Source organism: Lethenteron reissneri, chromosome 66 (genome assembly GCF_015708825.2).
Source record: "Lethenteron reissneri isolate LAM-NWPU_2019-01 chromosome 66, ASM1570882v1, whole genome shotgun sequence".
Lineage (NCBI taxonomy): Eukaryota > Metazoa > Chordata > Hyperoartia > Petromyzontiformes > Petromyzontidae > Lethenteron > Lethenteron reissneri.
Window position 1 is genome coordinate 1,240,270 of NC_083844.1, and position 109,705 is coordinate 1,349,974.

Below are 109,705 nucleotides of genomic sequence, written 5' to 3' on the forward strand. Positions count from 1 at the left end.
TAATACAGTGGTAATACAGTGGTAATACAGTGGTGATACAGTGGTAATACAGTGGTGATATAGTGGTAATACAGTGGTAATACAGTGGTAATACAGTGGTAATACAGTGGTAATACAGAGGTAATACAGTGGTAATACAGTGGTACTACAGTGGTAATACAGTGGTAATACAGTGGTGATACAGTGGTAATACAGTGGTGATATAGTGGTAATACAGTGGTAATACAGTGGTACTACAGAGGTAATACAGTGGTAATACAGTGGTACTACAGTGGTAATACAGTGGTAATACAGTGGTAATACAGTGGTGATACAGTGGTGATATAGTGGTAATACAGTGGTAATACAGTGGGGATATAGTGGGGATACAGTGGTACTACAGTGGTAATACAGTGGTAATACAGTGGTACTACAGTGGTAATACAGTGGTGGTACATTGGGGATATAGTGGTAATACAGTGGTGATACAGTGGTGATACAGTGGTAATACAGTGGTACTACAGTGGTAATAAAGTAGTAATACAGTGGGGATACAGTGGTAATACAGTGGTAATACAGTGGTAATACAGTGGTACTACAGTGGTACTACAGTGGTAATACAGTGGGGATACAGTGGTAATACAGTGGTAATACAGTGGTGATACAGTGGTACTACAGTGGTAATACAGTGGGGATACAGTGGTAATACAGTGGTACTACAGTGGTAATACAGTGGTAATACAGTGGTGATACAGTGGTACTACAGTGGTAATACAGTGGGGATACAGTGCTACTACAGTGGTACTACAGTGGTGATACAGTGGTACTACAGTGGTAATACAGTGGTAATACAGTGGTGGTACAGTGGTGATACAGTGGTAATACAGTGGTGATACAGTGGTGGTACAGTGGTGATACAGTGGTGATACAGTGGTACTACAGTGGTGGTACAGTGGTGATACAGTGGTGATACAGTGGGGATACAGTGGGGATACAGTGGTAATACAGTGGTAATACAGTGGTACTACAGTGGTAATACAGTGGTGATACAGTGGTAATACAGTGGTAATACAGTGGTGATACAGTGGTGATATAGTGGTAATACAGTGGTGATACAGTGGTGATACAGTGGTAATACAGTGGTAATACAGTGGTGATATAGTGGTAATATAGTAGTACTACAGTGGTAATACAGTGGTACTACAGTGGTACTACAGTGGTACTACAGTGGTAATACAGTGGTGGTACAGTGGGGATATAGTGGTAATACAGTGGTGATACAGTGGTGATACAGTGGTAATACAGTGGTACTACAGTGGTAATACAGTGGGGATACAGTGGTAATACAGTGGTAATACAGTGGTGATACAGTGGTACTACAGTGGTAATACAGTGGGGATACAGTGGTAATACAGTGGTACTACAGTGGTAATACAGTGGTAATACAGTGGTGATACAGTGGTACTACAGTGGTAGTACAGTGGGGATATAGTGCTACTACAGTGGTACTACAGTGGTGATACAGTGGTACTACAGTGGTAATACAGTGGTAATACAGTGGGGATATAGTGGAGATACAGTGGTGATACAGTGGTAATACAGTGGTGATACAGTGGTACTACAGTGGTAATACAGTGGTACTACAGTGGTACTACAGTGGTAATACAGTGGGGATACAGTGGTAATACAGTGGTAATACAGTGGTGATACAGTGGTACTACAGTGGTAATACAGTGGGGATATAGTGGGGATACAGTGGTGATACAGTGGTAATACAGTGGTGATACAGTGGTAATACAGTGGTAATACAGTGGTACTACAGTGGTACTACAGTGGTGATACAGTGGGGATACAGTGGTAATACAGTGGTAATACAGTGGTGATACAGTGGTAATACAGTGGTAATACAGTGGTAATACAGTGGGGATATAGTGGGGATACAGTGGTGATACAGTGGTAATACAGTGGTGATACAGTGGTAATACAGTGGTAATACAGTGGTACTACAGTGGTAATACAGTGGTAATACAGTTGTACTACAGTGGTGATACAGTGGTGATACAGTGGTAATACAGTGGGGATACAGTGGGGATACAGTGGTAATACAGTGGTACTACAGTGGTAATACAGTGGTAATACAGTGGTACTACAGTGGTACTACAGTGGTAATACAGTGGTAATACAGTGGTACAACAGTGGTAATACAGTGGGGATACAGTGGTAATACAGTGGTACTACAGTGGTAATACAGTGGTAATACAGTGGTACAACAGTGGTAATACAGTGGGGATACAGTGGTAATACAGTGGTACTACAGTGGTAATACAGTGGTAATACAGTGGTAATACAGTGGTAATACAGTGGTAATACAGTGGTACTACAGTGGTAATACAGTGGTAATACAGTGGTAATACAGTGGTACAACAGTGGTAATACAGTGGGGATACAGTGGTAATACAGTGGTACTACAGTGGTAATACAGTGGTAATACAGTGGTAATACAGTGGTACTACAGAGGTAATACAGTGGTGATACAGTGGTACTACAGTGGTAATACAGTGGTAATACAGTGGTAATACAGTGGTGATACAGTGGTAATACAGTGGTGATATAGTGGTAATACAGTGGTAATACAGTGGTAATACAGTGGTAATACAGTGGTAATACAGAGGTAATACAGTGGTAATACAGTGGTACTACAGTGGTAATACAGTGGTAATACAGTGGTGATACAGTGGTAATACAGTGGTGATATAGTGGTAATACAGTGGTAATACAGTGGTACTACAGAGGTAATACAGTGGTAATACAGTGGTACTACAGTGGTAATACAGTGGTAATACAGTGGTAATACAGTGGTGATACAGTGGTGATATAGTGGTAATACAGTGGTAATACAGTGGGGATATAGTGGGGATACAGTGGTACTACAGTGGTAATACAGTGGTAATACAGTGGTACTACAGTGGTAATACAGTGGTGGTACATTGGGGATATAGTGGTAATACAGTGGTGATACAGTGGTGATACAGTGGTAATACAGTGGTACTACAGTGGTAATAAAGTAGTAATACAGTGGGGATACAGTGGTAATACAGTGGTAATACAGTGGTAATACAGTGGTACTACAGTGGTACTACAGTGGTAATACAGTGGGGATACAGTGGTAATACAGTGGTAATACAGTGGTGATACAGTGGTACTACAGTGGTAATACAGTGGGGATACAGTGGTAATACAGTGGTACTACAGTGGTAATACAGTGGTAATACAGTGGTGATACAGTGGTACTACAGTGGTAATACAGTGGGGATACAGTGCTACTACAGTGGTACTACAGTGGTGATACAGTGGTACTACAGTGGTAATACAGTGGTAATACAGTGGTGGTACAGTGGTGATACAGTGGTAATACAGTGGTGATACAGTGGTGGTACAGTGGTGATACAGTGGTGATACAGTGGTACTACAGTGGTGGTACAGTGGTGATACAGTGGTGATACAGTGGGGATACAGTGGGGATACAGTGGTAATACAGTGGTAATACAGTGGTACTACAGTGGTAATACAGTGGTGATACAGTGGTAATACAGTGGTAATACAGTGGTGATACAGTGGTGATATAGTGGTAATACAGTGGTGATACAGTGGTGATACAGTGGTAATACAGTGGTAATACAGTGGTGATATAGTGGTAATATAGTAGTACTACAGTGGTAATACAGTGGTACTACAGTGGTACTACAGTGGTAATACAGTGGTGGTACAGTGGGGATATAGTGGTAATACAGTGGTAATACAGTGGTGATACAGTGGTACTACAGTGGTACTACAGTAGTAATACAGTGGTAATACAGTGGTACTACAGTGGTAATACAGTGGTAATACAGTGGTACAACAGTGGTAATACAGTGGGGATACAGTGGTAATACAGTGGTACTACAGTGGTAATACAGTGGTAATACAGTGGTAATACAGTGGTACTACAGTGGTAATACAGTGGTAATACAGTGGTGATACAGTGGTAATACAGTGGGGATACAGTGGTGATACAGTAGTGATACAGTGGTGATACAGTGGTACTACAGAGGTAATACAGTGGTGATACAGTGGTACTACAGTGGTAATACAGTGGTAATACAGTGGTGATACAGTGGTAATACAGTGGTACTACAGAAATAATACAGTGGTGATACAGTGGTAATACAGTGGTGATACAGTGGTAATACAGTGGGGATATAGTGGGGATACAGTGGTAATACAGTGGTACTACAGTGGTACTACAGTGGTAATACAGTGGTGGTACAGTGGGGATATAGTGGTAATACAGTGGTAATACAATGGTGATACAGTGGTAATACAGTGGTTATACAGTGGTACTACAGTGGTACTACAGTAGTAATACAGTGGTAATACAGTGGTACTACAGTGGTAATACAGTGGTAATACAGTGGTAATACAGTGGTACAACAGTGGTAATACAGTGGGGATACAGTGGTAATACAGTGGTACTACAGTGGTACTACAGTGGTAATACAGTGGTAATACAGTGGTAATACAGTGGTAATACAGTGGTACTACAGTGGTAATACAGTGGTAATACAGTGGTGATACAGTGGTAATACAGTGGGGATACAGTGGTGATACAGTAGTGATACAGTGGTGATACAGTGGTACTACAGAGGTGATACAGTGGTGATACAGTGGTACTACAGTGGTAATACAGTGGTAATACAGTGGTGATACAGTGGTAATACAGTGGTACTACAGAGGTAATACAGTGGTGATACAGTGGTACTACAGTGGTAATACAGTGGTAATACAGTGGTGATACAGTGGTAATACAGTGGTGATATAGTGGTAATACAGTGGTAATACAGTGGTAATACAGTGGTACTACAGTGGTAATACAGTGGTAATACAGTGGTAATACAGTGGTACTACAGTGGTAATACAGTGGTAATACAGTGGTACTACAGAGGTAATACAGTGGTAATACAGTGGTACTACAGTGGTAATACAGTGGTAATACAGTGGTGATACAGTGGTAATACAGTGGGGATATAGTGGGGATACAGTGGTACTACAGTGGTAATACACTGGTACTACAGTGGTAATACAGTGGTAATACAGTGGTACTACAGTGGTAATACAGTGGTAATACAGTGGTGATACAGTGGTACTACAGTGGTAATACAGTGGGGATATAGTGGAGATACAGTGGTGATACAGTGGTAATACAGTGGTAATACAGTGGTAATACAGTGGTGATATAGTGGTAATACAGTAGTACTACAGTGGTAATACAGTGGTACTACAGTGGTACTACAGTGGTAATACAGTGGTGGTACAGTGGGGATATAGTGGTAATACAGTGGTGATACAGTGGTAATACAGTGGTACTACAGTGGTAATACAGTGGGGATACAGTGGTAATACAGTGGTAATACAGTGGTGATACAGTGGTACTACAGTGGTAATACAGTGGGGATACAGTGGTAATACAGTGGTACTACAGTGGTAATACAGTGGTAATACAGTGGTGATACAGTGGTACTACAGTGGTAATACAGTGGGGATATAGTGCTACTACAGTGGTACTACAGTGGTGATACAGTGGTACTACAGTGGTAATACATTGGTAATACAGTGGTGGTACAGTGGTAATACAGTGGTGATACAGTGGTGGTACAGTGGTGATAAAGTGGTGATACAGTGGTACTACAGTTGTGGTACAGTGGTGATACAGTGGTAATACAGTGGTGATACAGTGGTAATACAGTGGTGATACAGTGGGGATACAGTGGGGATACAGTGGTAATACAGTGGTAATACAGTGGTACTACAGTGGTAATACAGTGGTGATACAGTGGTAATACAGTGGTAATACAGTGGTAATACAGTGGTGATACAGTGGTGATATAGTGGTAATACAGTGGTGATACAGTGGTGATACAGTGGTAATACAGTGGTGATATAGTGGTAATACAGTAGTACTACAGTGGTAATACAGTGGTACTACAGTGGTACTACAGTGGTAATACAGTGGTGGTACAGTGGGGATATAGTGGTAATACAGTGGTAATACAGTGGTACTACAGTGGTAATACAGTGGTACTACAGTGGTAATACAGTGGTAATACAGTGGGGATATAGTGGAGATACAGTGGTGATACAGTGGTAATACAGTGGTGATACAGTGGTACTACAGTGGTAATACAGTGGTACTACAGTGGTACTACAGTGGTAATACAGTGGGGATACAGTGGTAATACAGTGGTAATACAGTGGTGATACAGTGGTACTACAATGGTACTACAGTGGTAATACAGTGGGGATACAGTGGTAATACAGTGGTGATATAGTGGTAATACAGTAGTACTACAGTGGTAATACAGTGGAACTACAGTGGTACTACAGTGGTAATACAGTGGTGGTACAGTGGGGATATAGTGGTAATACAGTGGTGATACAGTGGTGATACAGTGGTAATACAGTGGTACTACAGTGGTACTACAGTGGTAATACAGTGGGGATACAGTGGTAATACAGTGGTACTACAGTGGTAATACAGTGGTAATACAGTGGGGATACAGTGGTACTACAGTGGTAATACAGTGGGGATATAGTGGTACTACAGTGGTAATACAGTGGGGATACAGTGGTACTACAGTGGTACTACAGTGGTACTACAGTGGTGATACAGTGGTACTACAGTGGTGATACAGTGGTGATACAGTGGTACTACAGTGGTAATACAGTGGTAATACAGTGGTACTACAGTGGTGATACAGTGGTGATACAGTGGTAATACAGTGGTAATACAGTGGTGATACAGTGGTACTACAGTGGCGATTCAGTGGTGGTACAGTGGTAATACAGTGGTGATACAGTGGTAATACAGTGGTGATACAGTGGTGGTACAGTGGTGATACAGTGGTGATACAGTGGTAATACAGTGGTGATACAGTGGTAATACAGTGGTGATTCAGTGGTAATACAGTGGTGGTACAGTGGTGATACAGTGGTGATAGTTGTGGTACAGTGGTACTACAGCTGGGTTTTGGCGTTGGCGGTGGTGGTGGTGGCCGTGAGCGGGAATCCAACTCGGGTCTCTGGCCGGGTTTGTCGGAGTGCAGCCTGCCTAGCGCGCTAACCGCAGCGCCGCCGCTCAGCTGATAGTTCACATCTCGCCATGGTGGCCAGGGAGATGTTGACGACCTCGCCTGGTGTGCAGGAGGTCGTGAGTTCGATCCCGACCCCGATGAGATGTTAACTACCTCGCCTGGTGTGCAGGAGGTCGTGAGTTCGATCACGACCCTGATGAGATGTTGACGACCTCGCCTGGTGTGCAGGAGGTCGTGAGTTCGATTCCGACCCTGATGAGATGTTAACTATCTCCCCGTCTCTCTCCCTTGGGTGTAGACCTCCCCCATCCCCCCTCCCTCCCTCCTCCCTCCACCCTCCCTCCTCCGCCCTCCCTCCTCAACCTGGGATCTCACAGCAGCGATCATCGTCATCATCGTCATCATCGTTATCATCGTCATCATCATTATCATCGTCATCATCGTCATCGTCGTCATTGTCATCAATTGTCATCGTCATCATCGTCGTCATCATCATCATCGTCGTCATCATCGTCATCGTTATCATCGTCATCATTATCGTCATCATCATCGTCGTCATCGTCATCATCGTCATCATCGTCATCAACGTCATCGTCATCATTGTCATCATCATCATCGTCATCATCATCGTCATCATCATCGTCATCATCATCGTTATCATCGTCGTCGTCGTTGCTTCCCACTCGCCGTCCTCTTGCGACCCGCCCCGGCAAGGCCGCTTCGTTTTCGTTGTGGCACGAAAGGAGTCCTTGAGATTCTGTGCCGCTTCACTCCACTGGTCTTACAAAGAGTACTTACAACAACAACATGATGCATATGTAATAAAAGACTCCGTCAGGCACTGCTGGTCTCCGCTTGTCTTTTATTCAGGTTCTTCTCCGCACCCCACTGGTCTCCTCCACGGACCAGCGTCGTCTCTCGCGCGCGCCCCGCGCACGCGCTCCCTCCTCAGCTCCTCCACTTGTCCTCACACCCCGCTGGTCCTGACAAGGGACCAGCGTCGCCTCTCGCGTGCCGCGCACGCTCCTCTCGCGTGCCGCGCACGCTCCTCTGTCAGCTCCTTCTCGAGCGCGCCCCGCACGCGCTCTCCCGTCAGTCGCTCCGCTCCTCCCCGCTCCGCACACCGCTGGCGGACGGTGTGCCGAAGCCCCATCCACCATGTGGCTGGTGGCGTGGTGGCCACCCAACGTGGTCCCGCTTCTTCACTCCATCAACTGGCCTTGATCTCTTCCGGGCTCCTCTCTATAACCTCTCTCCCACGTGACCCTGACTCCTCCCTTCCGGATCGTCAGATCCGGCCTTCCCATACTGCCCTGCTGGCTCCACCTCCATTCACCTCGCTTCCCATTGGAGCCGAGGTGAACGGCGGCCCCTCCCACACGCCTCCCATACCGGGCTCCGCCCCCAATACCCCGGGCCGTGTGATTGGGCCAGAGTCCAGCAGCAACCTCATTTACGCTCGCATTACACATGTAACACAACAACATGATCAATAGAACACAACAATATGATCAATATAACACAACAATATGATCAATATAACACAACGACATGATGCATATAACACAACATGATCAATATAACACAACAACATGATCAATATAACACAACAACATGATGAATATAACACAACAACATGATCAATATAACACAACGACATGATGCATATAACACAACAACATGATCAATATAACACAACGACATGATCAATATAACACAACAATATGATGAATATAACACAACAACATGATGAATATAACAACGACATGATCAATTGAACACAACAACATGATCAATATAACACAACGACATGATCAATATAACACAACAATATGATGAATATAACACAACAACATGATGAATATAACAACGACATGATCAATTGAACACAACAATATGATCAATATAACACAACGACATGATGCATATAACACAACATGATCAATATAACACAACAATATGATCAATATAACACAACAACATGATGAATATAACAACGACATGATCAATAGAACACAACAATATGATCAATATAACACAACGACATGATGCATATAACACAACATGATCAATCTAACACAACAATATGATCAATATAACACAACGACATGATCAATATAACACAACATGATCAATATAACACAACGACATGATCAATAGAACACAACAATATGATTCATGAACACAACATGGTGAATATAAAACACAACAACATGATTCATAAACGCGATATGGTGAATAGACAATAAACATGATGAATGAACACAACGTATAGCGATAACATTGCCCGTAGTTTTTTTGTGATTCATGATTAAACTTTCCCTGCCCCTTTGAAACACCGCGGGTGGCGTCTTCTCAACAATGGAGGCTATGTCTCATCACCTCCAGGAGACTGATCAGCTGTGCAGTGCTACAGGAGACTGATCAGCCGTGCCGTGGTACAGGAGACTGATCAGCCGTGCAGTGCTACAGGAGACTGATCAGCCGTGCCGTGCTACAGGAGACTGATCAGCCGTGCCATGGTACAGGAGACTGATCAGCCGTGCAATGCTACAGGAGACTGATCAGCCGTGCCCTGGTACAGGAGACTGATCAGCCGTGCAGTGCTACAGGAGTGGAATCAGTTTGCTTGTTTCTCCCCATAGTGAGATTCACTAGCTCGCCTGGGACCACGCCCGACCGCCTTTGTCTCCCCAGTGGCGATGTTGACACACCACACCAGGTACTCATTTGAGGCTGAGTCAACATCCTAGGGGAGGCCCAGGACCGGTTCAGGTAATCGTCACTGGTTGTTGGCCGTGAGCTGGAATCGAACACGGGACTAAAGGTTCGTAGTGCAGTGCGCTAACCGCTGTGTTACCGCTCCCCACACAACAGCACCCGCCATTTTCCACTAAGTGGTGGTGGCATCACGGTGACTGTGCCAGGCTAGGTGCCCTTTGAGGCCACGTGAAGTGTCGAAGGCTCTTGCTGCTGACAGGAGGTCTCGGGACAGACCCAGCAGGTGCTATGACTCGGCTGACTGAGTTTACCGGTAGATACACCACCAGCTGTGACCCCTACTGCTCTAACTTGCTGTGTTTTGGCCACCTGCTGCCCCGCTCGTTGTTGTGAACGTCGCTCATCTGCCCTCGGTTGTTGCTGGAGGGCGACTGCCTCCAAATGCTCTTTCGCGTCCTCCCCACAACAACAACAACCGCCATTCGCCACTTAGTGGCGGTGACGTCACCACGACGCTTGTGCCAGGCCATGTGCACCTTGAGGCCACGTTAAGTGTCGAATGCCCGATGGCAGGAGGTCACGGGGCAGACCCAGCAGGTGCCACAGGCCAACTGACTGAGATGACCGAGATGACTGGCTGATGCACCACCTGTGCCCCCTACTGTGCCTATTTGCTGTGCTTTAGCCAACCGGCGTTCCGCTCGTTGTGAGCGTCGCTCCTCCGCCCTCTGTTGTTGTTGGAGGGCGACTGCCTACGACTGCCCAGTAGCGTCATTCACGAGCCTCCTCCACTGAGGCCGATCTTGACACCGTTGGTACCAGGTATCGGCAAGTCCACTCAGCTCCACGTCCTCCTGTACCACATCACTCCATCTCTTCTCTAGCCCGTGCCGCGCCCATTTAGCCCCCTCTATCCGGCCCAACAAAGCTGTTTGGGCATGCGGTGATTGGCCATGCGGGCTACATGGCCCAGCCAACGCAGCCTTGCCTGCCGGAGGAGCTCACCTATGGGACTTTGCCCAGATTTTTCAAGGACCTGTGAGCTCCTCACACAATCCAGCCTGATTAAACCCAGGATGGATCGTAGGCATGCCAGCCTAAATGCTCCATTAGGTGGGTCCACGTTTCGCAAACATAAAGAAGGGAGGGAATGACCGTGGCCGAAAAGACCTGAAGCTTCGTGCGGAGCGACAGACCAGGTAGCTTCCACACAGCGTTACGCAACCGATGAAAAGATATTGCCGCTCGACCGATTCGGAGTGAGACCTCTGCTATTAAACCGGAGCCGGTCATGAGCACACTGCCCAGGTATGGGAAACTCTCCACTCTCTCCACAACTGCCCCATCACCGATTGGGAGTTGTGGGGGTGGAGTGTCCGATGGTACAAAATACCCAGGCAGGTGCTTAGTTTTGGTGAGGCTGATGGTAAGGCCCTGCCTTTTAGTGGCACGCTCCAGTCTCAGCAGCAGCGTCTCCAACTCCTCCTCTGAATGAGCAGCTATTACCAAATCATCGGCATACATAACGTGGTTGACGAACCCGGGCATCGATCAGCCTCCCATTATATCTGTACCAAATGGAAATTCCCCCGGTGCAGCTATTGAAGCCTTCACGAACTATGTGGTCAAAATAGATGTTAAATAATGTGGGAGCCAGAGGACATCCCTGTCGCACCCCAAGGTGTACAGGGAATGGCTCTGACTCCCGGCCATATAGTTTTACCCTGGCTCGCTCACCATCATGAAGGTCCCTAATGATCGTGAGCAGAGGGTTAGGGACTCCAAAAGCATGAAGAACAACCCAGAGCCCAGGCCTACTGATGGTATCATAGGCCTTCACCAGGTCAATAAAGCAGAGATGTAGGTCTTGTTGGAATTCCCTACACTTCTGCTGTAGCAGACGTACAGAAAATATGGCATGTGTGCAGGACCGCCTTTTCCTGAAACCGCATTAGGGCTCCGCAAGCCTCTATTCAGCGTGCATAGCAAGGCGATGGTGAATAATCCTTGCCAGGACCTTTCCCGGCACACTGAGGAATGCGATGCCCCTGTAGTTGTTACAGTCTGTGCGGTCCCCCTTCTTAAAGAGGGGGACCACCAGGGCATCCTTCCAGTCCTGCGGAACCCGTCCAGTGGTCCAGACTGATGTTTTTATGTCATGTAGGGCAGTCTGTGCACAAACGCCACCCTCCCTCAGCATTTCGCTTGGGAGATCATCTCTGCCCGGTTCCTTTCCTGGTCTCAGACTCTGGATCGCCCTCAGTACTTCCTCAACAGATGGCACCTCATCCAGCCACTCATAGGGGGTGACTTCTTCCAATATTTGAGGCACCGCAGCCTCAGCAGGGTCATCCCCACTTTGTGCCACGATGTTTTCCTGGCTGAGGGATTTCCCCTCCCCCAGGACCTCATAGAAATGCTCAGCAAATCCGCAAACCTGTTCCTGGGGGTCGGAGATTGGATCACTGTTTTTTTCCCCTAATGATGGTAATAGGTATGGTGCTGCAGGTTACTTTTTGGATGGAGTTAAATATGGATTTGTGATCGTGGGCCACTGAGGCAGACTCCATCTCCTCAGCAACCCGCGACCACCTCCCATTCTTGCAGTGCCTCATGGCTCTCCGAACCTCCGAGCGAAGGATGTGGTAAGCCTCATTCTCTGACGTGGGAAGCTGTAGCTGATGAGAGTGGCCCTGTCACTTTTTCTCAACCAGCCTGAACACCTTCTCTGTCAGCCAGGGTCTCTGGGGAGGTCTGAACCGCGTACCCAAAGCAGCCATTGCAGCTGCATGAGTCACAGTCCTAAACCTCGCCCATTTACCCTTCACATCAGGAAGAGTGGGGGACGATGCCAATCCCAGCTACAAGTGATGATGAAATTCTCGCTTGCAACTTTCATCAGCGAGCTGAGACCAGGCCACCTTAGGTTGGAATGGGGTCCTGGGTGTATACCCACCACCAGAGTGGAAGAATGGCAGGCGCATCTTATAGATGACAAGTCGATGGTCAGAGGGCAGATCAGCTCCACGGTAGGTCCTGGTGTCAAGGACATGGGCTCGCATCAGCTGGTCCGTCACTATGTAGTCCAGCAGATGGTCTTGCTTGGACCCGGCATGCATCCATGATGTTGTGTGGATGCGCCGATGCCGGAACAGCATGTTGGTAATTACAAGCCCATCGGCTGCACAAAAATCTATCAGCCTCCTACCGTTGTTATTGAGCTGATTTGGCCCATGCCTTCCAATCACTCCAGACCTGGTGCCACAACACACAGTACACCACACACAACACCTAGAGAAGCTTAGTCTGATAAATTTTATTTTCCTGAAGCTTGTAAACATAGACATTCAACGTTCAACAACAACAAATGCTGTAGCAGACTCCGCAAAATAACCCCAACCACCTCCCCCTTTAACACAATGGCCACAAGTAATCCGTACGTCAAAATGCATTTTGAGATACTGGAGTATATTTCACCTCAACGCAGAAATCCTATAGCGGAGTTATTATATTCAGCAATGTTTGACTCAGGCCATTACGGAAACCCAAAGGCAGTGGGGGTGATGTATCCCTGTCCCAGGGATTGAACTCAGGTGCCCCAGCAGTGCTGGCTCAGTGGCCCTTACATGTCCCATTACGAAACCTCCCGAGACACCCAGACCCAGGTCTTGAACTCAGAAAATCGACATTGATGGCTTCAGTTTTTGTCTATGAACATCTGTGGCAGTTCACGACCATTGATTCAAGCAGAAGGGGCGGTGCAGGGTACAGTAGGGTGGTGCAAGGTACAGTAGGGTGGTGCAGGGTACAGTGGAGGGGGTGTAGGGTACAGTAGGCGGTGCAGGGTACAGTAGGGTAGTGCAGGGTACAGTAGGGTGGTGCAGGGTACAGTAGGGTGGTGCAGGGTACAGTAGGGTGGTACAGGGTACAGTAGGCGGTGCAGGGTACAGTAGGGTGGTGCAGGGTACAGTAGGCGGTGCGGGGTACAGTAGGGCGGTGCAGGATACAGTGGAGGGGGTGCAGGGTACAGTAGGGTGGTGCAGGGTACAGTGGAGGGAGTGTAGGGTACAGTAGGCGGTGCAGGGTACAGTAGGGTAGTGCAGGGTACAGTAGGGTGGTGCATGGTACAGTAGGCAGTGCAGGGTACAGTAGGGTAGTGCAGGGTACAGTAGGCAATGCAGGGTACAGTAGGGTGGTGCAGGGTACAGTGGAGGGGTGTAGGGTACAGTAGGCGGTGCAGGGTACAGTGGAGGGGTGTAGGGTACAGTAGGCGGTGCAGGGTACAGTAGGGTGGTGCAGGGTATAGTAGGCGGTGCAGGGTACATTAGGGTGGTGCAGGGTACAGTAGGCGGTGCAGGGTACAGTATGGCGGTGCAGGGTACAGTAGGGTGGTGCAAGGTACAGTAGGTTGGTGCAGGGTACAGCGGAGGGGGTGTAGGGTACAGTAGGCGGTGCAGTGTACAGTAGAAGAGCCCTGTTTGACACCCATTCGGATCTGAAAGGCATCCGATTCAAATTCCCTATTCAGCATGGTGGGGATTTTGTCGTTGTACAGGAGCCAAGGCTTTGGAGGATATTGCAAACAGCTTTCCTGTTGAGGGGGTCAAATGCCTCGGTTAAGCCGATGAATGCCAAGCACAGTTGTTGATGCTGCTCCCGGCACTTTTATTGAATGTCGGGCAGCGAAGACCATATCTGCAGTGCTCTGGGATGGTTAGAATCTGCACCGTATCTCTGGCAGGACCTCTTTCCTGCTATGGACAGAGGTAGTTCTCCATACCCCTCTCCCGTAGTTTCCACAGCAAGACTTTGCCCCCTTCTTGAAGATCATTATTATGGTCATATTCTTGAGGTCGCCAGGGAGGTCTTCTTTGTTCCAGATTCAGAGGATCAACTTTTGGAGCCTTGAAGTGAGTCGATGGCTGTCAGCTTGGAAGACTTCAGCTGGGATGCCATCTGGACTGCAGGCTTTGGTGGATTTCATCACCATACCTAGCCTACCTTGCTAATTGGAGGTCCCGGGGGAAGGACAACACGCTGAACACCAAAAGCAGTTCTACAGAAGTTAGTTGATAATTGTTTTTTTACCCTTTTATCTAAACTGACACCTTTTTTACAAGGAGTCAGATGACGCCAAAAGGCGTCATCTGGTCCAACACCATGTGAGACTAGTCTCTAAGGAAAGCTGTCTCGGGTGTGGACCAATCAACTTCAAGGACAGTGCATACATTATCAGAGTTATATTTTTTGTTTGCATTACGACTGCAGGTATTGTGGTCAATGCAAACATGACTCCTTGTAAAAAAGGTGTCAGTTTTATTGCCAGATAAAAGGGTAAAAAAACAATTCTCATATTTTTACTGACAAATGAGGTTCCAATGGAAGAAGTTAGTTGGTGGATTATTCAAATGTCACAAAATTTAATTCCTATGGGCATCGAAGGTGCCATACCCTCGCTTGCCATGGGATGGCGGTGCAGCAATTGTTGACCAATTTCCATGTGTTCCATCTACGTGGGATAGAGTGATGCCCCTTTGTACACGTGTGTATTCTCCAGATACTCATATTTCCTTTCACGTGAATAAGCACTGGCCAATAACACCTTGATATATATAGGACTCCAAAGCTTGCAAGGAAATTGTGTGATGGCTCACTGGATGGCAACTTCATTCTTGCTTGCCTGTGATACATCATGCCTTGAACAAATCAAAGACGAGAGCAAGATGTGTTGTTTTTATTTTGACTATATTGCATATTTTGTTGACTGCTTTATCACATTAGTTCTGTAATCACTTCCATATTGAGTAATTATTTCAAATACCCCATTGCTCTGGCACGTTGAGATATACTGCACGAGATGTGCGGAATGAAGAATAATTGGTAATGTTGATGTTGAATTTTACACATTTACATAACAATTGTCTGAGACGTTTTAATAAGGAAATATCTCACAATTTCCTCATCATATATCCTCCGGTTCTAGACGGTAGGCATTTAGCTCCCTACAAATAGATACATTATAATACATAATTTCCTGAAATATACAGTACAACACAAAGTATAAGGTTGGGATATTTGTCATTTTGTTTGTAATGGAATGTGCATGTGTTTTTGATGTGCTGATTTTTTCCTATTCCTTGAATAGGACTGATAAATCATTTTCATCCTCCTCAATACAAAATATAGACATTGGCTTGTCGTGGCTGAAAGGAGTCATGGAACATCCCACAACTGTTGCAGTGTGTAAGTTTATTATCACATGCTTTACGCAGAACTCGTCTGTGAAAATGTGTTTAAAAATGTAATAAACGTTAAACATTTCGCATCATGTGCTTCTGTGTAATGTTGCTCACTGTTTAGTAGACATTTTTTTCTGCAATCGAATAATCAGAGAATGTGTTTTCGCCTTGTGACAATAAAATGTCACTCGTACATAAAATAAATGAGGACATTTCCGACGTAATGAAAAGCCATGCTGCATTACTGTTCGCAGTAGGTGCTCTTGACGACGCATCTCTGTGACCTCTTACGCCATGGCTTAAGCCATGAGAAAAATTTCAATGGTCATCCTCGCAGCATCAGATTTTGGCTAACCATCGAACAAAGACGTGGTCACCGCATCGCGCAGCGCTTTCAGATGCTGCTTCTGCGATCATCTGGAACGCTCTTTGATATTCGGAAGCCACTGGAGTTATGCACTTTGAAGTAATCTCGATTTAAAACTAATTTCTTTAGAACTGCTTTTTGTGTTGAAAAAAGTATTCTTGTCCCAATGGAATACTCGGGAAATAAACTTCTGATTCTGAACTGCACAGGTGAAATCACGTTATTCCATATCTCGGGCCATAACCATAACAATGAATGTAGGGTGATTCTCATTGCAAACTTTTAAACTTTACACCGTGGGGACTTTCTCTTTTGTATGACTGAATAAACTGCAAATGTACGAGTCCATGTCAAGATTAGTTATCCGGTAAATGGCGTCAAGTGAATGTTTAGTGAATACCTAAATGCTTTGGTTGAGTTTTGGAGACTTTAGGATATGCTACTGCTACTGGTCAAGTAACTACATATCAGCTCAGGGGGCGTGGCAATCGGTCAGGTGGGGCCTCAATATTTTACATATTTCTTCACACGGTCGCCACCCAGGCTATTGTATATCGTGCATCCTCTTGCCTACGCTCATGAACATTTAGCACTGTAGGGGGGCTCCCTTATAAATGTTTGGTTCTCTGACATTGTTGTTGAAAACATCTCATGATGGTTGTCAAGGGGGCCCCCAACTCGTAGCTTTAGCCACCAGGGGAGGCCAAGGCCACCCCTGCACCCACGCTCGTTACACTCCTGACGACTGCTTCTGAAATCAAATGTTGGGCTTACATTGCATTTCAGTCCAAGAGGTTTCATTGGTGGAAGCTGTGATCAAGTTTGGAATATTGTCCTTGGCGCATGACGGACTACTCGCTATAACGTGAGTCTAGCGACTGATGGACTACTCACTATCACATGAATCTAGCGCGTGACGCAACTCACTACAACATGAGTCTAGGAAGTGACAGACCACTCGCTATAACGCGAGTCCCACGAGTGATGGACTGCGCGCTGTAAAACGAGTCTATCTTGTGCCAGATGACTCGCTATAACGTGAGTCGAGCAAATGACGGACTCGTTTTATGTGCGGTGTGGGTATTGGCAATGTTATTCAGTGATGCTGAGAGCTGGCACTGTAGTACTGGAACTGTAGTGAGGTACTACTGGCACTGTAGTACTGGTACTATTGTACTATTGTACTAATACTGTAGTCGTGTCGTGCTGGTACTGTAGTACTGGTTCTGTAGTACTGTGGTCGTGGTCCTGTCGTAGTGATGTGCGTCGTGATAGGCGCCGTGCCTTCCTCCTCCTCACCCTGTGTTGCGGCATCTTTGTGTGTGTATTATCTCGTTGACTCGCCATCTAGCTCTCTCTAGCACGCTTTATCTTCAAATATATGTCTGTCCCACATAGAATAGTTATGTATATACTATGTCAAGATAACACGTTCACAAAGAAACAGGTAAAACAGTGCACTGCACTGAAAACATAACTTTTACTCTTTCTGGCATTTAAACAGGTTGTTTAAACACCAAATAGATACCTTTTGGAATCAAGACTGTGGGGGGGCTGATGGCCCCCTCCTCCCCCCCCCCCCTTGGACCTCCTCTTCTTAGCGCCGGGCTGCCGCCGATCGAGTGATCGTCCTCCCTGTGGTTAACCCACACTCTTCACGTAACCCGCCACCCACGTGCACGCGATAGAAATAGCGCAGGTAATGAGTTTACTGCGCAGCCTCATTCGCCCCCACGCTCAAATTACTAGGTAATGCCACCACCGCTATCTATTATGCAGTCGTTAAACTTATGACTCTCGATCCAGACAGGCAACTGTGCTGATGGAAAGGTTTGTTCGTATCTCTTAAAGTTCGTAAGTCGAATGTTCATAAGTAGAGGAGTACTTGCAACTGATTTGGGGTCAGAATGGATGTGTCTCTCCCTGCCTTGCCCGTTATCAGTTTGCACATTACATACATATAAATAAAACCCAAATAGGATAATGAAAAAAAATTGAATCCCATTTTAATCCACTGATATTCAACAAACCCTTCCATTTCGCGAGTTTAACTATCGTGGTTATGCACATTTATTGGCATATAGTTCGCTGATCGTGCCCCTGTGGCTCGACTATTCACAGTTGACAGTGAGATTCCTGTCCGTGCTGTAACTGAACTGCTCGCGATGCTGCTGCCGCGGAAGAACACACATGCCATCTTGTCTCCATCTCGTCCCGTCTTGTCTCCACCTTATCTGTCTCGTCTTTGTCTTGTCTTCGTCTTGTCTCCGTCTTTTCTCCATCTTTTCTCCTTCTCGTCTCTATCTTGTCTCCATATTGTAGCCGCATTGTCTCCATCATGTGTCCGTCTTGTCTCTGTCTTGTGTCTGTGACAGTACATTATACGTGGCCTCAAGGTGCAAATGGCCTGGCACAAGCGTCGTGGTGACGTCACCGTCACTTAGTGGCGAATGGCGGTTGTTGTTGTTGCTACTGTCCATGGGGAGTGGACGCAATTGACTGAGGTGTAGTGAGGTGGAGCTATGCAGCTGAGGGCCGAGGCATGATTGGGTGAGAAGGCTGGGGGAGGTACCCCAAGGAAGGTTTAAAAATGGATGGCCCACCGAGGGTGTGGTTGCGAGAGATGGCTGAGGCGAGAGAGATGGGCAAGGGATTTGTTTTTAGTTTATTTTCCCTTTATTTTTTATTTTAGTTTATTTTCACTTAATTTCATTTTAGTTTATTTTCCCTTTATTTTTAATGCTTCTAGCCCGATCAGGATGCTGGTAGGAAGTATTATTATCTTTTCTGGACAGTACTCAGTGGTGGGACTGGGTAGTGGTTCAACCAACCAGCTGTGCTCAGTGAAGAGCTCCAGTTGGGTTGTTGAAGGCGGCCATTGCCACGTGGGTGAGACGACCTCGACGGCCATTTTGCTGCACGAGTCAGAATTAGCCAGCGTGGTGGCTAATGCTGCCAGGTCCAGCCGGCCCTCGTTGAGTTCTGAGGGCCGGCTGGACCTGGGTGTAGCCGCTGAGGTGGTACTACCATAGCTGCGGAGAATTGTCATTGTGAGGTGGGCCACTGAGTCCCATCGAGCAGGGCTGAGTTGCAGGCTCTGCGCAACCTCCAAGGAGGGCCACCGTGAGGTTGGCCGCCTGACAACTCGAGAGCTGGGCAGAAAGACAGAGCGAATCGCTAGTCAAGGGTCACCAGCATCGTGAGGAGGGCTACCCTGGTGTTGCTCCCTTGGTGACTTGAGCATTGGTGGGTGGAGGTTGGAGAGCAATGTTAAGATCTGCAAGGGCCCTGAGCTACTCCCTCGCACCTACAGCAACACTCTCTCATCTTCACACTCACTAATATTTTCTCACCCCCATATACACACTCGAACAATCTTAGACTGCAGTGGTTCTCAACTGGGGCAGCGGGGGGGGGGGGCAGAGGGTACATGGCACTATCCCTGGGGGTACGTGAGGTCATTTATAAATGTGTTAAAATTGTATCATTCATGAGTCATTACAAACTACATCTATACACTATTATACATACTACACTATGCTTCTATACAATACACTATACACACTATACACCACTATTTACTACTGTAGTGCCATAAGAGGGGAGGGGCTGCTGGGGGCTCTGGGACCCTCGACAGATAAGCCCTCGGCGCCAGGCGCTAGGATCCCAGGCATCCCAGACAGTTAAGCCCCTTGGCGCCACCAACAGGGGGGCTGTGTGTGCTCTGTGGGATATCTGGGGGCGCACACAACCCCACCCTTCGTTGGGGACTAGGCATAAAAGGGCAGCTCCCTGGCCGATCGGGGCCAGTCGCAGCTCAAGACCCAAGACCCGCCAGCCAGCTTAGGACCCTGGACCCCCTCGTCCCGCTTGTCCTTGTAAGGGCCGGGACGCTGTGAGGGCCAGTGGTGGGACTCTGGGACTCTCGGCTCTAGGCTGTGTACCTAGGCTGTGTACCTAGGCTGTAACAGTATCAGGACTGTTGGAGTGTTGTATTGTAATAAAAAAAGTTACCTCTACAAGTGTCTCCGGAACCCATTACACTACTATCCACTACACCGTGGTTCTCAACCGGGGTACGCAGACGCCTGGGGAGTACGTGGCAATGTCCGAGGAAGTACATGATCAGGTGATTTATAAATGTGTGAATTTTTCTTTATCCTATATGATATTCATTGGTGGATAATCGCGTTGTATTAATCTGTCTATAAATAACTACAAAATCTGTATCCATATGGTAACATAGAACGATCAAAAAGACCTTTATAAACTCGTTGATGGTAAACCGTGTGGTTTACAAGAATAACCAGCAAGCGAGAACAAATTGCGCCATACTATGCGGAGCATCCGTTACATTTATTTTCGCTTGCATATTGATGTTCATTACAGGCACTCCTTGACATACGTAATAAATGCGTTCCTAGAAAAGCACGATTATATCAAAATCGCGAATGTCAAAGCTATTTACCATAATAAATTATGGTAAAGGAGGGTTTCGGAGATGTCACTCGCACTTGAAGACATAATCGCTTATATCATCCTGGCATATATCAGTAGGCCTATTGCCAGCAACGCTCCAATTTTATATCTCCCTCCCGGTCCTTAATTCTTCACCAACTGTGTTTTCTTGCTACAGTTCCGTCTTATTCATTATCCCTTCACCACCTGTGCCCCTTCCTCTCCGGATGTAATGTTGGGGCCGCTGGTCCCCAAAGTCCCTCCCTGCTCCGTGCCTATGGCAGGGGCTCCGCCATGCGCCGACCCCTCGCTGCTCTGCGAGCAGCTGCTGCCGTCGCTGGGCTCATCGCCCGACGGCTCCCCTCCCTGGTCCGTCCCTCCGCGAGCTCGTGTGAGAGGCATAGCTCGCCGCACACCCTCGTTCACCTGCAGACGCTGCGTTGTCTCTCCACGGATCACGCTCTATTAAACGGGGGTCAGGGGTCGGAGGGCGAACGACTCTGCCCTCACACTGCGCGAGTCCCGGCGGCGACAGACGGAGCGGGGACCTGCGGACGCACCGACCCCTTCCCCCACACTACGAGCGCACACACCTGCACACACGCGACACCCACTCGTGCGCCGCTCTACGCAGCGCTCACTCACGTGGCGAACCACGGTGTACACACGCGCACCCACACGTTCCCACTGCTCAACAAGATCACGCGAGGCCACGCTTCGCTATTAATGATTTATTATTTGCTAACTGCGAATTGATGTTAAATCAGTTTGAGTCGACGAGGCTGGCCTATTCCACTAAACCTGTACCTATCCCCTATCTATCGGCTAGTCTCCTACTTCACCTCCCCACTCACTGTTTGATGCCCACGGTGGTTCGCTGCTCCCTGTGCTAACAGCGCACCTCGATGCGTCGCACGGACGTCCGGGTCGCTGGCTGGAGCTGCGGGTGGTCCTCTGGCCTGGAGAGAAGAGAGCGATTTCCCCTCTGCGCCCCTCTATTTATCCTCCCTACCTCAAAGGGGATGCTGCGCTGAACAATGGGCTCGCGCACCCCGAGCCCGCGCACGGCGGTTCCGGGCGCTGTTGATATGCTAATCAGTGAGCGACGTTGGCGGCGTACATCCTAATTAACCCCTTACCCTCCCTAACAATGGGGCCTGCGCGCTCAAGCGCAATTATCCCAACCCTCCATGACTATGCGCAACAGCCCCTGTGATCCCGCTATTCATGCTGTCCTGTGCCTCCCCTGCTTGCCCCGTCGACTCGTGGGGGTGTGTGTGGGGGGAAATGCGCCTCAACCGCGGTGGCCGAATGCCCCACGCCGCGACCACACCATATTAAGGCCGGCCGCAGCGCCGCGGTGCCACGTAGCACGGGGGAGGTCATCCAATTCCCTGATCGCCGGAAACCGTGAGAATTAATCCCGATAAGGGTCTCTCGGATAAAAACCGGTCGGCCAGGCGACCTCCCCTCGGAGCTCTATGGGGGGGGGGAAATGAGTGCGGGTGTGTTCATGTGAGGTGAGGTGAGGGGGACGCGGGGTCGGCTCCGTTGCTTGGTGGTGGCGAGGTCGGGGATTTGGTGCCTGCCGAACGGCTTCGTGGCGGCGGCATCACATAGCCCCCCGAGGTGCCAGTCCCCGTCCCGGGTTGACTGGAGCACCTCGCTTGGGCCGCGCCCACGAGGAAACGTTGCGGGGTCCGGGGGATCCGTCCGGACCTGGTGGCTGGCCTCGGGGCGGGTGGTTCCGTCCTCTGTAGCTCCTGCGGCGGTCTCCTCCTCCACTCCAGCGGCTCTCCCCGTCCTCCGGCACCTGTGGGCTGGGGCACAAACTCAGCAGCGGAAGGGTTTAGTGGCCGTCGTCCGCGCCGTCTCCGGACTGGATCGGGGCGTCTCGGGGGCCCGGCGGGGCCCATGTAGTGTGCGAGGCCCCCCAACACGAGGGGTGCGGGTACTCCGGGATTTCGGGGCTTTCGGGTGACGGAGTCCTCTCTCGCCGGGGCCGCTTTCCATGGTTTTAAGCGGCGGACATTGACCACCGTCTCTCGATCCCTCTCCCCGCCATAAATTAGTACCGTCCAGGGGGATATCTGCCGCACCACGGTCCAGGGTCTCCGCCAGTAGGTCGTCAGTTTCCCCACCTGCCCGGCCCCGACGCGAGGGGTGTGTAGCCACACCTTAGCGCCTGTCAGGAATAAGGGGGGTTCCATGCGGGGTCGGGTGCCCTGTTCCTGCCGCCGATGCGCGGCTTCCCCTTGCGGGTATGCTCGGCCTCGGGCTTCTCGCAGGGTCTCCAACAGGTGTTCCACGGGGCGGCTTCCCTCCTCCGGCTGGGGGGAAGGGACGCCGAATAGCAGATCTGCGGGTAAACGAGACTCACGGCCGAACATCATTAAAAACGGGGTTTGTCCCGTCGACGTGTGTACGGTGGTGGCGTAGGCGAAAAGGGCGTAGGGGAGGTGTTCGTCCCAATCCCGTTGATTTGCGGCCGCCATACGTTTGAGTTTCCCCGCTAGGGTCTGATTCATGCGCTCTACCATACCGTTCGCTTGGGGGTGATACGCTGTGGTTCGGTCCTTCTGGATTCCGAATTCTCGGCACAGTGCCTGGAACAGCTCGGCCTCGAACTCGCTACCCTGGTCGGTGAGGACTCGTTCCGGGATCCCGTGCTTGAGTACGTAATGTTCCACGAATGCCCGGGCCACCACCAAGGCCGTTTTATCAGGGATGGCCACTGCCACGGGGTAGCGGGTGAAATACTCTACTGCGACTAGAATATACCGGTTGCCTCGATGGGATCGTGGGAATGGCCCCTGTAGATCGATCCCGACCAGCTGATTCGTGCGGCTGACGCGGAACGGCCTTAGGGGTACCTGGTATCGTGCCGGTTTCGGCCCGCACTGCTGACAGGCGCGGCAGCCCTGTACCCAGGCCGCCACGTCTTGTGCCAATTTGGGCCAGAGATACTGGCGGACGCAGGGTCTCTCGAGTGCGTCGTTCCCCATCGTGGCCCCCGAGTGGGTGGTCATGCACCAGCCGTAGCAGCTGGGGTCGCACCTGGGCAGGAACACAGATGCACCCCGGCTGGCCAGCCTCGGTTAACTCCCGTACCACTCCGTTCTGCACACACAACCGGGCATACAAACCGCTCCAGGGTCCTGGTAGGGCGCTCTTTTCCTCCCGCAGTGCCGCCTCCACGGCCGCCAGATCCGGATCTCGCTGCTGGGTCTGTCTCAGCTGCTCGTCGTTCAGGCCCGGGAAGGCGCAGCCGACGTCCTCCTGGATCCGTCTGATCGGGTCCCGAGCCGCGGGTCCCGCGCTTGCCGGGCGGTCGACGGGATCCTCGGTGCCACCTGTGAGGGTCTCTGTGGCGCACACTGCACTCTCTCTCGCTGGGGGGGGGTCAGTGGCCGCGGCCTCTCGGGGGTCCGTTGCCTGCCGGCAGCGTCCCCCCGTGAAACAGGGGCAGGCCTCCTCCGCCCTTGTCTCGGCGTACACCGTGGGCCGCCTCGACAAGGCGTCCGCGTTTGCATGCGTCCGGCCAGCCCGATACTCGATTTGCAGGTTGTACTCCTGCAACTGCGCCAACCAACGGGCCATCTGCCCCCGCGGCTCCTTGAATGTAAGAAGGAACTGAAGAGCATAATGGTCAGTGCGTACGCGACATCTCCTGCCGTACAAATACGGCCGGAACTGCTTACATGCGAAAATCACGGCGTACAACTCTTGGCGGGTCACGCAATAGTTCAGCTCGGCCCCACTCAGGGTCCGGCGGGCGTACGCGATGACTCGTTCCGTCCCATCCTGTACCTGTGACAACACCGCGCCCAGCCCGCTGCTGCAGGCGTCGGTGTCCAAAATAAAATCGGTGGTAAAATCGGGGAAAGCGAGGGTGGGGGCGTGGGTGAGGTGGTCTTTGAGAGTGGTGAAGGCCGTCTGGCAGGCCCCCGTCCACTGATAGGGGTGCTTAGGGGAAGTGAGTTGGGTGAGGGGGCGTGCAATCTCGCTGAATCCCTTTACAAATCGACGATAATAGGTGGCGAGCCCCAAAAATGATCTGATCTCCGTCGGATTCCTTGGCCGTGGCCACTCCACTACGGCGCGTACCTTCTCCGGATCGGTACGCACGCCTGCCTCGCTGACGCGATGCCCGAGGTACCCCACCTCGCGTTGTGCGATGTAACACTTACGTGGCTTGAGCTTGAGATGAGCCGCTCGCAGTCGCTGGAACACCTCTCGTAGCCTGGACCAATGCTCAGACAAAGATCTACTGAACACGATCACATCGTCCAAGTAAATCAGGCACTGTTCCCATTGCAAACCCCGCATCACCAACTCCATCAGCCGCTGGAACGTCGCGGGTGCATTGGTGAGTCCGAACGGGAGTACTCGAAACTCGAATAGTCCCATCGGGGTGGTGAATGCGGTTTTCGGCCGATCCTCCTCCGCCATCTCCACCTGCCAGTACCCGGACGCGAGATCGAGGGTGGAAAAATATCGCGCTCCGGCGAGGCTGTCAAAAGTGTCGTCGATGCGGGGTATGGGGAAGGCGTCGCCGAGCGTGACTGCGTTCAGTTTACGATAATCGACGCAGAACCGGGTTGACCCATCCTTTTTCGTTACTAGTACCACCGGGGCTGACCAGGGGCTCGCTGAGGGCTGAATTATGTTATTGCGAAGCATGTCCCCAACCGCCTCTTTGATCTGGGTGCGTTCGGGTGCGCCCACTCGGTACGCAGGGAGTTTGATGGGTCGGGCTGCACCGGTGTCAATTTGGTGCTTAACAAGGTCGGTCCGACCCACGTCCGAGTCGTGTTCGCTGAACACGTCGGCATACTCCCGCAGTAACTCGTGCAGCCGATCGGCCTCTCCCTTAGGTAAATCCGCCCATGGTACATGTAACGCGTCGAGCAGGGGAACGACTTCGGCTCGGGGAGTCAGGCCGACTCGCCAGGCCAGGTCCTGGTCACCCTCAGGACGACCGGTGTCCTCAGCCCAGAGTGCGAACACCGAGTCGTTAGAGTGGCGTGCGTGCAGGGGGTGTACGGTGGCTACCGGGGTGCGCCGTCGCAGTATCGCTGGGGAACTGTGGGGGTTAAACATCCGCATAAACAATCGGTCCCCATCTGCGTTTACCAACGTGGCGGATCCCACTATCCCATACCGTTTTGCCAACTCCGGGTGAGGAGTTAGCATTACCTCCCCTGATGGTCGGAGCGCGGGGTCGGTGGGGGATGTTGCCACCGGCACCAGCATCTCGGTGAGCGGGCCGATGGTGACTGCCGTCGCCAGGATAGCGGCCACAGGTGTGAAGCGGGGGCGCGTCGGTTCTCGTCCCAGGAACGGTATCCGCTCGCCGTTGCTCTCCACGGTGGCGCATCGCTGGCGGGGTTGCACGTTGAGTCCCAGCCGTTCTAAGAGGTCGGTACCTGCGATACACTCGTGACACAACGCACTCGACACGTAGAACTCCTGGGTGCACCCCTGGCTGCCTATGCGGACCTCTAAGGTGGCTCTCCCCAGCAGCCCCATTCCGGCTCCGCTCGCCGTGTGCAGCGCGCGGTCCGGTGCCTGCAGGTGACGCACGTCGACCCCGATCGCGCTGCAGTGCGCTGCGCTCACGAGCGAGGCCACCGCCCCCGTGTCCAGCAGGATTCGGGTACGCACTCCGTTTACCTCCCCTTCCACCAGCGACGTGGCCCCCGTGATCCCCGCCACCAGCTCCCGTAGCCAGTCGCCAGGAGTCACCGTTTCTGTGGGCGTTGTTGCTGGAACCTGTGTGGAGATCACTCGCTCGCCATTATTCTCATTATCGTCTATTTGTATCGGGACCGCGTCGATTGCACCCCTAGTTGGTCCGCTTTCTAGGGGGCGTTGGAGTTTAACCCCCGCGTCTGCCTAGCTCGGGTGATTTCAGGACAGTCTCTCACTAGATGCCCTCGGCGGTCGCACATATAACATGCCCGGGGAGGGGGGGCGGCTCCGTAGCGGGTCCCCTGTCCGCTCCCTCTCCCTCCCCCAGTACGCAGTTGTCCCACATCGGACTCTAATTGGGCTACTCTCCCGGCCAGCCCCCCTACGGTCGAGCGTAGTTCCCCCATCTCAGACTGGAGGGTCTTCATATTTTTATTCGCTTCCTCGCGTACCTGGGTTACCCTCTCACCTACGTGGGTTACCCTCTCCCCTACTTGGGTTACCTTACCGTCCATTCGGTCTACTCGGCCAGCAATATCTCCCATGCCGGTCTGTAACCCAGCTACCCAACCCGGGGTTGTCTCGCGGGGTTTCTGGGCCTCTCTTGCCCGTCTCCCTATGGGGCTGGCGGGCTCATCCTCATCCTCCTCCTCGTCAGGGATCAGGCTCGCCACAGTGTACTCCTGTCCCGACCCTCGGAGCTGCGCGCGTTCGCTGGAGAGCTCCTCACACTCCAGCCCTTGATCGACTAGGGTATCGAAAGGGAGGCCTGCGCTACTCTTTTTGGGCTGCCACCACGCGGTGCGAGCTAGGTACCTGAGTAGCTTGTCTGCAGCTAGCGCGTCAATGACCTCCTTCGAGAACTCTGGACGGGCGATCCGGGTTAGTGATCGCACGTCCTCAGCGTAGTCTCGGAAGTCCTCGCCAGTTTGGCGTCGGCGCGCCTCTAAGGCGGTCTTCGCCCGTATCGCGTTGCGCGTGCCGAAACGCAGGTCTAATCTACGCATTAGTTCTTCTAGTTGGGTTTGCGCGCTTTCGGGTAGTGCCTCTACAAAGTCGGCTGCCCGCCCATCTAAGTTTAACGTAAGATGTCGCAACGCCTGCGCGTCCGACCAGCCATTAAGCTCTTAAGCCCCTATGATATTACGGGAAAACGCTTTCCATGTAGGGGTCCCCTGGCCGGTGAACACATGCCTTACCTTTGCGTGGAGTAGCGCGCCACCTTCCCGTGAAGATGTGAGGGTTCGTCCCACTTCTGGCACCAAGTTGTTGGGGCCGCTGTTCCCCGAAGTCCCTCCCTGCTCCGTGCCTATGGCAGGGGCTCCGCCGTGCGCGAGCAGCTGCTGCCGTCGCTGGGCTCATCGCCCGACGGCTCCCCTCCCTGGTCCGTCCCTCCGCGAGCTCGTGTGAGAGGCATAGCTCGCCGCACACCCTCGTTCACCTGCAGACGCTGCGTTGTCTCTCCACGGATCACGCTCTATTAAACGGGGGTCAGGGGTCGGAGGGCGAACGACTCTGCCCTCACACTGCGCGAGTCCCGGCGGCGACAGACGGAGCGGGGACCTGCGGACGCACCGATCCCTTCCCCCACACTACGAGCGCACACACCTGCACACACGCGACACCCACTCGTGCGCCGCTCTACGCAGCGCTCACTCACGTGGCGAACCACGGTGTACACACGCGCACCCACACGTTCCCACTGCTCAACAAGATCACGCGAGGCCACGCTTCGCTATTAATGATTTATTATTTGCTAACTGCGAATTGATGTTAAATCAGTTTGAGTCGACGAGGCTGGCCTATTCCACTAAACCTGTACCTATCCCCTATCTATCGGCTAGTCTCCTACTTCACCTCCCCACTCACTGTTTGATGCCCACGGTGGTTCGCTGCTCCCTGTGCTAACAGCGCACCTCGATGCGTCGCACGGACGTCCGGGTCGCTGGCTGGAGCTGCGGGTGGTCCTCTGGCCTGGAGAGAAGAGAGCGATTTCCCCTCTGCGCCCCTCTATTTATCCTCCCTACCTCAAAGGGGATGCTGCGCTGAACAATGGGCTCGCGCACCCCGAGCCCGCGCACGGCGGTTCCGGGCGCTGTTGATATGCTAATCAGTGAGCGACGTTGGCGGCGTACATCCTAATTAACCCCTTACCCTCCCTAACAATGGGGCCTGCGCGCTCAAGCGCAATTATCCCAACCCTCCATGACTATGCGCAACAGCCCCTGTGATCCCGCTATTCATGCTGTCCCGTGCCTCCCCTGCTTGCCCCGTCGACTCGTGGGGGTGTGTGTGGGGGGAAATGCGCCTCAACCGCGGTGGCCGAATGCCCCACGCCGCGACCACACCATATTAAGGCCGGCCGCAGCGCCGCGGTGCCACGTAGCACGGGGGAGGTCATCCAATTCCCTGATCGCCGGAAACCGTGAGAATTAATCCCGATAAGGGTCTCTCGGATAAAAACCGGTCGGCCAGGCGACCTCCCCTTGGAGCTCTATGGGGGGGGGGGAAATGAGTGCGGGTGTGTTCATGTGAGGTGAGGTGAGGGGGACGCGGGGTCGGCTCCGTTGCTTGGTGGTGGCGAGGTCGGGGATTTGGTGCCTGCCGAACGGCTTCGTGGCGGCGGCATCACAGTAAGACATCTGGCCACCTGTGTTCTTAATTATCCCTTCACAACCTGTTCTCTTTCTAATTTCTCTCACCTCATATTCTCTCAATCTTTAATAGCTCTGTGTAACGTGTCTTTCTTCATTTAGTCCCCTAAACATTGTACCTACTCTGGCATTGCGTTGTGGACAAAGGGATGAGCGCGCCGGTGTACACACACGGTGAGATGCTGGACAGTGTCACACTAGTTATCGTATGGCCGCTGGCTAACACCATTGGCTTCCGTTGCTAGACTAGGGTGGCGTGTGTCGCAGTGCGGATGGTGTTATTCCGAAAAATACTTTGCGCGTGTCAATAAAAGGTCTAAATACAAAGCGCGGCGTTGCAAAATGGCGTACTACAAAAGTGTGTAAACCGAGGATTGCTTTTATTCATAACATTCATTTCTCAGGACTACGTTGGGGTCAGGCAAGGAAAGGGTGGTAACTTTGTTGAAACTAAATTCAACCAGGAGGAGGAGGGGGTGGAGGGTTTAACAGCAGCCAACAAAATGTTGAGAACTGCCGATTTTAGACCGAACCCCCCCCCCCCCCTCTCGCTATTCGGTCACACATGAAGAGCCGGGTCACACCAGAAACCCTTCGCAAAGTGTCACCTTCGAACTTTGCCCCAAGCCACTCTTGTCACCTGGGTCCGTGGGGTTCTGCGCAAGCACCGAACTTCGGACTACTTTTTTTGTAGGGGCAAAAATGTCGTGGCCGCACAGCGGGGTTAATGAATGGTCCATATTATAGCTTTTTTGTTTTGGGTGAGATCGCATAAATATAAATGTCGTTAACCCGCCACCATAGCCACTTAGTAAAGTTTGTCACGTAAACAGAACATGGCAATTAGTTGCTAGTACACCATACAATTCGAGTACGACGTTTCGCCAGTAATTACAACTAGATTTGAAGCTTTTGTGACTGCAGGAATCCATACTCTCTGATTCTTTCGGTAAAGCCACGTATTTTATTTTCTGCCTACGTGGCTTTACCGGAAGAACCAAAGAGTACGGATTCCTACAGTCACAAAAGCTTCAAATCAAGAGTGAACCGCCTCTATGGGGGGGATTTTCACACATCTGTTAGAGCTTTTAACAGACTACGAGACAAAAAGGCTCACATGATCGAGTCTCTCACCTTTCTGGAGAGATACTGCGAAAACAAGGTAATACTGACAAACTGAAATAATCCCTTGTTCGTTGCAGCTTTCTCGCCATTTTCGCCTGATGGCGGATGCTTGTGTTGCATTCGAAACGCCGTGATTTATTGAGAGGAGTGAGAGTACTGGAGTCTTGAGAGTATTGAGGAGTGCTGGAATATTGAGTGCTGGAGTATTGAAACTACTGGACTTTTGGGAGTATTGATAGTGCTGGAGTATTGAGAGCATGCACACACTTCTTACACACATACACTGCACACCCACACTCCGCATGCATACACACGCTTCATACACACAAACACGCTCCGCACACACATGCTCCATACAACCAAACACACTCTGCACATTCACACAACAAACACACTTAGAGAAGTTTAGTCGACTGCATTTTATTTTCCTGAAGCTTCTAAACGTAGAAATTCAACAACAAAAGCCATGGTAAACTCTGCAAACCAACCAAAGAAACCCATTTACCACACTGAACAGAAGAAAGTAAAGCCGCATGTTTAAATCCATTCCCAGACATTGGAGTAAATTTCACCTCAATGCACAATACTATAGCGGAGTATTATTAGACAGTTTTTAACATAGGCCATTGTGGACATGAAGGCAGTGGGATGCATCCCAGTTCCAGGGCGTGAACCCAGGATTCCAGCAGTGCTGGCTCAGTGTCCCTGACACGGCCCATTACGAAACCTCCTGAGACACCCAGACCCAGGTCTTGAACTCAGGCTCACGTAATTGATGGCTTCACTGTCTATGGACAACGGCCACTATGAACCTCCTAAGACACCTAGACGCGGGTGTTGAACTTAGGCACTCTAAATTCATGGCTTCAGTGTCTATGGACACGGCCACTATGAACCTCCTGAGAAACCCAGACCCAGGTCTTGAACTCAGCAGCTCGGCATTGATGACTTCAGTGTAATACGGCCACTATGAACATGACACTTATCATTGTAAACACATACTGAGGCAGAAATTGCGTTACCGAACGTAAAGTTTTGACTTGACCATCACTGTACAGCTCGTGACGCTGTGTGAACTACAAAATGTGCAGTGAGAAATTGCGAAAGTGTTCTTTGTATAGAAAGTCAAGACCATAATCCTGCACAGCTCAAAACAAGGCATAACCCTATGTTAAACTAAGACCCCATAGAGCATAGATAGGGTTCCTTGTCTATGAACATCTGGACAATTCGCCAGCATTGGTTCAGGCAGAGCCTGACTGCTGCTGCTGCTGAGACACCAAATGGCAAACCCCAGTCCAGAGCTTTGCTTCTGCTGAACCAATGCTGCTGAAATCACCCACTTCCAGAAGGCCGTGCGACTGGTGTGTAGGTCGTATGAGAAATACTTTTTATTTTTTAACGCAGAGAGACGGGGGAATATTATGCAAAGGAGCCCGTAGCGTCTTGCTTAATTTAGCATGAATTGTTGATCGGTTTGCTTTTTAAGCCTTGGGTGATTTTTACCACTTCAAACCCAGGATCTTTCGACACCTATGGTTGCGGAGTGTCTCCAATGCGGCAATTATTAGGGGCGCCACGATGGCTCAGAGATGTTAACCAACTCGGGTGAAATGCAGTGGCTAGTGGGTTCGATCCAGACCCTGACGCCTGCTGTACATTTGGAGTTTGCGTGTCTCTCTCATCATCACGGTGGCTATGAGATGTTAACTACCTCGCCTGGTATACAGGAGATCGTGGGTTAGATCCCGACCCTGATGCCTTCTGTACATTTGGAGTTTGCGTGTCTCTCTCTCTGTGGTCGCGTGGCTTTTTCTTCTCCGGGTCCTCGCTTTTTTTCCTCCACATTTATAATCAATATCAAACATTTAGAGTAGTTGGCTGCTGCTATAAATGTCCAGGCGATGATAAGCCCACTTCGTTGTGATAGCCAGGTCAGGGCTTTGAAAAAGAGCTACACAGCTCAATGGGGCCTTACACCTGGTAAAATAAAAAAAATAGTTTTATAGTTTATGAGCTTCATCACAGATAATTACAGGGGCCAGACATCCCAGACACTTGAACTGAATCTACCACTCATGGTATAATCTCTGACAATGACTTTGCTTTTCAACATGCGTCAACCTTCCGGTCTTACCCAGAAATGTTTGTGGATACAACTCACCCTTCTCACCCATCCCGTAAGCCCACGATTTCTTGTAACAATTGTTAACCCATGAAAATCTGACCTCTGTTTTTGCAGGAAGTTTTGTTTATTTCCCCCAAATAAGGAAACGTAGTTGCTGTTGCTGCTGCTACTGTTGACAGCAAGTCGTCGATTGACGTCGGTTCACTTCAAGGTCGCCAACAAAACTTTAGGGGGAGACGTAACTCCAGGCAAACATGAGTCGATTCACTCGCAATGGGTTGTTTTGAGAAACTGATGGAATAGAGCGCGGCGGGTGGGGGGTGTGGAGGCAGAGCGCAGCGTCATGGAGGGGCAGTGCAGGGTACAGTAGGGGTGGTGTGGGGTACAGTAGGGCAGTGCAGGGTACAGTAGGGCAGTGCGGGGTACAGTAGGGGTGGTGTGGGGTACAGTAGGGGTGGTGTAGGGTACAGTAGGGGTGGTGCGGGGTACAGTAGGGCAGTGAAGGGCAGAGGTGTGGACTCGAGTCATGTGACTTGGACTCGAGTCAGACTCGAGTCATGAATTTGATGACTTCAGACTCGACTTGGACTTGCATAACAATGACTTTGTCCCACCTCTAGTGAAGGGTACAGTAGGGCAGTGCGGGGTACAGTAGGAGTGGTGTGGGGTACAGTAGGAGCAGTATGGGGTACAGTAGGAGTGGTGTAGGGTACAGTAGGAGTGGTGTGGGGTACAGTAGGAGCAGTATGGGGTACAGTAGGAGTGGTGTAGGGTACAGTAGGGCAGTGCAGGGTACAGTAGGGCAGTGCGGGGTACAGTAGGGCAGTGCAGGGTACAGTAGGAGCTGTGCAAGGTACAGTAGGACAGTGCAGGGTACAGTAGGGCAGTGCAGGGTACAGTAGGGCATAGCAGGGTACAGTAGGGCAGTGCAGGGTACAGTAGGACAGTGCAGGGTACAGTAGGGCTGTGCAAGGTACAGTAGGGCAGTGCAGGGTACAGTAGGGCAGTGCAGGGTACAGTAGGGGCTGTGCAAGGTACAGTAGGGGCGGTGCAGCGATGCTCGAAGACACAAGATGCGACGAGCCATGAGTGACAGTGGATGAAGGCTGTTATGCTAATAGTAAGGAATAACATTGGAGTTAAATTGATACTGATGTTAATGTATAAGAAAAGTTATAGGATGGGGATAGTAATTTATAGGATTGTGGTTATACTATGGGGATGGTAATGTATAGGATTGCGGTTAACAGGATGCTGATGTTAATGTATAAGCAAAGCGGTTATATGATGGGGATGGTCATTTATAGGATTGCGGTTATAGTATGGGGATGGTGATGTATAGGATTTTGGTTTTGGATTGAGAATGGTAACGTACACGATAGCGGTTAACAGGAAGCTCGTGATGGTGGCCAGGTAACCGACTGGGCTACAGCTTTCCTGCGTCGACGTTCGTCTTCAGCAGCTGATTGGCGGCTTTCACGCAGAGTGCCAGGTCCACAGCTGGAAGGACATCGATCAGCAACATCGTCATCATCAGTAACATGATCATCAACATCGTCAGCAACATTGTCGTCATCATCAGAAACATCAGCAACATCATCAGCAACATCGTCATCAGCAACACCATCAGCAACATCGTCATCATCAGCAACATCGTCATTATTAGCATCATCGTCGTCATCATCATCATCAGCAACATCGTCATCATCAGCAACATCGTCATCATCAGCAACATCGTCATCAGCAACATCGTCGCTATCAGTAACATCATCATCAGAAACATCGTCGTCATCGTCATGAACATCACCATCAGCAACATTGTCACTCACCTCGTCACACCACACTCACCCACACAGCCAGGCCGAGGCCTTGAAACCCAACAGCTCCCACTCCTCACCTCATCAAGGTCACTTCGTCACCTTCACCTCGTCACCTTCACCTCGTCACCCTCACCTCGTCACCCTCTCCACACTCACCTTGCCCACGCAGCCAGGCCGAGGCCTTGAGTGCCAGCAGCTCCCACTCGTCGTGGTGGTCTGGGGCCAGCGCGTGCAGCCACACCAGGGCCACCACCGTGGCCCACACCTCGTCGCTCACGCCCTGCACCTCGTCACACACACAAACTCCTCATCACACACACAAACTCCTCATCACACACACAAAGACACATATCTAGTGAGGGAGTCTCTCACCAGAAACACTCACTACTAGCTAGTGATAGTGAATGAAGTATTTTACTAAAAACACTCACTACTAGCCAGTGGTAGTGAAGGGAGTCTCACTAGAAACACTCACTACTAGTCAGTGGTAGTGAAGAGAGTCTCACTAGAAACACTCACTACTAGTCAGTGATAGTGATGGGAGTCTCACTAGAAACACTCACTACTAGTCAGTGATAGTGATGGGAGTCTCACTAGAAACACTCACTACTAGTCAGTGATAGTGAAGGGAGTCTCACTAGAAACACTCACTACTAGTCAGTGATAGTGAAGGGAGTCTCACTAGAAACACTCACTACTAGTCAGTGATAGTGAAGGGGGTCTCACTAGAAACACTCACTACTAGTCAGTGATAGTGAAGAGAGTCTCACTAGAAACACTCACTACTAGTCAGTGATAGTGAAGAGAGTTTCACTAGAAACACTCACTACTAGTCAGTGACAGTGAAGGGAGTCTCACTAGAAACACTCACTACTAGTCAGTGATAGTGATGGGAGTCTCACTAGAAACACTCACTACTAGTCAGTGATAGTGAAGGGCGACTCTCACTAGAAACACTGACTAGCCAGTGGTAGTGAAGGGAGTCTCACTAGAAACACTCACTACTAGTCAGTGATAGTGAAGGGAGTCTCTCACTAGAAACACTCACTACTAGTCAGTGATAGTGAAGGAAGTTTCACTAGAAACACTCACTACTAGTCAGTGAGACAGTGAAGAGAGTCTCTCACTAGAAACACTCACTACTAGTCAGTGGTAGTGAAGGGGGTCTCACTAGAAACACTCACTACTAGTCAGTGACAGTGAAGGGAGTCTCACTAGAAACACTCACTACTAGCCAGTGGTAGTGAAGAGAGTCTCACTAGAAACACTCACTACTAGCCAGTGATAGTGAAGAGAGTCTCTCACTAGAAACACTCACTACTAGTCAGTGGTAGTGAAGGGAGTCTCACTAGAAACACTCACTACTAGCCAGTGGTAGTGAAGGGAGTCTCACTAGAAACACTCACTACTAGCCAGTGGTAGTGAAGGGAGTCTCACTAGAAACACTCACTACTAGCCAGTGGTAGTGAAGAGAGTCTCACTAGAAACACTCAGTACAAACCAGTGGTAGTGAAGGGAGTCTCTCACCGCAGGAGCTTCCTTGCGCAGTGCCTCCTCGCTCGACTGGACGACCGAGGCCAGCTGGGCGGACAGCTCCCAGGCCCCGTGGGCCCTCTGCAGGTCGACGAGCTCCAGGAAGGGCAGCACGGCCGGAGTCTCCGGAGTGAAGACACCGTATGGGCAGTCATATTCGTTGGATATTGCTGCGTATACATCGCATTCTAGAGTGGAGCCAAAGCGGAGCGGGAGAGACGCACTGCCGTCACGCATCATCGTGTGTCTGCGCGCGTCCGTGTCGTGTTGCGTGCGCGCATCTGCGCGTGTGTCGGTGTTATTTAAACCGGTTCCTGGGCCTCCCCCTAGGGTCGATTCGGCCTCAAATGAGTACCTGGTGCAGTGTGTTGTAGTAAACATCGCCACTGGGGAGACAAAGGCGGTTGGGCATGGTGCTGGCCACCCACTCCCTTATGTGGGGTGGGTGGCCAGCACCATGCCCAAACAGCACTTGCCGCTACAGTCTATTCCAGGCTATACGGGGGAATCTTTGTCTTTGTTAAGTGTGTCTCCTTGTCTGTCTGTACGTGTTTGTGAGTGTCTATCTATGTGGGGGAGTAGTTGTGTAGTAGTGGTTAGCACTACGCTGCTTAATTAACCCGGCGACCTGATTTCAATTCTCGCTCATGGCCAACATCAGTGACGATCATCTGAACCGGTCCTGAGCCTCCCCTAGGTCGACTCAGCCTCAAATGAGTACCTGATGCGATGTGTAAACATCGCACTAGGGAGACAAAGGCGGCCAGGCTTGGTGATGGTCACACATCCCTTCGTGTACTGTGCCTACATGGGTTGTCTTTGTGTGTAACGTACATAAAATATGTAACGTCCACGTTAGGAATCTCGCGGGAAAGCCACAGCTCCCACCGAAAAGGCGTCAATTATCAATGGGTGCATCTGGACTGCAAAAAAACCAACCATATTCCAGTGGAGCGCTCTTCTTGAAGGATGCAATGATTCTTGTGAACGGATTCCTCTTCATTTCCTTCACTACGAAGATGCAAAGAAACCACCACCCCCCCAACAAAAAAAGTCAAACCCAATAAAACTCTTGACGTTGAATTCTCAGGAGCTGGAATTTGGCCACTGAAATTCTCAGGAGCACTGAATGCCAAATCACGATCGCAAAGCAACACTGCTGAAAGCGATCACATTGTTAAAACAATTAAAATACCATACATCTCAAAATACCATATATCTCTAACTGACAAATTAGCCCGTGTTTTGCAAAAGCAAAACATTACAGTAAGATTTGGTACAGTACACAACATTTTAAAAACTAGCATCTTGCACGAAAGACGAATTACCTAAATTATCAACAGAAGGTGTATATCGGATTAATTGTTTATGTGGCAGATGCTATATTGGACAGACGGGACGTAACATCAGCATAAGACTAACAGAACACCAAATAAATATTTAATTATCTCAAACACAACTGTCGGCAGTGGCAGAACACGCTTGCCAACAAAGACACTCAATTGATTTTGATAACGTTGAAGTGTTGTGTAAAACTAATTATGGCTGGTAAAGACTAATTAGAGAATCCATTGAAATTGAGAGAAATAGAAATCACTTTAATCGCTCTGACAGCTACAGGCTTAGTGTGGTATTGCAGCATATTATTAAATATTACATATTATAATTCCTTATAGGGGAAACACATACTAATTAACTGATTACTAATGTAGTATATAATTACAATAACACACATTACAAATAATTACTAATCAACAACTTATTACTAATCATAATAATTAACTGATTACCAATCTATTATATAATTACAATACCCCCCTCTGCCTCAAATCACAGCACCTGATGAGTTCAATGATGACGTCACCCTGCTGCTGCTCTATTTAAGACCGGGAGCAAGTGAGGGCTTCACCATTCTGGCAAATTGCCCGATGATGCTGGATGTAATTACAAGCAAAAGGTCGTACTAAAACATTGTAAATGTTATGGATTCACTCTTCAAAACACCGGTGGGCTAAAGTAGTGAACTATTTGTATTTTGTCAACGTGACACATGTTTTACTGTTTGGCCGTGTCGGGTGGTGGAGGGGTACGACACATTTATAAATAACCCAAAAACGTTTATTATGAACATTGACATACCCACAGCCAGATACACCAACTGACTTACCCACAGACAGACAAACTGACTAACTGACCCACAGACAGACACACCGAATGACTGACAGATATACCCACAGATTTATTGACCCACACGCTGACTGACAGAACCACCTACCCACAGACCGATCACACAAAGCCTCCCACCCCCCCTCCCCCCACTTCTAACCTGAACCACCGAAGAGGTGATGGCGTGGGGTGGGGCGCTCCTGCATGGCGGCCCCTAGTGGCTGGTGGGAGTCGGTGTCCACTCCGACGAAGGCCGTGTAGGGGGACACGACGCCCGATTCCACGCTCAGCGCCACCACTCGCTCCCGGCGAGACTTGGCCTCCTTCTCCGCCTTCTTCTTCTTCTGCTCCGCATCACCCGGCACCGGCGTAGAGTAGGGGGCGTTGGGACCCGACACGAGGTGGCGGATCATCGCCTTGGCTGCGAGCCAGTGCAGGGTGGCACTGGGAGAGGTTACGGTGGAGGGGTTGCAGAGGCTCACTCACTCTGAGCCAAGAACCGCTCGTTGAGTCTCACTCCCTGGGTCTGGCTGAGCTGCTGCTCCTTGGTTCTGTCATGTTGCTGGGTTCCCCTCATCTGCTTCATCAAGTGAATGGTTTCAGTACGATGATTGATGATCTTGAAAATCATCATCATCATCATCTAACGTCTGGGAACCTCGGGGTAATTTTTTATCCCGCCATGAAATTTTGAGTGCCATCCAAGGAAACTTGAGGTCTCCTCCTTCTGTCACCCGTTCAGAGTGAGAGTCTCACTCTCCCTGAGTCTCACTCCAGACTCTGACCATGAGACAGGGAATGAAAGTGATGGCACTAAGATTAAACAGTGTGGAAAGCAGCAACTGAGAGCAGAGTGTAAAGGGAGTTGAAGTTTCGAGTTGGATTTTTGTGAGTCCAGGTGAGAAATAACGAGATCAGGGATGAGCTTCACTCGCAAGTGCGGGTGAATGAGTGGGAGAGAATTAGTGTGTGGGTGGATAATCGAGCAGGTGGGTGAATGAGTGGGTAAATAAGTGGGTGGGCGAATGAGCAGGTTGATTAATGAATGGGTGAATGGGTGGGTGGGTGAGTGAACGAGCAGGTGGGTGAATTAATGGGTGGGTGAATGAATGGGTGGGTGGGTGAATGGGTGGGTGAACGAGTGGGAGGTTGAATTAGCGGGTGGGTGAACAAGCGGGTGGGTGAACGAGCAGATTGGTGATGAGTGGGTGGGTGTACCAGCGAGTGAGTGAAAGAGTGGGTGGGTAAAGTAACGGGTGGGTGAACGAGCAGGCGGTTGAATCAGTGGGTGCGTGAACGAGTGGATGGGTGACCGAGCGGGTGGGTGTTTAAACGGGTGCGTGAATGAGCGGGAGGTTGAATCAGCGGGTTGGTGAACGAGTGGGTAGGTGAACCAGTGAGTGGGTGAACTAGCGAGTGGGCGAATGTGCGAGTAGGTGAACGAGCGGGAGGTTGAATCAGCGGGTGTGTGAGTGAGCGGGTGGGTGAACGAGCGGGGGGGGGGGGGTGGGGAGGAGGAATGAATGGGTGGGTGAACGAGCGGGTGGATGAACGAGAAGATTGGTCATGAGTGGGTGTGTGAACAAGCGAGAGAGTGAATGAGTGGGTGGGTGAAGTAACGGGTGGGTGAACGAGCGGGAGGTTGAATCAGCGGGTGGGTGAACGAGCAGGTGGATGAACGAGTGGGTGGGTGAATGAGCGGGTTGGTGAATAAGTGGGTGGGTGGGTGGGTTAATGAGCAGGTGGGTGAATGAGGGGAGCTACGTACCTGGACTCGTCGGGGTTTGCGGTCTGGCTGGTGATGGGAACCCGGTTCTTCATGGACTTCCCACATAGGGAGTACTTGAGCACTGCCTCGCCCTGCCATGGGGCAGCCGGAGCCTGCAGAGATGAGAGGCTCAGTCCGGGAGTCTGACCCTGAGACTCAGTCGCTCCCTGAGTCTCATTCTGAGCCAGAGACCTGGTCACACCAAGTCTCACTCTGACCCAGGGACCCGGTCACACCAAGTCTCACTCTGACCCAGGGACCCGGTCACCCCGAATCTCACTCTGAGCCAGAGACTTCAAGTCTCACTTCAGACTCTGACCCTGAGACCCGGCCCTCCTGACGCTCAATTAGACTTGTCCCCATGTTTCGCCGTGTCTAACCACGTCCCCGTGTCCCCGCGTGTTGCGTGTGGTCTCACAGTGCCAGCGAGCTGTGCGTAGAGGATGGTTCGCTCGCCCAGGAAGATGCTGCGCGGCACCTCGGGCACCACGATGGCCGACAGGCCCCGGGGGAGGCTCCAGGAGAGCGACACGGAGGTCAGTGTGGGCTGGAGAGCGCACTTCAGGGCCTTCAGCACCTGGGGTGATGGGCGCGGAGATGCAGACAGAGTGAGGGAGATAGAGGGAAAGACAAGTAAAGGGGTGAGGGAGGAAGGGAGGGATGGTGGCAGGGAGAGGGATGCAGAGGGATAGGACGGAAGATGGCGAGACAAGTAGAGGGAGAAGGGGAGATGGACCGAGTGGTGGGGAGATGGAGATGGAGTGAGATACTGTAGAGGGAGGGAGATGGAGGGAGGGAGATTGAGAGAGATGGACAGAGTGAGAGGGGAGTGGTAAGAGGGAGTGAGAGGGAACGACAGAGGCAGAAGGGGTGGGGGGGAGAATAAGAGAGAGTGAGGGATAGGGAGGGAGACTGGGAGGTTTAAGAAAATGGTCACTGGTGTTGGCCGTGAGCTGGAACCGAACTGAACCGGTCCTGGGTCTCCCCTCGGTCGAAAGACTGAGAGACACATAGACACAGAGAGAGAGAGAGAAAGACAGAGACAGAGAGGGACACAGACACAGCGACAGAGAGACACAGAGACAAAGACAGATTGATACAAAGACAGAGAAACACGGAGAGGGACACAGAGACAAAGAGAGAGAGAGAGAGACAGAGAAAGACAAAGACATAGAGAGAGACAGAGAGACTTAGTGACAAAGAGACAGAGACACAGAGAGATACCAAGACAGAGAGACACAGAGACAGACAGCCAGAAGGAGGCAGAGAGAGACACAGAGACAAAGACAGATACACAGAGACAGAGAGACACAGACACAGAGAGAGACAGAGAAAGAAATAGTGGTAGACAGAGAAAAACAGAGATACGGAGAGAGACAAATACACAGAGTAACAGAGAGACAGAGAGATATCAAGACAGAGGGATACAGTGACAGACAGCCAGAGAGAGAAAGAGACACAGAAACAGACAAAGACAGAGAGAGACAGAGACACAGATATATTGATACAAAGACAGAGATACACAGACAGACAGCCAGAGAGAAAGAAGGCAGAGAAACAGAGAGACGCACAGACCCCGGGCTTCCGAGCGGCACTGTCTCAGCTGCGGGGTCTCCGTGTTGGCGGTTTTCAGTCTGAGCGGAGCTAGGGGTGCACGGTGCTCACCTTGCCCTGCAGGCGCTCCGTTCCGGTGATGAACTCGGCTGTCCCTCCTCCGCTGGCGGCGATCCCCTTGATCAGCTCCGTGGAGGCACCGTCACCGATTCCAAAGGAGAAGCAGCTAGAGACACACAGACAAACACAGACACACAGACACACATATATACATAACAACTGCCATTCGCCACGAAGTGGCGGTGACATGACCAAGGCACTTGTGCCAGGCTCTATGCACATTGCGGTCACGTGACGTGTTAAACGCCAGCTGGCAGGAGGTCACGGGACATACCCAGGTGCCACGGGCCGACTGACTGAGATGACTGGCCGATGCACCACCTGTGCCCCCTACTGTGCCAACTTGTGAGCGTCGCTCCTCTGAGTGAGCAGCAATCACCAGATCATCAGCAAACTTAACATGGTTGACCAATAAGGAGTCATCCGTTAACTGTACCCGGGCATCGATCACCCTCCCATTGTATGTGTTCCAGATAGAAATTCCTCCAGTACAGCCATCAAAGACTTCACGAACTACTTCGTTGGAATAGATGTAAACTAATGTGAGAGCCAAATGACATCCTTGTCGCACCCCAAGGTGAACAGGGAATGGGTCCGACTCCCGGCCATGTAGTTTTACCCGGGCCTGCCCACCATCATGAAGGTCATTAATGATTGTGAGCAGAGAGTCATGGATTTTGAAAGCAAAAATGAAAACCAAAAGACCAGGCCTACTGATGGTATCACACGCCTTGAACAGGTCAATATACTATGGGGACCTCATTTGCCAGTAAAAATATGATAATTGGTTCTTTACCCTTCTATCTGGCAACAAAACTGACACCTTTTTGCAAGGAGTCATGTTTGCATAGACCGCAATACCTGCAGTCATAATACAAACAAAAGAACATAACTCTGATAATGTGCACTGTCCTTGAAGTTGATTGGTCCACACCCGAGACAGCTTTCCTTAGAGCCTAGTCTCATATGGGTTGGACCAGATGACGCCAAAAGGCGCACAACTCAAGGACAATGCACCATCAGAGTATGAGAGCTCGGGGCAAGCATCTACACTATGGGGACCTCATTTGCCAGTAAAAATATGATAATTGGTTCTTTACCCTTCTATCTGGCAACAAAACTGACACCTTTTTGCAAGGAGTCATGTTTGCATAGACCGCAATACCTGCAGTCATAATACAAACAAAAGAACATAACTCTGATAATGTGCACTGTCCTTGAAGTTGATTGGTCCACACCCGAGACAGCTTTCCTTAGAGCCTAGTCTCATATGGGTTGGACCAGATGACGCCAAAAGGCGCACAACTCAAGGACAATGCACCATCAGAGTATGAGAGCTCGGGGCAAGCATCTACACTATGGGGACCTCATTTGCCAGTAAAAATATGATAATTGGTTCTTTACCCTTCTATCTGGCAACAAAACTGACACCTTTTTGCAAGGAGTCATGTTTGCATAGACCGCAATACCTGCAGTCATAATACAAATAAAAGAACATAACTCTGATAATGTGCACTGTCCTTGAAGTTGATTGGTCCACACCCGAGACAGCTTTCCTTAGAGCCTAGTCTCATATGGGTTGGACCAGATGACGCCAAAAGGCGCACAACTCAAGGACAATGCACCATCAGAGTATGAGAGCTCGGGGCAAGCATCTACACTATGGGGACCTCATTTGCCAGTAAAAATATGATAATTGGTTCTTTACCCTTCTATCTGGCAACAAAACTGACACCTTTTTGCAAGGAGTCATGTTTGCATAGACCGCAATACCTGCAGTCATAATACAAACAAAAGAACATAACTCTGATAATGTGCACTGTCCTTGAAGTTGATTGGTCCACACCCGAGACAGCTTTCCTTAGAGCCTAGTCTCATATGGGTTGGACCAGATGACGCCAAAAGGCGCACAACTCAAGGACAATGCACCATCAGAGTATGAGAGCTCGGGGCAAGCATCTACACTATGGGGACCTCATTTGCCAGTAAAAATATGATAATTGGTTCTTTACCCTTCTATCTGGCAACAAAACTGACACCTTTTTGCAAGGAGTCATGTTTGCATAGACCGCAATACCTGCAGTCATAATACAAACAAAAGAACATAACTCTGATAATGTGCACTGTCCTTGAAGTTGATTGGTCCACACCCGAGACAGCTTTCCTTAGAGCCTAGTCTCATATGGGTTGGACCAGATGACGCCAAAAGGCGCACAACTCAAGGACAATGCACCATCAGAGTATGAGAGCTCGGGGCAAGCATCTACACTATGGGGACCTCATTTGCCAGTAAAAATATGATAATTGGTTCTTTACCCTTCTATCTGGCAACAAAACTGACACCTTTTTGCAAGGAGTCATGTTTGCATAGACCGCAATACCTGCAGTCATAATACAAACAAAAGAACATAACTCTGATAATGTGCACTGTCCTTGAAGTTGATTGGTCCACACCCGAGACAGCTTTCCTTAGAGCCTAGTCTCATATGGGTTGGACCAGATGACGCCAAAAGGCGCACAACTCAAGGACAATGCACCATCAGAGTATGAGAGCTCGGGGCAAGCATCTACACTATGGGGACCTCATTTGCCAGTAAAATATGATAATTGGTTCTTTACCCTTCTATCTGGCAACAAAACTGACACCTTTTTGCAAGGAGTCATGTTTGCATAGACCGCAATACCTGCAGTCATAATACAAACAAAAGAACATAACTCTGATAATGTGCACTGTCCTTGAAGTTGATTGGTCCACACCCGAGACAGCTTTCCTTAGAGCCTAGTCTCATATGGGTTGGACCAGATGACGCCAAAAGGCGCACAACTCAAGGACAATGCACCATCAGAGTATGAGAGCTCGGGGCAAGCATCTACACTATGGGGACCTCATTTGCCAGTAAAAATATGATAATTGGTTCTTTACCCTTCTATCTGGCAACAAAACTGACACCTTTTTGCAAGGAGTCATGTTTGCATAGACCGCAATACCTGCAGTCATAATACAAATAAAAGAACATAACTCTGATAATGTGCACTGTCCTTGAAGTTGATTGGTCCACACCCGAGACAGCTTTCCTTAGAGCCTAGTCTCATATGGGTTGGACCAGATGACGCCAAAAGGCGCACAACTCAAGGACAATGCACCATCAGAGTATGAGAGCTCGGGGCAAGCATCTACACTATGGGGACCTCATTTGCCAGTAAAAATATGATAATTGGTTCTTTACCCTTCTATCTGGCAACAAAACTGACACCTTTTTGCAAGGAGTCATGTTTGCATAGACCGCAATACCTGCAGTCATAATACAAACAAAAGAACATAACTCTGATAATGTGCACTGTCCTTGAAGTTGATTGGTCCACACCCGAGACAGCTTTCCTTAGAGCCTAGTCTCATATGGGTTGGACCAGATGACGCCAAAAGGCGCACAACTCAAGGACAATGCACCATCAGAGTATGAGAGCTCGGGGCAAGCATCTACACTATGGGGACCTCATTTGCCAGTAAAAATATGATAATTGGTTCTTTACCCTTCTATCTGGCAACAAAACTGACACCTTTTTGCAAGGAGTCATGTTTGCATAGACCGCAATACCTGCAGTCATAATACAAACAAAAGAACATAACTCTGATAATGTGCACTGTCCTTGAAGTTGATTGGTCCACACCCGAGACAGCTTTCCTTAGAGCCTAGTCTCATATGGGTTGGACCAGATGACGCCAAAAGGCGCACAACTCAAGGACAATGCACCATCAGAGTATGAGAGCTCGGGGCAAGCATCTACACTATGGGGACCTCATTTGCCAGTAAAAATATGATAATTGGTTCTTTACCCTTCTATCTGGCAACAAAACTGACACCTTTTTGCAAGGAGTCATGTTTGCATAGACCGCAATACCTGCAGTCATAATACAAACAAAAGAACATAACTCTGATAATGTGCACTGTCCTTGAAGTTGATTGGTCCACACCCGAGACAGCTTTCCTTAGAGCCTAGTCTCATATGGGTTGGACCAGATGACGCCAAAAGGCGCACAACTCAAGGACAATGCACCATCAGAGTATGAGAGCTCGGGGCAAGCATCTACACTATGGGGACCTCATTTGCCAGTAAAATATGATAATTGGTTCTTTACCCTTCTATCTGGCAACACAACTGACACCTTTTTGCAAGGAGTCATGTTTGCATAGACCGCAATACCTGCAGTCATAATACAAACAAAAGAACATAACTCTGATAATGTGCACTGTCCTTGAAGTTGATTGGTCCACACCCGAGACAGCTTTCCTTAGAGCCTAGTCTCATATGGGTTGGACCAGATGACGCCAAAAGGCGCACAACTCAAGGACAATGCACCATCAGAGTATGAGAGCTCGGGGCAAGCATCTACACTATGGGGACCTCATTTGCCAGTAAAAATATGATAATTGGTTCTTTACCCTTCTATCTGGCAACAAAACTGACACCTTTTTGCAAGGAGTCATGTTTGCATAGACCGCAATACCTGCAGTCATAATACAAACAAAAGAACATAACTCTGATAGGCTCTAAGACAGCTTTCCTTAGAGACTAGGCTCTAAGGAAAGCTGTCTCGGGTGTGGACCAATCAACTTCAAGGACAGTGCACATTATCAGAGTTATGTTCTTTTGTTTGTATTATGACTGCAGGTATTGCGGTCTATGCAAACATGACTCCTTGCAAAAAGGTGTCAGTTTTGTTGCCAGATAGAAGGGTAAAGAACCAATTATCATATTTTTACTGGCAAATGAGGTCCCCATAGTGTAGATGCTTGCCCCGAGCTCTCATACTCTGATGGTGCATTGTCCTTGAGTTGTGCGCCTTTTGGCGTCATCTGGTCCAACCCATATGAGACTAGGCTCTAAGGAAAGCTGTCTCGGGTGTGGACCAATCAACTTCAAGGACAGTGCACATTATCAGAGTTATGTTCTTTTGTTTGTATTATGACTGCAGGTATTGCAGTCTATGCAAACATGACTCCTTGCAAAAAGGTGTCAGTTTTGTTGCCAGATAGAAGGGTAAAGAAACAATTATCATATTTTTACTGGCAAATGAGGTCCCCATAGTGTAGATGCTTGCCCCGAGCTCTCATACTCTGATGGTGCATTGTCCTTGAGTTGTGCGCCTTTTGGCGTCATCTGGTCCAACCCATATGAGACTAGGCTCTAAGGAAAGCTGTCTCGGGTGTGGACCAATCAACTTCAAGGACAGTGCACATTATCAGAGTTATGTTCTTTTGTTTGTATTATGACTGCAGGTATTGCGGTCTATGCAAACATGACTCCTTGCAAAAAGGTGTCAGTTTTGTTGCCAGATAGAAGGGTAAAGAACCAATTATCATATTTTTACTGGCAAATGAGGTCCCCATAGTGTAGATGCTTGCCCCGAGCTCTCATACTCTGATGGTGCATTGTCCTTGAGTTGTGCGCCTTTTGGCGTCATCTGGTCCAACCCATATGAGACTAGGCTCTAAGGAAAGCTGTCTCGGGTGTGGACCAATCAACTTCAAGGACAGTGCACATTATCAGAGTTATGTTCTTTTGTTTGTATTATGACTGCAGGTATTGCGGTCTATGCAAACATGACTCCTTGCAAAAAGGTGTCAGTTTTGTTGCCAGATAGAAGGGTAAAGAACCAATTATCATATTTTTACTGGCAAATGAGGTCCCCATAGTGTAGATGCTTGCCCCGAGCTCTCATACTCTGATGGTGCATTGTCCTTGAGTTGTGCGCCTTTTGGCGTCATCTGGTCCAACCCATATGAGACTAGGCTCTAAGGAAAGCTGTCTCGGGTGTGGACCAATCAACTTCAAGGACAGTGCACATTATCAGAGTTATGTTCTTTTGTTTGTATTATGACTGCAGGTATTGCGGTCTATGCAAACATGACTCCTTGCAAAAAGGTGTCAGTTTTGTTGCCAGATAGAAGGGTAAAGAACCAATTATCAGGTCAATATATTTGAGATGACTGTCCTGTTGGAATTCCCTATACCTCTGCTGTAGCAGACAGACAGAAATATGGCATCTGTGCAGGACCGCCCTTGCCTGAAACCACATTGGGTCTCCACAAGCCACTCCTCAGCGTGCCTGGCAAGGCAATGTTGAATGATCCTTGCCAGGACCTTTCCCAGCACACTGAGGAGGGAGATGTCTTTGTAGTTGTTACAGGCTGTGCGGTCTCCACTCTAAAAGAGGGGGACCACCAGGGCATCCTTCCAATCCTGCGGAACCTGTTCAGTGGTCCAAACTGTTATTATGATGTCATGTAGGGCAGAGATCATCTCTGCTTGCCGCATTTCCTGGTTTAAGACTCTAGATTCTCTTCTGTATTTCCTCAATAGATGGCACTTCAGGCAGTCACTCACAGCGGGTGACTACTTCTTCCTCCAATATTTGAGGAACCGAAGCCTCAGGAGAGTCATCTCCAGTTTGTCTCATGATGTTTTCCAGGCTGAGGGATTTCACCTCCCCCAAGACCTTACATAAATGCTCAGCAAATCTGCAAACCTGTTCTTGGGGGTCAGAGATCGAATTGCCTTCATTCCACTAATGATAGATGTGGCGCTGCAAGTTACTTTTTTGATGGAGTAAAAAGAGATTTGTGATCACGAGGTACTGAGGCAGACTCCATCTCCTCAGCAACCCGTTACCACCACCCATCGTTGCAGCACCTCACAGCTATCCAAAACTCCGTGTGAAGACTGCAGTAAGCCTCCTCATTCTCTGACGTGGGATGCTGGAGACGGTGGGAGTGGGCCTGTCGCTTTTTCACAGCCAGCTCGAACATCTCCTTTGTCAGCCAGGGTCTCTGTAGAGATTTGAACCGTGTACCAAGGCAGCTATTGCAGCTGCATGAGCCACGGTCCTAAACCTCGCCAATTTCCCCTCGTCATCAGGAGGCAGGGGGGAACGATGCCAACCCCAGCTGCAAGCGATACATTCTCACTTGCAACTTTCATCAGCTAGCTGAAACCAGGCCACTGTGGATTTGAATGGGGTCCTGGGTGTACACCCACCACAGGATTGGAAGAATGGCAGGCACATCTTACAGATGACAAGGCTATGGTCAGTTGGGCAGATCTGCTCTATGGTAGGTGCTGGTGTCAAGGATATCCAGCAGATGGCTTTGGTTGTACCCAGCGTGCATCCGTGAGGCTCGGTGGATGCACCCATCCTGGAACAGCGTGTTGGTAATTACAAGCACATGGGCTGTACAGAATTCTAGTAGCCTCCAACTATTGTTATTGAGCTGATCTGGCCCTTGCCTTCAAATCACTCCAGCCAAGTTGCCAGCATAATGACCGACTCAGGAATTAAAGTAACCTAACATAATGACTCTATCCCGACAGGCCACTTTAGCTAGCACCTATGACAGGAGGTCTTAGAAGCCACCTGACTCATCGGCCTTGCCTGCATCCCTCCACTGATGTTCATATTCGGTGGGGGCATCAGTAACCAATACCACCCCTCAGCTTTACACACCTCACCGCCATGCTCCCAGGTCCCCTTCATTGTTTTGTTGAGAAGAACAGCCACTCCCTGTTGTTTGACAGTATCCTGCCCTGAGTAGAGGACTGTCCATCCCTCATGGTGGCTGAAATCAGAGCCGTTTAACAATACCTCCTGAATACTGCAGGGATCCAGGCGGTAATGGTGCAACTCCCAACAGAGGAGTGGCAGCCTCTCCTCCACTAGTGAGCGTTCGAGCATTCCACGTGGCCACCTGCAGTGATTTTTTTCAGGAGGAACTCCGAGGGTAAGGATTCACTCTCCTGGCTCTGCCAAATGGGGCTTGGCCAGGAGACCTCACAGACACCTGTCCCCCCGGGTCCTCCGGCACAAGCTTTGTTTGATATTTTTTGTTCGTGGTGTCATGGTAATTTATTTGAAGGTGGCGGGGTTAGCAGCCCCTCATACCCGTTCAGAGGCCCTTTTGGCTGCTGTGGTGGCTACAGACGCCATGAGGGAAATGGCCAATTTAAATTGGTTCTCCCCCCATGGCACTGCTCATCACAGCGTTCCCGTCCGGCACCACTGATGACGTACGGGGTTGTTTTTGCCGGATACATATGCACACACACAGAAGCACACACAAACACGAATCTCCCGTGTAGCCTCTAACAGACTGGTTGGACAAGTGCTGGTAGTAGAGAGTAGTAGCCCCTATGAAGGCCGGCACTGTGGCAAACGAGGAGGTGGGTGGCCAGCACCACGCCCGGCCGTCTTTGTCTCCCCAGTGGTGATGTTTACTACTACACACCACAGTGAACTAGTGAGTGAGTAGCTGAGTGAGTAGCCGAGTTAGTAGCTGAGTGAGTTAGTAGTTGAGTAAGTAGCTGAATGAGTATGTAGCTGAGTGAGTGAACACGTGAGTAAGTGAGTGAACGATTGAGTGAGTATCTGAGTGAGTTAATAACTGAGTGAGTGATCTAGTGAGTAAGTGAGTAGCTGCATGAGTACCTGAGTGAGTGAACTTGGGAGTGAGTAGCTGAGTGAGGTGCTGAGTGAGTTAAATAGTAAGTGAATAGCTGAGTGAGTGGCTAAGTGAGGAGCTGAGTGAGTAGTTGATAATTGAGTAGCTGAGTGAGTGAGTAGCTGAATGAGTGAACTCGTGAGTGAACTAGTCAGTGAGTAGCTGAATGAGTGAACTCGTGAGTGAGTAGCTGAGTTACTAGCTGAGTGAGTAGCTGAGTGAGTGGCTGAGTGAGTAGTTGAGTGATTAGCTCAGTGAGTAAACTAGTGAGTGAGGTGCTGAGTGAGTGAACTAGTGAATGAGTAGCTGCGTGAGTAGCTGAGTGAGTGGCTGAGTGAGTAGCTGAGTGATTAAACTAGTGAGTGAGTAGCTGAGTGAGTAGCTGAGTAAGTAAGTAGCTGAATGAGTAGCTAAGTGAGTAAACTAGTGACTGAGTTGATGAGTGAGTGATCATCTGAGTGAGTGAGGTGCTGAGTGAGGAGCTGAGTGAGTGAGTAGCTGAGTAATTGAGTAGCTGAGTGAGTAGTTGAGTGAGTAGATGCGTAAGTAACTGAGTGAGTAGCCGAGTGAGTGTGTAGCTGAGTGAGTAAACAAGTGAGTGAGCAGCTGAGTGAGTGAGTAGCTGAATGAGTGGTTGAGTGAGTGGCTGAGTGAGTAGCTGAGTGAGTGAACTAGTGGGTGAGCAGCTGAGTGAGTGGCTGAGTAAATTAAAAGATGGGTGAGCGAACTAATTAGTGAGTAGCTGAGTGAGTGGCTGAGTAAGTGAGGTGCTGAGTGAATTAACTAGTGAGTGAGTAGCTGAATGAGAAGCTGAGTGAGCGAGTATCTGAGTGAGTAGCTGATGGAGTGAACTAGTGAGTGAGTGAGTGAACTATTGAGCTGACTAGTCAGTGAACTAGTTGATCAGCGAACTAGTGAGTGAATGAGTGAGTTAGCTTTTGAGTGAGTTGACTAGTGAGTTAACTAGTGAGTGAACTAATAAGTAGTGAGTCTAACCGATGCTTGTTTGCGTTCTTCTTCACCAGGCTGATGACGTCACGGGTGTTGGACACTTCCCCATCGGTCAGCACCATCAACTATGACATCACAACATCACAACACCGTCAACTATGAAATCACATCATCACAGCAACATAAACTATCACATCACAACACTGTCAACTATGACAGCACAACCTCACTACTATACACTACACTACTATACACTACACTATGATACAATACACTTCAATACGCTAATATATACTACACTATACACTACTATACACAACGCACTACTATAGATTACACTACTATACACTCCACTACAATATACTACACTACTATACACGACACTATTATACACTATACACTGCTTTACACGATATTCTACTATACACTATTCACTACTATACACTACTATATACTATACACTACTGTACACTGTACACTAATATATGCTGCATACTACTATACACTACACTAGTATACACTGCTATACTGATGTAATGACATAGTGACATCTACTGGTTGGAAAAGGGAAGCACGGGTACAGGCACCACTATAAACATCATCCAATCCCAAAGGGAGAAGTATCTGGGCCAAAGGTAAAGGGCGGGCTGGCCGAGATACTCCGGGAACCGGCTAGAAGGTTCCACAAGAGGCCGTGGCCGGAGGCGCAGGAGGACTCGTGGTCGGTGTGGGGAGCCATGGGTCCGGACTGCATCGCTGCTCGCCATCATCTTTCTCCGTCGTGCGGCCACATGGCAGATCTCCTGCGAAGTCCCATGACCCTCGCTGCCCCGCCCTTCAACCAGCGGCGAGGCCGGGGGTGGGCGGACGGAACCACGCTGTGGGATCGACCAAGGGTAGCCTGTAGGGATGCTAATATCTACGTGTGTACTCGGAGAAGGAAGAGGATAAGGTTGGCTTTGGTGTGCCAGAATGTGAATAAAGAAGAGAAAACCCTCTACACGACGTGTCGCAGAAGTCGCTCATTACACTACTGTAAAGTACACTAGTATACACTACACTAACACACTATACACTACACTACTATACCCTACTATATACTACCCAACTATACATTCCACGACTATACACTACACTAGGAAACAATACAGTACTATACACTAAAGTACTATTCATTGCACTATTATACACTACTACACACTATGATACACTATACACTACAATATGGTATACCCTACTATACACTATACACTCCACTACTATACACTACACTACTACATTCTACACTAGACACTACACTACTATACACTACTATACACTATTGTTCACTACTATACACTATACTCTACTATACACTATTGTTCACTACTACACACTATGATACACTATACCCTACTATACACTATACACTCCACTACTATACACTACACTACTACATGCTACACTAGACACTACACTACTATACACTACTATACACTAAATTACTCAACTTGGTGGAAACCATCGGGGGTTGACTGTTCAAGACTCAACTAAGTGGTAAACCACCGGGGTTGAAGATAGCCATAGCCGTTACGAGTATGGCGGTCGCTAAAACTCGGACTGTAAATACGATTGGATATATGAAGCTCAACTTACCTGAAAAATGGATTTTCCAAGGCGTTCCTTTGAACGACTTCGACGTTAGGACCTTCGAAGACACTGAAACCATTCCACCGACTCTCCTCTCTCCTATTTGCCCTCCTTGCTCTCGATGGGGAGGTAGCAGGCCAGACCCTGTCACTCACCTGCCGGGGGTGTTCCGCCCGGCATGCCGAGCGGTAGATGGCCTCGAGAGGCCTCAGGATCTCGGTGCCCCCCAAGTCGGCGCTCATTTCCTTGACGAGCTTCAGCGCCTCCGCCATGCTCGCCTGCGAGTACTCGCGGCTCTCCCTGGAGGGGGGAGGGGGGCACACACAGGGTTGGGGGTGGGTACAAAATGCGGGATGGAAACGTCTGCTCGTCACCGTGGCAAGTGTAGTCCATGCTTCCACTCTCACTGCCTCCCTCTCCCTCCACTCCATCCCCCCTTTACTCCCTCCCCCCCTCCACTCTCTGTCTCATTGCCTCCCTGCCACCTCCAATCCCTCCCACCTCCACTCCTTGCCACCTCCACTCCCTCCCACCTCCACTCCCTGCCACCTCGCTCCCCCCGGTACTCCCTCCTCAACTCCCTTTACTCCCACACTCCTCCAGCCCCTCGCACCTCCCTCCACTCCCTCCTAAACACCCACTCCCTTCCTCCATTCTCTCCTCCACTCCGTCCACTTCCTCCCACCTCCATAGGGGCTGGGTGCCAGGGGTTGGGTGTTTAGGGCTGGGGGGGGGGGGTGGAGGCTCACGGGAAGAAGCTGTCGTAGCTGCTTCCGAATGCGTAGACGTTGAAGAAGCAGCCGAGAGGCAGACTCTTCAGCAGCAGCATCAGCGTCTCCTGCAGGGGGGGGGGGGGGGGGAGCATGGAATTAACATAGCGTAGGCATGGGGGAAGCATGATATGAACATTCATACACACAGACCCACAGACTCACCACACAGAGACCCACAGACTCACCACACACACACAGACCCACAGACTCACCACACAGACACCCACAGACTCACCACACATACACAAATCCACAGACGCACCACACAGAGACCCACAGGCTCACCACACAGAGACCCACAGACTCACCACACACACACAGACCCGCAGACTCACCACAAACTCGCCACACAGAGACCCACATACTCACCACACACAACAAATCCGTCATTTGCCACTAAGTGACGGTGACGTCATCACGGCGCCTGTGCCAGGCTATGTGCATGTTAAGGCCATGTGAAGTGGCAAATGCCCGCCGGCAATAGGTTACGGGGAAGACCCAGGTGCCATTGGTCGACTGACTGAGATGACTGCCCGATGCACCACCGGTGCCCCCTACTGTGCCAACTTGCTATGTTTTAGCCACTCGGCACTCCACTCGTTGTTGTGAGCGTCGCTCCTCTGCCCTCCGTTGTTGTTGGAGGGCGACTGCTTCCAACTGCCCAGTAGCGTCCTTCACGAGCCTCCTCCACAGAGGCTGATCTTGACACCACTGGTACCAGTCATTGGTAAGTCCACTCAGCTCCATGTCCTCTCTCATCACTCCCATCTCTCCTCGAGCCCGTGATGCACATGCCTGCCTATGGCAGGCCAGGCTAAATGTTTATAACCGGCGAAGATGTTCGATTAGGTGGGTACACGTTTTGCAAGCATAGAGAAGGGAGGGAATCACTGTGGCTGAGAAGACCTGAAGCTTCCTGTGGAGTGACAGACCAGGTAGCTCCCACACAGCATTACGCAAACGATGAAAAGATAATGCTGCTCGATTAATTCTGAGTGAGAACTCTGCTGTCAAACCGGAGCTGGTCATAAGCACACTATTCAGGTATGGGGAAACTCTCTACTATCTCCACAACTGCCCCATCACTGATTGGGAGTTGTGGGGGTGGAGTGTCAGATGGTACAAAATACCCAGGCAGGTGCTTAGTTTTGGTGGCTCAAGGTTCAGCAGCAGCGTCTCCAACTCATTCTCTGAGTGAGCAGCAATTACCAGATCATCGGCATACATAACATGGTTGAGCAAATAGGGAGCCTTCCCTTGACCACACCTGGGCATCGATCAGCCTCCCATTGTACCTGTACCAGATGTAAATTCCTCCAGTACAGCAATCGAAGGCTTCACAAACTACGTGGTCGAAATAGATGTCAGAGGATATCCCTGTCAAACCCCAAGGTGAACAGGGAATGGTTTCCGACTCCCGGCCATGTAGATTTAATCCGGCCTGTTCATCATCATGAAGGTCCTTAATGATTGTGAGCAAAATAAGCAACAATACAGCCCAGGCATACTAGGTAGTATCAGAGGCTTTGACCAGGTCAATAAAGCGGTGTGTGCGGTCCCCCTTCTTAAAGAGGGAGACCACCAGGTCATCCGTCCAATCCTGCGGAACCTGTCCAGTGGTCCAGACTCTTATTATGTAGGGCAGTCTGTGCACAAACGCCACCCTCCCTCAGCATTTCACTTGGGAGATCATCTCTGTCCGGTGCCTTTTCTGGTCTCAGACTCTGGATCTCCTTCAGTACTTCCTCAATAAATGGCACCTCAGCCAGCCACTCACAGGGGGCGACTTCTTCTTCTAATATTTGAGGAACCGCAGCTTCAGCAGGGTCATCCCCACTTTGTCCCATGATGTTTTCCAGGCTGAGAGATTTTCCCTCCCCTCACAAAAATGCTCAGCAAATCTGCAAACCTATTACTGGGGGTAGGAGATTGGATCACTGTTCTTTCCACTCATGATGGTAATAGGTGTGGCGCTGCATGGTACTTTTCGATGATTTTAAAGAGAAATTTGTGATCACGGGCCACTGAGGCAGATACCATCTCCTCAGCAACCCGCGACCACCACCCATCCTTGCAGTGCCTCATGGATCTCCAAACCTCCGAGTGAAGGCTGTGGTAAGCCTCCTCATTCTCTGACGTGGGATGCTGTAGATGATGAGAGTGGGCCTGTCGCTTTTAGTCGACCAGCCTGAACACCTCCTCCATCAGCCAGGGTCTCTGTTGGAGGTCTGGACCGTGTACACAAAGTAGCGATTGAAGTTGCATGAGCCACAATCCTAAACCTTGCCCATTTCCCCTCGACATCAGGAGGAGTGGTGGACAATGCCAACCCCAGCGGCAAACTATGATGCAATTTCGATTTAAAGCTTTCGTGACTGCAGGGATTCATCTTCTTGGTTATTATTTTATTACTTCCCTTCTATATGATGCAATTCTCGCTTGCAACTTTCATCAGCTAGCTGAGACCAGGCCACCTTAGGTTGGAATGGGGTCCTGGGTGAACACCCACCATCGGAGTGGAAGAATGGCAGGCGCATCTTACAGTTGACCAGTCGATGGTCAGTGGTCAGATCAGCTCTATGGTAGTTCCTGGAGTCAAGAGCATGGGCCCACATCCACTGTTCCGTCAATATATTGTCCAGCAGACGTTCTTGCTTGGTACCGACATGCATCCATGATGTTGTGTGGATGTGGCGATGCCGGAACAGTTTGTTGGTAATTACAAGCCTATGGGCTGCATACAAATCTAGCAGCCTCCTGCCATTTTAATTGAGCTGATCTGGCCCATGCCTTCAAATCACTGCAGACCAGGTGCCAGCATCATGACTAACTCCGGAATTAAAGTCACCCAACAAGATGACTCTATCCTGAGGGGTCACTTTAGCTAGCACTTGTCACAGGAGGTCATGGAAGGCATCTGACTCACGGCCTTCATAATAGAGGTGTTTGGGTCAGATCGTGTTATTTATAAATGTGTCGTAACCCTCCACCACCCACACGGCCAAACAATAAAAAATGTGTCACGTTTTTCAAAGGACAAATTAATCCACTTCTTTAGCCCACCGGTGTGCTGAAGAGAGAATCAACAGCATTTTTTAAATTTGAGTAGTACGACGTTTCGCTGATAATTACAATCAGCTTCATCGGGCAAGAATGGTGAAGCTCTCCTGTTGCTTCCGGTCTTAAATAGAGCAGCATCAGGGTGACGTTATTATTTAATTCAATTCAATCTGGTGCAGTGATTCGAGGCAAGGAGGGGGAGGGTTTTGTAATTATATAGATTGGTAATCGTTCAATTGTTATTCATTGGTATTTGTTTCCCTTATAAGGAATTTTAATTGTATTTATTTAATAATACGCTTCCAGGCCGCACTAAGCCTGTAGCTGTCAGGGCGATTGAAGTTATTTCTGTTTCTCTCAATTTCAATGGATTCTCTAATTAGTCTTGGCCAGTAATAATTAGTTTTACACAACACTTCAACGTTATCAAAATAAATTGAGTGTCCTTGTTGACAAGCATGCTCTGCCACTGCCGACAGTTGTGTTTGAGATAATTTAATGTTTCTTTGGTGTTCTTTTAATCTTACGCTGATGTTACGTCCCGTCTGTCCAATATAGCATCTGCTACATAAACAATTAATCCGATATACACCTTCTGTTGATAATTTAGGCAATTCGTCTTTAGTGCCAGATACCAGTTTTTTTTTATTTTGTGCACTGTACCAAATCTTACTGCAATGTTTTGCTTTTGCAAAACCCGGGCTAATTTGTCAGTTACTCCTGAGATGTATGGTATTTTGATTGTTTGAACAATCTTATCGCTTTCAGCAGTGTTGCTTTGCGTTCGTGATTTGGCCTTCAGTGCTCTGTTAATTTGAGCATTATTGTAGCCATTCTGTCTTAGTGCTTTTTTAACATGTTTCATCTCTCTCACTAGACGCTCACCATCTGACACTGTTTTAGCCCGATGTATGAGTGTTTTGATAAGAGACTCCAGGGTATTGCAAGTCAGGAATTACATCTTTCACAGATGGAATTAGATCACGGATTTTATGTACTGTATTGAATCGGACTTGGATCTTATGTTTGTTTAGAATTTTAGAGATCTTTTTTTATCACGCCTGCTATGTATGGCAACGTGATAGTTTTGATCGGAGTTTCATGTGGCTGTTTCTGTATGGTGGGAGAAACAGCTGGGCGGATGGTGCGGTCAGAGTATCCGTTCATCCTGAGGGCCCGATGTACATGTCTTAATTCACCGGCCAGGTGGTATTGGTCAGAAATGCCATGAGCTCTGTGGTATAGTGTTTTGATGAGATAATTCTTTTGAGACGGGTGGTGGTGGGAATCAGGTTTCAAGTAGGAAACTGTGTGGGTGGCTTTCCTGTAAACAGAATGTCCCAAGGATCCGTCAGGTCTCCTCTCAACCAGAATATCTCCCGGGGCCTACCCTGGCTCCTCCCCCCTCAACCAGAATATATATAAGGTCGGGTCTCTTGGAATTTCTCTTTACTTGATACAGCAATCGTGCTGGGACGATTCCACCTGAAGACGGAAGCCTGTGTTGCCTCCAAAACGTCGTGAATTATTATTTTATTTCTAAAAAATGTATTATTTTTATTTTATTATTTATTTTTACCTATGTGACTTTACCGAAAAAACATAAGAGTATGATTCCTTGCAGTCACGAAAGCTTCAAATCTAGAACCTCCAGCACAAGTTTAGTTATAATTATTTTTGCGTGGTTTAGTAGTACTTGGATTGAAGGTGGAGGGGTTACCAGCCTCTCGCCCCTGTCCATAGCCCCCTTTGGCTGCTGTGGTGGCTACAAATGCCATGAGTGGAATGGCCAATCGAAATATACCCTCCCACCATGGCACTGCTCACCACAGCGTTGCCATCCAGCACCAACGAGGTAGAGGTATATTTTGCTGGAGACCCTCACACACACAGACCCATCACCCAGAGACCCACTCAAACACAGAGAGACACACACACCCACATACTCACCACACAGAGACAAATAGACTCATTACACAGACATACACACACACAGACCCACAGACTCATCACACAGAGACCCACTCAAACACAGAGAGACACACCCACCCACATACTCAACACACAGAGACAGATACAGTGAGGGAAAAAAAGTATTTGATCCCCTGCTGATTTTGTACGTTTGCCCACTGACAAATGGTAGGTTTATTTGAACGGTGAGAGACAGGATAACAACACAAAAATCCAGAAAAACGCATGTCAAAAATGTTATAAATTGATTTGCATTTTAATGCGGGAAATAAATATTTGACCCCCTCTCATTCAGAAAGATTTCTGGCTCCCAGGTGTCTTTTATACAGGTAGCAAGCTGAGATTAGGAGCACACTCTTAAAGGGAGTGCTCCTAATCTCAGCTTGTTACCTGTAAAAAAGACACCTGTTCACAGAAGAAATCAATCAATCAGATTCCAAACTCTCCACCATGGCCAAGACCAAAGAGCTCTCCAAGGATGTCAGGGACAAGATTGTAGACCTAAACAAGGCTGGAATGGGCTACAAGACCATCGCCAAGCAGCTTGGTGAGAAGGTGAAAACAGTTGGTGCGATTATTCGCAAAGGGAAGAAACACAAAATAACTGTCAATCTCCCTCGGCCTGGGGCTCCATGCAAGATCTCACCTCGTGGAGTTGCAATGATCATGAGAACGGCAAGGAATCAGCCCAGAACTACACGGGATGATCTTGTCAATGATCTTAAGGCAGCTGGGACTATAGTCACCAAGAAAACAGTTGGTAACACACTACGCCGTGAAGGACTGAAATCCTGCAGCGCCCGCAAGGTCCCCCTGCTCAAGAAAGCACATATACATGCCCGTCTGAAGTTTGCCAATGAACATCTGAATGATTCAGAGGACAACTGGGTGAAAGTGTTGTGGCCAGATGAGACCAAAATGGAGCTCTTTGGCATCAACTCAACTCGTGTTTGGAGGAGGAGGAATTCTGCCTATGACCCCAAGAACACCATCCCCACCGTCAAACATGGAGGTGGAAACATTATGCTTTGGGGGTGTTTTTCTACTAAGGGGACAGGACAACTTCACCGCATCAAAGGGACGATGGACGGGGCCATGTACCGTCAAATCTTGGGTGAGAACCTCCTTCCCTCAGCCAGGGCATTGAAAATGGGTCGTGGATGGGTATTCCAGCATGACAATGACCCATAACACACGGCCAAGGCAACAAAGGAGTGGCTCAAGAAGAAGGAAATTACGGTCCTGGAGTGGCCTAGCCAGTCTCTAGACCTTAATCCCATAGAAAATCTGTGGAGGGAGCTGAAGGTTCGAGTTGCGAAACGTCAGCCTCGAAACCTTAATGACTTGAGGAAGATCTGCAAAGAGGAGTGGGACAAAATCCCTCCTGAGATGTGTGCAAACCTGGTGGCCAACTACAAGAAACGTCTGACCTCTGTGATTGCCAACAAGGGTTTTGCCACTAAGTCATGTTTTGCAGAGGGGTCAAATACTTATTTCCCTCATTAAAATGCAATCAATTTATAACATTTTTGACATGCGTTTTTCAGGGTTTTTGTGTTGTTATTCTGTCTCTCACTGTTCAAATAAACCTACCATTAAAATTATAGACTGATCATTTCATTGTCAGTGGGCAAACGTACAAAATCAGCAGGGGATCAAATACTTTTCTCCCTCACTGTAGACTCATTACACAGAGACCCACAAACACACATACCCACAGAGACCCACAGATTAATTACACAGAGACCCACACACACACACATAGAGTCCCACAGCGGCGTGCCCACCTTGGCGTAGACCATGCGGCATTCCATGCTGCCGGAGCAGTCCACCAGGAAGATGAACTCCCCCTTCTGAGTCAACGCCTCCGCCCCCTTGGCGGACTTGGTCTCTCCCATGCCGGGTAAGAAGTTCAGCATGGTCACTGTGTCACTCATCAGAGAAGAATCTGGGAGGGAGGAGGAGGAAAATGAGGAGGGGGTAGGATGAGGGGAGGGAGGGAAGTGAGGGGGGGAAGTGTTGGAGGGCAAGAGGGGGTGCAGGTGGGGGGCAGGATGGGGGGGGGGGAGAAGGAGGAGGGGTGAAGGGGCGGAAAAAAGGGGAGGGGACAGAGAAGGGGAGGGGTAGAAGAGGAGGGGAAAGGGTAGAAGAGGAGGGGAAGGGGAGGGGGAGAAGGGGAGGGGGAAGAGAATGGGAGGGGGAGCGACGGGGAGGAGGGGATAGAAGGGAGGGGAGGAGGAGAGAAGGGGAGGGGGTAGAAGGAGAGGGGGAGGTGAGAAGTGGAGGGGGAGAGAAACGAGGAAGGTGAGGGAGCGAAGGAGAGGTGGGGGGAGACAGGGGGGAGGGATAGAGAAGGGGGGGGGGTTTTCAGAGCTTGTGCTAAATCGTCCCAGTGTTTTTTCTCTCGCTCGTTTTACGTCTCACATTTGTATCGAGTGAACGGTCTTTCATCGCATTACTCCTTGGTCATTTGTGGCGCTGGGTTTTGTCATCATCAGGTTATATTTGTGCGTGTTATATTTCCTTTGCTAAGAGCCGTGTGTGGTGGCCTGGCCCGGACCAGTCCGACCTGTCCCCACTTGCCCTCTGCTGTGCTGCCCTCCGCAGCTGCGTTGTGTGCCCCGCGTGCCTTTCCGTGCTGTGATTTCGCTATAATTTTCAACACTTTATAGCTGGTGCCTCTTTTGCCTTCTCACACAGCCGTCATCTCTCTCCCCCTCCTTCACGATGGCGTCTCACATGCACGAGTCGCCTCTGCCAGTCGCTCAGGCCCTCTTGCCTCGAGCCCCGCCCATGCACAGCACCAAACAGCGGCAGACGGACCAGGGCCGTCGGGAGCGGCTGGCACCAGCAGCGGCCGTCACACTGCCATGGTGTCCACTGCCAGGCCTCGGTCGACGCCTCCGTCGATACCTACGTCGACGCCCTTGCGTCCATAGTCCCCAGAAACTACGTTCGAGTTTACCTCCAAAATGAAACGGCAAGGCCCGTTTTCTGTTTGGAGGGAGAGAGAGTGGCCTTTTTGCGGCCGTGGCCCAGGGGCTGATGGTGGGCGACTGGTACATCGCGCTTGAGCCACTGTCTTCCCCTGCAGCGTGGGGGGGGGGGGGGTGGTCTTCAAGATGCCCCCCTACATACAGGTGACAAGGACATCCAGGAGCGGGTGGCCAAGCTGTGCACCATCACATGGCCCATTCGTCTGGTGATGCTGGGCTGCAGGAGCCCGGGCCCTGAGGCACGACACATTTTGTGCCGAAGCCACTATCAGGTGCCACCTCTGCAAGGGTGAGGAGCACTTCAGGAGAGAGTGCCCCAATGAGTCGCCCGTCAACTCCGACAAGGACCGTCTGGCAGGAGAGAGCAGTGGCCAATCAGCAGGTGGAGCAGACTCCTGCAGCTCCGATTACACCAGTGAGATGCCAGGTCCCAGCAAAACTCCTGCTGTGACAGCAGATGTTCCCATGGGACATTATGGCCCCGTGGGGGTTGATATCCCCCGAATTTCCCCTGAGCACTCACCACCCCGAGTGGAAGAAGGGGTAGAGGATGAAGACACCGCGTCTGCAGAGGCCGCTTCCTCCTTTCAAGACGTGGGGGCGAAGGCACTACTGGAGGGGCGACGGCGCTACTGGGGCCGACGAGGTGGCCGAGGAGGGAGGGTCGGGCTCTCCTCCCTTTGCCAGGATGTGCCATAAGTCTGACAGAGATCCCTGCTGCTGATGATGCTGAGGAGGCGAGCGCTGGCATTCTCCCTGCCACTGCCCCAGTGGGTGAGCCTACAGAGCCAGCCGTGGATTCGACTCCTGGGTCCTCGCACGCAGGGCCTGGAAGCCAGAAGGGGGACTCGCGTGATGACCTCCGTGTGGTGGGCAGCGAGACCAGCCGAAGTCTCGATGTGGTCGTCTCTGCTGGAACCTATTTTCTTGTCACGAAGACCTGTGGAAGTTTTTTTTTAAAGAAACCCACAGAATACTGAACCAGGTCATGGAGGCTTTGTGGAGATGGCGAGCCTGTAGATGCCATAGAGACCTCCCTCAGACGCTCGCTTGTGGAGCTTCAACAGGATGAGAAGAAGTCGCGAGTCACAGAGAGGCCCAGAGCAAGGAATTTCCTCAGTAATTTAACTGATTGAAATAACACCGGCTACTCGCTCACAATGGCGTGCATTGCCTCCCTCAATATTAATGGGGGCACAGGGCCGATTAGGAGATGTTATGCCGCATCCCTTGCTAGTCAGCACAAGATCTCTCTGCTGTTTGTGCAGGAGACCCATCTCATCACGGTCAATGAGGGTGCCTGGAGTAGGGAGTGGAGAGGGGGACTCCTCTTTCAGCCACTTAAGCAGCAACTCCTCGTGAATGTCAACCGTGTTCTCACCGAACGTCACGCCCGATATCGTGAGCCAGGAAGAAGTGGTAAAGGGGAGGGTCCTTGACGTCACGGTGCAGGTCGGTGACACCACCATCCACCTCGTCAACGTGTACTCTCCAAACACTGACAGCGAGAGACCCAGGCTTCTGCAGCTTCTGTGGAACCACCTCAGTGGTGTGCCAGGCGACGAGTGTGGTGGTCGTGGGAGGTGACTACAACGGAACGCTGGATGCCCTCGACTGCACAGGGAAGGAGCACTGCAACGCTGGGTTCTTGGAGGAGCTACGTGACATTTTGGATGCCTCTGATCTGGTGAACGTGTCGTGGCTTCACAACCCTGGGCAGCATTGCTTGACTTTCACTTGGACACGGGGTCATCGATCAGTCACCCCAGTCCAGAATTGACCGCTTTCATGTCTCCAGACGTCTCATGTCAAGCGTCCTCACTTCTGACATCAAAGCTGCACGACTAACGGATCACAGCCTGATCCTATTGGGCCTCAAGCTGCAGGGATCACCCAGCGGTGTGGCCTACTGGCATATCAACAATGCCCTGCTAGGGCATAAGGTCCGAATAAAAAGCTCTGTCAGACTCTGGTTCATCTCTCTTCTATGCCTTGGCGAAGCAAAAGGACAGGCAGAAAACTATGGCGTGCCTCTTCAACAACTAAGGCACCCTTAAAACAAAGGATGAAAAAAGTTATTTCAATAGTGACCTCTTCTCTCCTGAGGAAACATCTGCATCTACTCAAGAGGATATCTGGAGGGACCTACACACCATCTGGGAGGAAGCGACCAAGCTGCTGGAGCAAGGTTTCATGGCGAGTGACCTGGACGCAGCAGTGAACTCTCTTGCAAAAAATAAATGTCTGGGCATCGAGGGGCACACTAGATAATTCTGCGTCTCCCTTTGACCAATTCTATACGAGGACTACGGAGCAGTTATTGAAGAGGCGGTGGCCACAGCAGCCATGCCTCAGTTGTGGCAAAAGGAGGTGATTGCCCTGCTCCCTAAGAAGGACAACCTGAGGCACTTGAAGAACTGGCCACCGGTGTCAGGGCTGTGCACGAATTATAAAATCCTGGCCAAAGTGCTGTCCTCAAAATTAAAGATTGTGCTGGCTCAGGTGGTGGAGAGTGACCAGGCCTACACGGTCCCGGGGAGAACAGTCCACGACAGCGTCTTCCTCGTCAGGGACCTCATCGCCCTCTCCGAGAGGATGGGGCTCCCACTTGTGCTCCTCTCTCTCGACCAGGAGAAGGCGTTTGACAGTGTTGACAATGGGTATCTATTGGGAAACCCCAGGACTTTTGGGTTGAGGGCTGGATTCATTGGTTTGGTCTGCCTATTTTATGCTGAAGCCCAGTGCCCGATCAAGGTCAACGTCATGTCAAGGCAACTGTTCACCCTCGTTGTGGAGCCCTTTTCCCATGCCTTCTCGGGCAGAGACTGAGTGGCCTGGTCCTTAGAGAGCCAAGCATCAGGGTAGTGCTCATGGCATACGCTGATGACATCTTCTTCAACGTGGGCTCACCGGGCGACATTTCCCTCCTCCATGCATGCCAAGACATCTACTTTAGGGCCTCCTCTGCAAAACAATGAACTGGGGCAAGTTGCTGTGGGTTGCTGGTTGGAAAGTGGGATTCAACCCAATTTCCATAGCAGGGCAAGAGCATCACCTGCGGCACCGTATCCTTGCGCCACCTCAGAGTGTTCCTGGGCCCCGGAGAGAATCTCTTGCAATGGAGCTGGAAAGAGCTTGAGTGCAAGGTGCGGGAGAGGCTGCGGGCCAGGCAGCTCAATTCAAAATTGCTCAGCTTCATGGGGGAAGATCTTGGTGGTGAACCAGCTCGTGACAGCCATATTGTGGCACTGCCTCTTTTCCCTAGGCCCTCCTGGCCGCCTCGTAGCTGCACTGCAGAAGAAGATCCCGAACTTCTTGTGGTCAGGCAGGAGACACCACGTGGCTGCTGGGGTCCTAATTTTGCCGCTGGAAAGAGGAGGTCAGGGGGTGATGCAGAGTGTGAGGAGCCAGGTGGACGCCTTCCGCCTGCAAGCCACACAGCAGTCCCTGTATGCAGACCACCTTCCTGCTAGGAGTACCACAGCTACCGTCTTTCTTTAGCAGCTGGGTGCCCTTGGGTGCAGCAAGCAGCTGTTCCGCATGGACCTCAAGAGCCTCCCACTGGGTCCCCTGGTCCCACTGTACTGGAGTGTCCAGTACGCCTGGAGATGCCTCACAAAAAAGAGGCTCAACCTGCGACTGACAGCAGCCGACTTTGCCCACCAGCCAGAGGTGTTGAATCCACACTTGTAGCTGCCCCCCCCCCCCCCCCCCCCACTGTGTCCCTCTTTCATGCTGGAACGCCTTGGCTACCACGCACCTCACTCGGCCTGGCAACACAGTGCAACCTGACACGGTGCAGCCTGACACGGGGCCCATACCGGCTGAGGTGCCCACACGGGCAGGAATGCGCTCGGAATGGCACGCGACCCGAATACTGAATGGCTTGAGGGGAGCATTGGCCCTCGCCGGCCCACCCCGACCGTACTTCTCTGCATATCGGAGAGCCGGCGTCTGACTTCATCGGACGCGAAGCACCGCTCGTGCTGCCCGGAGGACCTTCAGGAGGTCCACTTTGACAAGGTCGAGTAGAAAAAAAAGCTGCACATTCATGGTACAGTTCCACCACCAAGACGTCCTGGGGACTCACATGGGCCACGCCTGGAGAGAGACCCCCCCCCCCCCCCGGACTGTGAGGGCCACGATAAACTTGTGTTGAGGAGCTTCTACTCCAATCCTTCCTACAAGTGCCACGGGGACTTCAGATACTGCCTGACACCGTAAACCGCCAATGCCTTGCTCGTGAGGTTCACCCAGTGCAAGGCTCTGGATTCGCTCTCCAAGCTCCTGTGAAACATCCTGCTGAAGTTCAGTCTGCACCTCTCCCCCATGGTACTCGACTTTGACAAGACTGGAGACACGGGGGCGGACGGCCTCGTGAACGCCCCAATGAGCTACGTGAGCTGGCGATCCACAGGCCGAGGAAGGCGGCGGTAGACGGTGGATGCTCACCGAACGCCCTTGGCATCTTCAGGGCTCTGCTTTCTGATAGGGTGTGGATAGAGTTCTGCCATGCCCAGCTCACCAGCGATGCCGGTGCCTTCCTGGAGCAGTGGGCGGCATAGGATGCCGTGTGCTTCATACTGGACATTGGAGAGCTGGTTATGGTGGACTGAGCAGGTCCATCTCCTTGTGGCAGAAACTCGTTATTTTTAGATGTATTACACGCTTCTTTCTCTTTATTTCATTTAATTTGGTGTCGGAAGGTCATGGCTTCGATACTGGCCCAGGCGAGACGTTAACTACCTCGCCTGGTACGCAGGAGATTGTGGGTTCGATCTTGACCCTGATGAGATGGAAACTACCTTGCCTGGTGCACAGGAGGCTGTTGGTTCGATCCTGATAATATGTTAACTACCTTGGCTGATATACAGGAGTTTGTAGGTTCGATCCCAACCCTGACGATGCCTGTTGCATATTTGTAGTTTGCGTGTCTCTCTCTCCCCGTGGTGAGATGTTAAATACCTTGCCTGATATGCAGGAGGTCGTGGGTTGTTGTGAGGGCTTATAGACAGCGAGATAGTGGGAGGGGATATGAGGTGACCTGCAGCGGGATGAGTGACTGGGTGAGTGACTGGGTAAGTGAGTGAGGGTATGGGTGAGTAACTGGGTGAGTAAAATTACTGGATGAGGGATAGGTGGGTGGGTGAGTGAGTGGGCGAGTTAGTGAGCGAGTGAGTGAGTGACGAGGAGAGTGACAGGTCAGGGAGTGACCAAAATAACTTAGTCATTGCCATATCATCAGTCAACCCAACTACGTTAGTGTGTGAATGAGCGATTGTGTGGGCGAGTTACTGGGCAGGTGAATGAACTCAATGGGTGACTAGGTGGCTAATTGACCGACACTTCATGTGGCCTTAACGTACATATAGCCTGGCACAATTGCCGTGGTTACGTCACCGCCACTTAGTTGCGAATAGCGGTTGTTGTGTTTCTGTGTGTGTGTCTGTGTGTTTGTGTCTCTGTGTGTGTCTGTGTGTTTCTGTGTGTGTGTATCTGCGTGTGCATCTCTGTGTGTGTCTCTGTGTGTGTGTGTCTGTGTGTCTGTGTATGTGCGTGCATCTGTGTGTGAGTTGGTCATGATTCTGGAATTTAGTCTGGAGTGATTGGAAGGCATGGGCCAGATCAGCTTAATAACAACGGTAGCAGATTGCTAGATTTTTGTGCAGCCCATGGGCTTGTAATTACCAACACGCTGTTCCGGCATCGGCACATCCACACAACATCATGGATGCATGCTGGGTCCAAGCAAGAACATCTGCTGAACTACATAGTGACGGAACAGCAGATGTGGGCCCATGTCCTTGACACCAGGACCTACCGTGGAGCTGATCTGCCCTCTGACCATCGACTTGTCATCTGTAAGATGCGCCTGCCATTCTTCCACTCCGGTGGTGGGTATACACCCAGGACCCCATTCAAACCTAAGGTGGCCTGGTCTCAGCTAGCTGATGAAAGTTGCAAGCGAGAATTGGATCATCGCTTGTGGCTGGGGTTGGCATCGTCCCCCACTCCTCCAGATGTCGAGGGTAAATGGGCGAGGTTTAGGACTGTGACTCAGGCAGCTGCAATGGCTGCTTTGGGTACGCAGTCCAGAACTCCCCAGAGACCCTGGTTGACAGAGAAGGTGTTCAGGATTGATGAGAAAAAGCAACAGGCCCACTTTAATCGTCTACAGCATCCCATGTCAGAGAATGAGGAGGCTTACCGCAGCCTTTGCTCGAATGTTCCGAGAGCCGTGAGGTGCTGTAAGAATGGGTGGTGGTCGCGGGTTGCTGAGGAGATGGAGTCTGCCTCAATGGCCCACGATTATAAATCCCTTTTTAACTCCATCAAAAAAGTTACCTGCAGCGCCACACCTATTACCATCATTAGGGGAAAAAAACGGTGATCAAATCTCCGACCCCCAGGAACAGGTTTGTAGATTTGCTGAGCAATTCTGTGAAGTCCTGGGGGAGGTAAAATCCCTTGACATGGAAAACATCGTAAGACAGTGCCTCTAATATTGGAGGAAGAAGTTACCCCCTGTGAGTGGCTGGCTGAGATGCCTTCTATTGAGGAAGTACTAACGGCGATCCAGAGTTTGAGATCAGGAAAGGCACCGGGCAGAGATGATCTGCCAAGCGAAATTCTAAGGGGGGGGGGGGGGTGGCGATTGTGCAGAAACTGCCTTACATGATATCATAACAACAGTCTGGAACACAAGATGGGTTTCACAGGATTGGAAGGATGCCCTTGTGGTCCCCCTCTTTAAGAAGGGGGACCGCGCAGACTGTAACAACTACATGGGCATCTCACTTATAGGTGTGCCGGGAAAGGTCCTGGCAAGGATTATTCAACACCACCTTGCCAGGCACGCTGAGGAGAGGCTTGCGGAGCCCCAATGTGGTTTCAGGAAGGGGCGGTCCTGCACAGATGCCATATTTTCTGTCTGTTTGCTGCAACAGAGGTGTACGGAATTCCCACAAAATCTACATCTCTGCTTTATTGACCTGGTCAAGGCCTATGATACCATCAGTAGGCCTGGGCTCTGGTTTGTTCTTCGTGCTTTCGGGGTCCCTAACCCTCTGCTTACGATCGTTAAGGACCTTCATGATGGTGAGGGGGCCCGGGTAATACTACATGAATGGGAGTCGGAGCCATTCCCTGTTCACCTTGGAATGCGACAGGGATGTCCTCTGGCTCCCACATTATTTAACATATTTTTCAACCACGTAGTTCATGAAGCCTTTGATGGCTGTACCAGAGGAATTTCCATCTGGTAGAGATACAATGAGAGGCTGATCGATGCCCAGGTGTGGTCAAGGGATGGCTCCCTATTGGTCAACCACGTTATGTATGTCAATGATTTGGTAATTGCCACTCACTCAGAGGAGGAGTTGGAGGCGCGTGCCACTAAGAGGTGGGGCCTTACCATGAGCCCCACCAAAATTAAGCACCTGCCTGGGTATTTTGTACCATTGGACACTCCACCCCCACAACTCCAAACCGGTGATGGGGCAGTTGTGGAGAGAGCGGAGAGTGTCCTATACCTGGGCAGTGTGCTCATGACCGGCTCTGGTTTGACAGCAGAGGTCTCACTCAGAATCAGTCCAGCGGCATTATATTTTCACCGGTTGCGTAACGCAACCAGTATGAAGCTTCAAGTCTTCTCGGCCACGGTCATTCCCTCCCTTTTCTACGCTTGCGAAACGTGGACCCCCCTAATGGAGCATCTTCGCCGATTATAAACATTTAGGCTGGCCTGCCTATGATCCATCCTGAGTTTAACCAGGCTGGATTGTGTGAGGAGCTCACAAATCCTTGAAAGATCTGGGCAAAGTCTCATCGGTGAGCTCCTCCAGCAGGCAAGGCTGCGTTGGCTGTGTCATGTAGCCTGCATGCCCAGTCACCGCATGCCTAAACAGCTTTTGTTCTTCCAGATAGAGGGGGCTAAACGGGCGCGGCACAGGCTAGAGAAGAGATGGAGTGATGTGGTACAATAGGATGTGGAGCTGAGTGGACTTGCCGATGACTGGTACCAGCGGTGTCAAGATCGGCCTCTGTGGAGGAGGCTTGTGAAGGACGCTACTGGGCAGTTGGAGGCAGTCGCCCTCCAACAACAACAGAGGGTGGAGGAGCGACGCTCACAACAACGAGCGGAGCGCCGGGTGGCTAAAGCACAGCAAGTTGGCACAGTAGGGGGCACAGGTGGTGCATCAGCCAGTCGTCTCAGTCAGTCCACCTGTGGCACCTGGGTCAGCTCCGTGACCTCCTGCCAGCGGGCGTTTGACACTTCACATGGTCTCAAGGTGCACATAGCCTGGCACAAGCATCGTGGTGACGTCACCTCCACTTAGAGGCGAATGACGGTTGTTCTTGTCTGTGTGTGAATCTCTTTTTGTCTTTGTGTGTCTCTCTGTGTGTCTTTGTGTGTTTGTGTCTCTGTTTGTGTCTGTGTATGTATGTATCTGGGTGAGGAGTGGAGGTGTAGTGGTTAGCACGCTGCACTATGAACCCGGCGTCCCGATTTCAATTTCTACTCATGGCCAACACCAGTGACGATTATCGGAACCGGTCCTGTGCCTTCCCTAGGTCGACTCAGCCTCAAATGAGTACCTCGTGCGAAGTGAAAACATCGCCATTGGGGAGACAATGCGGCCGGGCGTGGTGTTGGCCACCCATCCCCTCGTGTGCCGTGCCAGCCTTTATAGTTCTGTGCAAACAGCATTTGCCCCTACAGTCTGTTCAGGCTCCATGGAGGAGCTTTGTCTTTGTGTCTGTGTGCGTCTGTGTGTTTCTGTGTGTGTTACTATCTATGTATGTGTGACTGTGTGTTTGATGTGCATCTGTGTGTGTGTCCATGTGTCTCCGTACTCTTGGTGGTGTCGCCTGCCTCCAGCAGTGCGAAGGGGAGGTGCTTCTGGACGGGGTGGACAAACAGCTCCACGTCACGGTCCATATTGAACCCTTCCCCCAGAGACACCTGGGCACATGATGGGGGTGGTGGTGGAGCGGCAGTGTGAAGGGGAGGGGAGGGAGGGTGAGGGAGGGTGAGGGTGGGAGGGAGGGTGAGGGAGGGAGGGTGGGTGGGTGGGAGGGAGTGGATGGAGAGAGTGGAGGGAGGGAGTGGAGGGGAGGTAGAGGAGGAAGTGAGGCCATCACCGCTCATGGCCACCACATAGATCAATAAAAAAACGCAATCCGGCACAACCCCTGCGCAATCCATAACTATCTAATGCAATACAGATAATAATAGACACCCACAGAGGCCCAGAGACTAATATAGAACCACTTACAGGAAGTTTCTGGTTTTGTCCGGGGGGAAAAATATATATTTCAAAACTTGTCTACTCTTAAAATATATAACATTTACATACACAAATATTATGCTATTATGAAAGCCCAGCATTCAATTTGTCCATCAACAAAATCATGAGAACCTTTCAGAAGTCCTAAATCTAAAAGTTATAGAACGTTGTCGACCCCCATGCCCCAGATTTTTTTACCTCCCCGCCCCCACCCAAATTTTTATTTATTGTGCAGGCATGTACACCTACACACCATACGTACAATATAATTAGTCGTATCTACTGACTCTATATTAGTATCTACTGACTATAGTAGTATCTACTGACTATAGTAGTAGCTACTGACTCTATATTAGTAGCTACTGACTATGGTAGTATCTAATAACTCTTTAGTAGTATCTACTTACTGTAGTAGTATCTACTTACTGTAGTAGTATCTACCGACTCTATAGTAGTAGCTACTGACTCTATAGTAGTATCTACTGACTCTACAGTAGTACCTACTGACTGTATTAGTATCCATTGACTATAGCTGTATCTACTGCAGCTATAGTCGTATATACTGACTGTAGTAGTATGTACTGACTGTAGTAGTATATACCGACAATAGTAATAACTACTGATTCTCTATGATGTTAGCCCGGCCGTTAGCATTATTGAGGGAGGGATCTCGGGGGCTAGCGACCCCCACACATGGTCTGTGCCATGACCTCCTGCTCATGCACCTAGCCTGCCACAGTATTCGACCCATAGACACCCACCGACGAACCCCACCGAGGCATGCACTACCTACCAACCACTAAGATTCACCCACAGCCCACCAACTCCACCCACCCACCCCAGATACACATCGACAACCACCGCGCTTATCCGCATTGGGAATTCAAATCACCTTTCCCTCCCTCCCCAATCTCCACTCTCTCCCTCTTCTCCATCCTCCACTCTCTCCCTTTTTAAAAATCCTTTATATTAAGTTCACTTGCTTGCTTGCTTACGACCGTGCAAATCTTTCGGTAGTTTTTTAACCCACTTCCCGTGATCCAATCGAGCTGACATTTTCCACACAGACTCGTTGTGCGTGATAATTAATGTTCGTAAAAAAAAATTCTCCAAAATTTTACACTTTTTATGACAAAAATATTATATTTAATTACCAATTGCTTAATGGTGCCATGCAATCATCTGACCCATAGGTGGCAGCCATCTCAAGCCAGAGGACGAGAGGACTCTAGCCACCACGCATATAAAGGATTTATAGTGACAAACTTGGTTTTTACGGGTTATACTTGTCCTTTGTTACGATCAGAAGAATCAGAAAGATGCTCGGTTTTTCGGCACTTTGCTTCGTTCATCATGTCGTTTTTTTTTGTTTGCTTTTCTGCCCCGTTTTAAATCAAATATATTACACGATTTCCCTGTGTTACATGAATCCCATTGTGTGCCACTGTGTTCATAGACACCAACAAGAAAAAATCACCCACAAACACACTTAACCAGATCACCTGCATTCGTCACATTACACAAAGCACCCTCGGTAGTCTCTCTCTCTCTCTGTTCACAAAGGTTCCAGTGCCTGACACCATAGCAATAATTGAAGAATTAGTCCAACATGGACTGAACCCTGATGTCCCTGCTCTGGTTAGGCACTGCCTCACCACCAACACTTACTTCACCTGGAATGGTACCTTCTACAAACAAAATGAGGGCACCCCTATGGGTCCCCCCTTGTCACCAGTGAAAGCCAATGTTTTCATGGAGAAATTTGAAACAGACGCCATCCAGACATCCACTCTGCGTCCTTCCCTGTGGAAGAGATACGTGAATGATACTTTCGTCATTTGGCCACATGGCCTCCCAGCACTGAACCAATGTCTAGATCAAATCAACTCCATGCACCCATCCATCATATTCACCATGGAAGTGGACAACGATGGTAAGCTACTATTCCTGGATGTTTTGTTTCAGAGGAGACGAAATGGCTCTTTGGGACATTCTGTTTACAGGAAGGCCACCCACACAGATTCCTACCTGAAACCTGATTCCGACCACCATCCGGCACAAAAGAATTCCCTCATCAAAACACTATACCATAGGGCCCACTGCATCTCTGACCAAAAACACCTGGCCAGTGAATTGGAACATGTACATCTTGCCCTCAAGATGAACGGATACTCGGACCGTGCTATCCACGAGGCTGTTTCTCCCACCGTGGAGATCAAGAACATTACGTTGCCATACATAGCAGGTGTGACCAAACATATTTCCAAAATTCTAAACAAACACAAGATCTATGTCCGATTCAGTACAGTACACAAGGTCTGTGATCTGATCCCATCCGTAAAGGATGTCATTCCTGACTTACAGTACCCTGGTGTCTACAAACTGAGTTGCACTTGTGGGGATTGTTATATCGGGGAAACGAAACGACACATTTATGATCGCATTCGCGAGCACAAGTCGGATTTGAAACATGGTAGAACGAATTCTTCGGCCGTAGCTGACCACTGTTGTAATACTGCTGGCTCTCATGACATTGTGTTCTCCAATACCAAGGTACTCTGTAAACCTCCAGGTTACTACCATATAATTGTCCATGAAGCCATCCAGATATACAAACATAGACGTAACTTCAACCGAGATGATGTATTCAGATTGAGCAATCATTGGAAGCATGTAATTAACCAAGCTCAATTTTAGCTGCCGTGCAGTTTACTACTAGACAGCCAGTTTATATGTATTCTTATATCCATTTTCCCAGCTTTACGCACTACCATCACCATTACCACACGTTGTTTTCGAGCGTGAAAGTTTAGCTTAAGCTTTTCTAATTTTCCAGATATACAAACATAGACATAACTTCAATCGAGATGGCGATTCAAATTGAGCAATCAGTGGAAGGATGTAATTAACCAAGTTTAGAATTTAGCTGCCGTGCAGTTTACTGCTAAACAGCCAGTTTATATTTACTCTCATAATCATATCCATATTAATTCTCATAATGTTACAGTCATATCCAGCCTGATACACCACCATCACTAAGACATTTTGATTTACAACAGTGTTTCATTCCCATTCGCCATTCATCGTACTGGCACGTACATTTATTGTACAAGCACCAAGATGGTTATCTCCCCCCCCCCACCTCACTAGCTCCTCCCTGCCGAGCACCCGACATAACAACACGTGTCTCTGAATAACTCTCTTCATACGCGACAGCAATTTTACTGGAGCAGTTACACCTGATGACAGAGGCTTGTGTTGCTTCCGAAATGTCGTGAGTTAATTTATTTTAATTTTTTACCTACGTGACTTTACCGAAAAAAACAAAGAGTGTGGATATATGTTCTGGAGAAAAGATATTTCTCAAGCACTGTGCTACTGTTGAAGCTATTTCATCATTATTGATTGAAACAAAGATCCCTTTGCATCAAACAAACCCTCCTTAGTTTTGCGCCTACCGTTCTGCCTCCCTAATGAGAAGAAAAGTGTCGAGCTAGAGTCCAGATCCAGGGTATTTTAAAACGAGAGTGTACAAATGCCCCTTTTTCCTTTTCTTTCTCCAAACCTTGTAGATATTCCAGGGTTTTCACATGTCCCTGTAGTAGGCCTGGATTGTACCCCCTATTCCACCTTTGTTCTACATTATGGACCCTGCTCTCAAGCTCACACATTTCCTGGTCAATGTTTTGTGTTTCCCAAGGCATACGACTGACAGTTTTTTTTAAATGTGTACTTTCCCCTCTGTCCCATCATTGTGCTAGATTATTAAAAACGATCTTTCTTTCCCTGCCACTCCACCCAGAACACCCCAAAAAGATGAGTGAAGGTGGTGTCATGCAAAAGGGCATTATTGAAATGGCAGTATGCCGATCCCTTTGGGACTCCTCGTATTTTCATTTGGAGTAGTATAAAGTGATGATCCGCCAGTGGTGCAGCTTAAATTCAGGATGACACTGCACTATTTTCAAGGTCAATCTTTAACTGCGATAATGGTTCTTGTAAAGGTGAAACCTTGCCGGTTTGGATGCTATGTCCACCACACGTGTACCAGATTGTATGTGCGGCACATCATTGATGGGTGTGTAGTGAGTTCAACTGAGTCGCAGACTTCCACTTGGAGGCAGCGCATTAGTTTAGTTCCAACACACGGGGTAAACTCTCCCCTTAACAGAATAACAACCTCGGGTGGTGACCACCCGGCTAACTACATTAGTTACCACGTAACTGTTAACTACGGACCCGGGATCAACAGCATACTTCCCGAGTCCACGTGCTGGAAGACTCGCAGAACGGGGATCGTAGACTAAGGGCTTCTTTCCCGGGATGAACAACCACGATGCCTCTCGGGACTCGGCTCTTATTCTCTGCGGTGTGGCCAGCTCCACCCTTGGCCACGTCCCCCTTCCAGAACCATCGGGAAGGACCTGGGTCCCAATCACGTGACCCCCCTAACCCCCTCTTGGGGGCCCCCCTGTCATCTTAACCGGTCGCGTGTCCTCCCGGGTCAACCAGAGTGCCGTGGCCTTACACGACCTTCCCCTTAGGTGGGCACACACACACACTGTCCTGTCGGGACGGCACTGCACCTACAGCATGGTGAGTGACATCCAGTGATGTTACTCATCACACACCGTGCCACTCTAGGGCCGGTACTGCACCCAAAGCATGGTGACATCCAGCGATGTCACTACAGGTGTATGAATGTCAATGTGGAGAGAAATGTCGATTTAAAGCTTTCATGACTGCAGGGATTCATCTTCTTGGTTCTTTCGGTAAAGTCACGTAGAAGGGACTTTACCTTTTACGTGACTTTACCGAAAGAACCAAGAAGAGAGAAATGTCATTAAGTTTGATTGTTACCCTGAGGGCTGTCTCTCTCTCCCCCCCGTGTCTCTCTCTTCCCCCGGTGTCTCTCTCTCCCCCCCGTGTCTCTCTCTTCCCCCGGTGTCTCTCTCTCCCCAAGTGTCTCTCTCTTCCCCCCGTGTCTCTTTCTCCCCGTGTCTCTCTCCCCGTATCTGTCTCACCGTCTCTCTCTCTCCCCGTGTCTGTCTCCCCGTGTATCTGTGTCTCTCTACCCGTGTTTCTCTGAGGAAAAAGATGCTGGAAGGTGACACTGATGGCTGCTCTGTGCTTCCAGTGTTCAGGGGCCTGTTTAAGGCGCGGCTCCGGCTGGAGCACGCGTACCACACACATGTCGGTGATGTGCACGTCTTCTTCGAACGCTGGGTGGCCGGACAAGCCCCTCTCTGTACCAGCGTGGACGGCACCCTCGTGTTCACCGTGGCATGCGCCATGACCACCACCACGTGGCTTTTATTTCGTGTTGTGCGCGGTGCATTAAGCGCCACAGAGCGTCGATTTGTAGCGTTTATTTATTTGTTTGCTGGTGACTGCGTATTTCATATTGGAATCGCCTCCAGTGCTGTTGCTGCTGGCGGCAATAAAAGTTTTTTTTCAAAGTCAAAAGTCTCCCCGTGTCTCTCTCCCCGTGTCTCTCTCCCCGTGTCTCTCTCTCCCCGTGTCTCTCCCCCCCGTGTCTCTCCGTGTCTCTCTCCCTGTGTCTCTCCGTGTCTTTCTCCCCGTGTCTCTCTCCCCGTGTCTTTCTCCCCGTGTCTCTCTCCCCGTGTCTCTCTACCCGTGTCTCTGTGTCTCTCTCCCCGTGTCTCTGTGTCTCTCTCCCCGTGTCTCTGTGTCTCTCTCCCCGTGTCTCTGTGTCTCTCTCCCCGTGTCTCCCTCACCGCCCGGAGCCAATCACCATCGGGCGGAACTAAACCTCCTCGGAACCTAAAAAATCGCGCGGGCGTTCAGCTGCGCCGCGTTTCCTGCGGACTCGGACCCTTGACTCTGGGACAAGATGGCGGCTCCCTGTGAGTAGTGACCCCGGCGACTTTAACTCAGGGAACGACTCAGAGAGAGACTTAGGGGACGACTCGGAGAGAGACTCAAAGAACGACTCAGGGAACGACTCAGAGAGAGACTCAAAGAGAGACTCAAAGAATGACTCAGGGAACGAATCAGAGAGAGACTCAAAGAACGACTCAGGGAACGACTCGGAGAGAGACTCAAAGAACGACTCAGGGAACGACTCGGAGAGAGACTCTGGGAACGACTCAGGGAACGACTCAGAGAGAGCCTCAGATAGAGACTCAGTGAACGACTCAGTGAACGACTCGGGGAACGAATTGGAACGATTCAGAGACTCAGAGAGTGACTCGGGGAACGACTCAGAGAATTACTCATTCAGAGGACGACTCGGAGAACGATTCAGAGAGAGAGAGACTCAGGGGACGACTCAGAGAGAGACTTAGGGGACGACTCAGGGGACGACTCAGGGGGCGACTCAGGGAACGACTCAGGGAACGACTCAGGGAACGAAACGGAGAACGACTCGGAGGACAACACGACCACACCACAGATAACTCAGAACCACATGGCCACTACAGTTACGCAATGACGCAGTTAGTCACAGTCACAACACCAGTCGCATTAGCACAGAAAGTCACACGGAGACCACAATCACACAGACACCACAGACACAGACAAAGATCCCCCGTATAGCCTTAGACTGTAGAGGCAAGTGCTGTTAGCGAGCACCTATGAAGGCCGGAACGGCACACGAGGGGGTGGGTGGCCAGCATCACGCCCAGCCGCCTTTGTCTCCCCAGTGGCGATGTTTACACACCGCACCAGGTACTCATTTGAGGCTGAGCCGACCTAGGGGAGGCCCGGAATTGGTTCAGATAATCGTCACTGGGTGTTTGCCGTGAGCGGGAATCGAACCCGGGTCGCCAGGTTCGTAGCACAGCGCGCTAACCGCTACACTACCGCCCCACAGAGACCACCGTCACACCGTCACACCCTCGCCACATCGTTAGCTCGGATGCAGGCTCCACGGCTTCGACTGCGTTCTGCATCCCAGTTGCCTTCATCGCCTCCCTCAGTTCTGCCACTCGCACGGCCCTGTGAAGCCACTGTGATGTCACCTAATCTCCCCCGCTCCCTGTCTCTCTCCTCTCTCTTCTCTCCCTGTCTCTCCTCTCCCCATCCTCGTCTCCCCGTGTCCCCTGTCCCTCCCTGTCTCCCCATATCCCCGTGTCTCTGTCTCCATGTGTTCCCGTGTGTTTGTGTCTCCCCTCCAGTGCTCCGCGCTGTCCGTGCTGCTGCTGCTGCCACCCCTTCGTCTCTGTGGTGAGAGGCGCTTTCGGGCCACTCGGCGGTGAACGTCAGAGCCTGGGGGGGGGGGGCTGGCGGGGGGGCAAGGGGGTGGGTGTGTATGTTGATGTGTGTACGTGTGTACATGTGTCCGGAAAAAACAACCTCCTGCCTCCTCGGTGGTGCCGGACGTTAACGATGTGGTGAATGCGTGCAATGCCATGGAGGGAAGGCCAATTCTATTCGGCTTTTCCCCTCTTGCAGCCACCACAGCCGCCATTGGGGGCTCTGGATGGATGCGAGGGGGTGGTAACCCCTCCACCTTCAATACATGTACCACTAAAACACGTGCTAAAAATCCAACTAAGCTTGTGCCGGAGGCCTTGGGGGCGGGGGGGGGACAGGCGTCTATGACGTCTCCTGGCCAAAACCCATTTGGCAGAACCAGGAATCTGAATCCTTACCCTCGGGGTTCCTCCAGAAATAGCAAAAAGTCACTGCGAGTGGCCACGTGGAATGTTCAAACGCTGGCTGTGGATGTGAGGCTGCCACTCCTCTGTCGGGAGCTGGACCAGTACTACCTGGATCTTTGCATTATTCAGGAGGTCTGGTGGACTGGCTCTGGTTCCAGTCATCATGAGAGGTGGATAGTACTCTACTCGGGGCAGAAGACTGCCAAACAACAGGGAGTGGCTCTTTCTGAACAAAAGAATGAAGGGAGTGTGGGAGCGTGACTTTGAGGTGTAGGAAGCTGTACGCCCCAGGCTACTGTGGGCTCACCTTCCCTTCAACCAGATGCGAGGTGAGGTGGTGGTTACTTATACCCTCACCAAAGATGAACTTCACTTGAGGGATGCAGGCAAGGTCGATGATTCAGATGCCTTCTATGACTTGTCAGGTGCTAGCTAAAGTGGCTCCTCGGGATAGAGTCATCTTGTTGGGTGACTTTAATGCCAGAATGGGTCATGATTCTGGCACCTGGGCTGGAGTAATTGGAAGGAATGGGCCAGATCAGCTCAATAACAATGGTAGGAGGCTGCTAAACTTCTGTTCACACCATGAACTTGTAATTACCAACACACTGTTCTGGCATCGCCACATCCACACGACATCATGGATGCATGGCGGGTCCAAGCAAGAACATCTGGTGGACTATATAGTGATGGAACACCAGGACCTACCGTGGAGCTGATCTGCCCACTGACCATCGACTTGTCATCTGTAAGATGCCTGCCATTCTTCCACTCCGGTGGTGATTGTACATCCAGGACCCCATTCAAACCCACAGCGGCCTGATCTCAGCTAGCTGAAGAAGCTCTCTCTGGTGTGGACCAATCAGTTTCAAAGACAATGCATATATTATCAGAGTATGTTATTAGTTTGCATTCTGACCACAAGTATTGTGGTTAACGCACACATGATTCCCTTTGAAATGTTTCATTTCGGTGTTTTAACATCGTAACACCTGTTTTGTTGCCAGAAAAAAAGGGGAAAACCTCTTCTCATGTTTTGGTACACTGGCAAAGGAGGTCCCATGATGATTGCAAGAAGTCGTCACCCCCTGTGAGTGGTTGGCTGAATTGCGATCGGGTGAGGAAGTACAAAAGGCGACCCAGAGCCTGAGACCAGGAAAGGTGCCAAGCAGAGATGATCTCCCAAGTGAAATGCTGATGGAGGGTGGCGTTTGTGCGCAGACTGCCCCATATGACAGTCTGGACCACTGGATGGGTTCCGTAGGGTTGGAATGATGCCCTGGTGGTCCCCATCTTTAAAAAGGGGGACCACACAGACTGTAACAGCTACAGGGGCATCTCCCTCCTCAGTGTGCCCGGAAAGGTCCTGGAAAGGATTATTCAACATCGCCTTGCCAGGAACCTTGAGGAGAGGCTTGCGGAGCCCCAATGTGGTTTCAGGAAAGGGCGGTCCTGTACAAATGCCATATTATCTGTTCTTCTACGATAGCCGAGGTGTAGGGAATTCCAACAGGACCTACATATCTGTATTTTGACCTGGTTAAGGCCTATGATACCATCAATAGGGCTGGGCTTTATGTTGTTTATCGTGCTTTCGGAGTCACTCACTCTCTGCTCAAAATAAGGATTATTCAACATTACCTTGCAAGGCATGCTGAGGAGAGGCTTGCGGGACCCCAATGTGGTTTGAAGCCAGGGCAGTCCTGCACAGATGCTATATTTTTTGTCCGTCTGGTACAACAGATGTGTAGGGAATTCCAACAGGACCTACATCTCTGCTTTATTGACATGGTCAAGGCCTATGATACCATACCTAGGCGTGGACTCTCATGATGGTGGGCAGATGTTCGTAAAACTATGTGGCGATTCCCTGTTCACATTGGTGTGCGAGAAGGATTATTTAAACTTTTTTTCTGCCATGGAGTTCATGAAGCCTTCTATGGCCGTACCGGAGGAATCTCCATCGAGTACAGATACAACGGGAGGCTGATCGATGCCTGGGTGCAGTCAAGGGATAGCTTCCGTGTTGGTCAACTATGTTATGTATGCTGATGATCTGGTGAATACTGCTCACTTCGAGAAGGAATTGCAGGCGCTGTTACTGAACCTGGAGCATGCCATTAAGAGGTGGGGCCTTACTATCAGACCCACCAAAACTAAGCACCTGCCTGAGTATGTTGTGCCATCAATCACTCCACCCCTCAGCTCCCCATTGGTGATGGAGCAGTTGTGGAGAGATTGAAGCATTTTCCATACCTGGGCAGCATGCTTATGACCAACTCAGGTTTGACAGCAAATGTTTCAATCTGAATCAGTTGGACGGAATTATATTTTCATCGGCTGCGCAATGCTGTCTAGAAGCTCCCTGGTCTGTCGCTCTGCACAAATCTTTGGGTTTTCTCGGCCACAGTCATGCCCTTTCTTCTATACGCTTGCGAAACGTGGACTCAACCTAGTGGAACATCTTCGTTAGTTATAAACATTTGGGCTTTCATGCCTACAATCCATCCTGAGTTTAACCAGGCTGTATTGTGTGAGGAGCTCACAATGAAAAAAAAAATATGGACAAAGTCCCATCGGTCAGCTCCTCCGGCAGGCAAGGCTGCATTGGCTGGGTCATGTAGCTCACATGCCCAGCCACCGCATGCCTAAACAGCTTTTGTTTTGCCAGATAGAGGGAGCTAAATGGGCGCGGCACAGGCGAGAGAGCAGATGGAGTGATGTGGCACAAGAGGATGTGTAGCTGAGTGGACTTGCCGATGACTGGTACCAGTGGTGTCAAAATTGGCCTCTGTGGAGGAGGCTCGTGAAGGATGCTGCTGGGCAGTTGGAGGCAGTCGCCCTCCAGCAACAACGCAGGGCAGCAGAGCGACACTCACAACAACGAGCGGAGTGCCGGGCGGATAAAACACAGCAAGTTGGCACTGTCAGGGGCACAGGTGGTGCATCAGCCAGTCATCTCAGTCAATCAACCCATGGCAACTGCAGGGTCTGTTCCGTGACCTCCTGCCAACGGGCGTTCGACATTTCACATGGCCTTAACGTGCACTTAACCTGGCACAAGTTCCGTAGTGATGTCACTGCCACCTAAGCTCGAATGGTGGTTGTTGTGTGTGTGTGTGTCCGTGCATGTGTGTACGCTGATGCCTACGTGCGTGTACACGCCGGCCTTCATAGTTGCTACTCGCTAACACCACTTGCCGCAACAGTCTATATGGGGGATCTTTATCTTTGTGCGTGTGCAGGCATGCTCCGGGCATGCGTGGGGCCGGCTCGTTGGCGTCACTGCCTCCGGCCACCGTCCCCTCGAGCCGCGGGGAGTTTGTGGTGACTAAGCTTGACGACCTCGTCAACTGGGCCCGCAGGGTGTGCCACTCACCCACTCACTACTACACTACACACTAAACTACTACACAGTCCCTCCAGAAAAACGCGGAGTTTTTTGGTGATTGTTGCGGGCAAAAATCGTTGATTATGCGGCACGTTTTCTTAAAAAATGCGATGGAATATGCGGGATATTTATGCAATTTTATGCGATTAAATTGCGGGAACTTGCAAAAATTGCGGGAACTTGCAAAAATTGCGGGAACTTGCAAAAACTGCGGTTTGATGAAAAAGAGAAAAAAAAGTGATTCCCCCAACACCCTATTCACTAGGCTACTACTTTAATGTAAAGAGTCATTTCTTATTACTTCCTATGATAAGCAAGCATACTACATCACAGAAAGTGCTGGGAATATTTAAGTTCTCATCTTGTTTTATTTCAGACCTTAACAAACAGATGGCTCAAACTTACAAAACATTGAGTCGAACAAGTTCTGTAGCTTTACAAAATGAATATGCTACAACTTCTGTAAAAATGAATAAATAAAATATTAAAAAATAAAATGTGTGCTTCCTGTTTTACAGAGGTAGCTATACAAAACAGACATCTTCTGTTAAAATAAGTGTTTTCAGTGCACAGTAACGTAAGCAATACAGTAACAGTACAGTCTTACAGTAATGTAAATTTACATACTACTAACAAAAAAGTGCAATCTTACAACTGTAAAGTTGCATAAACTCCTGAATAAAACTAACTACGTAGCCTCTAACACTTCATAACGTTCCCATGGCAACAGGGGAAATGGCTGCGCTTGTGTGAAGTAAACGCAACATTTTTCAACTTTCTGCTAAGATATATGTGACTTTTTGCAACGAAAATGCGGGGATTATGAAATCATGCAAGCCCGCATATTTTGCGCGCGGAAATCTGCAATTTATGCGGCAAAAGTGCGGCGTATTTGAAAAAACGTGCCCCCCGCATAAATATGCGGACTTTGGCTGATTTTGCGTGGAATCTTGCGATCGCATAATCGCGTTTTTCTGGAGGGACTGACTACACTAATACACTTCACACTAAACTATACACTACTATACGCTACACTATGCACCACTACACTACTATACACTACTACACTATACACTACATTACTACACTATACACTACACTGCACTACTACACACTACACTACTATACACTACTGTACTACACTATACACTACATTACTGTACACGACACGATACACTACTCGACACTACTCCACTCACTACTACACTATACACTACTATACTATACACTACTATACTATACACTACTAGACTATACACTACACTATACACTACTATACTATACACTACTCTATACTATACACTACACTATACACTACACTATACACTACTATATTATACACTACTATACACTACACTATACACTACACGAGTATACAGTACTATACACTAAAAAACAACACTACTACACTATACACTACACAAGTATACACTACACTACTATACACTACACTATACACTACTCCACTCACTACTACACTATACACTACTATACTATACACTACTATACTATACACTACTACACTATACACTACACTATACACTACTATACTATACACTACTATACACTACACTATACACTACACTAATACACTTTACACTACACTATGCACTACTACACTACATTACTACACTATACATACACTACATTACTACACTATACACTACACTATACACTACTACACACTACTATCCACTACACTACACACTACGATACACTACACTATACACTACTACGGCTGCCCGTCTGGCTACGAACCTGGCAGCCCGAGTTCAAGTCATGCTCACGGCCAACACCGGCGGCGATTATCGACTCAGCCTCAAATCAGTACCTGATGCGATGTGTAACCATGGCCACTAGGAAGAGAAACGTGGCTGGGCGTCGTGTTGGCCACCCACGCCCCTCTTGTGCCGTACCGGCCTTCATAGCTGCTTGCTAACAGCACTTGTCCCTACAGTCTATTAAGGCTATATTGGGGATCTTTGTCTTCTTCTATCTGAATACCTGTGTATGTGTGTGTACGTTTGTGTATATGTTTGTACGTGTGTGTACTTTCTTACAGAGCTCACTATGGCCCATGACGTTTGGCCTGGCGTGCTGTGCGGTGGAGATGATGCACATGGCCGCCCCGCGCTACGACATGGACCGGTTTGGCGTCGTGTTCCGTGCGTCCCCGCGCCAGGCGGATGTCATGATCGTAGCCGGGACACTCACCAACAAGATGGCGCCTGCCCTGCGCAAGGTACGCACGAGTGGGGGGGACGATGTGACGGGGAAACGCACGGGGAGAGATGTGGGGAGACGCGGCGTGGGGACGCGGGGAGAGACGCGGGGAGACGCGGCGTGGAGACGCGGGGAAACGCACGGGGAGAGACGTGGGGAGACGCGGCGTGGGGATGCGGGGAGAGACACAGGGAGACGCGGGGAGAAACAGGGAGACACGGGGAGAGACATGAGGAGATGCACGCGGAGACGCGACGGGGAGAGGCATGGGGAGACACGGGGAGAGACACGGGGAGATGTGGGGAGAGACGCAGGGAGACACGGGAAGAGGCGGGGAGAGACATGGGGGGAGACGCACGGGGGGAGATGAAGAGACACGGAGACACGGGGAGACACGGAGAGACACGGGGAGATGTTACAGGGAGACCCAGGGAGAGGCGGGGAGAGGGGGAGATGCGGCAGGGAGAGGCACGGGGAGACACGGGGAGACATCGGGAGACGCAGGGAAAAATGGGTGGTGGTGATTGTGTGTGATGGTGATTATTGTGGGGAGCGGTAGTGTAGCGGTTGGCGTGCTGCGCTATAAACCGACGACCTGAGTTCAATTCCTGCTCACGGTCAACACCACCACCCGAGACAATAATTTGAACCGGTCCTGGGCCTCTTCTAGGTCGACTCAGCCTCAACTGAGTACCTGGTGCTGTGTGTAAACATCGCCACTGGGGAGACAAAGGCAGCCTGGGCGTGGTGCTGGCCACGCACCCCCTGATGTGCTGTGCCGGCCTTTGTCGGTGCTCGCTAACAGCACTTACCCCTATAGTCTGTTAAGGCTATACGGGGGATCTTTGTCTCTGACAGTGATTGTGTCTGTGGTGTATCTGTGTGTATCTGTGTGTGTGTGTCTGTGTGTGTATCTGTGCATGTATCTGTGTGTGTGTGTCTGTGTGTATCTGTGTGTGTATCTGTGTGTGTGTGTCTGTGTGTGTATCTGTGTGTGTATCTATGTGTGTGTGTCTGTGTGTGTGTGTCTGTGGTGTATCTGTGTGTGTGTGTCTGTGGTGTATTTGTGTGTGTGTGTGTCTGTGTGTGTGTCTGTGTGTGTGTCTGTGCGTGTGTCTGTGTGTGTGTCTGTGTGTGTGTGTCTGTGTGTCTGTGTGTGTGTCTGTGTGTGTGTCTGTGTGTGTTTGTGTGTGTATCTGTGCGTGTATCTGTGTGTCTGCAGGTTTATGATCAGATGCCTGAACCTCGCTGGGTTATCTCCATGGGAAGGTTAGTTTGTGAGTGTGTGTGTGAAAGTTTGTGTGTGTATCTTCGTGTTTTTGTGTGTTCATGGGAACAAGAGTGAGTGAGTAGGTGTGTCTGTGTGGGTGAGTATGTATGGGTGAGTGTATGCGTGGATGTGGGTGAGTGGGTGCCTCAAATATTGGAAGAGGAAGTCACCCCCTGTGAGTGGCTGTCTGAGGTGCCATCTGTTGAGGAAGTACTGAAAGGCATCGGGCAGTGATGATCTCCCAAGCGAAATGCTGAGGGAGGGTGGCGTTTGTGCACTTGCCCTACATGACATCATACCAACAGTCTGGACCGCTGGACGGGTTCCGGAGGACTGGAAGGATGCCCTGGTGGTCTCCATTTTTAAGAAGGGAGACCGCACAGACTGTAACAACTACAGGGGCATCTCACTCCTCAGTGTGCCGGGAAAGGTCCTGGCAAGGATTATTCAACATCGCCTTGCCAGGCACGCTGAGGAGAAGCTTGTGGAGCCCCAATGTGGTTTCAGGAAAGGGCGGTCCTGCACAGATGCCATGTTTTCTGTCCGTTTGCTACAGCAGAGGTGTAGGGAATTCCAACAAGACCTACATCTCTGCTTTATTGACCTGGTCAAGGCCTATGATACCATCAGTAGGCTTGGGCTCTGGGTTGTTCTTCGTGCTTTCGGAGTCCCTGACCCGTTGCTCACGATCATTAAGGACTTTCATGATGGTGAGCAGGCCCGGGTAAAACTACGTGGCCGGAGTCGGAGCCATTCCCTGTTCACTTTGGGGTGCGACAGGGATGTCCTCTGGCTCCAACTGTATTTAACATCTATTTCGACCACATAGTTCGAATTTCCATCTGGTACAGATACAATCGGAGGCTGATCGATGCCCGGGCGCGGTCAAGGGATGGCTCCCTATTGGTCAACCACATTATGTATGCCGATGACCTGGTAATTGCGGCTTACTCAGAGGAGGAGTTGGAGGCGCTGCTGCTGAACCTGGAGCTTGCCACTAAGAGGTGGGGCCTTACCATCAGCCCCACCAAAACGAAGCACCTGCCTGGGTATTTTGTACCATCGGGCACTCCATCCACCCCCAAAGCTCCCAATCGGTGATGGGGCAGTTGTGGAGAGAGTGGAGAGTTTCCCATACCTAGGCAGTGTGCTCATGACCGGCTCCGGTTTAACAGCAGAGGTCTCACTCCGAATCAGTCGAGCGGCATTATCTTTTATCGGTTGCATAACGCTGTGTGGTTGCTACCTGGTCTATCACTCTGCACGAAGCTTCAGGTCGTCTCGGCCACGGTCATTCCCTCCCTTCTCTACGCTTGCGAAACGTGGACACCCCTAATGGAACATCTTTGACGGTTAGAAACATTTAGGCTGGCCTGCCTACGATCCATCCTGGGTTTAACCAGGCTGGATTTTGTAAGGAGCTCACAAATCCTTAAAAGATCTGGGCACATTACCATCAGTGAGCTCCCGCAGGAAAGGCTGCATTGGCTGGGCCATGGAGCATGCATGCCCAGCCAACGCATGCCCAAGCAGCTTCTTTTTGGCTAGATGGAGGGGGCTTAATGGGCACGGCACGGACTGGAGAAGAGATGGAGTGATGCGGTTCGGGAGGATATGAAGCTGTGTGGACTTGCCGAACACTGGTATCAGCGATGTCAAGATCAGCCTCAGTGGAGGAGGCTCGTGAAGGATGCTATTGGTCAGATGGAGGCAGTCGCCCTCCAACAATAACTGAGGGCAGAGGAGCGACGTTCACAACAGCGAGCGGTGTGCCGATGGTGCATCGGCCAGTCATCTCAGTCAGCCAACCCGTGGCACCTGGGCCTGTCCCGTAACCCCCTGCCAGCGGCCATTCGACACTTCACGTGACCTTAACGTGCATATCGCCACTTAGTGGCGAATATCGGTTGTATATATCTATGTTTGTGTGTGTGTGTGTGATTGGTTGTGTATATCTGTATGTATATATCCGTGTGTGTATATGTCTGTGTCTGTGTGTGCTGGTGTAGCTGTGCCAATGGAGGTGGCTACTACCACTACTCTTACTCAGTGGTGCGTGGCTGTGACCGCATCGTCCCCGTTGACATCTACGTGCCCGGTGAGGCTCCTGACACGCACGCACATGCACACAGACGTACGCGCACACACAAAGATCCCCCGTATAGCCCTAGCAGACTGTAGGGGCAAGTGCTGTTAGCGAGCACCTATGAAGGCCGGAACGGTACACGAGGGGGTGGGTGGCCAGTACCACGCCCGACCGCCTTTGTCTCCCTAGTGGCAATGTTTACACACCGCACCAGGTACTCATTTGAGGCTGAGTCGACCTAGAGGAGGCCCGGGACCGTTTCAGATAATCATCACTGGTGTTGGCCGTGAGCGGGAATCTAACCCGTGTCGCCGGGTTCATAGCGCAGCGCGCTAACCGCTACACTACCGCTCCCCACACACACACACACATGTACAAAGACAAAGATCCCTGGTATAGCCTCAACAGACTGTTGGGGCAAGTGCTGTTAGCAAGCAGCACCTATGAAGGCCGGCACGGCACACAAGAGGGTGGGTGGGTGGCCAGCAACCACGCCCGGCCACCTTTGGCGATGTTTACTCACCGACCGGTTCAGATACCACTGGTGTTGGCCGTGAGCAGGAATCGAACGTTCACACACATATACATACGTATACACACAACAACAACAGCAACCGCCATTCGCCACTAAGTGACGGTGACATCACCACGGTGCCTGTGCCAGGCTATGTGCACGTTAAGGCCACGGGAAGTGTCGAACGCCCGCTGGCAGGAGGTCACTGGACCGCCCCTGTTGCCCTGGTTTGCCTGACTGAGATGACTGGCCGATGCACCACCTGTGCCCCATATTGTGCCAACAATGTTCGAACACATGCACGCACACATGCACGCGCACGCACCCACACACACGCACCATAAGCACACACACACACGCGCGCGCGCACCACAAACGCACGCGCACACACGCACACACGCACAAGCGCACACACACATACCACACGCACGCGCGCGCACTCACGGCCGGTCCGCAGCCGATCCCAATACTGAGCTACGTAGCTCTTTTTCAGAAGCCTTGAGCTGGCTACCACCAACCATAGCTCGACCAAGTGGGCATGCGTCTGCGGTGTGCGTGGTGTGTGCGCGTGTGTGCGTATGTGCATGTGGTGTATGTGTGTGCACAGTGCGTGCATGTGGTGTGTGCGCGTGGTGTGTGCGTGCGTGTAGTGTGTGCGTGCGTGTGTACGTGTGGTGCGTATGAGTGTCTGGATGTGGGGAGCGGTAGTGTAGTAGCGGTTAGAGTGCTCCATTACGAACCCGGCAAACCGAGTTCGATTCCCGCTCACGGCCAACACCGGTGACGATTATATGAACTAGTCCTGGGCTCCCCTAGGTCGACTCAGCCTCAAATGAGTACCTGGTGTGGTGTGTTAACTTTACTGCTAGGCGGCTGGGCGTGGTGTTGGCCACCCACCCCCTCGTGTGCCGTGCCGGCCTTCATAGGTGCTGCTCGCTAACAGCACTTGCCCCTACAGTCTGTTAAGACTACACGGGGGATCTTTGTCTTTGTTGTGCTCGTGGTCTCCAGGCTGCCCTCCCACAGCGGAGGCTCTCCTCTACGGAGTGCTGCAGTTGCAGAAGAAAATCAAGAGGCAGAAAGTGATCCAGATGTGGTATCGGAAGTAGACAGCCACCACCACCGTCACCACCGTCACCACCGTCACCACCATCAACATCTCCATCGCAACCGCCGCCTCCACCATCGCTGCTACCACCGCCACCACCGCCACCACCGCCACCACCGCCAGGACCACCACTGCCACCGCCACCACCGCCACCAGGACTGCCAGAATCGGCGCGTCTGCTGCTGCTGCTGTGGTTTTGGCTCGCGATTAGCACGATTGGCTACATAGAGGTTCAACGTATAGACATGCAACACACAGACATGCAACACACAGACATGCAACACACAGACATGCAACACACAGACATGCAACATACAGACATGCAACATACATATAACGTAATACTTACAACGTGCATACGTGGCGTCCGCGTGTTCCCCGTGGGTCGAGTGTCGGTTTGTCCGTGTGTCTTGAGTGTGTGTACGAGTGTGTACGTGTGTGCGTCCTTGTGGGGAGCGGTGAGTGGTACGCTGCGCTAAGAACCCGGCCACCCGAGTTCGAATCCCGCTCACGGCCAACACCAGTGATAGAGATTGTCTGAACCTGGTCCTGGGCCTCCCCTAGGTCGACTCAGCCTCAAAATGAGTAGCTGGTGCAGCAGTGGCGTGTGGTAGTAATCATCGTCACCTGGGGGAAAGACAAAGGCGGCCGGGCGTGGTGCTGGCCACCCACCCCCTCGTGTGCCACAGTGCCGGTAGCCTTAATTGGTGCTGCTGGCTGCTCGCTACTCTCAGCCCCTGCCCCAACAGTCTGTTCGAGGCTGCACGGGTGATATTTGTCTGTGTGTGTGTATAGGCACTCGCTACTAGCAACACTTGCCCCAACAGTCTGTTAGAGGCTACACGGGGGATCTTTGTCTTTGCTGTGTGGTGTGGTTTTAGCGTGCTGTTCTTGCCTCGGGTGTAAATCTCTCTCCCCTCTCCTCTCTGCGCGCGCGCACAAAATAAACCACAAACAGCCCCGGGGCGAACGTAAGCTGGACGTTGAGTCGTTATTTGGTCGGTGAGCCCTCTGCTACTCCTTTAAAGGTCTCCCACCACAGCAGACATTGCCCAGCGTGAGGGGGCAAGTGACGAGAGAGAGAGGTCACGGTAGAGAGATGAGATTGGTTAGATTGGTCGGCCTTCCACCACTAGACGAGTTGGGTTAATGTAACCCTGGGGAGGTAAAGATACAACAAACCACACAAAGACATTCACAAGCCCCCGGTGATTGATTATCTTAAAACAATTTACGTAGCGCTTTACGCGAGGCTCTTTGCACACAATTAACAACGGTTACAGCGTATGAGTGTTATTGGTGATTAACGAGGTGAATGAAATGGATGAGAGGAAGCGATGTGGGACGAATCTGTGATGATGCGTGAATTCGGTGAAAGTGAAAATGATGACAGTAAATGATGACACACGGATTCAATCAGTGGGGTTAATGAGTGATCGCCGTGTGATGAGAATATGAGGAGGGAAAAGTCGCGGTGGTAGTTAGGGGCCGTCCATAAATGACGTCACGCACCTGGGGGGGGGGTCAGACATTTGCGACGATGTGTGACGAGGGGGGGGGGGGTTGATGTGATGTCACATCAAAATGCGCAACTTTAAATAAATATAGACAAAACGTTCTACTTAATTAAATATACTCTTTAATAAATGTTTTCTCCTACAACATCAGAGTGCAGTGTTGTGTATGTACCCCCTTTTTATTTTTTTTTTATATTATTTTTTTTTAAGGCTTATTCTGCCATCATATATAATATTGTTTTTTTAATAGACACGGGGCCACGTGGGAACGAACACGCCCCCACACTTCCACAGAGGCCCCCACACTTCCACAGATGCGCGCATACCTCATTTCAAAGGAAAGACGGCATGAAAGAGGGTAATCAAGGTCATAAACTCCCCGAATTTCACACAAGAGGAACAAGGGAGGGGGGAATTGCAGGCGGGGGGTTGCAGAACCAGGAGACACGGAGGAAGAGATAATTATATTCTTAACAAAGAAACAGCATCGACGACAAAAAGCACAGATGGGTCTTTGAACCATGTTAAATACACAAGTTACCAACTCAACCATAAAGATTAAGCAAACAGTATCCATCCTCACTCCAATTGAAAACCAAAAGACAATCTGCACCAGAATCGCGACCCATCATTGTTAATTAAGTACTGACATTATTTACCTTTAAAGAATATCTACACGGCCGGGCCGAAGCATCAAAGAATAATTAGGGCATCTATTTCGCTCCAAAACAAATTCCTAGCCGGGATATCAGATCAAATAATCACAAGAAGTCGAATAATAAGTACGGAATTAAAATAGAAGAGGAATCAAGGGCGGAGAAGGCTCTCAAAATTAACCAAACACAACACCCATGGGAAGCGAGCAACACGACCGCCTTTGTCTTTCCGAGAGGATCTCCACACACAGGCACCAAGCCAGGAAATGACACCCATAAAGGTTGGGTCACGATGAAACATCGTGAACACGGTTTCGGCATAACTGTGCAGATGGAACCAAGCAGCAAATAAGTTGCATTTCAACTTCCAAACCAAACCAACTTAAGCTGTGTGAGACAAAGGTTGTGATCCCAGAGCAAGGGAGGTAATAATTAAGCTCGCTTAACGCGTAAGTTTTCGCGACAAATATTATTCAGTAACAAAACATGGATTCGAATGTTTTTTTTATAACTCGACGCGAATCATCGGTCTGGCTAATGGATAACTTTGGTGGCACCGTCACGAGACCCCCACCCCTTTCTTCCAGAACGACACACACAGCTGTGTCTTCAAAGCTAATAAACACACGGACAAACACGCACGCGAAACACACGGACGGACACACACACGGACGCAGATGGTCCACCCCCACAGGAAGGTTTTATGACACAGCCTTTGAACAACTCGGGAAGCCGAGTGGAATTTTCCGATATAAACCGAAGGAAAATCCATACAAAGCATATCGTCCGGGCTTCGGCTCCAACACACATATCATCCGGGCTACGAGCCCATCTTCGGCTCCACCACAGATCGACAGGGGCTCTGGCCTCCATCACAGTTCGTCAGGGGCTCTGGCCCCCATCACATATCGTCCGGGCTTCGGCTCCAACACACATATCATCCGGGCTACGAGCCCATCTTCGGCTCCACCACAGATCGACAGGGGCTCTGGCCCCCATCACAGATCTCCAGGGCTGTGGCTCCATCTCTCCTCGTCGCCGCCAACGAAGAAGCTCCTGTCATTCAGAATGACGAGGTTTGCGGAGTAGCGACGCGTAGCTACAAGCCGAGGTCTGCACCACCTGAGAAGAATCGCTACCCTGAGTCGCAGAGCTGCGAGTGAAGCCAACAAAGACGCCAACGTCCACCCTGCCACGAACGAAGCATCGCTCCTCGTCAGAGTGACGACCAGCGAACAACCCGCAGGAAAGGCGGAGATCGCTGAACGAGCGACAACGAGCGACACCTTGCGCCACCGAGCGACACCGAGCGACACGAGCGACCGAGCATCTTCAAGGACAGCATCGTGCCAACTCGTCATCTAGCAGTAGAAAGAGAGAGCGCACGAGCAGCACCAAGCCCCGGAACCATCAAGCGCCAAGCAAGCAAGTTTCTTCAAGGAACATCGTGCCAACGCCGCTCAATCCAGCAGTGGAGAGAGAGAGAGAGAGCAAAAGCCGAGCGACACGCCGAGCGAGGGAGCAGCAGGAGCTGTTCGTATCCTCCCACACCACACAAGCTAACGACACAATTAATATTACGAGGGGACAACGCACACACAGCACGCACACGAATAAGACTTTAAAAGAAAAACTGTCTTTTCGTTTCAAAAAGGGTTGCCATTTCGAGGTGGTGCGTTCAATATCAACTGATCGTGCAAAGCAGTTGCTGCCGTCGAGTTACATAAATGCATAAGAGTTTTCGTTATTCATATTGCATAATTGCATAATGTCACAACTGCATAAGTTTTTGTCGTTCATATTAGTTAATTGCATAATCTTGCCCATGAATTATTGACGCATGTTTGACCTGCATGATAGAATGTCACGTGCTTGTTAGAATAAAATTGTAATCCAGAAGCATATCGAGTGTTCCTTCCAAGTCCATGCAAAACTGTCTTATTCTTGACAACTGTATCCTGTGATGAGATATGAAAATGGAGACCTAAAATATTATAACACACACTAGGATAATCGGTAAATGAATCTATGATAATCGTGTTATCCTGATTGATAACTCTGGATAAACGAAACTAAGCAAATTATCATAACTGCACACATTAACATAATCGCAAGCCTCCGCATAAATTACTACGATTATCTCCGTGATTATCATAATTTATGCATATAATTACACGCATTATCATAATTTATGCATATTAATACACACACTATCATAATTAATGCGATTTGCGCATTTTTCGGAAAATTATTAATTTTTTTTTATTTTTATCAAATTTCATAATTCCAACACATACAACATAATGGGTGGCGTCGTCCGGGATCTCTCACAGACAGTGTTTTGCATGGATGATGGAATGAATCACTTCGTGTTAACCAGAATATCAGGATCGAACATTGCATGGTAATTGTGAAGTATGGACAATTGTGAACGGGCGGAAAACAAAAAACGCCCTCTAAGGTTAAAACCCAGAATAGCAGGTTAAAACAGAGACAGTGGAATTAAGATAATATCGTATCAAACCAATTGCATCCTGTGATAAATGGTGTTAGAGGTACGCACTCTGAATCGGAAAATAACAGATAGCTCGAGTCGAATTGACTACACTCTGTGAGATAATTGTTTATATGCACTCTGAAAAGAAATGTCAAAGTAACTTCCGCCATACCTAAGATGCTAGGATTAAGAATAATTTTTGAATGGGTTACGGGAAACGGGGAGCTCGTATTTAAACGTACCGACCAATCTGTTACAAAGCAGTACAGTCAGAGAGACATATGGGAAGGGAGCTGTATCGATAACACGAACACACCTCGGGGGAAACTAATTGACTGGATAAAAGGTAACGAAGGCGAACACGATGTAAAAACTGCAGGAAAGGCAGGACAGGACTCATGCCTTCTCACACAGGCATACAGACAGGGATTGTGGAATGAGGGAAAATTTGGAAAGGAAACGGGAGAGAAATCAGTGCTCGCGACACCAGCGAAACTCACAGACGTTGATCCACAGAATAAATATGGAAGTAACATTAAATCACACTCTTGGGTACGTGGACAGAGTCCAGGGACTAATCGCACAAAAATTATGGATATCGAACAAAAAATCATTGACAAAGGGAAACCCTCACAATTCGAGAGAAGGGATGGAGAGATACATATGCAAACAAAAACATGTGAGACTGACAACTTCACAGATAGAGGGAGGAAAAATGTTAAAGTAAAATCGCCAGGACATGGTACACTAAGGGCAGAGGCAAAAACTGAAGGGAAATGGCAACACGAGCGACACGGCACTGGGCGCGCACACAGAAAATGCACACCACTTAAACACAAGCGACACAGCACAGACCAAAGTGACAGATTGCCTGATGATAACTTGTTTGATGATGACGCTGTCGGCGATCAACTTTCGGAATACCTATTCACCAGTAAAACCCTTAAATTGATGGACAAGGCTCTAGTCAGAATTCCCGATTTTGACCCCCACAATAAGACTATGGATATCCACACACATATCGCAACCGTAGAAGAGGAGGCAATGATTAGAGGGCTGAGGAGACGGGATGAAAAAGCGAGTTTGTTGAAACGGACCTTACATAAAGAATCCATTCCATGGGTAAAGTCACTACCACACAAGGTTAGAAATGATTTTAAACAACTGAGCCTGGCAGTGATTCGGAAGTTTGGAGAATATTCGACACTCACTGAGGGGTTTTATGCTGTAAAATCGATGACCCAGGGCATGGACCAAGATCCACGTGACTACCTCGTCCAATTTAAAAGAGCGTATTACGCAGGCGATGTGAATCAATACCACGAAGGAGATAAAATGTTCAAAATTATGTTTTTTGAATCCTTGAGCCCAGAGATTACAGAAAGGGTGAGAATGGTTTTGAATCCAGAAACCGCATCCTTACGCCGCATAGAGAGCAAGGCGTACATGGCATGGTTATACAGAGCTAAGAATCATAATTCGGATCCAGAACACAGGGAGAGGGATGAGGAACCCAGCCTCTCAGAGAGGAATAAAAATCACCGAGCAGTCCCACCATGCAGGACGGAGCAGAAACGCACGCACACATGGCAAAATAACCCAGAGAGAGGTTGGCACGAGAATGAGAGCGGCACAAAGCCGAACATTCAGGAGAATCGCAGGAGGGAGAGGTTCAGAACAGAACCATATCAACACCCCATGCCACGACACACACAAGATCAAAATTACCCACAAAGATGGCGAGGTAACAATCCAGGAAAAATGTGGCACCCAAATGGGAGAAATACTTGGCCAAAAATGTACGAGAATCGCAGGAGGGAGAGGTTCAGAGCAGAACCATATCAACACCCCATCCCACGACACACGCAAGGTTCAAATTACGCACAGAGATGGCAAGATAACCACCTAGCGGGAAGGTGTTACACAGACCGCGGAGGTATGGATGCGAACATTCAGGAGAATCGCAGGATGGGAGGTCAAACACAATCGATCCAATTCCGACCAATTCCTCCACCGGCTATACCAAGAGGGAATAGAGGAATAACACAGAATGCGGTCCAAATACGTGATGAACCATCCACAGTGAGTGCGAGCGAGCGGCCAACACGCGCCCCACCCGCCGAGGTGTTAAACCCTGAGCAGGCTGCAAGTGACAGGGCTGAATTGAAGTGTGATCGGACGGTGGATAGCAGACAGCAGAGACAAAGAAAGAACACAGAGACACGCCCTGAGGAGCGCAGGCGTGAGCCTTTGAATGGAAAATATCCAAAGGAAACCAAAATGTATGTGGATCGGAGTGCTAAAATGGAGACGAATGTTCATGACATATCAGGAATGGTGTTGGAATCTAACACACTCGTAAAAACAAAGAGGGCAACATTACGAGGCACAGAATTAAGTCGACACACTGACTCGGCAAATGTGCATGTAATCGCAGAGAGAGCGAATGCCACGAACCAAGTGTCAAAATGGGTCGTGTGCGCGAATTCTGGTTACGTGCAGCACAATTTTTCACCACACACTCCCACGACGCGAGAGAGTGAGAGAGGAAACTACAAAAACGAACCCGAAAACCGTGATCAAATTATCAAAGTGATAAGTGGTAAACCAGGCAACATGAGGAAGGTAACGCATAAATGCGTTCGAAACCGCTACCTAGCGTTTCCCAGGATTTAACAAAACAAAAATGAATGTTCGTCAGAGTTATGATGTATGAGAACCGATGTAACGCAATATCGATGTTAACGGGTTGTTATTTTCTTTGCTTAATTCAAATGTAACCAGGATTTAACAAAAACAAAAATGAATATTCGCCGGAGTTATGATGTATGAGAACCGATGTAACGCAATATCGATGTTAACGTGTTGTTTATTTTCTTTGCTTATTTCGGATGTAACCAGGTTAAGATGGTAATACGTGCACGCGCGTCGTAAGAAATAACCGCCGAGAGTAAGGGCGGCTGATGGGATTCATGACATAAAAAGGGGGCATTACTTTGTTTGAAAATTCGCCAGTGGCCAAATCGACCCCTGATAATTTTCAAACGGGCGGACTGTTGTGTATGTACCCCCTTTTTATTTTTTTTTAATATTATTTTTTTTTAAGGCTTATTCTGCCATCATATATAATATTGTTTTTTTAATAGACACGGGGCCACGTGGGAACGAACACGCCCCCACACTTCCACAGAGGCCCCCACACTTCCACAGATGCGCGCATACCTCATTTCAAAGGAAAGACGGCATGAAAGAGGGTAATCAAGGTCATAAACTCCCCGAATTTCACACAAGAGGAACAAGGGAGGGGGGAATTGCAGGCGGGGGGTTGCAGAACCAGGAGACACGGAGGAAGAGATAATTATATTCTTAACAAAGAAACAGCATCGACGACAAAAAGCACAGATGGGTCTTTGAACCATGTTAAATACACAAGTTACCAACTCAACCATAAAGATTAAGCAAACAGTATCCATCCTCACTCCAATTGAAAACCAAAAGACAATCTGCACCAGAATCGCGACCCATCATTGTTAATTAAGTACTGACATTATTTACCTTTAAAGAATATCTACACGGCCGGGCCGAAGCATCAAAGAATAATTAGGGCATCTATTTCGCTCCAAAACAAATTCCTAGCCGGGATATCAGATCAAATAATCACAAGAAGTCGAATAATAAGTACGGAATTAAAATAGAAGAGGAATCAAGGGCGGAGAAGGCTCTCAAAATTAACCAAACACAACACCCATGGGAAGCGAGCAACACGACCGCCTTTGTCTTTCCGAGAGGATCTCCACACACAGGCACCAAGCCAGGAAATGACACCCATAAAGGTTGGGTCACGATGAAACATCGTGAACACGGTTTCGGCATAACTGTGCAGATGGAACCAAGCAGCAAATAAGTTGCATTTCAACTTCCAAACCAAACCAACTTAAGCTGTGTGAGACAAAGGTTGTGATCCCAGAGCAAGGGAGGTAATAATTAAGCTCGCTTAACGCGTAAGTTTTCGCGACAAATATTATTCAGTAACAAAACATGGATTCGAATGTTTTTTTTATAACTCGACGCGAATCATCGGTCTGGCTAATGGATAACTTTGGTGGCACCGTCACGAGACCCCCACCCCTTTCTTCCAGAACGACACACACAGCTGTGTCTTCAAAGCTAATAAACACACGGACAAACACGCACGCGAAACACACGGACGGACACACACACGGACGCAGATGGTCCACCCCCACAGGAAGGTTTTATGACACAGCCTTTGAACAACTCGGGAAGCCGAGTGGAATTTTCCGATATAAACCGAAGGAAAATCCATACAAAGCATATCGTCCGGGCTTCGGCTCCAACACACATATCATCCGGGCTACGAGCCCATCTTCGGCTCCACCACAGATCGACAGGGGCTCTGGCCTCCATCACAGTTCGTCAGGGGCTCTGGCCCCCATCACATATCGTCCGGGCTTCGGCTCCAACACACATATCATCCGGGCTACGAGCCCATCTTCGGCTCCACCACAGATCGACAGGGGCTCTGGCCCCCATCACAGATCTCCAGGGCTGTGGCTCCATCTCTCCTCGTCGCCGCCAACGAAGAAGCTCCTGTCATTCAGAATGACGAGGTTTGCGGAGTAGCGACGCGTAGCTACAAGCCGAGGTCTGCACCACCTGAGAAGAATCGCTACCCTGAGTCGCAGAGCTGCGAGTGAAGCCAACAAAGACGCCAACGTCCACCCTGCCACGAACGAAGCATCGCTCCTCGTCAGAGTGACGACCAGCGAACAACCCGCAGGAAAGGCGGAGATCGCTGAACGAGCGACAACGAGCGACACCTTGCGCCACCGAGCGACACCGAGCGACACGAGCGACCGAGCATCTTCAAGGACAGCATCGTGCCAACTCGTCATCTAGCAGTAGAAAGAGAGAGCGCACGAGCAGCACCAAGCCCCGGAACCATCAAGCGCCAAGCAAGCAAGTTTCTTCAAGGAACATCGTGCCAACGCCGCTCAATCCAGCAGTGGAGAGAGAGAGAGAGAGCAAAAGCCGAGCGACACGCCGAGCGAGGGAGCAGCAGGAGCTGTTCGTATCCTCCCACACCACACAAGCTAACGACACAATTAATATTACGAGGGGACAACGCACACACAGCACGCACACGAATAAGACTTTAAAAGAAAAACTGTCTTTTCGTTTCAAAAAGGGTTGCCATTTCGAGGTGGTGCGTTCAATATCAACTGATCGTGCAAAGCAGTTGCTGCCGTCGAGTTACATAAATGCATAAGAGTTTTCGTTATTCATATTGCATAATTGCATAATGTCACAACTGCATAAGTTTTTGTCGTTCATATTAGTTAATTGCATAATCTTGCCCATGAATTATTGACGCATGTTTGACCTGCATGATAGAATGTCACGTGCTTGTTAGAATAAAATTGTAATCCAGAAGCATATCGAGTGTTCCTTCCAAGTCCATGCAAAACTGTCTTATTCTTGACAACTGTATCCTGTGATGAGATATGAAAATGGAGACCTAAAATATTATAACACACACTAGGATAATCGGTAAATGAATCTATGATAATCGTGTTATCCTGATTGATAACTCTGGATAAACGAAACTAAGCAAATTATCATAACTGCACACATTAACATAATCGCAAGCCTCCGCATAAATTACTACGATTATCTCCGTGATTATCATAATTTATGCATATAATTACACGCATTATCATAATTTATGCATATTAATACACACACTATCATAATTAATGCGATTTGCGCATTTTTCGGAAAATTATTAATTTTTTTTTATTTTTATCAAATTTCATAATTCCAACACATACAACAGCAGGGCCACATTAAATACGCACTACAATGACAATAGTTTAAAGCGATTTGAAGCATGTTTTATATTTTTTTTGGGGGGGAGCGCAGAGCTTTGTGACGTCATAGTTGAGGGGGGGGGCTGACTTTTTGTGACGCCGTGTGATGAAGGGGGGGGGGGTGGGGGGTGGTCAAAAATCGTCCAAAATCGCGTGACATCATTTATGGACGGCCCCTTATGTGGGGTGGCGGGGATTAAGGGGGGTCATGGGGCGAGCCAGGGATCAACAAGTGAGTTTGAGTGTAGAGCATAAACTTAGCGAAGGTTGACCACTTAAGTGTGGGGGGGGGGGGTTAGGGAAGTCTGTTCCAGTTCAGGGGGTCGGCGAGAAAAACGTCCGGCCAGCAGCGTGGCATCTTCCGCGCTCTGGTCGGAGCCAGGGTGTGGCTGGAGTTCCGCCATGTGGCGCGGCTGACCCACGCCGTGCCGGCCTTCAAGGAGCAGTGGGCGATTGAGGAGGCCGTGTGCTCGGTGACAGATGACGGGGAGCTCTGCATGCTGTTATGAGCTACCCGTCAGAGGCCGTCGGACTGGGAGAAGGACTGCGTGCAGAACGAGAGAGAGCGAGAGAGAGAGCGAGAAAGTGAGCGAGAGGTGGGGGTTTACATAAAGCAAAGTTATAAAAAAAAGAGTAGGGAGAGCGCGCCAGCATCGATTGCGCGAGAGAAGGAGGTGGAACAGAGAGACGGCGAAGATTGTGAACGTAGAGGGCGAGAAGGCGATGCATAGAACGACACAAGCGTGGCAAGATACGGTGGTGCGACTCCATGAAGGTATTTGTAGACCAGGGTGAGGAAATTTGAACAGGCAAAGGTAGCGGCACGGGGAGCCAATGTGGTGTTGAGGGACGAGGTATAGGAATTCTAGGGGATGGTTGAGTTTGTCACGGTGGGTACCAACTCGGGCATCACTCCGCAATGAACTCCGCCATGGTGAACTATGGTGCAGCCCCACAATGCAGAGCAGTGCAGAGAAACTCAATTCTGTGCTTATGCCAGGTTACAGACAGTAGCGGGGGAGAGATGTGTGTGGGCCCCCCAACAGGGCCCCACACCTCCTAGAGGGCACAATCCCAACGCAAACGCAGGGCTCTCTAAACCCACTCAGGCCTATAAACCTACGGAATCCCCATGTAACACAGTCTCGGTAGTGGTGAGTTATGCATCTCACCGTTTCACACACAGCACCAAAACCAACTCCACTCTCCACACACACTGTAGAAAGCCCGCAGATATCCCCTGAAGAGCCACACCGCGTATTCGGTCCACGGGACCGGGAAACTAAGCAACCAGCACTGAGGTTTTAGGCGTCACCCCGAGAGGCCTACAGGTAGGCTGGGGGTGGGGGAAGGTCCGGTTGAACCTTGATGTGTACCGTCTTGTCTTACGGTTACTCCGTTATTACCGTCTTAAATTATCTTCTGTAAACACATGCACTCCAAAACAGCAACCGCCATTCGCCACTAAGTGGCGGTGACATCACCACGATGCTTGTGCCAGGCTATGTGCACGTTGAGGCCACTTGAAGTGAATGCCCACTGGCACGAGGTCACAGGGCAGACCCAGGTGCCACGGGTCGACTGATTGAGATGAGTGGCCAATGCACCATCTGCGGCCCCTTCTGTGCCAACTTGCTGTACTTTAGCCACCCGGCGATCCGCTCATTGTTGTGAGCGTCGCTCCTCCGCCCTCCGTTGTTTGAGGGCGACATGCTTCCAACTGACCAGTAGCGTCCTGCACGAGCCTCCTTCACAGAGGCCGATCTTGACACCGCTGGTACAAGTTGTCGGCCAGTCCACTCCGCTCCACATCATCCTGTACCACATCACTCCATCTCTTCTCGAGCCCGTGCCGTGCCTGTTTAGCCCCTTAGATCCGGCCGAACATAAGCTGTTTAGGCACGCGGTGGCTGGGCATGCGGGCTACATGACCCAGCTAACGCAGCCTTGCCTGCCAGAGGAGCTCACCGATGGGACTTTGTCCAGATCTTTCAAGGATTTGTGAGCTCCTCACACAATCCAGCCTGGTTAAACCCAGGATGGGTCGTAGACAGGCCAGCCGAAATTTTTCTAACTGGCGAAGATCTTCCATTAGGGGGGTCCACATTTCGCAAGCGTAGAGAAGGGAGGGAATGACTTTGGCCGAGAAGACCTGAAGCTTCGTGCGGTGCGACAGGCTTGGTAGCTTCTACACAGCGTTACGCAACCGATGAAAAGATAATGCCGCTCGACTGATTCGGAGTGAGACCTCTGCTATCAAACCGGAGCCGGTCATGAGCCCACTGCCCGGGAATGGGAAACTCTCCACTCTTTCCACAACTGCCCGATCAGCAATTTGGAGTTGTGGGGGTGGAGTGTCTGATGGTATAAAACACCCAGGCAGGTGCTTAGTTTTGGTGGAGCTGATGGTAAGGCCCCACCTCTTCGTGGCAACCTCCAGGTTCAGCAGTAGCGCCTGCAACTCCTCAGAGTGAGCAGCAATCACCAGATCATCGGCATACATAAGATGGTTGAGCAATTGGGAGCCATCCTTTGACCACACCTGGGCATCGATCAGCCTCCCATTGTTTATGTACCAGATGGAAATTCCACCGATACAGCTATTGAAGGTTTCACGAGCTACATGGTCGAAATAGATGTAAAATAATGTGGGAGCCAGAGTGCATTCTTGTCGCAACCCAAGGTGAACAGGGAATGGCTCGTAGTTTTACCCGGGCCTGCTCACCATCATTAAGGTCCTTAATGATCGTGAGCAGAGGGTCAGGGACTCCAAAAGCACGAAGAACAACCCAGAGCCCAGGCCTACTGATGGTATCCTAGGCCTTGACCAGCTCAATAAAGCAGAGATGTAGCGCTTGTTGGAATTCCCGACACCTCTGCTGTAGCTGACGGACAGAAAATATGGCATCTGTGCAGGAACGCCCTTTTCTGAAACCGCATTGGGGCTCCACAAGCCTCTCCTTAACGTCCCTGGCAAGGCAATGTTGAATAATCCTTGCCAGGACCTTTCCCAGCACACTGAGGTGTGAGATGCCCCTGTAGTTGTTACAGTCTGTGCGGTCCCCCTTAAAGAGGCGGACCACCAGGGCATCCTTCCAATCTTGCGGAATCCCTCCAGTGGTCCAGACTGTTGTTATGATGTCATATAGGGCAGTCTGTGCACAAACGCCACCTTCCCTCAGCATTTCGATTAGGAGATCATCTTTGGCCGGTGCCTTTCTGGGTCTCCCACTCTGGATCACATTCAGTACTTCCTCAACAAATGGCACATCACAGGGGGTGACTTCTTCCAATATTTAAGGCACGGCAGCCTCAGCAGGGTCATCTCTACTTTGTCCCATGATGTTTTCCAGGCTGAGGAATTATCCCTCCCCCAGGACCTCAGAAATGCTCAGCGAATCTGCAAACCTATTCCTGGGGTTGGATATTGGATCACTCATTCTTTCCGTTAATGATGGTAATCGGTGAGGCACTGCAGGTTACTTTTTTGATGTAGTTGAGCGATTTGTGATCGCAACTCATGACCACCACCCATCCTTGCAGCGCCTAATGGCTCTTTGAACCTCCGAGCGAAGGCGGCAGTAAGCCACCTCATTCTCCGACGTGGAATGCTGTAGACGTTGAGAGTGGGTGTGTCGCTTTTTCTCAGCCAGCCAGGGTCTCTGGGGTGGTCTGGACCGTATACCCAAAGCAGCCATTGCAGCTGCATGAGCCACAGTCCTAAATCTCACCCATTTCCCCTCGACATCAGGAGTGGGGGACGATACCAACCCCAGCCGCAAGCGATGATGAAATTCTCGCTTGCAATTTTCATAAACTTCCTGAGACCATGCCACTATAGGTTTCAATGAGGTCGTGGGTGTACACCCACCTCCGGAGTGGAAGAAGGTCAGGCGCATCTTACAGATGACAAGTCGATGGTCAGTGAGCAGATCATCTCCACGGTAGGTCCTGGTGTCACGACATGGGCCCGCAATCACTGTTCTGTCACTATGTAGTCTAGCAGATGTTCTTGCTTGGACCTGGCATGCATTCATGATGTGCGGATTCGCTGATGCCGGAACAAAGAGCATGGATTCCTACCGTTGTTATTGAGCTGATCTGGCGCATGCATTCCGATCACTCTAGACCAGGTGACAGCATCATGACCAACTCGGGCACTGAAGTTACCCAACAAGATGACTCAATCCCGAGGGGCCCCTTTTGCTAGCACCTGTGATAGGAGGTCATAGAAGACATCGGACTCATCGGCCTCGCCTGCATCAAGTGTTGTTATTGATGCAGTGATTTTTGCTGTGACGGTGCCACCTGAAGAAGGAGGCTTGTGTTGCCTTAGAAACGTCGTGATTTAATTTATTTGTTTTCTCTTTTTTAACCTACGTGACTTTACCGAAAAAACCAAAGAGTATGGATCCTTGCAGTCACGAAAGCTTCAAATCTAGAAGCTTAATTAAAGTTTTAAACCATCCAGAGCCTCCATTTGGCCGCTGTGGTTGTTAAAAAACGCCACACCTTCACACACACAAAGTGACAACACTCTGATTAAGTTCGAAATTGCTTGTTTATTGACCGATACGAAATATGTTTCTTGCTCTCTTCTACTGTCGGGGTTTCCCCTGAATCCCTTGGACTTGCACGGGTTGTGTTAAGTCGAGGACGATTTCTTCTTCAGAACGTTGGGGGGGGGGGAGTGATGTAGTGCTGATACTCACGTGATCCCAGGTTACAGTTTAGAATGACGTCACGAGGGAAATGCGAGAGAGAAGGCGGGGCGGGAGAGAGAGCAAATGTCCAGAGAGAGAGAGAGAGAGACATGTGACGTCACTGGATGAGGCGGGGCGATCGGAGCTTCCCCGAGGGATCAGAGTCTAGTGAACGCGTTGCGGCGTGAGCTCGTGTGATAATAAAGAATAGTGTGACCTCTGGGACTTCGTCTGGCAGACTCTTCACAGTAGTATAGTGTATAGTATATAGTATTGTAGAGTAGTTTAGTGGATAGTAGTGTTGTGTATAGTAGTGTTGTGTATAGTGTATCGTAGTGTAGTGTATAGTAGTATTTAATTGAAGGTGGAGGGGGTACCAGCCCCTCGCACCCATCCAGAGCCCCCATTTGGCCGCTGTGATGGTTAAAAAACGCCACACCTACACACACACAGTGACAACACTCTGATTAAGTTCGAAATTGCTTGTTTATTGACCGCTAAATATCGTGTCTTGCTCTGTTCGAGGTTTCCCCTAAATCCCTTGGACTTGCACGGGTTGTGTTAAGTCGTATAGTAGTGTCGTGTAGGTTATACTGGTAGGAACTTCCTGGTTACACCAGCCCACGGGATTATTGTGTCCGTCCGTCGTGTATCCAAAAATGGGAGGGGTGGGGCTGGGTGGAGAGGGGAAGGTGGGGAGGGGCTGGGTGGGAAGGGTTGGGAGGGGCTGGTCACCCCGTGGTGCCCTTATTAAACTCAACGTTTAACCTACTCACGCCGGCTTGTGCCTGTCCTCACAGTCGGCCATATTTGCGGAATACACCACGCCGCCGTTGACCCTGCAGGCCATTGACCGAGCAACCCAACGTTCCTACCAGCTCCTCCGCAGGAATGTGTTAGTCGTGTAGTGTACAGTAGTGTAGTGTATAGTGTAGTGTATATTGGTGTAGTGTAGTGTATATTGGTGTTGTGTAGTGTATATTAGTGCAATATATAGTAATGTAATGCTTCCATAGAGCCCAATGTGTTCACTTATCAACCATCCCCCTGTTAATGATGGGCTGTTGTAGGTATAGTAGATATCATATAATTCATTGATTATCCACGTTTCTTTTAACATGTGTTTATAATGTTAGTTTCTTTATGTATTAATGTCCATTGTTTAAATAGTATAAAGTACGTTTTTTGAGGGGAAAGGGGGTAACTTTCTATGCTATAAGAACGAATTAAGCATTGAACGTGTATCTCCTTTACTCGCTTAACGACCAAATCACTTAACGACCAAATCACTTCACGTCCAATAACTTAATGACCAAATCACTTAACGACCGGTTTCGTCGGTGAACAGCACAAAGTCAATGACATTTATAGCTGGGGGTGAGCAGCTACAACATGGGACCTTTTTTGCCAGTATCAAAGTATGAAAATATAAGAATAGTTTTTACCCTGTACTGATAGGTTCAGTATTGCAGGCAAGAGGGGTACTTAGGCCACTCCCGGCCATCGCAGTATCTGACGTGGTGTTGGTGGTTCGTGACTTGCATTCGCCATGCATTTTCAAGGAGGGGAGCGTTCACTGTCACAGAGCTCCACATTTCTGTGACCTGTGGGCATTTGACGTCTGCAGTACCGCCGAGTAAAAAGGCCAGGGGTCTGAGGCTGCACGCTGCTTCTGAGTTTAGCTCAGGGGTTTGAGGCTGTAAGCTGCTCTGGCATGAGGTCAGGAAGAGTTACGAGAGTCAAGCCTCTCTTACTTGTTTGGGCTGAATTTCGGGGTTGACGCGAGCAGGCCGATCATTTTGGTGTTGTGTTTGAGTTGCATTAAATAGCCGCCCCAAAAAAAAAACATGTCCGTCGTATGAGTCGGTGGTTCTTCATCTTCCGACAGACCGTGCCGAGGAGCGGCCGCACGTCGAGAGCTCGGCTGGAGCTGGACGGCTTTCACGAGTGGGTTTCGGAAAAGAGGCCCTGACGGACCCTGACCCAGAACCTCACAGGAACCCCCCCCCCCCCCCCGATGTACCATTCATCCGATCAAGATTTACGTATGGTGTTCCGAGGTTTATTTTCTATCTGGGTGATTAAAAAGCGCATTAGCTTCCCCGTCACTGTCCCATCCATACGTAGAAAAGCGACCCTTTGGGGGCACACCCAATGCTGAAACTTGGGGGAGGGAACCAATACGTGGCCCCAGCCGGCAAGAAGCAGCCACAGAGAAAGTAGGAGACCTCCTTGACCAAGGATGGGAGAGGTGCTGCCGTTTGATCGGTTACAGAGCAACATTGAAAATCCTTACATGTCCCCATTTCTGCAGATACTTACAGACAATAATTTACATTGATTTGTAAGGCGCCTTCACGAATGTCTCAAGGAAAGTCCAAGAGAGAGAGAGAGACGGAGAAGCTCAACAGAACAAACTGACTTAAGAAGATGGTGTTTTGAGAAGAGACTTAAAAGTGTTCACACTGTCGGATGAAAGAATTTCCAGCAGTCCAGAATTCCACCACCGTGGCGCAAACGCAGCGAGTGGCCGCTCACCACCTAGGAACGCAGATCAGGGGACGCCACAACAAAAGCACCCGACAGAAAAACCTGGATGGACCCCTCCCCCCCCCATAATAGACTGGTTGGAAGAGCTACAGCTTAAATAAAGATGAGCTGAGGGTTACCACATGCTGGGCGGGAAATGCGTCGGGAAAAGATCAGCAAACCAGGAAGCTCATGCGACTTTTTTGCTCGTATCAAGGTATGAATAATAAGAAGAGGTGTTTACCATTTCTGACGGTAATAAAACAGGAGGTGTTTTAAGATATTCAAACACCAAATAGTATTACATTAACCACACACACTTGTGGTGAACATGCAAACAAAACATGTTATGATGATATATGCATTGTCTTTGAAACTGATTGGGCTATACATCCTAACACCTGTTTTATTGCCAAATGGTAAAACCTATTCTTATTTTTCACACTTTGATCCTGGCAAAAATGTGTCCCATGATATTGCTGCTGCTCACCCCGACCTATAAATGCTCTGATAAGTGCGTTTTCTTTGTACTGTTCACTTTTTGGTGTTGTTTTCTGGTCTGACACTGATGAGACTAGGCCACAAAGAAGGCTGTCCCTGGTATAGGCCAATTAGTTTCAAAGACAATGCATATATTATATACTGTGTAACCAAAACACTTTTTTTTGTTCCTGAGTAGTAAGTGTTATTTCCGAAATGCTTTTGACTCAAAAGTACAGACAATGGCTGTTATTCCCCATAAAACTTTGCTTTTGTGACCAGGACAGTGATATTTTTAATGTACCTATTTTCAATGAGAAAACATGTGCATTTGTACTATGAGACCTCCTTTACCAGTGGCAAAATATAGTAATAGGTTTTTACCCTTTCAACTGGTACAAAAACTGACACCTTTATACAAGGCATCATGTTTGCAATAACCATAACACAAGCAGTAAAAATGCAAACACAAAGAAACAACTCTGATGATTTGTACCAGTTGAAAGGGTAAAAACCTATTACTATATTTTTCCACTTGTAAAGGAGGTCTCAGTGTAAATGCTTACCCCGAGCTCTCAATACTCTGATAGTGCGCTGACTTTGAGTTGTACGCCTATTGGCGTCATCTGATCCAACACCAATGGAGACTAGGCTCTAAGAAAAGCTGTCTCGGGTGTGGACCAATCTACTTCAAGGACAGTGCATATCATTATCATCATCAGAGTTGTTTCTTTTGTTTGCAGTTTGACTGGTTGTGTTGTGGTTATTGCAAACATGATGCCTTGTATAAAGGTGTCAGTTTTTGTACCAGTTGAAAGGGTAAAAACCTATTACTATATGCATTTGTGTCTTTCATTAACATAAAGTCCTGGTCACAAAAACAAAGTTTGTGGGGAATAATAGCCATGTTCTATACTTTTTAGGCATAAGCAATTAAAAAATACCACTTAGTACCCAGGGAAAAAAATGTTACGTAATTATCAGAGCATATTTTTTGTATGTTCTCCACAATGTGTGTGATTGATGCAGTAACTTGATTCCTTGCAAACAGTATCTGTTTCTTATTTTTAAAATCAGGAAACTCCAGAGCTGAAACCTTCCCACTAAGAGATAACACCGCAGAAACGTTTCCCAGTATGGCAAGCTCTGAGGTCTGGGCCTAAAGTCAACACTTGTGGGGGCCGTTGGCCCCCGGGGTCCCTCCCGCCTGCATCCCCTATTCCGTTTACGTTACCCCACCTCCCTATTACTCGCTACGGTTTCGCCGGCATTCGAACGCGACGCCCCTACTGTTACAGCCTCGCGCCGCGCTCCCACGCTGCGAGCATACGTGCGCACATCATCGTCAATCAAACGCCGTGCTCGCAGTATAGCCCTGTGCGGCACGTTACCAATGCGCATCCGTATCCGACATGTAACGAACGTATGCACACACACACACACCGCTCCGTACACTCCAACTCCACACCGACTACGCAAGTTATGATCGCGCACCTGTATCACACACGGAGTGAACACACGCGACACCCACTCTTGCGCCGCTCTGCGCAGCGCTCGCCGCCTGCTGGCCGCTTACGTTATGATCGCGCACCTGGGGGACGCCGATTACGCACGCCGCGAGCTTACGCACACACAGTACCATACGCGTTCCCACACGCTCACACTGCACGACAAGATCACGCGAGACCACGCTTCGCTATTAATGATTTATTACCTGGTAACTAATGTTGAATCAGTGAGTCGACGAGGCTGGCCTATTCCACTAAACCGGCACCTATTCCCTATTTATCGGCTATGATTCTAATTCACCTTCTTACTGTTAAGTGTCCACGGCGGTCCGCTGATCCTTGTGTTAACCGCGTGCCTCGGTGCGTCGCACGGACGTCCGGGTCGCTGGCTCGAGCTGCGTCTGGTCGCCTGGCGCTGGAGTAAGAGAGCGATTTCCCCTCTGCGCCCCTCTATTTATCCTCCCTCCCTCAAAGGGGATGCTGCGCTGAACAATGGGCTCGCGCACCCCGAGCCCACGCACGGCGGTTCCGGGCGCTGTTGATATGCTAATCAGTGAGCGACGTTGGCGGCGTACATCCTAATTAACCCCTTACCCTCCCTAACAATGGGGCCTGCGCGCTCAAGCGCAATTATCCCAACCCTCCATGACTATGCGCAACAGCCCCTGTAATCCCGCTATTCATGCTGTCCCGTGCCTCCCCTGCTTGCCCCGTCGACTCGTGGGGGTGTGTGTGGGGGGAAATGCGCCTCAACCGCGGTGGCCGAATGCCCCACGCCGCGACCACACCATATTAAGGCCGGCCGCAGCGCCGCGGTGCCACGTAGCACGGGGGAGGTCATCCAATTCCCTGATCGCCGGAAACCGTGAGAATTAATCCCGATAAGGGTCTCTCGGATAAAAACCGGTCGGCCAGGCGACCTCCCCTCGGAGCTCTATGGGGGGGGGGGGGGGGGGAAATGAGTGCGGGTGTGTTCATGTGAGGTGAGGTGAGGGGGACGCGGGGTCGGCTCCGTTGCTTGGTGGTGGCGAGGTCGGGGATTTGGTGCCTGCCGAACGGCTTCGCGGCGGCGGCATCACACACTGCTAAGAC

The 109,705-nt window shown here is 49.8% G+C and overlaps 3 protein-coding genes across 3 annotated transcripts in view; 2 read left to right on the forward strand and 1 right to left on the reverse strand.

Annotated features, from left to right (window-relative positions):
- LOC133359758 (dynein axonemal heavy chain 1-like) overlaps positions 1 to 7,995 on the forward strand; it is a 43,273-nt gene extending 35,278 nt beyond the window's left edge. Inside the window, exon 11 of the mRNA XM_061578289.1 lies at positions 7,977 to 7,995. The gene's annotated coding sequence lies outside the window, so the exon portion shown is untranslated. The remainder of the gene's footprint in view (positions 1 to 7,976) is intronic.
- Positions 7,996 to 30,774: 22,779 nt separating this feature from the next.
- On the reverse strand, positions 30,775 to 70,293 carry LOC133359965 (von Willebrand factor A domain-containing protein 5A-like). The gene is made up of 13 exons (XM_061578531.1): positions 70,185 to 70,293; positions 60,120 to 60,280; positions 53,278 to 53,366; positions 52,684 to 52,828; positions 50,945 to 51,024; positions 41,445 to 41,559; positions 40,198 to 40,356; positions 39,780 to 39,892; positions 38,172 to 38,455; positions 36,785 to 36,856; positions 35,840 to 36,033; positions 34,469 to 34,592; positions 30,775 to 33,992 (listed from the first exon to the last, which is right to left on the reverse strand). The coding sequence occupies exons 1-13, from the start codon at positions 70,267 to 70,269 to the stop codon at positions 33,919 to 33,921; spliced, it is 1,695 nt and encodes a 564-aa protein (XP_061434515.1). The 5' UTR covers positions 70,270 to 70,293; the 3' UTR covers positions 30,775 to 33,918.
- A 6,086-nt stretch (positions 70,294 to 76,379) lies between these two features.
- On the forward strand, positions 76,380 to 89,810 carry LOC133359877 (NADH-quinone oxidoreductase subunit B-like). The gene is made up of 7 exons (XM_061578435.1): positions 76,380 to 76,485; positions 77,758 to 77,806; positions 81,489 to 81,609; positions 83,697 to 83,876; positions 85,080 to 85,126; positions 87,137 to 87,225; positions 88,739 to 89,810. The coding sequence occupies exons 1-7, from the start codon at positions 76,473 to 76,475 to the stop codon at positions 88,834 to 88,836; spliced, it is 597 nt and encodes a 198-aa protein (XP_061434419.1). The 5' UTR covers positions 76,380 to 76,472; the 3' UTR covers positions 88,837 to 89,810.
- The last annotated feature ends 19,895 nt before the right edge of the window (positions 89,811 to 109,705 follow it).

Coding starts and splice junctions, on each gene's coding strand:
- LOC133359965 (XM_061578531.1), bottom strand. CDS start 70,269: ATGGACCGTGACGTGGAGCTGTTTGTCCACCCCGTCCAGAAGCACCTC. Junction 52,829..53,277: donor AGCTACGACAGCTTCTTCCC/GTGAGCCTCCAC, acceptor TCCCCCCTCCAG/GGAGAGCCGCGAGTACTCGC. Junction 38,456..39,779: donor GCAAACCCCGACGAGTCCAG/GTACGTAGCTCC, acceptor AACCTCTCCCAG/TGCCACCCTGCACTGGCTCG.
- LOC133359877 (XM_061578435.1), top strand. Junction 85,127..87,136: donor TGGGTTATCTCCATGGGAAG/GTTAGTTTGTGA, acceptor GTGCTGGTGTAG/CTGTGCCAATGGAGGTGGCT. Junction 87,226..88,738: donor CGTTGACATCTACGTGCCCG/GTGAGGCTCCTG, acceptor CGTGGTCTCCAG/GCTGCCCTCCCACAGCGGAG.